This window comes from Vulpes vulpes, chromosome 16, assembly GCF_048418805.1.
Source record: "Vulpes vulpes isolate BD-2025 chromosome 16, VulVul3, whole genome shotgun sequence".
Taxonomy (NCBI): domain Eukaryota; kingdom Metazoa; phylum Chordata; class Mammalia; order Carnivora; family Canidae; genus Vulpes; species Vulpes vulpes.
Window position 1 is genome coordinate 16,564,639 of NC_132795.1, and position 143,690 is coordinate 16,708,328.

The 143,690-nt window shown below is 48.1% G+C and overlaps 1 protein-coding gene across 7 annotated transcripts; it reads right to left on the bottom strand.

Annotated features, from left to right (window-relative positions):
• Window positions 1-2,835: 2,835 nt before the first annotated feature.
• On the bottom strand, window positions 2,836-118,456 carry NRP2 (neuropilin 2). Of its 7 annotated transcripts, none has more exons than XM_026002491.2 (17): window positions 117,748-118,456; window positions 103,393-103,570; window positions 83,900-84,081; window positions 77,361-77,591; window positions 75,821-75,976; window positions 74,014-74,183; window positions 72,017-72,172; window positions 59,014-59,158; window positions 57,549-57,898; window positions 54,985-55,129; window positions 50,577-50,693; window positions 47,545-47,685; window positions 36,005-36,267; window positions 34,347-34,443; window positions 33,133-33,153; window positions 8,208-8,258; window positions 2,836-6,175 (listed from the first exon to the last, which is right to left on the bottom strand). In XM_026002491.2, the coding sequence occupies exons 1-17, from the start codon at window positions 117,818-117,820 to the stop codon at window positions 5,871-5,873; spliced, it is 2,781 nt and encodes a 926-aa protein (XP_025858276.1). In that variant the 5' UTR covers window positions 117,821-118,456; the 3' UTR covers window positions 2,836-5,870. The 7 variants fall into 7 exon arrangements, with proteins under 7 accessions (XP_025858276.1, XP_072598038.1, XP_072598042.1 ...); XM_072741937.1 differs by having other exon boundaries at window positions 33,118-33,153; window positions 117,748-118,386; XM_072741941.1 differs by lacking the exon at window positions 117,748-118,456 and adding an exon at window positions 115,160-115,369 and having other exon boundaries at window positions 33,118-33,153.
• Window positions 118,457-143,690: the final 25,234 nt, after the last annotated feature.

Sequence of the window (143,690 nt, forward strand, 5' to 3'; positions counted from 1 at the left end):
GCCTGGGATTAGAGCCTGAAGCCTGCAAGACCTGGAATAGAATCATCTTTCCATTTCTTCTTCAGGCTTCCCTCCCTCCCCCCATGGCTACCACCAACGTTGCAGAGACAAGGGCACCTCAGCATCCAGATGGGTCCTGTTTCCCTCAAGGATGGGCCTGTTCCAACTTCATTTCACTCCCTCCCCTGAGGATTGTATAAACATTTCCAGAAGGATGCAGATATGGAAAAAAAAAAAAAAAAAAAGACCTTACGTAAACACTAGATGGCTAGGGACCAGGAGATATTATTAGTTTATTAGGGCTTTAAAAATCCCCAAAAGCTCAACTAAAGGAAAGTAAAATTTTGCTTTCATTTTAACCTCTGTTATGGTTGCTAGGGTCAGTAATGTGACAGAAGCAGGCATCTCAGGAGACACATGATACCGTAAAGATCACAGAGGGGCAGAGGGAAATTGCAGAAATTTGACTGCGGTGACCTTACTGGCCAGTGAGGAGTGGGAAGGGGGTGGGGTGGGCGGTGAGGGGCCTGGGTGGGGAGCTGTCTTTTCTATAAATTTTAAGGAATGCCAAGAGTGATAAAGATTAGAAAGTGCCTCCTCACTGTGCCTTAAAGGACCTTCCTCCACTCCCAGCTGCTTCTCAGTACCTTTCCCTTCTCGCCATCCTGCTTTAACCAACCACTTCTCTGCGTTCCTAGGGGCGCAGCTAACTCTCCCACAGCGGGGATCTCTCAGTGCTGTTCCTTCAATTTGGAAAGCTTCTCCCAGGCACTTGGCTGAACCGACTCCTCCTTATCTCTTCAGGTTTTAGCTTAAATATTACCTCCTCAGAGAGGCCTTCTCTGATGAACCACTTCGTGGGAGTGACCCTAGTAATTCTTTTTAAAAGGGGTTTTCAAGGGCTCTACTGTATTAGATTTCAGATTCCTTAGGTTTCATTATGGTGAGCGTTGTTGACTACAGAAGACGTTGTATTTAATTACTGCAAATCCTATGACATCAGTAACCAAGAGCCGTGCTTTGCAAATACGAACTCAAGTAACACAAATATTACACCTTACTGTCTAGTAATTTTCCATCAGAGCTACCTGTTTACTGTCTTCATCACGTTTACGTAACCAGTCCTTATTTTATGTGCTTGGCTGTTTGCTTTCCGTCCTCTTCACTGGAGTGTCCGCAAGCTCCGAGAGCTTACAGAATCAGGAAGTGCTCAAAAACATTTCCTGAGTAAATGATTGAACCAAATTTCTTTTCTGGGGTGAACAGAGTCCCAGAATGGGGGCAGATTTGGTTTGTTGAGACTCCTGTCTATGTGCGTCTGGGGGAAGTTCATAATAAAGCTGTTCCCTCCTCCTCCCTTGGGAACTTGTACTACCTAGAAATGAACTCGACCTCCTTCTGCTTTCCCTGGTCAAAGTCTAGTTTGTTTTGACTCCAAAAAACCCACAGGTGGAAAGATCCCTAATGGTTTTGTGAGGCCAGGCTACTTTTCCTTTCTCCTAGACCAGAAGTTCTTAAACTTGAAAGTGTAAGGAAGGCTTACACTGGAAGGCTTGTTAAAACACAGATCCCTAGGCCCTCCTCCCAGAGTTTTTGATTCAGTTGATCTGGAATGGAGCCCAAGAATGTACAGACCTTAAAATCACCACAGATATTGATACACAAGTGTTGGGACAGGAAAGAAGCAGTGAAGAGTCAAAAGTTGTAGGGCATTGGTGATGTCTTGGGAGGAAGAGGCTTTACAGGGATGATGGTCTTGGAAATCTACCAGCAAGTCTTTGAGTTAAAATAGCCCACCTGGCCAGGTAGCCCAATCCCCATCCCCATCATATTTTCAATTTTATAAAAAGCCAGCCAGCCAATCAACCTACTAACTCCATAAGAAGTGTTAAGAAGCATTGTCCCTGGGCAGCCCGGGTGGCGCAGTGGTTTAGTGCTGCCTGCAGCCCGGGGCGTGATCCTGGAGACCCTGGATTGAGTCCCACGTTGGGCTCCCTGCATGGAGCCTGCTTTTCCCTCTGCCTGTGTCTCTGCCTCTCTCTCTCTCTCTCTCTCTCTGTGTGTGTCTCTATGAATAAATAAAAATCTTAAAAAAAAAAAAAAAGAAAGAGACATTGTCCCTGGAGAATGACCAACCATCCTTGTTTGGCTGGGATTGTGGGGTTTCCAGGGACATAGGATTTTCAGCACTAACACCCAGGAAAGTCTTGGGCAAACTGGGATGACTTAGTCATCCAGTCATCCAAACTCTTTGTCTCCAATAAAAAACATGCACAGAATCTTTGGGGTAAATCCCCAACAGTGCAATTGCTGGGTCGTAGGGCAGGTCTATTTTTAACTCTTTGAGGAACCTCCACACAGTTTTCCATAGTGGCTGCACCAGTTCACATTCCCACCAACAGTGTAAGAGGGTTCCCTTTTCTCCGCATCCTCTCCAACATTTGTTGTTTCCTGCCTTGTTAATTTTCCCCATTCTCACTGGTGTGAGGTGGTATCTCATTGTGGTTTTGATTTGTATTTCCCTGATGGCAAGTGATGCAGAGCATTTTCTCATGTGCATGTTGGCCATGTCCATGTCTATAGTGAAAGGGAATATAAAGGAAGGAAGAAGAAATGTTGGGAAATATCAGGAAGGGAGACAGAACATAAAGACTCCTAACTCGGGGAAACGAACTAGGGGTGGTGGAAGGGGGGAGGAGGGCGGGTGTTGGAGGGGAATGGGTGACGGGCACTGAGGTGGACACTTGACGGGATGAGCACTGGGTGTTTTTCTGTATGTTGGTAAATTGAACACCAATAAAAATTAATTAAAAAAAAAAAACATGCACAGAAAAATGTCTCTGGTATAATGTTTATTTAAATAGCAATTTTAAAAAGGCTTTATACAAATCATATAAACACAGTTTGACCTTGTTGTTTATTTTTTACATTGAAGAATCACAGTAAAAGCTCTCAAGTTCCCGTGATCTGGCTCAGCCAGCGAATGGTCAAATACCTTTAACTGCAAACCCTGGAAAAGTTAACCTTCTGTGTGACAGTTTAACTTTTCCCCTTGTTTTCTTGCATTCATGCTCATTCCTCGGACCCTCATCCCTGTCAACTCCCCATCCCCACCGAAGAGAGAAAGCAACCCTGTGGCCCTGTTGACTGCCTAGTCCGGGAGAGCGTGGAGGTAATGTGTCATTCAGTACAAGGCAAAAAAGGAGATCAATACTGTGAGTTGGGTTTCCCAAAGGGAACGACTCAAAGAGACGGGTCAGCTAGCCTACCTGCAGATAGAGACCACAAATGCACCAGGGTGCCCCCTGGCCGAGTTAGAACCAGGCCCCACTGTCTTTCTGTCTTCCAACAGACCAGCCTCCAGTGTTGGTGAGGTATCTACATGTAGCCCTGGGTAGTCTGCTTTTGTTTAGCAGGGCTCATCCAGGGCCTCAGGCCGGCCAATGGTGAGTTTGGATCGAGCACTGTCAGCGGGATGCAGGTTGGCTTGCGCGTAACTTAGAGGCGAACTGCAGGCTGAAGACAGGGCTGGTCTTTGGGGAACTGTCAAAGGACCCACGGAGCATGAGAGGGCCAGGAGCCCCAGAGTAGGCTTTTGAACTTCCCTTCTTCTGCAGGCAACCTCTGGAAATCCCTAGGACTTGCTAGCTTCCTGGAAACTGAGCTACGTGGGAAGGCGAAGAGGAGAGTGGGCTAATTAATGACTTGGTTTCGATAAAGTGTAAAAACTTGCTTCTGCTGCATGCCCAGCTTGGGGGGGGGGGTCCTAAAGCTAAGCCCTCGGGCTTGACAGCTTTACTTTTCACCTCTAACTACCACTGTGCCAACGAGTGCCGAGATCAGCAGTTACACTCGGGCCCTAGGTCAAAGTCACAACAACATCACGGAGTCCCACGTGACCATTCACATACACAGTAGATACAGAGAACTCAAAGGCTTGCAAAGACACACACACATATGAATAAATAGCTGTCGGTTTGGACTCTCCCTCTGCGCATACGAAACACTGTGACATTACCACTTGAACTAGCATTTCCATAAGTTAACATTTAAAGGAACCAGCCAGTCCCATTCACCTTTTTCCTTTCACCTGGGTATGAGACAAATGAACTTGTGGGTGACCATAGCAGCAAAAACCGTCTGACAGTTTACCACTGATAAGCAATGGGCTGGGCATCCTGGGTTTCAAATGTATTTCCAGCACCCAGGCGATCTTTAGGCATCACTACAAAATCAAGATTGGGATCTTGACGCGGACAATCTTAACCTTCACACAGCTGGATGCCTCCCCTCCTAGAGTAGCTGAGAGTCATCTAGGGCTATGACTACCTCTCCGGCAGCAGGGCTCAATCCATTAGTAGGATCAGTGATGAGCTGGGGAAACTGGCAGTGGAGTCACGGGGGTTAGGGAAGAAGCGATGCCTTACTTGTATGATACTCACTGATTTCTACATAGAGGGGAAAATACAGTTTTTCTTCATTGTTTCAAGGCACTTAATAAAAAACACATAAATTGCGTGTGTGTGTGTGCGTGCGTGTGCATGTGTGTGTAAGAACATAGGTCTCTCTGGGGTTGAAGCAGTGTTGTTAGTGTTTTGGTCCATAGTACTTGCACACTTGTGGTTAAGATCAGCTCGCGTACATCCTACTTGGCTCTCCTGAAATACTGAGGTGGTGGCTGTAACCCCGAGGAGAACTCAACGTCTACCAGCCTAAGAGACTAATTCATCCAAATGTCTCTGTACTGTCTGCTTAGCCTGTGCCATGACGTGATCACAGAAGCTGGACTTCTTATTCCCTCTCCACTGCTCTCCTTTTAGGTCCACTGGTCACCAGTTACATCTCACTGGTGGAGAAGACATACAAACAGCCTGTATTTGCACCCACCCATCTTTGAGAATGCCAAACAGTGCTCGTCTTGGGGATCAGACACCTGACGGATGTGCGTGTGCGTATGTGTGTATGTTTTAGAAGAACAAGGGGGAGGGGAAAGAAAAAGCAAAACCACCACCAGAGGCCCCTTGAAGTAGCCTCACAGCCACAACTTCTGGGTCTAGATTTAATGAATGGCTCCTAGTCACGAAGCACATTAAGGCTTGTCCGCTTCTAACATGGAGGTGCTTCTGTGGATTTTGACGTGTGAAGTTTCCTTTCTGGTTTGTCTTACATCACATATAAGAAAGAGCTATTCATGCTGACCCTAAAATGGCAATTTTCCCCTGGATAAAAAAAGTTAAAGGCAACAACATCCTACTTAAATGCTAGGACTGGAAACGGCAGCGTGTAGGGTTGGCTGGTAGATTGGACACCACAGCAAATCCCGTAAGTCATAAGACGATCAGAGGACAGGATAAGTTGGACGGCTTTTTTGTTTTGTTTTGTTTTGTTTTGTTTTTTTAGTTTTTTTTCCCCTAAAGATGAAAAGTCTGAAAAGACCTTTTGCTTCTCAAGTGTTGACTATCATGAGAAAGCAGAGTACCATGACCACTCCTCTGCTTCCAACTTGGAAAAGTCATTCTCTTCTTCCGCCTCTTGGAGTTGCTCACAGACCAAAGAAATAAGATATAATAATAAGAACAAACTCACAAACAAAATAGAACTGTGACCCCAAAGAGATGAGCTCCCGTCTTAGTCCCAGCAACGACTCAGCCACGGCGCTCCCAGGTGGGTCCCAACACGCACCCCCCTCCCCGGGGCAGCCGCATCTCCCCGCCTCCCTCTACTCGTCTGTCTGTTCCGTCCACACCTTCGGTATTCTGGATCGGTTTGATCGAGATTATGGCATTCAGTTCCCAAAGGGGAAAAAAATGTAATCTTCCCTAGCCCCTCTTGCTGGAATGAAACGTCAGATGTGATTTGGGTGCAATCCGTCATGCTTCGGAGCAGCACTTCTGGTGGTTCATCTTGACCTTGTGCTTGAGGCCGTCGTAGAGCTCAAAGTTGTAGTTCTCCAGGGTGGTGCAGCTGCGGGAGCTCAGCCCTGAGTAGGAGCAGGTACAGTAGAGCAGAAGCCCCGCACACGTGGCCCCCAGGAGGACTCCCAGGGAGCTCATGGCGATAATGGTGATGAGGATGGGATCCAACGTGTAGAGCCAGCTCTTTTCTTTGTCGGCCGAAGGGGCTCCAGATCCTGAGGTTGGGGAAGAAGAGTTGGTCCAGTCCACCTCGTACTCATCTGTGACATAAAGCACATGAGAGATTGCGGGCGCTGCCTCTTTCAAGGTGATATAATTGAGCCTCCCCACATCATTGCTGTGCAACTAAGTTTATCGAACCCCTCTTGTCTCAGTCCTCTCCTCTATAAACCAGGGATACTGTTAAGTCTGCCTCACTGGGTTACTACAAGGATTAAATGAATTAACATTTGCAAAGTTCTTGGTGTCCAGCACACAGATGGTACAGTCTAAGTATTTGATATTTAAATAATTTGACTCCTACTAGGTAAGTTTGGATTTTGACAGAAACTTCGGGGTGTCTTTGGAGCACTGGGGTGGTCCTGCGTTCTGGGCATGCTTCTTTTTTGCCCCCTCATCCCCCACTTCCACTTGCTTCAAGTTACACCAAAGGATAGGCTGAGACTATTTTTATATGACAGGTTTCTGAATTTAGCATTCTTGGCCGTCGGAGCAGCAGACTTTTTTCGAACCACCACACCTCACTTGATACACATCTTACCTACTATTGTGGGTTGAATTGTGCCCTAAGGTTCATATGTTGACGTTCTAACCCTTAGTACCTTAGAATGTGACCTTATTTGGAGATGGGCTCTTTAGAGAAATAATCAACCTAAGGAGAGCTCATTATGGTGGGCCTTAATCCAACATTAAAGGGGAAATTTGGAGACACACACAGATGGGAGATTGCCTTGAAAACATGGAGATAACCATCTATAAACCTCATGGTCCTTGGAAGGAAGCAACCCTGCTGACACCTTGATCTGCAGGAAGGTGAGAAAATACATTTCTGTTGTTTATGACACCTAGTTTGCGGTACTTTGTTATGACAGCCCTAGCAGACTTATATACTTAGGTTTCCAGAGCGTGGCCAAAGCATGACCACATCCATAGCTCATTTTGTGGAATTTCCTAATAATCCCATGAAGAAGGCAGGGTGCTATTATAATTTTTTTTTGATAAATGAAGAAACTCAGGGTTTTTTTTTTTTTTTTTTAGAAATTAGGTGGCCAGGTAACTCACTCAAGGTCCCGGAGTTAGCAAGCAGTGAAACTAGGAATAGGATTCAGGCTTTCTGCATCCTCGTGCCCTGCTCTCTGTCCCCATCTGCTTCTGCTGCTGCCTCTCCTTGTAGGCGAGTTCCACAGCTTTGCCCATAAAAGGAGTGTTAGCTGGGGCTTTGCAGGGAGAGTCTGCGCCGAGTTAACAAGGTGCTGTTTGGGTTAGTCACTCTGTTTCTATAACTACACTTGAAGTGTTTGATTAAGGTCAGGTTAAATACAGCTGGTTCTATAAACTGCTCTTCTTAAATGCATCAATCTTGGTCTGAAGTTGTTCTTTGAGGGAAACCTTGGTGATCTCTCTTGGAGATCAACTCTGGCACTCAGAGAAGCCCAGAGAGACCTGCGCTGCTCTGAGTTGATGGAAGAAATTCTATCTACGTGTTTGTTCAGCGGCCCTCCAGTTGGGGCTCTTGCTTCGGCCCCTTAGGTATGTGTATTTGAAGTAGAATAGAGCTTCTAATAAGTATGAGAATACAAGATGGGGATTGTAGCAAGGAAACCTAAATCTTGCAATGGGCCTCAACTTGGAGTCTTGGATAGTGTGAGAAAGGCTCTGTCCAAGCCAGGGAACAGGAAACCACAGAAAGCCTAGGAGAATATTCACGTTTATACTCATTGACTCAAGGTCTTTTTGGGAAGAGGTCAATGGGTTCAAGTAGCAACACATATAAGGGAACCTGGCTTTTACTTCTAAAGGGTTTATCCAGATTTGAAGTCCATCAATGTCGAAAGTTGCCTTAAGTAGGGGACCTGTTTCAGATTAGGCAGAAGCAACTCAATAAGCTTTCTAAATTTGACCCTGACAAAGCAATTGATGGTTCCTTCATTCCTCTCTAGATTCTTTTCTCTTATATTTCTGACTGGTAGTTCTAAATTCTGGCCTTCTAATACCCCAGGCATTATTTTTGTTGACGTCTTTATAACCAAACTTGAATTTCGTGATTATCTGCTAAATCATAGCAATACTCACCATCAATTTCATCTTCATAGCCTTCTCTCCCATGTATTTCTGGAATGTCCACTATAACGAAAAAGAAAACAAACAAATCAAGTTATAACGAATTTTATCGCCGTGGCTAACAGGCAGAGATGCAACTTTTCTCAGACTGGCTCCCCGGTACAGTAGGCAGCAAAAGATTCACATCTGCTTCTAGATCATTTAGTATGTACATTACTGGATTCTTTCCCCTTCAGATGATTTGTCTTTTATTTCCAATAGTGACCCAAAGAACAGAAACATAAAAGGTCTTCAGTACCAATAAATCCTTGTGCCGTTGTAATGACTGTAGTTCGTTGCCAATATAGGCCTACGTTTATCCAAGGCAAAATGGATGGCATGCCCATCATCAGTTGCCATCATTGTGATATTTATCTAGTATAACTGACCCTCCTCATATGTGTGCATCTAAGTAGACATATACTGCGAGAGTCTTTGTCCTCTGGATTTCAAATAAACATATAGTAATTCAACAAAGTGATGTTTCATTATTTTATATTTTAATGTAGAACTGGAAAGAATGTCATGATAACCTGTCTACCTCCACGTATCTGTGCTAATATCTCTCATCTTTCCTTCTCAGCCTTTTTTTCCTATTGGTTTTCTTTATGGCTTAGAATAGGTCAAACATGGGCATCCAATCTGACTAGCCCAGGCTTGAATGGCGCTAAGTTAATTTACTGTGAATCTTCTCCAGCATTATCACTATCTTTTATTTTTTTTATGATAATTTTTTGGGGGAGGTGGGAAAGAGTCTTCCTATTCACGATGCTGTCCATCTTACAGAAATCAGAGCCAATGAAAACTTCCTGACTAAAATGGTAAAACATCAAAAAAGAGAATCAAATATGTACTGATTCATCATTTCTTTCTTTCTCACAAATTAATTATGCCTGCCCTGGCTGTCAGCTCAAGGTGGCGCCAGTGAATGTATGGGCCCTTTAGGAATTTTATTGAACCCCAAGTCAGGTGAACAACCTTGAGGTCAGCACTATAAATTGATAACCGAAAATCCAGGCTTAAGCCAAACCCAAATCCCAAAGAGCTAACACTCTCAAACAAGAGGGAAAAAAAAAAAAAGAACTTCGGACTGGCTGAACTTTTCCCTTATCAGCACTTCTCAGAGAAGATCTACTTGACCATGACCTGAACTGAGGACTGATCTATCACTGCCACACACAAAATTCAGTCCTTTCCTAGAGGCTGTGGTTTTAATCATGTTAGATAGAAGTCTTCCTCATTCCTGGCCAAGTGCTAAAGCACATTCTTATCCCCCTGGTCGCTAGAAGGGATACAACAAAACAACTTGCCAACACCCCACTTGAAAGGATCAACGCCATGTGGCACTGATTTGCCGTAAATCCAGCCCGTGTCTGGCATGTTTATAGCACAGCAACTGGCACCTGCAGGTCACACCAGCTTCCCCACCTCAATGCCCACCCCCTGCATTATTCTCCAGACCCCTATGGCACAGGCTGTTTCCTTGGAATGAAGATGTGAATATGAATCAAAAAGAGGCAGGTGGTGTCTGTCATAGGGATCAAACTGAGCTTTTGAAAGGAAACCTGGAGATTTTTTTTTAACCTTATGAAACAACAACAACAACAAAAAACACAGAAGAAAACCATCACATTTCCAACAACTAATCGTTTTGGTGTGATGCTCATATATCTTAAGACCTTCATGGTTAAGAGATGCAGAACACTGGAAAAGAATATGTCTATCAGCCTAGCACAAAAACCGTGGGGCTCTTGCCAGTGACTTTTGGGCCAAATCCTCTTCTTGCTTTTAGGGATTTGGTCTCTGCCAAGGATGTGACAGATTCTTGGAGGCTAGAATGCCATTTTGCTCCATCTCACACCCTCAGGGAAGAACTCTTAGGACACTATTGATCACGGCTGGAAAGGGGGTGGATGTGGCATTGATCTTGAAAGAAAAAGGGTAAAAGGATGGTAATCAGTATTAGAACATTTTGCCCCAGGAGACCACACCCTCTTGTCTCTGGAGATAGAGGACTAGATGAGATGACCTCGCAAGAACTGGTCCATTTCTAAGGTTCTCTGACATTGATTGGCCAGATGTGGCCGAGATTTCTGCACCTGGAGAACCAGAGGCTTCTTGAGGTGAAGAAGAACACTTTAGAGGCTTGACTTGGCTTTTTGTGTAATCACTGCTCCCAGGAGTTTAGGTGAGTGGGAAGGGGTCGACAAAAGGATAAGTTAATCAACACTTTCAAAAGCGCATCTGTTCACCAAGCCTCAAAGAAAGAATGGCACACGGGGGAAAATCCAAATAAAGGGAACATTTGTACAAAAAGCAATTTACTTTGATAGCAATTTTCTCTGGTCCCCTTGCTAATATTATTGATACCTGTGTTTGATTAAAAGCTTTCCTTTTTAAAAGCCCCTTTGCCCTTCACGGGCCACTTTCCTTTCCTGTTAAGCTCAATAGGTAAACCTCAGCCTGTTTCCTCAGGACGTTGGCAGGAAGGAGTGTGGTTCTCCCACCAGGTCCCTGTCATTCTAGAAAGAAAAGGCAAGAGTGGAGAGGAGCTCCAGACACAGTGGAGCTTCCTGATAGCAGGAACACCTTCCAGACACACCTTCCTGATAGCAGAAGTTCTAGCAAAAGCATGTAGGGACCGGGGACTTGGAATTGAACTGAATTTTTCTTCTTTGTCAAGGACAAACTTGGAGAGGAACTTCCAGGACTCTGGGTCAGTGGATGGGTGTGTCTCTGAGTGGGAGATGGATGAAGGAGAGTGGAATGGGCCACACCTATAGGATAATACAGATCAGGAATGGATCTTACCACCCACACGACTTCCACTTTCAACCTTTGTGCTCCCGTGACCCTATTTCCTCTGGGATCCTGTGTGAACTCAATTTCAGGCCAGTTTGACTCTACATCCTGAATTCTGACACTCTGTACTGTGTTACGGCCAGAGGAGACCTCCCACTGCCACCCCCACCCAGGTCTGCCCGCAAGTTCTCCGGGTGGAGAGAGGACACTGCAATTACCACCATATCATGACTACCTACCCTAAGAGTAGGGGTGGATCCTGGTTGACTGGATATACACTCTCTGGCTGTTTGCCTGCATTGCTGGCTCACCACTTGGATGGGAACTCATGAGGACTGCTCATGAATGTGAAAATATCTGAAATTTGAGGCTCATGGTTTCTGTGACAGCCATTGCTCAGAGGGGGAAGGCTGCTTTACCTCATTCTTCCAAGGGCAATCTTCATTAACCAACCGATCAACCAATCATCACTTATAAAGGGGATTCCCAAGGTGCCCAGGAACTGTACTGAGGACTATGAAAAATGGAGATGTATGGGACCAGGTGTCTATAGTCAAGGCCCTTCAGCATGGTTAGGAAGCAAAGACTAGTCCAAGCCAAAACAGCAGAAAAGAAAGTGGGGTATTAGAGAAGGGACTCCAAGTGCTACTGATGTCCAGGGTAGGGATGGGGCACATGAGGCTGGGCCACTGCCAGGAAGGAAAACATGAGAGTGGGGAAGAGGATGCTTTGGAACTGAGGCAGCTTCGAGATGGGGGGTGGAGTTCTAGCTCCTTTATCTGATCCATAGGAATGGTTTCAAGCATGGCACCTGAGCCTTTGTACTCATAGGCTGATCCCTTGGTTTTGGCTCGAATTCACTTTGATCTATTAAGGAATTCAAAGAGATTGCCTCGCTGGCTACAAATCTTCCACCTGGATTTCCCTATGTGAGAGTCAGGTGTCTGCTCCTCCCCTCTGGTGGAGGGGTGTGAACCAGCACCTTGAGAGGAAGTTAACTCATGCAGGACTGGAAAGGAGTTTAATAGAGTTTACCTAATCCAGTGAGCAGAGTAGCCACTGCTTAAAGAACAAACAACTCAATTCAACAAAATCTGGTTGTTTTCATATCATCGTAGAAGCCTTAGGCTACAAAGTCCCATTTCCCCAGGAGTCCCTTCCTTTAGTATCATCAAGCAGTGGGTTAGGTACACAGTGAAGAGTGATTTAAGGATCTACTCATGTCCTATAGTCCTGGTTTTTCAGGGCAAGAGGCCTGTAGGGGCTAGTTATTAAAACATTCACTCACTGTTCCAGGAACTCCCTCCACCCTAGAAGAGTCACAGATTTTCAAGTGTCAGTAAATTGCAACACTATGGCCCGAAAGGTTAACGGCCATACCCAGTCACAAACCGAACCTACTCTAAGGAGATGTGTTTTCCCTGTGGGGTTTGGAACATTGCCTGTTCAGACCACACATGCTATGCAGGGGAAACACCCCCAATACTCCAACCTGCAGCCAGGAAATTCCCCACTGAGCATGATTTAAGTCTCAAATACGAAAGCTCTCTCTCAGTCTTTGCCCCCCATTCTCTTGTCCCTGTCTTGTGTGTGTGTGTGTGTGTGTGTGTGTGCGCGCATGCACACACAAGCACAGGTGCACATGAACCCATTATCTATCTTCCTCTCCCCCTCATTTTCTTCCATTTTTTTTCCCTCTTAAATTAAGGCTCTTTGGGGTGAGGCTGCTTTTCTGCAGTTACTCATAGAAAACTTTCCACCTTCACTTTCAGCACTTCTGCTATGCTGTGGTCTCCTGCGAGTGTATTGGCACTGACATTGTTCTGTTTACTTTCTGCATCTTAAAAGGAACTTCACAAGATTGCTCAGAGAGTGAGAGGCCTGCCTCAAACCACTGGTTACTTTTAGATAAATTATTTAGGACAGCCCATTCCTGGGTCACTTGAACATAGATCATTTCAGGCTACCAACATACGCTGGTTTTCTACGGAGAGTCCCTTCCATGCCAATTCTGAGCAGTGGATTAAGAGGCCTGGTTGATGCTGATGACAAGTTCGCCAGCCAGAGTGTCAGCTCTGCTCTGTATCTGAGGGGAAGCAGCACGGGCTATGGAGCAGCACTGCACTGGGGATAGGCTGCCTATTTCTTGCTGAGTTTGGCTATCCACCCCAGGTGTGAGAGCCTGGGTGAGGCCTCCTGAGCCTCAGTTTGCTCCTCTGTAAAGTAACCGCCAGCCTTCTTCCCTGCTCTAGTAGTCTATGTCCTATAGGAAGAAAATGAGAAAAGTCAGAGGCCCTTTCCAGTGAGGGCTCTCTCAAGTGGCTGCTGGTTGAAGTAGACCAGGTGACTCCCACAGAAAAGGGCCCCATACTACTCATTGCCCCAGCCTGCACCCCACACTACTTGTGTCCCGGGCGTTGCTCCCTGAAGGCAGCCATCTTAAGGTGTATATGGAAAGAGAAGACCACAAAAAGAACAGGTAAAGGGAAGCCACGAGGTCCTCTGTTTTCGACACTTGCTCATTTCCTTAGATACTAGCCCTGCTAACTTGCGATCAAGGAAGTAAGGGGGTATACTGTGCCCCAAGTTTTAAGCCTCTGCCTCACCTGATGCCAGCCTGATAAAACCAACCTAACATGACCACTTAACCCACCAAACTGCAACCGGTCTTTAAAGCAAGGATTGAAGGGTCTCTTACACACAGGAGATCATCAGTCATTCATTTTCACAGGTACAAGTGTCATCGCTTCTACTTTAAAGAGGAGGAAATTGAGGAAGGAGGGGAGAAAAGTGCAATAAGTCATTGAACAAATCGGCGGTGAAGTGAGTAAGCCACATTTTCGACACCTTGTTTGGGGCTGTGATTTATGTGGGATAAGCTCTTGGCTACTTAGAACCCTTGCTGAATTTGATTCCAAGTTCCTGAAACCCTGAGGCAGCTAAATCACTGGACTGTTCAGATGGGAATAGTCCTCAGAAAATTCTCTCAGCCATTTTGTTTTGATCCCTGCAGGAGATATAACACCGAGACTGAAATAAATGAGAAATAATGAAGGACTAGGAGATACTTCTTGGCCTTTCAAAGTGTTTAATTCAGTTGAACATTTAGTATTGGCTGAAGATCCCCCCGCCCCATCACACTTAATTTCCCTAATTCAGTTTGTTCATCCCCAGTTGCTACAAGGAGCCAAGAGTTCAGATGTTGACGAAAACTTTGCCAAAGCTCCTCCATTAGAGAGTCAGGGTACTCGAGAGCCATTTATCCCTTGCTGGGTTTGGCTTCAGTTTAGAAACACCACCAGAAGATCCTTTATCATGGGTTTTTATCTCTTGGGCTGATAGCCAAATACATGCAAAGTCATGGAAAAATATTTTTTGGAGTTTTCAAATGGTTTCAAGCTGGAAAACACAGGGGCCCTGGTTTGAGATATCTGGAGTCTGAACTTGGATTTAGCCAAAAAATTATTTTTAGTTGAATAACCAGGAGAAAATACTATAAGGGCCTGGAAATACCAACTGCAAACGAGGAGGCTGTGAAATGACCTAATAATATTTTCAAGTGTGGAGGCGGATGAGCAGCTGAGGCCAGAATGGCTCCACTGAGCCCCAACAATGGCGTGAAAATAAGAAAAATGCAGCCAGAGAAATATTTAGCTGTAAAGACAGGATTCACAATTGTGCAGGCTGGAAAAACCCAGCAACGGTGATGGAGGAAAATTCTTGGATCTCTCCTCTACCCTCAGTCTTGGAAAAGTCAGAGCTAGTCTTCATGTCTATAAGTGGATATGTCACCAAGAAATAGGCTCTTCTTTTGTTGGCCACCTTCTTAGAGTAGGAAGGTGAGGAAACCAGGAAATTTCAGGGAAGAAGTGTCCCTCCCCGTTCTTATCTTCTCCTGAGATAAAAGTCTTATATTTTTACATTTCAGAGAGCTCTGCCAGCAGGCTTTGACACTTCTCTCCTCCAATCCTGACTCTCAGTGAGTGTGCACACTGGGAACAGCACTCAGGTGGAGTAGTTTCCTATGACCTGGGTGAAAGGATGGAGTCAAAGAAAATGAAACTGCAACCACTCCCAATATGACAAAAGATGTCTTCTTAAAGCTCTCATCTTTTTAAGTCCTTGAAAAAAAAAAAAAAACACAACCTATGTATCTCACCAAGGGACTCTGCTATACTTAAAAGCTGGGATCTTCTTCAGAACACAAGAATGAACGACTCTGTGGGAAGATGTTAGGAGTTCCAAAAACCTCTCTCTAGCCATTCAAGAGGTGATTTCCCCCAGAAGCCTGCTGGTGACCAAGGACTGTAATTATCACTGAAGAGAACAATTTGGTGTCCAGTAAGAATGCAACTACTCGGAGGAAAGTAACCAATTGAGCTTTTGAGGGAATTTGCTCCACACTTTTCTGGGAAGGGGTTTGGTGAAGGTGTGAGAATGACAGAGGAGAGAAGGGGCCACCAGGAGAAGGGGATGATGCATAAAAGGGGAGGCTGGAAGTTGGAGATGAACAATACGGGCACAAAGACAGAGGGGTGGAGACAGGGCCTGCTTGGGGAAAGAGGGGATGGCGGTCCTATATGGAGTCGCAAAGCCAGACGGCGATGGCGGGGTTGTGGGCCTGGACTTCCCGTGAAGGCTATTATTGAGCTTACACCCTTGGTCTATAGTTGGCCAAGGCTGGTGAGGACCCTGAGCGGCTGCTTTTACAATCCATGTCAGCCCCTGTCTAGGTCCTAGTTCTTATCTCCCCACCTTCAGGCCAGCTGTTGAACTATTTAAGAAGACCGATGAGGAAGTCCAGCTGGGGCCCTGGGGTCCTCATACCCCTTCTCCCAGCCCGTTGGTGGTAGTTAGGAAACACAAAGGGACAAAATGGTTCTTTAACATTCTGCTAAAATGCAGCCTCAATAACCAGCAGGCTGGCTGAGCATAGGACTTTGGTCAAGGCCACCTTTGCGCAAAGCTTTCTCTGCACTCCCATCATTACTGGAGCTGGCTGCTGCTCTCTAGCAAGTAGAGAACTCTAGTCCAGGCATCGTGTTAATGAGTCCTGCTGCCTGACAAAGAAAGTGCTATTGCTGAAAGCCAAGACACAGTACACTATCATTCCCGGTCTGGATCGGAGCCCTTGCTTAGGGGTATGGTAGTTAACGATCTTTAAAGAGTTCAATTTTGCACAATTAGAAGACAAAACAAGGCTTGTGTGTGTGTGCGTGTGTTTGCAGTAACATATCACTAGCTCATTCATACCTTATGCTCATGCTGCTTTCTTTCCTGAGCCACTCACCCCGAGTTATCTACGTGAACCCCATGTCCAAGAGGCAGAAGTCCTGGATTTTTGGCAGGTTGGAGAAAAATGCCCATAAAGCCCATATATGGCAGTGGACACTGTCCATTATACTCAAAGTCCTATTATTAAAACCCTTTGTCTTAGTGCATAGTAGACACCAGGGTAACACTCTTGGAAGAAATGGTGTTTTGAACAAACAGATCTCTTGGCTTCTCTTCCACTTGCCACTCCTTGCTGGAGCCACGTGGGGATAGCAGCTTGGCCTATGTATATAAACCTCCCACTAGACAACAACCTCACCTCCTGGTGACTTTCCTTGGGTCACATTAGCCCTGAACCCCCTCAGAAGAAAGCTGGATGACACCTTTTGGCCCAGAAAGCCTGTGTCTGCTCAAGGCCAGTGTGGGGGCTTTGGTCATAAAGCTCTGAGGATTGGAGACTTTCTTTTGGCATGTGGGCCTACTTGTGGCTGCTGGAATATTTTAGTTTGCAGCACAATACTGTGCATTGACCTTAAAGGATGTTTTTTACATGAATTTTTTAGTAGGAAACATAAATAAATAAGAGCAAGGCACAGCATAGTCACTCTTTGAAGAAACCAAGTGGAACTCATTAATCATGGAGAACAGGGCTGTGCCTACTGAACCCAGGGATGGAATTAACTCCTGGGCCACAGCGGCCACAGCTCCAGTGAGCTGCCGCTTACAGCCAGGCCCACGTTCTCCACAAATTGACAGTTTGAAAAAAAAAAAAAAAAAGTCCCCACAATTAAAATTCCCTTCTGTTAAAACTATCTAAAGTCTTCTCTTGCAAGCACTCCACCCACTTTAGGAAAGAGAGATAGGCACAGGGATTAAATGGCTTATGCGGATGGGGCAGGGGAGAGAAACCAGGATATCCCTAGATATCCACCACCTCTCAAGGGGGGACAGGTTCACCGTGGAAGGTAAGCCTCAGCCATTTGCAGCACCTCTGAAAATGAAAACAGGCACCCCACTGGACCCAGGAATTCTCCTGGAGAGAAACGTGCACATGGAGGCAACTTCGGAGCTGTTCCTCACGGTATTGTTTATAATAGGGAAAATAATGAACTAGGCACAACCTGAATGCCCACCAGTAGGGGAGCAGTTAATAAACTTGGGGATATCCACACAATATGGAATGCTATACAGGAGTGAAAAAGGGTGGGCTAATCTGGCAGTGTGTACAAAGTATCATCAAGATTTTGTTAAAGGAAAAACAGGAGGCTGTCCAACAAAGGAGGAAAGGCGTGACGCCATTCACGCAGAACAAAACCGAACGCCAATCCAAACAAACCACACGACTGGACACAAACATCCGTGTTTGCAATGGTATAAAACAAGGCCTGGAAACAGATACCTCACACCGTTTCTCATGATTACTCTCTTTGGGGAAGAGAGTGGGACTTGTTAGCAATGAAATGGACTTCTGCGTCCTCTGTGTTATTTGCCCATTTCCAGGATGTCGTTGTGTATACCTTGTAAGTTTGAAAAAAGGGGGGGAGGGGAGAAACCCAACCAGTTATTATCCTAAAATTTCCCCAAAAACTTCTTTCAGAGTCAGTAACCACTCAGGTCATTAAGCCTCCAAAACAAGATGTTTCCCTACTCAACCCCTCAGTCTGCCACCAGAATGTCCATGGCTGATTTTTCAAACAGCCTTTCTTATTTCTTGGTCTGATGCCTGTGGGTCTTTAGCTTTTTTGGGCTCTTGGAAGTCAGGGACAGCAAAGCCTAAGAACAATTACTTTACCCAAAAGAGGGTGGAGTGATTCTGGATCTTTGATCGCTGGGCTAGAGGCAAGATTGGTTTCTGCTGGTTGCCCGGAAGCACCTGGACTGTCCCCTGTGCCATACTATGCTAACGGGGGTTTTGTTCTTTGGCGGTTCTCCAAATCCTCTATCTGCAGGGTCTGGGGCCAGTCAGAACTCCACCGCACAGTTGGTGCAAGCGTACTCTGGCTGAGGCATGTGGCCCGACGCCTTCTAAGGGTGCAGGTCCCTGATTGTATCTAACCTCTAGACATACTCTAGGGCAACTGATCTATGTCAGGCTTAATTAAATCCTACACTAGTCCTAGCTTTTAATTTATTTATGTAAGGCGATTCTTTTCCCTGCCGATTGTAAGACCATCAGCTGGTGTTCCCCTCTCCCCTCCTTTTTCTCTGGCTGGATTTGTTTTGTGTTTTCTTTGGGCCATCATTGAAGTGGATGAAAGGCAAATTACAGCTGTGAGAGCCCCAGAGATGTGCACAATTAAAGAGAGAAAACAAGCTGTACCTACAGATCTGCCGTTTGGCTCAGATGTGTAGCCCACAACGCAGACAAATCAAAACTTAAAAACGAAGCTCTTTTCATCAAAGATTACAGAAAGGCCACAATGTTTGTGCAAAACAACTGCAAAGTCAGGGAAGAGGGGTGATGAAAACGAACGCAGCGCCACAGCAGATTGGCCGGGCTTGGGTTATCTGGGCTGGGAGGGTGGTGTCTTGCTTCAACGGCGAGAACACGCATTTAAGCCATCATAAAGGGCCAGGTAGGAGCCAAAAAAGACATACTGGGCCTCGACATCTGGTATTTATGATCCATGGAAACACAATTTCTGTAACATTTATGCTTGGGCTCTGTCTGAAATACCACACTGATAACAGTGCTGTGTTGGACGCCTAAGATTAGAGTCCTAACAGTCTTTTGCCCTTTTGGGGAAGAGAGAATACTTCTAGAAAATGCCTTGGGACCAGAACCAAGGCAGGAAGAGCAACGATGAAATGCTCAAAGGTGGTTCCAAAAATGGTAATGCTAACGAAGCATAAGTGATGGCCAGTTTAATTTGGTCTGGCAAATGTGGTTCCAGGCCAGCTCAGGAAAATGTTGACTGAGCCTGGGTCTTTGCCTGAAATAAATACATTTGAGATGCTTTCAGTTTATCCTTTACTAATGGGAACAAATGGCTTTGAGGAAAGCCAAAGGTTATTTAGACAAAATGGGTAATTAGGCTTGTCATTAGACTAACAAACAATGCTCTAATCACGGGCATTCTACTCTATTCTCCTGCAGAGGGCAGACAGCGACATTTATACCGCGCCATCTGTACTAACAGAGCTTCCTGTAAGATCTGAAAACCAAAAGCCTGCTTCCTTTCAGCACCACTTGGACACGTTTACGGAGGTAAAAAGGTCTTCCTCCTGGATCTAGCTTTAGAGGGGAAAAGGCAGGACTCTGGTGGAAATAGGGTACCTGGAGACGTCCCCTTCCTTAGGACCTATAGAGATGGTTCTTGTAACCCCCAGAAAGGCTCACGGGTTGATGGAATGCTTAAAACACCCAACAAATGGGGCCGTGGTGGAAAAATCCTTCCATCACTTCTTGACCACTATTTAGAAGCATTAAACAGCTGGCAGGTGGTGTTTCCTGTATTTTTCCCCCCAATCCTCCACCGATAGAAATATTTTATATAACGAATCATTAACTACCCAAAAAGGAGAACCAAACAAAAATACATGTCAACACAATCAGGCTTTTTGAGTAAGTTTCCCCAAGCCCCTCTCAAAGTTTTTACAGAAAGTTCCTTTTACAAACTGTTCCAGCCTGATAGTTGCAGGTTCATAGTCATCATATAATTATCTTCATTATTTGCTCCAAAATGAAGTCTGGAATATTTTGGAGCCTTGAACATGCCATAAGTCCCCATTTTGTCTGGGAAAGTGCTCATAAACTAGAGATCAATGTCCCCATGGAAGACATAATTTGGTAGGCGAGGGGTATGATGTCGCCGCTTCTTCTCCAAAGGAAGCTATCTGTCTCCATAGGGCCGAGTACATGATTCAGTTCCACTGGTCCCATTCCCCCTGGGGTCCCTTGAAAGTCGAGTCCAATCGCCAGGGATTTGCCATCAAGAGAAATTTTGTAGAATCACACTGAGCAATTTAGCACTTAGCAACTTTTGCAAAATCCCACACCAATCATAAAAGTTGGCTCAGCTGCACAAATTGGATAAAACTCCTAACAAGCAGTAATAAAAAATAAAAGAAGAAAAAGCTGGCATTTAGTTGCAAGGAGAAAACCCACCTACCTCCCACAGCAATGCCCTGTAGCTCAGAAGGCGATATGCAAACTTTGGGAAACATCAGTTTGTTCAAAGCCTACATTTCAACTTTGTTCTCATAGGCAAAAGGGAAAAAAAAGCCCAGATGTTTGTATAAAAATATCATCATTTTATTACATTCCACACAATACATTTTCAAATAGTTTCCAATGTCCACAAGTTATTTTGACACACAGGCAACTGAGCAATGCAAGAGATGTCACAGTTATAGGAAGAGGGAATAAGAATAGGAAGTAAAAATCTTTAAGTTTTCTCGTTTTGTTGTTGTTCTTTGGTAATTTTCGATTATTTAGGAGTTTGCTTGCCTGCTAGTTTCATTTTAAAGACAGGGTCTTTTGAAAGATAGGGTATCAATGTCAGAAATATCACTGGATTTCCTGTCCTATTCTGGCTTTAGTCCCAAAAATGTGGGATAAGGGAAAAGATAATTTCACTTCACTTTATTTTCAGTGTCCTGTTTCGTCAATGGCGATGCTATGATTTTTTTTTTTTTTCCTTTTTCTGCCTTCACCAGCAATTAGGGGAATAGCAATTGTTAGCATAATAGCAAGGAAGGGATTTTTTTTTTTTTTTAACCCCAGAGATAAGGGTTTCCCTCCTGGAGCTGTTGATACGAAACCCCTACTAAGGCAAAAATGTTACCAGTCCCAGCTAGACCTTCAATGCATTCATTCATTCGTTTATATTTTAATAGTTGCTATCACCTCTTTGTCTTCTGAGAAGCAACTCTAAACACATGCATGCATGCATTCACCTGTCCAGTCTATTTTTCTTAGAAGAGAGTGATCCTTCCCCCCTCTATGAAATACAGAATTTTGCTTTCTAAAGCTGCAAAGCATGACTTTATGGAAGAGTTGCCCTTTGAGCATAGTACCTGGATAATACTATGAAAGTTGCTGGGCTAGAGAGAGAGAGAGAGAGAGAGAGAGAGAGAGAGAGAAATGTGACATCCCCAGCTGAACTGCATCATGGGATTCACAAAGATTTGAGCAGTCTCATATTCTCAACTATGGCATGTACATAAAGATGATGCCACACGGGGCATCAGATAAAGACACAGCAAATGCACAAAGTTGTTGTCATCTTCTTTTAAAGAAGGGAAATCCTCAAGGGTATACAGTAACTCAGACAGTTTGCTACACTGGCTGGATTTTCCAGGTGTAATTTCCTGACACCATGCCTCCACGGGGTGCCTATAGGGATGTCAATCATTTTTGAGGCAACGGCTGGCCCCAAGCGCACAACTGGATGTGGACACCTGAGATAAAAAGCCCTTAGTGACTGGCATGGAATTCATCACACGGGATGCCGGGCTCTTGGCCCTCCTCCCTCTCCTGGCTTCTTTTTCCATCTTCAGCTGGGGTAGGACACTTGAAATCTCAAGGTAGCTCATGCTCTAGCCTTTCATCTTTTCTCTTCTTGGCAGGGCTGCTGTGGTTGAGACAGAGTAGCTCTTTGAAATAGAATAAGAGTGGGAGAGCACCTTTCTTGCAGAAGGATGAAACAAACCAGATGCGAAAGTGAGTGTGTGCTGGAGGGACCTGCGAGCACAATTCTGAAGGAATGCTAAAAGTCTCTCTCTCCCAAGCAGCCAAAAAAAAAAAAAAAAAAAAAAATTTAATATTTTGTTCTCAGAAGGTACCTGGAGGCTTTCAGCCCAGGCAACCATCTTTGGAGAGAATCTTATGCCTCCCCAGTGGGTTCCTAGCCAGGAAGGTGAGAAATCAACACCCCCCAAGGCTGAGCCATGGTTCACTGAGCCTCTCATTAAAAATACGCATTTCCTATCAATGAAATCGACTCCATTATTGAATCTATCCTCTCTACAGTATCATTAGGCAGTTTATCTCCAACACCCCTCTCCGTGCGTTGCTTAGAGAAGACACATGGGCAGCAACAGATTTATTTTCATTATAGCCTCTCCGATGCCGCAACATCTGGAAATGCCAGGCCAGCCTACGAGGGCGTATTTGCCAGATGCTACGAATGCTTTAAGGGGTAGCACACTGACACATTACAAAAAAAAAAATGACTACTTTTTGTTTATAATCTCATAATATTTAAATTAAGTCAGGTGGACAGTCTTAATGTTTTAGCGGCTATAGATTCAGGCACACGTTAACACCACGAAAGGAAAGCAGATGATCCCCTTTCCCCCACATTTTACAAATGCGAATACAATGATCAATATAATACCAAAGAATGTGATTTTTAACCTTCTTACTCCATTCCATCCCAAGTCGGGCACAATAAACCCCACCCATCCGAGGGAGGAGACTTGTAAAAGACCCCACTTCTCAGTCCTTCCTCCTCCTCCCTCCTCTCCTTCACCTCCTGCTCCCAACTTAAAACAGGCTACTGCTTCTGCTACGCCAGTCTCAGATTTGTTATTCTCTATGACTTACTCCAAGATTGGACTTCACTGATCAAAGCTAAACATTCATTATGAGCTTCTCTTTTATAAGGCAACATGAGACAGATTTGCTTCAGGGCTGGAAGTCGAGATGGTTCTGCACGCACCCAATGGCTGCTATCTTGCTGCTTCAAAGACTCCAGGAGACATGACAAGGGGTCACGTCTGAGTGCGTTGGGGGAACTTTCCTCTTGGGCCAGATGGGTTGGGAACGGGACAGGGAGGGGAGGGGCCACATTTCATTTCACGTGGCCTCTAGTTTCTTAGGGACCTGGAGATGACAACGGTAGCCAACAGAAACCCAGCCAGAGCTAGATAAGGCAACAAAAAGCTTCAATCTCTTCTCCGAGTAAACAAAACTAGTACAGTATATTATTTTCTTGTAAAATGGACCCCCCCCCCCCGGGGAAATAACACAAGAATTAAAGGGGGTCCTCTCTGAACACACCCACACACTCCCCCCCACAATGAACCAGGCTCTCTTTCTCACACTCCCCCCACCCCACCACCACACACAACGTAGAGCTATTCACACGCAAGTGTATATTATGTACAAACACACAGAGCCAGGTTTCCTCTCCAGTCTCCTGGCAGGCTGCCCACCGAGGGGAGGAGGGCGGGGGAAGGCCGGGGGAGAAACAGGGAACCAGTCTCTGCAAGGAAACCAGCTGGGCCTTCAGTTGTGAAGTGCTGAGGGGTGGATCTCTTCTCATAGTCCCAGATGCAGCATTAGAGTTGGGGGGGGGGGTGGGTTGGGAATCAACAAAGGAAAGGGAAAGAAAAAGAAAAGAAAAAGAAGAAAGAAGAAAGAAAGAAAGAAAGAAGGAAAGAAAGAACCCAAGGACCATGGTCAGGATGAAGAAAAGCACGCAGGGTTCGGGCCCCGAGGGGGGGAGAGACCCACACACACACACACGCACACGCACAGAGGGAGAGAGAGAGATGTCTGAGAGATCACACAGAGACTAGGCGAGGAGAAAAAAGTGCAAAATCGAGGCAACGTGTCTGCAGTCTCTCTCGTTTGTTTGGGCGCTGTCCTTGGCTTCGGCCCTCAGCAGTGCGAGCCGCGGTCTTGCTCTAGCTTAATGGTTAGGGTGGGCTCCACCGCCACAGGGGCCCCGTTGGTGTAGTGGGAGGTTTTGTAGGTGATGGAGTGATCGGTCTTCTTGGCCGCATAGCGGAACCGGTGGTAGTGGAGCACCAGGGCCAGCGCGACGGAGACCAGCACCAGCACGGCGCCCCCGGCGGCCATTACGTAATACCAGTAGGCTGGGATGGGCTGCACGGGCACCGTGTCCACTGTGGGCTCGGTCCCTGGTGGCAGGGTGCCCCCTGGTGGAGAGACACAGAAGAGTGTTGCTAGGCTCAGAGCATGCAGACGGATCCCAAAATTAATTAAAAAAAAAAAAAAAAAGAGAAACACATACATGCTTTGGAGTGGAGGGGGCAGGGGACAGGGGGGTGAGATGGTACCGGGTCATCTCCTCGTGCCAAGCACTTTTAAAGGACTGTCATTTCCTACTCACAACCTCATGGGATGGGGACCGTCGGACCCATTTCACAGATGCTGAGAGGGTAAGTGGACGGCGCGGTGACACAGCAAGTGGGTAGGTGAGTATGGGGTTCAGCCAAGAGCTGCAGGATTGAGGCTCTCTATGTCTGCTAAAAACACAGTCACTCTCCAACAGCCAGAAGCGTCACCGTCCACACACACACACACACACACACACATGCACGCACACGCATGCACACGCATGCACACAAGGAAGTGATGCTGAAATGAGTTCCGGGATTCCGTGAGGCTGATTCTCTGAATGGGCGGGAATCCTTGGTCCGGCTGGCCAGCGTTCTTACCCAGTGTATTAATTAGGCTGGCTAGACGCGAAGGTGAGTTCCACTTTGGCTTGCCAAGGCCCCCGAGCCCATCGAAATCAGCCTGGCCTTGTCTAAACAGGTCAGTTATCACTGTCAAGCCATGACTAACGCATCTTCATTTTTTTTTTAATTGGACAGAGGGTTTTCAGAACCTGATTGGAAAGACGTTGCAACAACAACAACAAAAATGTGGGCACAAATGATAGTGGGGATGTAAGAGAGAGAGTGAGTAAGCGAGAGCCAAGGGAGGGAGATCATTCTTAATCACGGAAAAGACAGAGGAGGGAAGAGAAGCTAGCAGAGGATTTCGAAGGCAAACCACATTCACTGGCCGGCCTCTGGTTGCCATGGAGATGATGTAGCAGATTTAAGCCCAGGGTAACTCTGGGGAAAGACTGGCTAGAGTCCCACTTGATGCAAAACAGTGCTACGACTTGATTCTCCCAAAGATTTACATCAGATGAGAATCTGGCCCAGAATGGGACTAGGAGCTTTGGAGCTTGCCAAAACCAGACATGATCTTTACTTCTGAAAAATGATGTATGCTTAACCTGTGAAAGCTTACATCCCTAGTTGCTTACATCAACTGGCGGTGGCCAGAAAGATGCCTCCTCTCTATCCCTGGGATCTCCTCGGGGGGGGGGGGGGCACAGCTGGGAGGGGCCGCTGCCTTCTTCACCCATCACTGGTCCCACCCTGTGGGTGCATCGCTGCTCAAGATGCAGCCAGGGGGCATTTATATTTTCATGCCTCTCCCACGAGACCTGGAGCAGTGACTAAAAGACTTCCTGAGGTGAAGACTCCTCTACTTGTGGGTCAGTGTTGGCCAACCCCTCAGCCTGAACACCAGGGAATAGCTGAGGGGTGGATCAGACCTTCTGGTGTCTTCTCAGAAGTGGTAGAAAGACGGTAGCATTTTTTCTTGGAGTATCTTTTAGAGCCTGCCCACCCTCCCAGCCTTCAATCACTGGCTCCCCCAGTTTGAGGGATCCCTTTCCGCTAACGTGCGGGGTCTGTTGGTGCCTCTTGGCCCTCAGGGGTGCCGCGGCCTTGGAAGAGCTTTGACAAGGATGTGTTACACCGCAGACACACTGGCAGCCACATCTACAGCCCCGCTATCTCCTTTCTACCTTGTCTTCTTCATTACCACCTACTCTATTTTTCTTTATTTCCAAATCATTTCTATCTTTTAATAATTTCATTACTGTAGCTGAGAAAGCTCTTTATCTCCCTCTCTCTCTCCCTCCTTCTCCCCCTTCCACTCCCCCCTCACTCTGTCAATCTTTGTGACCATATTGAAAATTATGCATAGAAACAGAAAGAGAAAGCAAGGCGCTGAAAACGACTCCTTGAAATGGCCAGCTTGTGAGCCACAGTGAACTGGTGTCAACTCATTATTCAGGTCACCAAGAGTATCTGCTGCCTGGCAACCATCCTGCTGTTGGATTTTCATGTGGGCTCAGAAGAATGCACGAGAAACAACAAAGTGCGCGGGGATGGGCCGAAGTTCCCCAGTGCCAACCACCTCTCCCCAGAGGGCATCCTTGGGTTTGCCTCTCATTTTGACTTGGTGCCACAGTGAGAGCCCTGCTCTAATGAGAAGAAAGGAAAGTGATACGTCCACAGGGTTAACCCCCCCACCTGAAGCACCCGAGCAGACCACAAAGGTAGGAGCACACATTTTTGCCAAGCAGAAAACAGTCACAACTGCCCACATTCCCTCCAAACTGTATAGTCTCAGGTTCAAAGGCTTGCTTTCCTTCAGTCAAAATGCTGGTTTTTGACATAAAATACACACTCCCCTCCTCACCAAGGCTCAGAGTGCCAGGGCTGGGCCTTAATGCTATTCCTAAAGTGTTTCATGTGATAGAGACAATATTGGGGCACAATGGGGAGGATCTAGGAGGCCCCCTGGAGGAAAGGGAAACCACAATACGTGGATTACACGTTCAGAGTCAGAGCTAGACCTCTGGTCTCAGAGTTCTGCTCTGCTCTGGAAGACACACGCCACGTGAGGTGTAAGATCTGCCTCCCCTTTCCTACCAACACTCTCCTCCCCCTGCATTATCAACACGAAGAAGATTTTTGGGACAAAAGCCATGTTATGGATGGTGATGGGGGGGGGGGTGGACTGTACATTAGCTCCTCAGACATTCTCCTTGGACATTTGTTTTGAGAAATGAGAAAACATGCTATGTGAGTTTGTGTTTTCAATGTTAAGGGAGTTAGAAAAGAGAGGATCCATTTAACAATTCTCCCCTCATGCCCCACAGGCAATTTTGGGTGACCCAGAGTTGGGGCCAGAGTTTCTCAGAACACTCTTCAGGGCTAAAGAGACTCAACTCTCACAGGCAGGTGGATTACTGGTTTGGAACCTGGCTTTGCAGTAGCCTTCAAGGGCTGTATACTAAGGCCCTGCTTTGCTAGATGGAGGAAGGAAAGTTGACAGATCGGTAGTGGTTAAATGCCCTTCCAAAGCACCATCCCAGACAATAGCAGCAATCCAACAAATGTCAGACAGATGGATGGATGTAAGTGTGGGGGAACGTATTGGAAACAACATCCAGATTCCCTCGAAAACATTAATGACCCGCTGGTACTTCATGTAACAGTTATCCTTGGAAAGTGCTAGTGATTTGGCGGACTCCTACTGTGCCTCTAGGTGAAGTTGCAAAAAAGGTGCCACCTTCAGACAGATGTCACCAGCCCCAGGTGCCCAGGATGGTGAGTGGCTCTTTTTTGGCCTCGCTTGTCCCCATATGGGGTGACTGGGCCATTGCTTTGCAACAAAGGAGCCTCCCCAACATGGGAGAAAGAGCGTGGGTAAGCCTTAAGCCTTGTCCAGAGCTGGCAATGTGCTGACCCGAACGTTCCTTTTGATTGTATTAACTTTTATCACTTACTCACATCCCTTTTTTTTTCTTCCCTCCATTGGACCATGCTTTCAACTCTTGAACTATTTTCTTCATTAATTACCATCCTCTAATTCTCCACAAAGTTTTCTCATTGTGTGAGATAATGAGAAACAGATATTTGAATAGTCAATAACTCCAAGTGTATTTGCAAGGTTGAGCAGGCTTCCATCTGTAAAAGTTCTGAGCCCCCTGGAGAAAGGGGCAATGCGAAAGCAAAGAATCTGAATTGTGACAAACAGTAAATGTACAGGAGGGGACTAGGGGAAAAAAGTGACACAGTAGGCAGTGCTCCTCCCAGGCCTATTGGGTTATTGAATGAACGAGCCATCGGGAAATGTGGCCAGTGCAACAGCTACGGTGAGTGGTCATTTCCTGTGTGCTGCTTCTTGGGCCTGCATCACCTTATTTATGCGTCGGGACCCTCAGATGGGAGACTTGAGAATCTCAGAGGATAAGTGAATTTCTCCGGAGGAAAATTGAGGAAGAGGGCAGAGCAGTACACAGTAAAACCCTGGAGATGACGCAGTGTCAGGGCCAGAAGCACGTGCACGGAATCCATGGCCGGTGCTGGAACCCAGGGGTCAGCTAACCGCTCTAGCCCATGGCCTCTTTTTTTGTCCATTCTGGAACACAGCCACCCTTATTACCTGTTGCTTATGGCTACTTTGGTGCTGCAGGGTCTCATAAAGCCCAACGCATTGACCTTCTTGTCCTTCTATAGAAGAATTATGCAGACCCCTGTTCTAAACAAGCTGGGATGGCGCGGAAGTGGTCCTCTCCCTTTCTGCCCAAACCTGTCCGAGGACTGTCTCAGTCAAGTTCCCACTGTAAAGAGAAAGCATCTCCCACAGCTGAGTTTATAAAATGTCCCCTGGACCTGGAGGAGTCACCCTAGTCTTCAAAAGAAATGTTTTGAAGGACACCAAAAAAAAAAAAAAAAAAAAAAAAAAAAAAAAGCCTCACTGCAAATAACTGTAGAGGCCTGGCCTATCTCAGTCTTCTCTGTACAGGTTGAAAATGAGGTGCTGCTGAAGGAGCATTGCAGATAAAAGGCTTGTTTAATTTGTGAGATTAAACGAACAACAACAAAAAAAGGGTTGCCTCCTCTAGAAGAGTTTACAGAAGATAGTAGAAGAATGTGGTCACGCCTACAGATCTGTTTGGAAGAGGAATGTACAAGTACAAGATCTCCCTGAGAAATGACTCTTGGCTTTGCCTTACAGGCAGTGCACGGAGGCTTCCTGGAAGGGTCCCCCGAGGCCTGCAGACCCGGCACTGGTGTCCCACATCTATCCCAAATGCCTCTAAATTCGGATCTGGGGCCGGCTGGAGTTTCGGACACTGCTCTTCAGCAGCCCTCTCCTCTTGGACAGAGGAAAAGTCGGTGAAAAAAATTTTTCTTCTCCCCTTAGAGAAAACTGATGCTGGCAGCTGTTTAGATGAATGGCAAGCTTGCAGGGAGGGGGCGCGTCAGGCCCCTCTGTGACAGGAGAGGCAGCTTGCACAAGCAAACCTCACAAAGAATGCCTCAGTGTCCCCTTAGGCAAGCAATGGCAGCCAAGCAGTTCCGCGGTTTACACACATCTGATCTCCATGCTTCCTTGCTCAGCAACACCTAGCCTCAATCTGGCAGCTGGAGACGGAAGGGGAGGGGGGCTGTGGAGAAGGAGAAGGAGCCACACACCACAGCTGCCTATCTGGAACTCTGGTAGAGTTTAGGAATACTTCTCTGCCTTTCATCCTGCACCCCCTCTTGGAAGTGCTCCTAGGAAGGAAGAGTGGGGAAGCCCAGCAGAGAAGGAACTCGAGGTCAACCCCGGGTCCCCCTGGGATGGGGGGGCACTGCATTGGGGGGGAACAGCTCTGGGAGGCAGCCCCTGGGGAATGAGGGTGGGGATCAAAGAGGGGAGGTGGCAATGGGAATTGGCAGAGATGGACCAGTTGGCACCCAATAAACAGAACTTAAAACCCGAGGCAAACCCCGGCCAGCTCTGTCGCTTCCCCAGAGTGGGTCTCTCGTAAGACTGCTCCTCTCTATGCCCAGGAGCCTGACTGAGATGTTCACTTTCTCCTGGTTTTACCTGGATGAAAACGGAACAGGACTGTGGAGAGTGAAACCCAGAGATGGGCCTCTGGCTCTCAGAACTGGTCCGACGCTTAGCACCCAAGCTCACAGCCATTGCGAGAGACGCTGATGTTCCTTCTAGCATCCATCAGTGGTAGACACAGAGGCTCTGAACCCTTTACTGTAACAACCACCCTCCCTGAGTGCACCCGTGCTAGCAGTTTCCATGGGTCTCTAATGGGGAGGGAACCAGACCCAGTCTCTCTGCTCCTGCATCGTTCAAAGTCCCCAGCCTCTAATGTGAACAAAACCTCTTGCTTCTACTGTGAGCTGCTAAAAATAACCACCTGGACAACAACTACAGAGCTCTGATCATGGGCTTTCCATATTTTTACTGGCTTCTTTCTTTTTCTTTTTTCTTTTATTGAAAAAAGACAGTATTGGTTAAGAGGAAATAATCCATCATCTTAATTATACCACTTTTGGGTTCTTTTTCTTTTCCTTTATATACTTTTTCATTTGTTAAAGCTCAAATTCTAGAAAAAGATACATGACTGGCACTATGTTTATAGCGGCTGTTAAAAAAAAAAAAAAGAATGGAAGAAAAAACTGCACACCCAGGCCACATTGTTTAAAATGTGACTCATAACAACAACAACAAGCATCTTCTTACAAATCACACGACAACGCAGCTTATTCATTCTCTCTCTTTCTCTACACATTCTCTTTTTCTCTATGGCTTGTTTCTCTTCATTAGGGACTCACCCCCTGGTTTACAATCAAAGTACACACGCTAAGCAGAAAACACAAGGTGATTGGAATCAAAAGAAAATGTTTCATGGCAAGAAATGAGTAAGAGGCAGAGAATGAAAAGACACTTTCAAATATAAAACATCAAGGATACCTCATAAGACCCAGCCCAGAGGCCACTTTTATTGCATTTCCTTAAAGATTTACCTAGTACACACTGATCTCTCCTAAAGAATGAGATTGCTTTTGTCTCATGGTTAATTTATAATAGAAAAGAAAAACAACCTGTATTCAAAAAAAAAAAAAAAACCAAAAAAAAAAAAAAAAAGTACTAACAATGTAACCGCCTATTGTCATTAGTGTTACACCATCGACTTTCCACATCCTGCCTGCCCAAACCTGATGTCTCTTTGTTTCCCTTTGGGAGTGAAAAGGCTGATTTCACCCCAGGACCCCCCACCCCCCACCAGGGCTGCGGCTGCCCCGACCAGGAGAGGAACCCTATGCCAGGCCCTAGGGGCGACAGAGCGAATGGTCATCGTCTTTCCTCTCCCCAGCGGAAGGCTTTGCTTGAGTCAAAACACAGAGTCACATGCTGAGGTCACAGGGGCCTCCGGCCAAGAGAAGACGGGCCCTGAGGTCATCTGCCTACCAATTCCCCGAGTTCCACGTAAAACTTGCCAACGTGATCGAAATGGTCCATTTTTCAATTCCAATCCTGCTCTGGCCTCTATGTTCCTTGGCCAAGTCTCTGCCCCTCAAGACTTGGTCTCCTTCTCCCAAACTGCTCCTCACCTGCAGAGACAACAGCCGGGGCCCAGCCAGGCCAGCCGTGCGCTGCTTCTGCTTCACCCCCCGATCAGCCCATCGGGAGCGCGCGGGAGATGCTCACCTTCCAGTCACTAAGCCCTGTGTTTGTTTTGGCTAAATGAGCACTGCGGCTCTGATGATATTTTATTTATGTGTTTTTTTACAAGAGAACATGACTGGACTGTGAAGCCTCACGGCAAACACAGCATCAAGGAGAGCGCATGTGCCCTGGTTTGTTTGTTCTCTTACAGAAGCAAAGCACTTGGCCCCTGTGCTTGTCAGTCATGGACTCAGACACGCGTGCTCACACACAACTGTGTCTGTGGCCGCTCTTGTGTAAGCCTTTGGCCGGCCTTCCCGGGGGGCTTTGAGTCTTAATCAGCAGATTTGACTTGCCCATCAGAGACATTACCTTGGGTCCTGGAATTCCAAGAAGTTGAATTCAACTGTGAACCAAGCGACTCAGTTGGGATCTCAGCTTCCCTCCCCATACTTGGATCCGCATTAACATAAATCTCACACCCGAAGAGCACCAACACATGCACACGAATACGCTTCATACTGGAAAATGTGCAGTGGGGAGCGGGGATGGCGTTCGGGAGGCCAGGAAGGGTGAGAGGGGAAGAAACTGTACTCTATGCTGGTCTGCTATTCCCTCTTTCTGCCACTTTCATCCCCCTGCTATGGTCTTAGAGGGTGATGGGTGGAAAATCAGGCCGGATGATTTGGAGTCAAAAGCGCATCTAGGTGGCAAACCGGGAATTCATCTCTTTCTAGCCGGGAGCTGGACAGATTCACGAGAGCGAAGATAACGAGTCTAGACTTCAGATATAAAAGTGACTTCCCTTATCTCTGGAATGCTGTCACCCCGGGGTGAAGGCCCGCCAGCACAAGTAGGGCGCATCAGGCCTCGCAACTGTTCATATGGAAAACCCCAGTCGGCAGGTGAGGCGCAGTGGTGGGACTGTGCTCCGTCACCCAGGCCAACAGGACGGGAGCCCTGAGGGTGGCTTCTCAGCACGGGGCACTGGAAAACTGGGTGGCAAGTTCACCGGTGACAAGTCCCCGGAGCGCAAGGAGGGCAGGAGAGGCCCGCTGCACCCTGCGCGCAGCACAGGCCTCACCACCACCCACGCTCGGCGCCGAGGCCAGCAACCCACCTTCCTTCCTCTCTGCTCTGCTCTTTACTTTATTAGCGAGATAAATGTCCTGTTCTGGTCTTCAGTCCCGTATTTGAATGCTCTAACTCAGCAAATGCGCCTCCCTGTTCCCTTTACCAGACACCAGCTCCAGAATTGCACAACTTTTCCTCCTCGGGATCATCAGTCCTTTTGTGCCTTTTCCCTAACTTTCGACCTCACAAGACCACCTGCCGCTGTACCTCCCTAAAGGTTCATTGAGACCGCTGCCTTGGAGCCCTGCGGCTGGAAAGAAACCATCTTCAGCCGAAAATAAATCATTGCCACCCCATTTCACTTGGAATTCTACTACTGATTTTTGTTGGTCAGTCTCCTCCACAGCCTCTCCTTTCTCACCACTCAGGCCATTTTCAGCCTCATTGCTCCCCGTTGGACAATGCAAGGCTGAAAGGTTTATCTGTAACCTATTTGTCTCTATTATAGGTTTCTAAACTTTAATTAAAAGAGACACAGTGAAGATCTCAATCCTCCTTCCTGGAATCTACAGGTGTTGCTGGTGCCATCTAGTGGCGGGAAGGTGTGGCGTCTGTTTTCTCTCGAGGGATTTGTCAGGTTTGGAGGTTTCTTCCCCCACACCAAATTCACATCACACGGGTGGTAGAAAAAGACATGCAAAAAAAAAAATTTTTTTTTACCTTTAAAATTCTCACCTGCAAAAGCGGAGATGGGTTCTGGAAGAAAAAAAAAAGAAAAAAATACTGAGTTAGATAAGAGGAGGAAATAGTGGGGCAGGTATAGGGTGTGATGAAGAGGACTTCCAATAAGTTGCTTTTTTTTTTTTTGGTAATACCCCATGGGAAGTGTCCCCATGTCCTCCTCATGCTGTAGACTGTGTCTAATACATCATCATGACAAGGGCCGGATGGATGGGGAGAGATTCCCAAAGTCGCTTTGGGACCAAAGTCCTTTATGGAGCCATGTGTCCCTGAAGCATTGTAATCAGTCAGCTACCACTGATGACTTTCTCAGAGGCTGGATTATGTTTGGATGCCCAGGGCCTGAGAGCTGCCTGAAGGGACTGGGGTGGTCCCAGGTGCTTCTGACATCATCAGGCACACACATCCGGGACGCATGGGCCAAGAAAAGCACTCGGTGAGTGATGACAGTCGCTCTGCCGAGTAAAAGCAGGTCCTGTTCCTTCTCAGGATTCCCTCTTGCTTTTGGTAATGTGCGTGGCTCTCCTGGGAGATGGTCAGGATACCCTTGGGGTGACCTGGGTAAAATGTGTGCATCTTCTCAGTGCGTCTGCTCAGCACTTCTGTCCAAAGGGACAGTCATGGTGTCCTACCCATCTGGTCACCTGGCATGCAACGTTTAATCTTACAACTCTGGGATCTTGGGCACTGAAGGAATTAGCCTCAAAGCAAACTCTAAAATCTTACTTCCCCTGCCATAGTTTGCCCTACAATTCATTCATGTAAAAGAACAACTTGGGTAATTGTGTTATCAGTCTGATATAACATATGTACTATTTTCGCTTCCCAGTGAAGGCTTCCATTAAAAACATCAAACCTTTGCAGCATGTAATTCTGACTGGCAGTTGCTCTCATCCTCTAGCATTTTCTTTGCTAAAAGCTGGAGTCTGATGATGGGGTCTTGGCACCCTGAGTCTTCATATACTTAATGCATGTCTATTTCTGAATGGGAACAGGAGATAGAAGACTTCACCTCATGTTACACTCCTCCCATCCTGAATGCAGCCTAAGACACGACGACATTCATACCTCATCTCCTGCACAGACTGTAGCTGTTCTACCCATTGGGTGCAACTGGTTTTTAAAGGGCGTGCTTGTATATCGTCTTGTATATCCCTGCCCCTGGTGTCTTATTTGGAAGAGCTACGAAGAGACAGATATTCACGTACCCATACAGTTCTCCAGTGGGACGTCCGTGCTTATCCGAATGTCATCAATGGCAATTTCTCCTGAACGTCCTTTTCCTATGACTCCCTCAAACACAATCTGGAAGCCAGAAGAACAAGAGTCATGGTAAACCGAGCTCCCCCCTTCGAACAGTGCAAAGATTTCCAATTTTCTGTTAACTGCAGCTTAAAATGTGTGTGTGTGCACGCTCACGTGCGCATGTTTCTGTACCTGGTAGCCATCTGTTGACCACATGGCTATGGGCTTGAAATCTTAATTTAAAAAGAGTTGGTTCAAATCAAATGCATATCTGAAGGGATTAAAAAAATATATATATAACAAGGTGATGGATACTGTTGTCCAGTAACTAGAATGTACTGATTAAAAGGACCAGAATCGGGACATGTTTAAAGGAGGGTTGGAATGTCCCAAGCCATTTCTGTGGTTCCTTTCTCACAAATCTTTCAAATGCCCAACCCAGGCCTTTGGAAACTCTGAGGACAAAACAGGTGGGGGTAAGGTGAGCAACACAGTACACTGGGTCTGGACGGCCTTTGGCATAGTAACATTGTCTTGCGGCTCCATTATTACGAGGAGGGAAAGGATTTTTTTCCTTCCCCAATACTTTACTGAACACCCACTACGTGTGCCAGGCACAAGGACAGTTACAAAATCTAGTAAGTAAGACCCTCTGCCCAGAGAATCTCCCCATGTGGCGGGTGAGACAAACACGCAAGCAGATACTTGCCATACAACGCATTAAGGTCTCTAGATGGGAATGCGGGCAGGGGTGGGGCAGGACGCAGGACAGCTCCCAGCCGCCAGGGCGAACTGCAGGCTGCGCACAGAAGCCCCTCTGCTCTGGGCTCTTCAATCACTCCTCATTCTCTCCCTCCCTAGGTTCTCTCTGCAAACGAGCACATGTCCTCTGGCAAGCTGAGCGAGCAGTTGGCTGCCTCACCAGCCATCTGTTGCTGCCTCTCGTCTGGGGAGGAGCAGGTTAATGCCTTGGCTGGTTCTCAGTCACCTCTTCCACTGTGTGTCTACTCCTACCCAAGCCGCAGCCGCAGCTGTGCATACCCATCTGTGCCTCAGTCTTTCGCTCTGTGGGGCAGAGATAATAGAACTCAACTCCTGGAGCTGTTGGGAGAGAAGCCACTCCTTTAGGAGTCTTTCTGGTCTGCTGGCCACCGAGTGCAAACAGCACCCCTCCCCTTCCTGCGCTCAGGTCCCATTCCCGGGACAGGTCTGGCAGGATTTTCCCCTCTCCTTGGAGGGCGAGGAGGGGCTCAGCAGGCTTCCTGCCTCGAGTGTGGAGGCTGGTTTGTGTTTATTTCCCGGGCTTCTGTGTCCCTTTGTGCAGCCTACCTGATAGCAATCTAAACTAAAATGGAGAGAAGAAACATTTGTTGGGAAGATTTCAGCAATATAAAAGGCAATAGGAGGAACAAAGAACCAAGTCTGGGTGTAGAGATAGGCACATTTTGAATAACAAATAAGAGTGTCATTTAGTTGCCATGGCAATGTGAGAAACACAATGAAAACAGCAGCGCCGAACCACGTTCCCTAATGATGAATGGGCACGGCCCTTTGAAATATTGAAACACGGATCACAAAGATTCCCCTGGATCTCTGCACCCACCTGCTGGCCCCGCCCTACCTGATACTCCATGTCGTAGCTGGGCAAGATGATCCGCCCGTGTTTCCACTCATTGCCCTGGTCCTCGCGGATGACCCAGAGCAGCTTGCTCTCCTGGCTGGCTTCGCGCACCACCTGCAGCGCCAGCCCGCGGCCGCCCGTCGCTTGGTACTGGAATTCCATGCACACGGGGCTTCGCGGCAGGTGCACCGGAGGGCTGATGAGCCGCGCGTACTGGCCCTCCCTCCGGCCATCGCTCTGCAGCCGCAAGAAATTCCTGTCGTCTGTGGGAAAGACACCCAGAGGTTCCTGGTAAACACCTGGGGAAGAGCCACAGTTGGCGGCTGCGGCCCTCCCCCGCACCCCGAGTTTGGGGGGCTTGTTCATTCCTGTCCTTCTCCAGGCCCTGGGTTTCCTTCTCAAGGTTCTTTCAGACCTTGGCTCACAAGCTGCTTCCTTCTGAAGCCTTTTCTGGACCTCAGGTTGGTCCTTCCTGCCTACTCCTCTGCATCAGTCTCTCTGTGCCTCTTCTACAGCTGGCACCTGGTGCGGCTGGCCTTGCGCTTGGCTGGCGGTGTCTGCGCTGGCCGTCCCCTCCCTAGATCAGAGGGTGCCAGAACCCACGTCTTACTCACCGCTGGCTCACCCAAAGGGCCAGTGCAGCCGAATGAACTAAATAATAAGGGGGCGAGGTGCTGCTGGACCGGGAGAGGATTCCAGCCAGGTGGTTTGTGCTTCACGTCTTTGTCATCTTGGCTGGGCACTGTCCAAACGGGAGACCTTTAAAACCGTCCATCTCCACCAGTGCTAGCTACTAGGTGGGGCCTGGACTCGAGTGACTGTAACCCAGAAGCCAGTGTCAACCGCAAGCGGAAGAAGGGACGGTGGCGTGTAGGGGTGAGTCAGGGGGCCTGACACCCTTCTCTCTTCCCCGTCCGGCCTGCGGAGGCCAGAACTGGCCTTTTTCAGAAAGCCGGGCAAACGTCGCTGAGAACCGTCATCATCGGGAATGAAGGCGACGTGTTTAGCAGCAAATATACACATGATGGGAAATTAAGGTCTCACCCACCCAAAGGCTGGGGGAATGGGCCTTCTGGCTGACGAGTTTTCAATTCCATCAGACACTATGCACAAGACTAAGTTCTTGTTGCCATCTGCGGAACTCATGCCCTGCGGACACGGGTATGGGGGCCCGTACCTGCAAACCCAACGTCCGCAGGAGATTCGTGGCCGCTTGTACAGAAAACAGGGTGGCATTTGAGAAGACAATCTCACTGCCTCCTTTTGGCCCTGAAATATCTTATGCTAAGCACTTCTGCAAGATGGCAGGGGCACTTTCACACCACACAGCCAGCACATCAGACACTTCAGGATCATGTTAATCTGAGACATGTGCACCCAGCGTTCCTATTCACCGGGGACTGTGAACATCCCGTGGTTGTCAGGGGAGAACAGGCAAGGAAGGGCTCCAGAGCCCTGAACCGACAGGTTACTCTCTGGACCACTGGTTTGCTGTTGCTACTCCTGCTGATATCATTGTTTTAGCAAGAATGAGCCTGTGATAGTCCTCCCATCACTAGCCCCCAACCACCTTCCTTCTTCCCCACCACCATCTCTCTCCCTCCTTCCTGGCTCCCATAAGGCCTCCACTTAGATTCTCTAGGATTACTGCTCCGGGAGCTACCCTCCCCTGACGTCAAATGAGACCAGTTTAGGGCGCATGGTTGGGATTCCAGTTTGTCTCCTTAACCATCCAGAACCAAGTCTGTGTAATTCCCCCCCAACACGAGACCTCTTCAAGGCCAGATAATGAGGCAGCTGTCCACAGCAGACACTTTAAAGGTGGTGACCTGCCAAGGGAGGAGACCCGGGTGCCGCAGCCAGGCACTCCGAGATCCTCCTCACCTACGCTCCTCCTATCAGATCTCATTACTCCCGCTAGTAATGATAATAATTATAAGTCGTATTTGCAGAATGCTTTGCAGGCTCCAAAGCACGTGCACATACGTTATTTCATCTAATCCTTCCTAAATGCTCGGTGAGCTCTAGCTTCTGAATCTTATCTGCACAGGATGAAGAAACTGAGCTCAGAAAGGTTCAAGTGACTTGTCCAAAGCAGAGAGGGCAGCGAGTGGTACAGCTGGACCTGACATTAGGTTTTCCACCTTCCTGCAGTAGGGTCTCCACTTTAGCTGTGCCCCACGGCCGGGCGATGGGTCACACTCCATTCCAGGCAAACTGGGCTCCCCCCACCGCCCCTGCTCCCGCTTCTCCTTCCTGCCGCCCCTTGCTCCGCCCCCACTCCACCTCTCCCAGTGCTCTTGCCAGTTCTACCTACTCTGGCACATTTCTACTAATGCCTCTTTTCTCTCAACAACTCCGACATTTACCAGCTGTACCACTGATCCTACCTGGTTTTTAAAAAGACTCGAGGCCATTTCTCATGCATTTCAGCAGGTAACCACCCATTGCCTCGTGCTGTAATTGAACTGTTTTATGTGTGTTTTCCCCATCACTCCGGTTAGGAGATTAGCGTCCCAGGCTTACACGTGTCAGGGTTACACCGCTTCTTCCCCCTGCCCCTAGACAGTGACATATATATGCTGCTTTGCAAGAAAATTTTGTTCCCACAAATGAATGAATGACAAACACAGGGATAAAGGAAGCATATGAGGCTCTATGCTCACAAGAGAGAAACCAGAACAGAGGGAGAATCAGCCAGTCTTTGGTAATCGCACAGATTCCGATCATCTCTGCACAATTCCCTCCCACTCTTCTGGGCCAACACCCCTTCCAAAGGCGAGGTGAGCTGATAATAACACAGTGACCTGGGGACGCACCGTGGAGCCACCAGTGAGAGCCCCCCCACCCCGCCCCAGACGATCCCGTGCTCCAGTAACTTCCAAGCCCTGACTGCTTCCACCTCAGATATAAAGGAAAGCAGATTTCAGAGACTTATTATTCAGCCTTCTTCCTTCAGTTTCACAAATAAGACCCACTTGCTGCTTGAAAATTGCTTGGCAGAAATACTGTCACTTGTGTGAATTTACATTCTTAAGCGGCAGGGGATTCATAGCATAATGGTTAGAATTTAGTAAGTAAAATGTGTGTGGAGGTGGAAAGAGCCGCTCTGGCTGGGTTTTACCCGGGTCTGTTCTGTTTACCCATCCTGTTGCTAAGACTTTAGGCATCATCAGGCCTAAGGTCCCCAGGCTGCCACAGGCCCGACCCAGCCGCACCCCCCTCCTCCCCTCGCCCCCTCCTCTGCGCGCTCGCTCTCTCACAATAAGACGATAATCGCTCCGCATGATGTAAAGGACCATTGGAAGACCGGGGAGTTAATGCTGGTGGCGTGCTAAGCACGAGCAGCTGAAGGATCATAATTCAGTGCTGACATCTAAGCTAATCCACTAGTTTGCAGAATCTCAAGACAAGCAGGCCTCTGAATTTCACTTAGTGAAATCATTTGTGCCCCACTTGTCTGTTAAGTGCTATGAGCTCGAGGGAAGAAAGATGATATGTAAATTTAAGGAATTAGCAGTAGACATCAGTCAGAGGGACGCTGAGCTGCAGAACGTCCCTGCCTGTCACGGAGAGGGGCCTGATTAGAACCAGGACGTCGCGAAGCAATGGCTTGGGCCAGGCAAGGTCCAGGGAGGGGATAGGAAGGGCCGGGGCAAGAGAACCGGTGTTTGCTGAGCACCTACTGTGTGCCAGCTGTCGCGCCAGAAGCCTTTTCTTATGTAACCTTCCCTGCGAGATATAGGTCCGTGGAACAAGAACCGTTTTCTTCATTTTTACCAGAGAGGAAACGGAGGCTCAGGGAATTGAAGCCACGCGTCCGAGACGGCTGCTGGAATCATTACAGCAGCCCTGACCGGAGTGAGCAGGATTGCTGGGCACGGCTGGAGCCCTCATCTACTGCTCACTAATCACTTAATGCCTCAGTCTCCCCATCTGTAGCACGGATAGAATAAGAACGTTACTGGAGAGGGCTGTGAGAAGGAGCAAGCCATGCGAAATGCTTTGCCCAGTAACAGGGATGCAGTAAGTGCTCAATAAAAGCTATGATCTCGCCTACTACTACTATCGCTATACGCTCTGCTTCCTATGCTTGCCTTTTTTTTTTTTTTTTTTTTTTTTAAGAAAGAAAAAGGTCAGAAGACCACAATAACCTGGAAGACCAGTCCTAGATTCCCAAAGAAGTATGTTTTGGGCCGAGGGCAGTGAAGATGCTCTGTGGAGTAAGTCGGTTCCCCCATCCATCCAAGCCCAGCAACCAGCCAGCCCCTACTTGTGCATCATGCACTGTTTACCATGTCTTTCCTGTCACTGTACGGTAGATAAAATAAAATACTACACGGTTCTGGAATGAGAGTGGGACCTCAAGAGACAGTTTAGATCAGGTCAGTCGGCTGCCCAGAGGAACCACATTGAACACATCCCCAGAACAGCTGTCTACCCTCTGCTTTAAATTCTCTAGAGAAGAAGCTTCCATAGGCCACATCGGCAATGCGTTTTCTGGGTCACAACCCCGAACTGTCAGGAACTTCCTAAATTCAGTTTTAAGTTTTCCTGCTGTCATTTAGACACATGTCCTCCTTCCATCCCTGATGGAGCACAGCCAATTCCTGTCCTCTGACTTGGAAACATTTTCATTTGTGAAGAATTCAGACCCTCAGTCTTCCCTGTCTCGGGAAACCCGACCTTTGTCTCTTTAAATGTCCACTTGTTGGGCCTTTACTTATGGTGGTAGGTCTATACTAGCGCTCCTCTAAGCTAAGTGCTTCAGTTCTTTTAAGTCATGGCACCCGTACATGTGCTGTGAGTGAAGCACATGTGCTGTAAGCGAAGTCTGTTCTCATAGAATGTTCTAATTTATGGCCTATCACTGCCAAACACAGAGGAAGTGGTAAGCACACAGTGGCTGTTGATTACTTGATAGAGCAAAGGGCTGGCATGGTGCGGGTGGACCACTTTAGCGATTTACTTTAGGGACTTTAAGGAAAAGCCCTTTGGGTTGTCAAGAGGTCCCCAAACATGACAACCGAGCAGCCTAGTACCAGCTCTGCCTGCTGGAGACTGTCTTCTTGTTCTCGTAGCTGATGGCAACGATGCCGGCAATGGATGGCTTCCAACAAAAAGACAATAGAAAGGATATATGTTCAGTTGCTAAGAGAGAATGAAGAAATAATGTCCCAGAGATACAATCCCTCTCCTCCTGGACCTGACATATTTTGGAGGCATTTTGCTAGGTTCTTGACTCAAAACATCTGTTGTTGCCCATGACACGGGGAAAATAATCACATGGGAATGAACAACAAGAGTTCAAAAGGGCAAAGAGGACGTGCACAGGACAGTCGTTCAGGCATTTTAACCTGCTGCTGTCTCTAGAAAGAATCTCTTGACATTTCACCTGGAGATTTATGGCCGCATCTGGCTTCAGCTGCATGAGTGCTGTGTAGACATGTGACTGTGGTTGGGCCCAACAACAATGGAATCGATTGTGTCCACACCTTACCAAACCCTGAAGTAAATCACCAGTCGGATCTTCCTGGCTATCGCAAAGCCAAACGCACCATCTGTCCAACACACACATCTCCTGGCTAGCATCTTGCCCTCCTACTAGAACAACCATCTGAAAGAATATTTAGTGCTGCAGGAGACGTAATCTCTTTGTATAGGTCATGCTTAAAACATGAGTCAGCCCCTCAGCTGGCCTCCCAAGGTCAGTCGAGCTCCGCTAAGGTCCTCAAATTAACAACCAGTTAAGGGAAACACTGACTTTGGATGAACTCAGCAGGATGTTCTCAAGGTTTACAATTGACCATTTTGTGGACATTTGAGGTTTCAGGTCTGGTCTGTGCAGGAGTCTTCCTAGAGCTGGTGTTGGTTTTTTTTTTTTTTTTTTGTATGTCAGCTTTCATGAAGGTTTTGCAGTTGAGGCAGCTTTGTCATTATACTGCCTCTTCATTATCAATTTCCAGTTCCCCAGCCAATCATGACTTTCAGAAAAAAAAGGAAACAAAGCAGTTGAACATAGGGGAAGGGAAGGAAAAACAAAATACGAGGAAAACAGAGAGGGAGACAAACCATAAGAGACTCTTAACCAGAGGAAACGTACTGAGGTTTGCAGGAAGAGATGGGGTGGGGGGGGGGGGGGACGGGGACGGGGTAACTGGGTGATGGGCATTCAGAAGGGCACAGGATGTAATGAGCACTGGGTGTTGAATGCAACTGATGCATCAATGAATTCTACTTCTGAAACTAATAGTACACTCTATGTTAATTAAATGGAATTTAAATTAAAAAAATTTAAAAAGGAATAAGAGCTTCTCTTTAGTGCTGTCTTTTCTAGAAAGTCAGAGATATTTTCCTTCCTATTTTCTTTAAAGAAGAGCCTCTATGCTTTCCTTTTCCAGTTGAAGGTATTCTTTGAATACTGGCTTTCTTTTAGCCAAGTTGCTCCTGGTCTTTAATTATCTACCATAGTCTAAGCCTAAGAAAGTCTCCTGTCTGTATGTGCAGTGGCTGTGCCTCAGTCACACCACATCATCCTCCTTCCAAGGACAACTCAAGCTAACGCCAGTAGAGTCTGGATCATTTGCTGCCAGTGGCCCACCTAGGCGGAGGTCTTCTGAGTTCAGAGAGAGTGGCTTTTTAATTCACAGAGTCACTACTAGTTCCCTGTCAAATATCAAGCCCATCACGAGCAAGTTCACTCATCACTTCTCTTCTGTAATTTCTTTGCAACCATCTACACCCCGCCCCCTCACCACACACACACTTAATCTTCTTGTGTACATGTCCCCCTAGTGAATCATAGTTCTGGTCCTCTACTCTCACGGAGTTTATAAATGGCCCAAGCTGCATCAAAACAGCCCCACAGTACGTTAATAACCCTACCACGGACATTTGATGGAATAGCTACCATTAATAAAATTTGAGTATTTCAGAACATTGTATTCTTAGTCTGTCTTGAGCTTGTTTTTGAATCCAGAGCAATGGTTTTGTTTTCTCAATCCAATAAACATATAAGTGCCAAGCAACCAAAGTTCTGTCTTTTCATAATGGTATGACATTACAAAAAGGCATTTCCTGTTTCATTGTTTTCACTTCGTTTTTATTTTATTATTATTTACTTATTTAATTTTAAGTAGGTTCCATGCCCAATGCGGGGCCTGAACCTAAGACCCCGAGACCAAGAGTCGCATGCTCTAGCAACTGAGCCAGCCAGGTGCCCTACCTGTTTTCTTTGTACCACTTCCACGATTTGGAGTTACTGAAATGAAGTAATATCGTAACCATACCTCATGAAGTCAACAAACATATAAAAGAACACCCATTTAGGGAACCCACACCCTTGAGGATTCTGAAGCTGACCTGGAATGGTACGCTCTTTCTCTAGTCTTTTTGTCTCATTCTTGATAATAAGGATAATAATAACTATTACTATTACTCTTATTGGCATTACTTAGTATTTACCTTTTTTTTTGGTCGTCCAGTGAAATAATTCCAGACTATCTAATGCTCTGCTACTTGCTTACTTTACTATGGTTGCTCACTGGGGTTGAATGATGCAATGACAAAAATAGCTGGACACTCCCATCAAGGAACCACAGAGAAGGCACATCCACCTAATTACTTGCTTCTTGGTTTACACTGACATCCATCCTCTCTGTGGGGAACCAGCATCAGCAAGGACCCCAGAGATCACACACACATCAATGCCAAAAGATGCCTGAGCAGTCTGGCCAAGACAATTCTGTGACCATGGCCACGTTTTACATCTGTGCTGTCCAAAATATCATGGCCACCAAGCCCTTGAAATGAGGAACTAAAATTATAGCTGTATTTAATTGTAATTAACTAAAATTAAAATAGCTAGTGCCCACCATATTAAACAGTGCAGCGCTAGACACGTGGACTCACCATATCATCTCAGAGTTTTTACCTTGTCCCTTAAGCACATGAATCTGATCATCCTCAAAACTGGGTTTATGATCATCGCACTTGAGAATGTCTGTAAAAAATACCAAGGCTCCCACAAGGGAGGACATCTTCTGTGCCATTGTAGCTCCAGAAAAAAAAGGCAAAGTGGCTTCTCAGAGGACACGAGGCTGGCTCCTCTGCAACCAGCAGGGGTCACTGATTTCGGGACAGGGTCCTCCGGGGCTGTGGCATGAGCACACTCTGGGCTTCTAAGCCACAAGCAGGGAGCTAAAGCAAGGGATTCTGAGTGGTTTGAAAGATTATCTTGAAAAACAAAAACAGTGGCATGAAATCCATGGGTGTCTCATCAGCCTTAAGCAACTGTTACCACGGGCCAAAAGAACAGAACTAATTGCTGACTTAAAAGGAAAAGGGCGGAAAAAAAAAAAAAAAAAAAAGACAAAACAAAACATGAGTAAAGAACTAAATCAGAAAATATCTACGGAATGTGAGTTGTTTCCACAGACGCTTCTCAGCAAACAGGCTGTGTATGATATTTCAACATGGCCTGTCCCTGGTCTCTCCCAACGCCCTCCACCCTCAATGGAGACACCCCCTTTCCTACAGGCAATTGCTTTTGCTGAGCTATTCCATAAGGGGATAAAACATATGGCACACTTCTCCTGAACAACGTCTCCTCTTTGTGGAGTGGTGAAGTGTGGGGGACACAGGGCTTTTGGGTTTGCCTGGGAAGGTCCAGCATCTGCCCTGCCCCTGATCAGGGACAGCTGTTTCCTCTCTTCCAACCGCTCCCCTCGGCCCCCACCCTTTTTATTTTGAAGAAAGGACCACCCTGAACAGAGAGGGCTTTCTATCCTCCCCTGCTGAAAGCCACATCTCGAGCTTCGTAAGCAGGAGAGTGGCAAATACAGCAAGTGACTTTTAAAATCATCAGAGGATAAAGGAAGGGTTCTGAAAACAGTAGTACGATTTTGTTTTCTGGAGACAGGTGACAAGTGCCACTTTTTCGAACTTCGGGGACTCCTCTCGAAGAGGAAAATGATTATTTTCCTTCTCAATATCTTCAGGGAGAAACAACATTAGATCTAGCAGTTCCTTATGGCCCTAATTTTCTTTCTGTCCCCATCCAGCCAGCCAACGGTTGGAATTTTGCCTGCTTCGCGAGCTTGCTCTGAAAAGCCCTCCCAAACCACAGGGTGTAATGAACCAACTGGAATGAGGACAAGAACTCGAATTTCCAACTGGTAGCCAGGGTGGCGGAAGGGGCACTCAGGTGAGGGCGAGGTCTGCGCCAGGAGGAGGTGGAGGTCAATGGGCAGAGGGACAGAGGTAGAGGCCAGGCTCAAATGAAGAGTAACAGAAGCTCTTGCCAAAGTGTCACTTGCTAATTGGTGGCCTTGTAGCCTGGACAGGGCTGGCCTCGGACATTCTTAGAGAAAATCTGCTCAGAGGAGCACAAGGGAGAAGGCTGAATTTTTAGGGCCAACCTGAAGACAGTCTCTGAATAAGAGCCAGTAGACCTCCCGGCGCTGGGTCATCTGTATTCCTTCATTTAAAGTGTCTCTGCCAAGCTGTCCCCTCGTCCCCACCCTCATGCAATGCTCACGGCCACGCCTGCGTGCAACTCATGCGTACAAACCACAAACACACTCCACACATACACACACAAACATGCACAGAGGGTTCACATGTAAAACATGCATAAACACACACACATATTCACAGACACATCAACATCTATACGTGAAATGCAGGACATGTGCACGTACACACAAAACCCACAAACACTTTGAGAAAGAAACAGATGTGCTGACACACACATACACACATAACCCACAAGTACACATATGCACACTCACACTTACGCATACCCCACAAACCGTCTTTATGTTCGGGTAAAGAGTGGAGGTTGGGAAAAACAACCAATTAATTGGGCCAAGTCTCAAAGGAGAGGAAATGAAATGAAAAATCCAAGCTGGGTTATAAAAATAAGTATTTTTTTTTTGCAACGTGCAGGAGGCTCATTATATTAATTAAACATTATTGCAGTGAATGAGAGGGGGGAGGGTGATTAAGGCTGGGACGAGGGTAAGTGTTCTCTCCTGTTGCCCGAGGCCGTGGTGATCTTCAGATATTAATCTCTCTGAGCACTCAAATGCTGAAGAGATAAACACTTGAAATATGAAAATGTTTTTCTCCAGAGCAGACGCTGTGACCCTCCAGGAAAGCAAGTGCAGGCTGTGTCAGGAGGCCAGCCCGTAAAGCTCTCCTGGCATCTGTCCCACTGCCGTCCCCTGGGGACAGGGGACACCTCCAGTCCTTGGGGTTGAGGGCAGCAGAGCAGCTCTGGGGCACCCGGAGGGGAGAAGGGGAGGCCCCGTCTCCCTTTTGTTCTCTAGTCAGGCAACATTTGATCTACTAATTTCCAGAACTGACCCCTTTCCTCTCAAATGCTTATGGGGCACCAAGGTCCAGGCCGGCGGTGCAGAAAAATGAAAACCTAATGCGTGGCGTGCTAGAGTCAACGTGTGCTGGCTTGTGAGAGCCAGTTGTTAAATTTTCTGGAATTTTATAAGGCAGTAGTTAAGTGCAGTCATTATTAAAAATTAAATTACATAAAGTTACCATTAAACAGGTTACATTAAAAACAAAAGGTCATAAATTCTCAAAACTCAACACTTCCTAATTATTTGAATACATTTTGCCAGTATCTACGCTCCTGAAGTCATTCATACCTGTCCTGACTGTCTGACGCAGAAAACTATGCGATGCTGTTACTGTACCTCCCAACTCCGCCTCTGGTCATGTGGGTAGCTTAACCACAACTGGGGGATTATTTACACCACCGACAGTGGCAAACATTACAAGGCAGGGTTTCTCTCTTTTTCCTGGAGGTAAATCTTGGACCAGAACACCACGGGACACGTGCACTGCCATGGAGAGAGGAGACGCCTCTTGCTTCTACAGGTTTAGGAGGGCCCAGGGCCGCCCCTCTCTGCCAACAGTGCCGGGAGAGCCTGTCCTCGGAAGGGGGAGCTGAGCAAGATGTCAAGGACCATCTTCCAGCAACACTCTTCCAGAAGCCGAGGGCCAGGAGGCACTACTCGACCCCTGGTCACGGCAGCATTCAGGACTCTCAGAGTGGTTTGCTACCAACGTGATGATACTCTCCGAGAAGTATCAGTCGGGCTGGAGGCCGGTGGTCTCCTAAGGAGGCATTTCAGGAACAACAGCCAGCTCGGAGTTGACAAGAGGCTCTGTGATGTCGGCTGTGAGCGCTAGTTATGGTGACAAGGGGGCACTGACTCAACCCACCTCCTGAAACCTCCCAACTGCTCTTCCTTTCTTCCTTTTCTTTCTTTTCTCTTGGCCTGTCTTGCTCCCTCCCGGCTTCTGAGCTCTACTGTAATCACAAGACAGGGAGAGGAACCACCGGCCAGCTCTTCTGTAGGGTGACGTTGTGAGCAAAGACTGCAGTGGTTTGTGGGCGCAGAGCAGAGGATTGCTCTGTGGTGGGAAGTTATGACGCTTGTCAGGGAATCTGGGGCTGCAAGACGTGCAGCAGGCTAGCCTTAACTCTTTCCTCTCTGAATCTGCAGCTGGCTTACCTGGAAATGTCCGGTCGTTGGGGCTGGAGCTGCTGGTCCAGGTGCTTCTGAGCCACTTGGCATGGTCATACATCCAACCACAGGGCTCCTCGGGCAAATCAAAGTTGCAATTGAATCCTGAAGGGAGCTGCAAATCTTTGTCTGAAAGTGGGGAAAAATAACCCAAAGAAGGCAAATGAAATGGGTTCGGACAACAGCCACAGTGGTGCTATTGAAAGCGCTGGCAAGGCCTAAGTGGAGGGCAGAGAAAGAAGTGGCTCCCTGTGCTTATTCATTTAACTCATCTTGGCGATCGTTGGCTTTCGGGTCAGCCTTTGGTCTCATCCTTCCCAGGCATGAAAGCCAAGTCTGCCAGTGGTTCCCATAGTAAGCAATTATAAATGAGGCCACCAAATGGCTTCAGGCTCTAATCAGGCTCTTCTGTCCACCTCGGAGAGCAGACAAATGTGAAAATTGCTGTTCCCTAAGTGCCAGAGAAGAATGTCTCCCCAGTGCCTCAGTGGAAGGCTGGCTCCTGCCAACCTGGCTCTCACAAGTGATGGGGCACAGCCCATTAGCATCCAGAGAGGCTGACATGGCGGGGAGGTGCTGGCCAGGGAGGAGAGAGTGAGCTCCGAAACAAGGAAGGGCTTGTGTGTTCCCCTTCACCTCCTGTGACAGGTCTTTTGTTCGAGGACAGAAGGTCAGCTCGGCATCCCCACAGGGTGGCACTGACAGGTGGGCAGATTTGGCCTGGTAGGGCAAAACGAGGGGCCAGGCAAGCCGGCCGCCTCACTCAGCGCTGACCAGGAGGAAAAGAAAATAATTTTGCATGGCCCTGAGTGGCTGCAGGCCACGATCCCAGGGGCAGCAGAGGATGCCTTCCTCGGGCAACGTCAGAAGCCACCGCACAATGGCTTGTCCCGTCTGCTTGGTTGTTCACCTGTCCAAGCTAGAAGACTGAACCCAAAGAGTTTCTTTGGAGGCTCCACTCAGCTCTAAAAATCTAATGTGAGCTGGTGCCAAATATGTGATTAAGTGGGAGCGGGTGTGGAGGTGGGGGAAAGAGGAAATGGGAATCCAAATTTGGATGCTTGCCGGCAGTGGCTGCAGAGACAGCGGAAAAGTGCTGGCTAATGCTAGTAGCAGGGAGGAAGTGGGGTCTTTGGCCTCCTCACTTCCCTTCTCAGGGTTCCCAGAGAGGAATTTCCGTGGGGAAGGCCTAGAATGCAGGTTAGGAAGTCTAAAGGGAACAACAGACTGGTGGAAACAAATTGCTCACACCATGGGGGCGAGGGGAAGGGCACTGCCGGCCACGGAGGCAGACTGCCACCAGGCCCTCCCTGGTTTGTCCCCGCTTCCCCAGGGAGGGCATTTCATGTTGCCCGCCCTTGGCCAAAGGCAGCTTGAATCGAAAAAACACATGGAATCTATTACAGAAGCATCAACCTGTGGCTTGGAAAAGTCAGCCCTTAGCCCTCACCCCCCTTCTCCCGACAATTTCTGAATTTCTATTTTTCCGTTAAAAAATATGGAGTAATTCAATATACCATAATTCCTCTCTAATGTTTATGCGCATACTCTATCTCAGGAACCAAATTCCACAAAGAAACCTTTTGCAGGAAAAAAAAATAGGGAGGAACCACCAAAGAAACCTCAAATGAAACACACCACTATAAATGGGAAAATTACATTAAACTTCTGAAAGTTTACAGCAGAACTCTTAAATTTTCCTCTGGATTGCCATTTAGATAGACCCCCTCCCTCCGGCCCTCCCCCAAGCTAACTCCGCTAATCCGATACCATATATTAACTCCCTATGCATTCCACCGTGAGCTCACGAATTATCTTAAACATGTCTTGGAAGATCCTCCAAGTCTCTTTCTCCTCTTCATAAAACAAAAACAAGTTCATTAAAATGTCAGAATCCTGTATTCAACTAACCCTGACCAATAGTGTCCCCCTCGCCCACACAATACACAAAAGCACATTCCTAAAAGCATATGCATTAAATTATCATTTTTCAGGCACACAACTTCAGCATTTATTTTTGGCTTCCCTCCCATTCCCCTCTGTAGCCCTGCTCTGAAGCCGGCCACTCCATAGGTGCCGCATGGCCAAAGCTGATTGCGCCACCTACCTACTGAGTCAGCGCTACACCGGGTCTCCCCCACTCCCCAAGTCTCTCCACCAATCTTCCCTCATTTTGTTTAATGAACGTTTAATAAGGATCAGTAATTTACTGTAAGTGGAGGCTGTCAAGCCTGAAATTCTAGCCAAAAATGCCAGGTGCTCCAAAATTTGTGGTTTGTTAGGAATGTCCTCATACTTGGTAAGGTGACGTACTTTTGGGCTCTGCCAATTATTGTTTTTATCTCACTTGGATGCGTTTAGATGAGGAAAGGAAGGTGATACAGAGCTCCCATGTGAAGAGGCTGATCCTGAACCAGGAGGCCCTGGGATCTGAAGGTAGTGTTGACACATCTTTGCACATCTCTGCCTTTGTCACTGACCTGTGCTCACCCCCCCGCCCCCATGGAGGATGGGATGCACCATTTTATGGAGCCAAGATGATCACACTTTCTCAAGCAGTAGTGGGCAAAGACACAGGGAAATGCAATCACGGAATGGTAACTGCTGAGTTCACCTGACGGCCACGCTCCATGGGCCAAGTCACCCTCATGACCACCAGATCTTCACCTGACTGGGCCGTGGAGACACGGCCCAGTACAAAAAGGCTGAGGATTCTAATGATTCAAAGTGAGGGCTAGAAAGGGAGACTTCTCAAATGAGGGGTCCTCTCTGGACGGACCCTTATGTCAGCTGATGACCAGTAGGTTCACGCCTGTAGGCTGCACTGGTTGGTTTTGCTCCAATATCTGAATGTTTCTAAGATTGCCTGTAAATGGCCAGTGCCCCAAGCCTTGACTACTTGCACCTCCCTGGCCTCTGACCAGGGGACGTCCAGGTCCCTGCCCCAGCCACAGGCCAGCTGCCTCTCATTGTCGGCACCGTGCCATCCGGGATGAACTCTGACTCTGACCCCCTCTCACCATCTTCAAAGCTGCAGTTCTCCCCACACTCCGTGGCCTCCTCATCGATGGGATACGGGGTGGTGGTCTCTTCGCTCTTCACAGTGGGTCCCAGTGTCTCTACGGTGGGCTTTGAGTCTGCATAAAGGCAAAGGGTGGGGGGAAGTGAATGCTGGGTGCAGCAGCCCACATTGAAACCCAGTAGGAGAAGATGCCCCAAATTCTCAAACTGTTTCCTTTCTAAATGTGGGCTTTTACAGGAGGAAGAAAAGACAATGAATGAAGATAACACACACACACACACACACACACACACACATACACCCCTGGAGTCACCTCTGTGTGCTGTCAATGAAGTCAGGAGCATTGCCTGAGCTGAATGAGAAGAGTCCCAAGCTGCAGGAACAGCCAGGACAGAAGCAGGGACACAAACCCAGGCCCCGTACTCTGCAGCAGAGGCCCTGGTGCCAGCCCAGAAGGCCACGTGGGGCCGTAATGCATGTGGGCAAAGCTGACCCCAAGGCAGGCTAACCTTGGGTGTCCTGTTTGAGACAGAAGCATGGGTGCTGCACACACACACACACACACACACACACACACACACACACAATGCCTGGTGTCCATCCAGAACGGTTTGAAAAAGTCTCAGTGCCTAATGAAGTGAGTTTCCTGTGCCCTGCCCCTGGGGTGGCTGCTGACGTGCCTTCCTGGCCGGCTCACCCCTGCTCTTACGTGGAAGAGACATTCTCTTTTCAGCCTTCTCTGACTCAGACAGAACTTTTTTGAACCAAAGCTAACTGACCTAGGGGGCCCACCTATCACAAGATAATCAGAAGCACAATAGCCGAAGCCATGAGTGAAGCCAGACAGCTGCGGAGGTGTGACCCCAGACGTTGTTGTTCGTGTTTGCACAAAACTGGACAGAAAGGAATACGGGCTCAAAGGCACTCAGACTCCACTTGGCGGAAGTAATTGCAGCTGTGCCTCTAGGTCAGGGAGTGGCAAACTCAAATACTTCCTGGATGCAAGCAGCTAGTGCAAGCCAGGCGGCTGACGGGGGGGCAGGGGGGGGGCGGCTGGGGAGAGTGAAGAGTGGGATAGAGGGTGGCAGAGGGCACCTTGCGAGCCTGATTCCAGGGAGGCCACCAAGCCCGGCTCCAGCACACTGAAGGCCTGAGGAGAGGTGGCCCAGTGTGGCCAGATCTTGCAAAAAAAAAGATGTTTTTCCAACACGAGGCCAATTCCATTCCCATGGAAGATCTCTAGACTTGTCAATGTTGGCAACTTAGTCGAAGTATTACAACAAGCAGCACGCAGCAAAACTTGGCCGGGCCGGACCTGGCTGCAGGCAGTCACTTCTGACCTGGGCTCCAGGTGATTCGTTCACTCATCCGTTCACTCATCTATTTGCTCACGTCACTCATTCATTCAGCAGCTACTTATGAAATGAATGAAACAATGAGTCAGGCCCTGGGTGGGGCGAGGAGGGGTTCTGGTAACTGGCGTTCAAGTCCATGCCTCGTGGGGTGGGGTCTTCATCCCAGGGCTGCCCTCCAACCAGAGACTCCCCGAATGAGCTGGTGCATTGTTCCTCCCGTTTCTATACGTGTTCCTTTGCGCTATTGTACGTGATTAGGCGCCTTTGTCAGGCACACTTCGGGAGACCATTTAATAAAGCCAGGAGCTGAAGGAAATTGCTAAATACGCTGAATAGCTTTTTCACGGTCGACTTCCCATCTTTCTGCTATTAAATACGACGCACATAACCTTTCATACTTCCCTTTGCCGTGTCTGCCTCTTGCTCACGGTAAATAGCAAATAACCTCGAAGCGTCCTAATTTGTAAGTTCAAATTTGTCACTGTGTCATAGGATCTCAAACTCAATTGTAAAGCAAACTACGGGCAGCAAAGCAAGAAGTAATCGTTTGGAACACAAACAAACTAACAGGTGAAGCCGCCCTGTCGAATTAGGTGGCTGCAGTGACTCAGGCCAGCCCTATTAGTTTTCCGGCTCTCCTTTTGGGGTAGGGGCAGAGAGGAATTGGGAATCTGAAAAGCCAAAAAAAGCCACGTGGCCCACGAGAGCAGCTGCTGGGGCGGTTAGGTAGCGGGTTGGTAAAGATCACATTAAATCCAGGGGCTCAGGGGGGCTGACGAGGCAAGGAGAGGACGGAGCGCGAGAAGGACAGTGGGAAGGCAGGCCGGGCCGCTGCACCTTACTGGGAGCTCAGGGCTAACTGCCCATCAAACTGCAGCGCGCCCCTGCAATTAAAACCAGATGTCAGCCACTTCAAAGGGAAGGAGGCTGGGCGGAGGGTAAGAAGCCCCAACTCTGATCTTCCAAGGAATGGCCAGGCAGGACTTTGAAATGAGAAACCTGTTGCTGACCATCGCCAGGGTAATTTGGGCCAGGTTAGGGTCGGGGAGCAATAAGTGGAGAAGGACATTAGCAACTGTCCAGCCAGTCATAAAGTGGGGCCGGCCCGGGAGAGGCAGGGCAGGGAGGGGGCCGAGCCCAGGAGGGAGGTGGGAGTCAGCCCCCAGCGCGCTAAGCCACCCTAAGCCACCTCTGGCAAGTGGCTTCCTCTCTCTCTCTGGGACTCTGTTTCCCCATCTGTGATGGAGACTTGCACCTAGATCTGTTTTTTTGTTTTTTTTTTTTCAAAGTGTGTGCCACACTCGTTAGTAGGTTGTGAATCGACGGGATGGGTCACGACCAGCAGTTTTGAATGTGGACTGTAACCTGCCCGAGTGCGCTCCCAGGGGGAAAGTGAGCGCTGATCTGGGCACCTTTTGTTCCTGTTGCGTTTACTTATTATTACAGGTTTATTAGGTGCCAGGCAGCAGTCTAAGTACTTTATATCCATGATTTCACTGAATCCTCCTAACAACCCTAGGGGAGTGAAGATATGTTATTATCATCCCCATTTTTCAGCTGAGATAACCAAGATGCTGAGAGGCTAAGTAACTGGTCTGAGGTCATGCAGCCAGCGATCGGCAGAGGCAGAGCTCATAGCTGGCAATCTGTCCCCAGGGTCCAGCACTTAACAATATGCTATAACCTGGACACACGCACCATTGGGCTGTGCACTTGCAAGGCAAGTGGATTGTGATATAAATTTATTTTAAGTTGTGGATTATGGTCAAAAATGTTTGAAAGCCACTGGCCTAGAAGCTCCTGGGTCCCCTGCAGCTCTAACCCTTTGATTTCGAAGAGGCCGTAAACGAAGCCAGCTTGTATCACGGCTGGAGGGGCCATTTTCTGCACCTGCAAGCAGGCAGGTGACTTCCATTCAGCAGGCTGCAGGGAAACTTGGCCTTTCCCCTACATGATGGGGAGTTAAGTATCTTCCCACTAAAACGTGTTCGCTGGGGCTGCCTTCAATCCAAAGGTGAGCGAGGCTCATTTGGGCCCGATTTCCAGCCTGCATTCCTCCACGGGGCTCCTCCTCTGAGCCATCAGAGTCAGCACACAGGCAGCACTTTCCAGAAGCACTTCTCTGACATGCCCTTATTAATCCTTCCGGCTACCCTGCTGGGTGAGCCGGTGTCGATGGGGCACAGACAGGAAAATGGAGATACCCGGGGGCCTGGTGGAAAGAGGCAGGGCAGCTCTGTCTGTCTGTTGCTCCTGCTGACGCTGGCTTCAGGTGGTTCCCCTGAGCTCCTTCTGGAGGGCCGTGAGCCAGCTCCAGGTGAGATCTCGTGCCAGCTCTGCTGAAGGAGGTGCCCAGAGGGAGGGTGAGGCCTGACTCAGAAGGGTGCTTCCCAGAAACAGGGAGGGTGGGCATGAGCAGTGGGCCTTATCTGCACTCAGGGCAGTTAGAGGTTTTTTCCCTGGGCCGCCACACCGAGGGGCAGTGGGGCCAAGGAATGAGCAAGACTCCTGCTGTGCCGGGGGAAGAAGTCCTATTCCCGTCAGCTTCCCTACAACAGGGTCCCTCCTGAGCAAATAAATGCCTTTTACAGATGTGGCTTCGAAATGAAAATGAAGTCTCTTAGCCACTGACATCTGGAGGCCAGATTCAGACATAAACCGATTACTTTATTATCATGAGGGGTTTTTTTTCTTCCCTAAATCAACAGCCACAGCCTTCTGGCCCAAAAAGTCAGGGTCTAATTGAATTTGGGTGGGTGGTGTGTGGTTATGATTTGTTTTTGAGAGACCTGGGTTAGAGAACTGAAACGATCCTTTAAAAAAGACAAAGCACATCCCTTGAGAAACTGTCCCCTGTCCAGAGGCTGCAGGGCCTGTGGACTGAGGCAAGAGAACGTGGCGGGGCTTGGGGTGGGGAAGATTTCCAGCTCACAGAGCCTCCCCGGGGGAGGCTGCCGTCCACATCCTGGTCTGACCTCCTCCCGGGGTGTCCCAGGAGCCAGGGTCACACGACCACGTGAGTGAGGTGTGGGGTGGGAGGGCAGGCCTTACCTGTCCAGTCACAGCCCAGCACCTCCAGCCGCATCCCAATCCCTGCTGGAGACCACCTCTCGGGGTACACCCGCACGTACTGCGCCGGAACAGGGTCGAATCTTCGGATGTCAGGGGTGTCATAGTGCATGTTCCCTTCAAACAGCTGCAGGCGAGATAGGCCACTCAGCCCTTCTTCTGTGGGCCCCCCTCCCTGCCCCTCCCCTTCCTTCCCCCTTCTTCCCCTTCCTTCCCCCTTCTTCCCCCTCCTTCCCCTTCCTTCCCCCTCCTTCCCCTTCTCCTCCCTGTCCCTCACATCCCTCCAGAGGGCAGCCTCATAGTTGACTCGCTGGACATTACAACCCACAGGAGCTCTGTTCTCAGACCAGTTTCGATTCATTTGGAAGATGGTTAGGATCCCAGAAACACAGAGAAGAGGGAAGCAGAGAAGAGGGAAAGCGGCAATTGCTAGGTTCTGTCTTCTATCCTAACTCGGGAAAGAATCAGGCTCTGAATGGACTTAGCTGGAGAGGCGAGAAGTGAATTTTAGGCCGCTTTGCCCATTGTCTTAAAAGTTCTCATTGTGGAATATTCCTCAGCCATTAGAAATGACAAATACCCTCCATTTGCTTCAACGTGGATGGAACTGGAGGGTATTATGCTGAGTGAAGTAAGTCAATCGGAGAAGGACAAACAGTGTATGTTCTCATTCATTTGGGAAATATAAATAATAGTGAAAGGGAATATAAGGGAAGGGAGAAGAAATGAGTGGGAAATATCAGGAAGGGAGACAGAACATAAAGACTCCTAACTCTGGGAAATGAACTAGGGGTGGTGGAAGGGGAGGAGGGCGGGGGGTGGGGGTGCCTGGGTGACAGGCACTGAGGGGACACTTGACGGGATGAGCACTGGGTGTTATTCTGTATGTTGGTAAATTGAACGCCAATAAAAAATTAATTTATTAAAAAAAAAAGTTCTCATTGTAATGCTTGAGAGCCTAGATGTAGACAGTCCTGGCTGGCAGACACCTCCCAGGTTGCCGAGAGGCTGAGGGTTAGGTGACCACCCTCTTCTCAGGGCTACTGACCACACCATCTCGCCATACGTTGACAGCCTGAGACCATGTTCCCCAAAGCTTTGTGTAGTGGAGCCAATTCTGTCAAAACAAAGTTTCCCTAGAGCCCCAGTATGTGAACTGAGGACAGCGCGGCTGCCCTGGTTGAGGCTGGGTGGGGCACCCAAGCCGGAGCACACTGGGGACCACTGACTTAGGGGATGCTGGTGGGGGGACGTGCCCGGGGCTGTGGCTGATCCGAACCAGGGATGCCGCAGGCTACCTCATTTGCAGGATGCCCACAATTCCAAAAGGGGGCACTGTCATGGGGAGGGCAGGCCCTGACACTGGCTAAGATCAGCTCCTTTCCCAGGATCCCAGAATGGTCAAGAGCCAGGGTCGGCAATCTCCAGGAAGAGCCACGGACCAGCTCTGCTCTGTCCACTGAAGGTTCCAGTCACCAAGGGCCCTCAACTGTGAGCACTGCAAAACCCCCAACCCAGCCCGTGCCTCTGCATTAAGAATGGAAACATTTGCTGTGCAAAGGGGACCAAAGAGACAGGAAATTGCCCCTTCCTTGGCAAAAGAGGCCTCCTCTTCTGAGGGAAACGAAGGTAACTCAGCCGTTAGGATGGGAACCCCTGATTCCCCCGAGCTGTCCTAGAGAGGAACAGGCACCCCATCTCTTCCCCTTGCTGGGGCTCGTCCACCCCCGGCGTCGAGAGCTGACCCTTACACTCCCCAGTGGCAGGAGGGGAGGGCTGTGCTGGCCTGGAAAATTTCTCTTGCCTCTCCCAGCCTCAGCATGAGAGGTGGGAAAGATCGAGCAGAGGCAAGACTGGGAAAATACAAAGGGGTACAGCGACATTCAAAACAACAGTTGATTTTGGAAGTGATCCCCCAGTTTCTATAGTTAAGCCTCCAAAAACCACATCTCCTTTGGACCGCTGGCCAGTTCTAAGGAAATGTCATCTGAAAGAGGGTGGAAAGGGAGTCAAACTTGACAGAAAGGCAGTGCTGGGTGGTGGGTAGGTGTCTGGGCCAGACCGTGTCTGAATCACGGCTTTCCACAGGTGCACACTGTGACCCCAGGGCGGACACCAAACCTCAGTTTTGTCATCTCTAACAGGGAGTGACAAAGGCTCCTCCTTCTAGAGAGGTTGTAAGGATTAAAATACAGCATTTAACAGAGTGTCTGGCCTAGAGTGATCTCCCTGTTAATATTTGTTTTATTAGAATACAGGGGGTTGGGGCACCTGGGGGGCTCAGCGGCTGAGCGTCTGCCTTGGGCTCAGGGCGTGATCCTGGAGACCCGGGATCGAGTCTCGCATTGGGCTCCCTGCATGGAGCCTGCTTCTCCCTCTGCCTCTCTCTCTGCATTGCTCATGAATAAATAAATAAAAATCTTAAAAAAAAAAAAAAAAAAGAATATGTGGCCTTGGTGGATGACTGTCTAGTTGGGAAGTCAGCACCCCCAATCGGAGTTTCCCTGTGTGGGGTAGGGTTAGGGAGTCTTCCAGGAATGGCCTACCTTCGGCTGCTGGGTCCTGGGGTCCTGGATGTATTCCCAGTCTCTGCCATTTAGGCTATAGGAGACTTTGAACTTGCGGACAAATGCCCTGGCTTCCACGGCAGTGATGCTGTCTCCCCCGCGGGCCCCCTGGATGATGACGCCCTTCACCGTCTTGGGCACTCCCAGGTCCACCTGCAGCCACTCCTCGCCCGGCTGGGCCTGCGGGATCCGGGGGAACCAGCCCGAGCGGCTGCTGACCAGGCGGGCGGCGCTGGGACTCCAGAGGTACTCGCGGGTGGAGGAGGCTGAGATCTGAGAATCCGGGATGAGGCCCGAGAGCATCCCCAGCATGTTGGAGCAGGGAGCGTCTGCGGAGGGAGGGAGACGCAAGGGCTCAGGGCTGGCACCTGCTCACCCGACCCCGCGTCCCAGTGCTAGGGAGCTGCGAGAAGCCAACCCGAATGCTGTAGGTCAGCATCGACTCCTTTGCATTTCGAGCGCTGGGGTTAAGAGTCCAGACCGGGAGCCCGAGCGCCCGGGTCCACTGTCTGCTTTGTCCCTTACTGGTGTCTGACCTTAGGCAAACGAGTCACCTGCTCTGTCCCTCAGTGTATCCAGGTCTGAAGGAGGGCTAGCGGCAGAGCTTACCTCCTGGGGCTTGTTGCGAGGCTTCCATCGGTTACTACATAAGCAGGCGCAGCACAGTGCTGCACATCTAAGCATCTCATGCTGTCAGCCAAGGACTCTCATATGCTCGCTGGTGACACCGGTGCCCACTGAGCCTCCCAGGGCGGTGAGCGCAGGGGAGCTCAGCTGAGCCCCGAATTGCTTCCTGGATGATTGTTTTCCCAGCTGGATGGAAACTTTCCTGGGGTCAGGTCTTTGCTTACACACGTGTTACCATAGCTTGTCACTACCTTGTGTCCTTTGCACATGCTATTCCCGCCACTCCAAATGCTGTTGCCCTCCATCATCATCAGACCAACCTTTACTTAAGTATCACATCCCCAGGCCGTCCCCAAACTTCAGTCAGCAGTCAGTTAGGTCCCCCTCACCACTCTTTCTCTGCGCACCCTGTCTTTTTCCTTTATACACACATCCTAGTTTATAACTATCCAGTACTTGGTCTGGTTATTATCTATGCTGCCCACCAGCCTGCAAGTTTCATGTGGTTAGAGACAACGTCCTCTCGTTCCCTTCCCCTGTCCACTTCCAATCCCAGTGTGGGCCCCGGCGCACAGCAGGCCTTCAAGAATGCAACTCGTGCAGCCAATGAACGAGTGGTGAATGCATGGATAAATGGTATCCAGCAAGACAGGGTCTGCAGTCGGGGTGCCTTGGATACTGATAAACAGAGCTCCAGGTAAAAGCGAGTCTTCTGGAAAGGTCGCATGGTGCAATCAAGCTGTTTGCAGATGGGTGGAAGAGGGAGCAAAGCCCAGGACGCCATCAGCTCCCCAGCCTCAGCGGGGCCCCCCCTCACCTGTGACCCGGCAGCCGAAGAGCTCCAGCCGCAGGGCGATGCCCGAGTGCCAGGTCTGGGGCCGGATCCTGACAAACCTGGTCAGCAGCGGCGTGTGCAGCTTGTTGAGAACCACCTCTGTTGCATCGTTGTTGGCTTGAAACACCTGTCGTGTAAGATGGGACACAGCTGTCAAAATCCCTGTTTGTAGTGTGGCCACTCACATAGGCTCTGAACGGGATGCAATGTTCTGCTGGACCTTAGTTCCTCAAGCTTAAAAATAATCAGCGTGTTTGTTGTTTGGGGCTCCTTTAGAAGCACCATGGAAAAAAAGTTTAATTTCGCACACTGCTCTAACTTGAAAACAATAAATGGTCTTCGCAAAAACTTTTAGAGGAGAGGAAAATTTGGGGATCCCTGGGTGGCGCAGTGGTTTGGCGCCTGCCTTTGGCCCAGGGCGTGATCCTGGAGACCCAGGATCGAATCCCACGTCGGGCTCCCGGTGCATGGAGCCTGCTTCTCCCTCTATGTCTCTGCCTCTCTCTCTTTCTCTCTCTGTGACTATCATAAATAAATAAAAAAAAAAAACTTAAAAAAAAGGAGAGGAAAATTTGTCTCTGGGCTGAAAGACAACAGAAGAAGGCGCCTTAAAAATGGAGCAGAAAGATCATCTTTTAAGGCTAGCGGACCTCACTAGCTTGACCTTGACTCTCCCCCTCCCTCCCAGCGCAGGCATATAGGAATATTTGCAGGGTATTTTTATAAAGGGTTCACAGTTGTATTGTTAGTTACTTAGAGGCCCCCTGCTCGGTGAAGGGGTGAGAGTGTGGAGGGTGCCATCTACCCCTCCCAGCCCCTGTGCCAATCAACAGTTTCTTGGTTCTCTCTGGTCTTTGTTGGAGAGTCAGGGTTGCAGACAGTCTCTCAGAGTCCTGCTCTGGCTTCCTCTCACTATGGTACCACCCTGTAATGAAATCCATCCCTGTCCCCATCTGACCAATGTATCTCTGAGGGGAGGAAAGGCTTTTTGGAGTAGCTTCTAAGCCAACATGGTAGGAGCAAGTCCTAGTTTACCAGATGGCCCAAATCAATAACTGCCATATGGACCTTATGCTTTTCTGTGCTCTCCATTAAAAAAAAAAAAAAAAAAGTAGCTGGAGCAAGTATATGTGAGTTTCTTTTGGTTTCCTTGGTTAAGGGTGGAGGGAAAGACCCACTAACCAAGCATCCCTTCTAAATCACACCTGTCAGAGCTATAACAACCAGGAGACTCCTCAAATGTATTCACAGCCAACTCTGCTGGCAGTTTGTCCTAGGTTGAGGGGCTAGACCGCTCATGATGCCTATAACATGCAGGTGTTTGGGCACTGACAGGGCTGGGACCAGGGGATGGGGAAACTGGTATGTTTGAGTACCCCTGAGCCAGACCCTGTGTAAACACAATTACATCTATAATGCCTCGGGAAGTAAGTAGTATTATTCCTGCTTTATTGACGAGAAAACAGAGGCTCGGAGATGTCTGCCTGGATCCAGAGCCCCTGCCATGATTTTAGGCTGTAGGCTTATGGTTTCCTACAGTGGCTCTCATCTCTTTGAACAAATTTGCAGCGTTTTTATTGGTGGCTAGGAGTCTGGGAGTCCTTAAGGTCTCCGAGCCTGGGTTGAATGGAGGTGGAGTTGCTCTTTGGGGATGTGCGTTTATAATCCTGACTTCGGAAGCTCTGGGTTAGAGCAATGAGCTGCACGGCGGCTTAGAGCTAATTAACAATGTGGTCCTTTCTTTCCCTTGAACTATAACTAGGAACGCTGCCATTTGGCAACCTTGAACCCTCTATATTTCCCACGTGCTGAGGTCAAAAGTTAGAGCCATTACATAGCACGCCACTGACGGCGGGGGTAAAGGGTAAGAGACATTACACCTTTTGCAGCCAGATAAGGGGAAGTGGCTTGCTTCAGGCAGATGCAGCAAAGGAGAGGAGACAACAGGTGTTTTACTGGCCCAACATATTCCATTTAAAGCCCTTGTTCCTGGTGCTATGCCCACCGAAGCCAGGGGAGCTCCCACCCAGCCTGCCCGGTTTGCTGCACCCTCTCCTCACTAGGGAGCCCCCCGCCCCATCTTAAGGCCAACTTTCTTCCTTTGCTGCCTTGCTAACTGCAGGGAGCAAGAGCAGACCTGCTTGACCACCCCTCTCTCCCAGGTCTAATCTGGCTCCGTCCTTCCCTACCCTTAAGGAAGGACAGAAAGACAAGATAAGGGAAGACAGACCAGGGAAATAAGAGGAAAGAGGGCTAGAGTCGGGCACCTGGGGGAAGCCTGATGGAGAAGCGAGGGCGAGATGTGCCCCAGCCTCTGTGATCTTAATGGTGAAGGACCCTGCCTGGCCATGCCCATTCCACGGCTTCTTGGGTGCTTATGAAGAGCCCTGTAGCTCGGAGGAAAGGAATGGAGGAACTGAATCCAAGGGAAAGAGATTAATTAGTTCTCTTAGAATTCAGCATGAGGCAGTGGCTTTTGTTTGTTTTTTGTTTTGTTTTGGCAAGGGAGAAGCAAATGCAGCACTTCGCTTATTTTGGGAGGGTGCTGTGAGCAGTGGGGGGTCACTGCTGGCCTGCTCCCTGAGGATGGTGACGGGGACTGTGTGTGGCCTCCATCAGGAGATGCTAAGGAGTTCATGTGGGGAGGGGAGCTTGATTTGCCACGTGAATACATAACTGGAGCGTTGAGTGGATTTGAACTTTAACACAGCTGCTAATCCACAGCACATACACCACGCTGGTACCGTTTAGAAACACAGCACGTCTTATGTGTTTTTAATATCCAATTTTATCTTATCTGACCCCTTCATTGCTCAGCCTGGGCAGACAACACTAAGAAGCCTTTCCTTCCCGCCCCTCAGTAAGGAAATGACTGTGTCCTTGGAAGGCCTTTGGGAAGCTGGCACGGGTGTGTGCGCACACACGTGTGTGTACCTGCCTGGTAAGGGAATTGGTCTTCCCATAGATGCACAGGTCACTCGCTTTGGGGAAGCTCCCTGGATCTTTTCTTCTTCTTTTTTAAAAAAGGTTTTATTTATTCATGAGCGACACAGACAAAGGCAGAGACAGACAGAGGGAGAAGCAGGCTCCCTGCGGGGAACCCGATGTGGGACTCGATTCCGGGACCCCAGGATCACGACCTGAACCAAAGGCAGATGCTCAGCCACTCAGCCACCCAGGCCCCATCCCCACCCCGGATCTCTTCTGACACCAGTCAGAAAGGGAGCAGAGCACCTGGCACATGGTTTATCTACTTAGGCCACCTACCTGGCTCCCCTTGAGCTTCATCCTGCCCTCCCGTTTTGCTCATTCTGCTCCTACCCTGGCCTGGAACCAAATGATCGCTCATTCAACGTGGCCTCGAATTATCCTTTGAGTTTCTGAGCCTAGTTCCTTCTTGGCTTCTTGTTTGCTCTTGACTTTGCACTCATATCTGCCCCTGCACCCTTTGCTGAAGGAATACCAGCTTACCTGATCAAACTCCTTATACACCTCTCACTCTGAGTGTGGCTGAGTGGGAAAAAACTCCCAAACACCACTGGACCAGGCGTCGGGGCAGACAGTCTGCTGCTGATTAGCTAGCTCATCAGTGTGGCCAAATATCTCTACCTCCCCTAGGCCCCAATTTCCTCCTCTATTAAATGAGTTGATTTATAAGGTCCTTTCGGGCCCCCAGACTCTGAGCCTTTCTGCATAAGAGTTTCCAACTAGACCTGCCCCAGCAATGCCCATTTTGTAAAGGGCATTTTAGTTGTCCAGTGTCCCTTATCACCTAAGTGCTTTTATGGATGAGGGATGTGGGTTTTAATACATTTCAAACCGTGCTCAGGACACACGGCGAGTGCCCCACTCAGAGGGAGCAGATACCTTGTTGATGTTTTTGCTCAATAACAGTTCAAATTATTAATAATGAAAAGTAATGAATAACAACACCTTAGTCCTTACATATTGTCTTTCACCCAAAGATATCAAAGTGCAATTTATGAAAATCCATTTTTAATGAAATATTAAGCAGTTTCTATTTCTCTGGACCCAATGGATTTACAAGGTCTCTATTTTTTCTCCCTGCATCTTCCTATTTATAGCTGGGAAATGCTATCATATATTATACATCTTTATGACTTTCTCAATGCTTCTGTGGTTTCAGAATCACCCTTCATATGTTTTCTGATCAAATTCTCTGAGATGGATTCTTGGCTTCTAGTCTAGGCATTGCAAGGGAAGGGGTTGTGTGCATGGGAAATGATGCCAGGAAATTGGTTTTATTCCCTATTCCCTGCTGACTCACTGAATCACTATAGGCAAATCAATAATCCTTAGATACCTTAGTTTCTCCTTCAGGAAAATAAAGTCGGTAGCAGGCTTGCAGATAGAAGCTAAAGGCTACCAGCCCTCCTTGCTGGCTCCAATGCCTGCACAACACCCTGGACAGATGTTAGAGTAGAGGCTATGTCACAAGTGACACATGGAGCTCTGTTCATTGGGCAGGGTTCACGTTCTGAAAGCCACGAACTCCCAAGTCCCACCTCGAGGCCCCAAATTTTCAGGCCAAAGCTTGACAGTGGGGTGTCCATAATGCTAAGAAAACTCAGTGGATCGTCTGCGTATCGTACACCCAGATAAACGTATACTATACGTGATGATCGCGTTACAACATCTGCTTTAAAAGCTGGATGTCACAAATGGGATGCATTTTTATTAATTTCAAAAGAAAAATGCCAATATGGTTGCTTTATCACCCCAGAGAAAACCAGAAGTGTGTTCAAGGTGTCCCTAAGCCTTCTTAAGAGGTAAGGATAGTGTTGATTGATGTAATCATTAAATTAGATGTGTCTGCATGTGTGTCTGCGTGTACGTGTGTGTGTATGTGTGTGTTTATGTTGAAAACACAGATTTCTTCAAGTGCATCTCTGCAAACCAAGTTTAAAAAGCAGCTCAGGGCACAAAGTGGTTTGGATAATCCATTTGGTGCCTCGCTGAATTCTGAACATAATCCAACACTTTCCAATTGATTCTTGAGACCTTTGCTTTGTTTTCAGAAAGACAGAATCTGAAACCAGCAGCACTTCAAAGATTTTCTGATTTGCACCTCTGGGGGGAGGGGACATCTGCCAATTAACTTGGCTGCTGTCCAACATCCCAGCGTGGTTACTATCTCTATACCCCACCCAGGAAAAGGAAAAAACCAACATGTTTTGACCATGCCTAGGAGCTCCTATGGCATGGACTCTAATACTATGTAGAATAAAAGAAGATAATATATGTGATTTAAGAGGAAACATCTAGCCAGCGAGTAGCCCTGAGGTCATCTTTTCTCTATTTTTCACCCCATTTCCTGTCACAACCACCTTTCCCTGCTGCCCTGTCCTTAGGTCTTTTTTTTTTTTTTTTTTAAGAACATGCCATGGCCCTGGCACTGCTGAGAGCAGAGAGTGCTGGCCTGCCTACCTTGGGGGGGGGGCGGTCTCCTGCCTGGCCTAAATCCCTCCCCTATACACCAGTAATCTCTGCCATCAGCATTCAGGTGCCCAGGGTGGTGTGGATGCTCCACGACCACCCCAGTCTTTGAGCTCCCTGGCACAGAGATGTGGTGCAGACTCGTGGTGGGAGCTGGCTGTAACCTTCCTTCACCAGGCGGGCCCTTCGACCGACAGATGCAGGCTCTCCTTATGCAGTCTGCACACGCCCGTCTCTTCATTACCTATGGTGTGACCTACGGTTTATTCCTATTTTGCTGTAAATATCTGAATGTGGCCAGCTCCAGGGACTGCAAAGAAAGCAGGAAATTTTTCAAAGACGATATAGTGCTGGAGCCCTGAGGTAGAAATTGTGCAGGAGACGTTCTTCTTCCTCTTCTTTAAAAAAAAAAATATATATTTCTCTCCACTAATAAATGTTTCATTGCATCCAAAGTTCTCCTTTTCAATCTACTTGGCACAGACACTCAAGGAGGAGGAGACCAAAGCAGGCAGAAAAGAGAGGTGGCAGGAATGGAGGGTAGAAACTGGGGAAGCCAGTAGCACTTTAAAAAATTTCTCTCAGAAACAATTGAACTGACTCATCCTTACTGCAGAACCAAATGCCTGTCCTTGCTCTCTCTCACCCCCTTTCCCTTGCATTTTCTCTAAAACCAGCCATTGGGTCCACACATAAAAATAAATTGTTAATCAATGAATGCCATCCTGTTTAATTAATTTGTTGCACCAAACAGGCAAGGGGTAGGGGGCAGGGTAGGGGTGCTGTTGCATGCGGGGAAAATGATGTTAAGGTAATGGACTTTTTTTTTTCTTTTTTGTAAATCATGGCCCTGACATTTCTCTCTTAAAACTCCTCCTTAAAGACTATAAAAAAATTTTTTTTAAAGCTGCTTTCATTCTAGTGGATGTGGGAACTTAGCCAGACAGAGTCAGAAGGGATGCGTCTCATATATATGCGTATACATATACATATATGAGAGAGAAGCGGGGGAGAATTTAAGGGAGGGTGAGGATGGGGGTAGGGCAGAGAAAGTTCTCTAACCACCAAATGCTCATTTATGACCATGATGCCCTCCTGTCTCCTGCTCCTCTACTTAGGGCTGTTTCTGTCATCAAGCAGTTCTGCTGCTGCGGAGGAGACAGAGGAGCAGGAGTATGTCATGGGGTGTAGGGTGGGGGAGGCCGGCTTCTTCCTGGGGGTGGGGGGTGGAGGTGGGTGGGATGTGCGCATCCCATCTGTGTGTGCCTTGTGGGTCCCGTTAGATTTACTGCAGGATTATGTTACTCCCATCGAGACGTAGAGCCCTGGAACATAGCATACTAACAGGATTAGGGTTTCGGGACTGGAGACAGGAAAGCACCAGGGAGGAGAGAGCAGGAGGGGAGGGGAGCTCAGGGAGTCAGGGCTGGGGGAGAGAAGGGGTGGGGAAGGATGTGGCATCAGGGCAATGGAACCGAACGGTCAGTGTCCTCCTGTAAAGGTGGGTCAGCAGGGTCCTCCGTACTGAGAACCTCCTGTGACGTTGTCACATTTTCTGAGGAGGCACCTGTGACTGGCAGGTGGTCAGAGGGGAGCATGAAAGGGCATGGGGAGTGAGGTTCCTGAGCCTATCTGCCACCTGCATTCCTCTTCGCTGTGGGGGTCCGGGGAATCTCAGGAAGTCACAGAGCAGGGACATGGGGACCGGTGGAGAACCTGACCGTCTACCAGATGAGGTGTTCGCTCCGATGCTCCTCTAGGGATGCTGGGCTGGGCAAAGAGAGTTTCTCTAGCCCAAGCAAGATCACTATGCCCTTCTACATCCCCTGGCCACTTGCTCTGTCCTCCTGGCCTCAATGCACAGCAGTGAGATGGAAAGCACTGGGAATTTGGCTTCAAGGCTGTAAGCGCCAGGGAGGCTGGCTTCAGCTCCCAGAGACAATTCAGCACCCATGGGAGTTGGGTGAAGCCAGCCACGGAGCCTGATCGAGAAAAGGTTCCAAGCTTATGTATAATGACATTTTCCCTTGGGCTTCCTAAGTGGAGAGGCTAAAGGTCTGAGCTCATCCCATGGCAAATGGATAAGGGACAAACTTAATTACCTAGAGCCCTGGATTCTTCTCAGTTATGACTGGGGGGTGGGGGGGCAGAAAAACTGGGAGATATGAATTTCAACAGGGCATCGGCCCTCTTCGGAATATACAGAACCCCGGTTCGACAATGTGATCATCTGCGTGACTTCGGAAGTCTGATGCCCATTACCAGTTGACAGCTGGAGTCAGTGTCGTAATCTTATATACAAAAAACAAAACTGCAATGAAAAGGATAAGGGGAAACCAGTCATCCACCAGGAGGTTAAAAAAAAAAGAACTTTTTGAAAACTCGAAGTTATTAATTGGGAGGAATAATTGCATCCCTAGCAGAAGAATGAAACTGAGAAGGGTAATGTTTATCTGAGGCAGCTCGAGTGCAGGACCCATCAGATGCAGGGAGAGGTCTGGATGACTTATCAGGTCCCTTCCAGACCTATGATTTTAAAAGAGGCAGATAAATATCCCATGGGGCCTTGTTACTTTTTAAATTGATAACTTGCTTCTGCTCAAGAAGAGCTTTGTGGGTCTAATACATTAATTATATCTGCAGAGAGCTTTCCATCTACGGATCCCACGGTGCTCTGCCAACACTAGCGGCGGCACCACTCCATTTGGGCAAGCAGAAACACTGAGGCACAGAGCTATTAAGAGAAATTTCCAAGGTCACACGATGCATCATCTAAGAAGATCTGAAAATAGATGCCACATGGTTCTGTTAGCGGACTGACTTGGGGGGTTTGGTGTTTCTGACACCCGCTCCCTCTCCTCCTAAGTCTCTGATAATTTTGCAGAAGGTCTTAAATTCTCAAATGGCTTTCAAAGTGATTTGTTGTAATTTAGAAAATAAACATAGGACAGAGAATTTTTGAAGGGGGGTGTTTATGTGTCTTGAAAGGATGCGGCCAAATCAAACGCAAAGCCACGTGTCTCAGCTCTACGTCCTCGGGGATTCTATGACGTTGCCCAAACCCCAAAACGATGAGCCTGGCTCGCTAGGCCGTCCTGTCCAAACACAGCCTGCCTTCGGACCTCCGCAATAACGGAGGTGCTCCAGGAAAATGCACGCCTCCAGATGCCTAGACTGAACATCTCAGGAAGCCGATTTCCCTCTGGATGCAAGATGACAGCAAGGCCTGGATCAGATTGCTGGGAACATCTTCGTGGAGCTCAAAGCCCTGTGACCAGGTGCCTGTCATGGGGACTCCACAGTTCCCCATATCCCTGGGGCAAATGACTCTAAGGGCTTCAACTCCAGTCTTTGAAACGCTGTTAAATTCTGATGCCAGTGAGGTGGTACCTGGAGGTTCTCTGATCCCCTTGGGGGCCGTTGCTGCATTAATGTGATGAGCTTAGTGCATTTCTGCCCCTCATTACAGGGCAACTGTGAAAACTCCTGGACCTCATCCTGTCCTCACCCTCCCATCCTCAATCTGGCCATCTAGATATATTTAGCACCCCCGCAGACTCTCTCTTTGAGCCCAAATTTCTTCCAAATACATCAGAACAGCCAGCAACACCATGACTAAGAGTGAGGTAACCAGGGTTATATCAACAAGGAGATGCCCACATTTACCAAATAAGGGAGAAAGGAAGACAAGGGCTTTTGCCTAGATGAATAAGGGCAATGGCTTCTGTCCCCCTGTCTCGACATGGGTCTTGGCCTCATTCCACCCAGTGTACCCCATGGAATCAGCAATCTAGAGGTGAGCAGGGTCTTGCCCAAGGCCTTGAGCCTCCAGCTACTCCCATTTTTTCCATGCCCCTCCCTTGGCTTGTGTGTACATAACTGTGCTCATAATTATAGACACATACATGAACCTTCTAAGGCCGTATTTACAACACTGCGTCTATGTTTGGGGTGTTATTAATATAGCTGGTGAAACCCAAAGCAGTAGTTTTCTCCTTGTGGTTTCTGAAGAAATATAGGTGAAGCAATTTGTATCATCTAAGGGAGCACATGGGCTGGATATGGGCTGTCTCAGGCCGACAAGCTCCCTGCCTTGTGGTTATGCCATAAATATGCATAAGGAGGGCCCACCCTATAGGAGAATCATAGGTTCCATATTTATGGCATGTGCAATTGGATGAGGTTTTGGGGATGTGCTTGCTGTACATGTGGCCTGTGTAAATGGGCCGTATTTTGCCAGGAGGATGCTTGCAATACCCCCCACGTTAGTCAAATGCCTCTGTCACAGGCAACCTCACCATGACCTGTTGGGTAGAAAGAGACGAAGAAGAGGCTACTCACAGGCTGGGGGAAGCTGGAAAAGAACTCCTTAGTCTTCCTCACTTCCTGACCACAAGAAGGAAATCATTCCCGCTCCCCGCCCCCCACCACCCCAGGCCCAGGCCTTGCCTCAGCCCTGCCTGGGTCCGAATCATAAATCGTGTATTGCAAGGAAATAGCATAGCTATCCCCCGCCACCTTCAGCACTCATTAATCTTGTTTTTCTCCGATTTCCCCAATCCCTTGGTCTTTGGTACACAGCACTGGTGTTGACAGTGACCAGGGAGTTGAAATCAAGTTCCCACATTTCTGCCCCAAACAGCCCCATATCCCCTCTTCGCACCCTGTGCACGGATTCGCGTCTGCAAACCCTCCCCCTGCACGAGTGGCGCAGGCTGCTGCCTCTACCTCCGCTCTGCTTTGCTCACAGGTCCTGCTGTCTGAATTGTGCTTTCAAGCCCACCACCTAGCACCCGTTAGCTTGGCCCGGTGCCCACCAGCCAGTGGCTACAAAGAGAAACTCAGTGGTTGCAAGCGGCATAGACGGCATGGACCAAGCCTCTCCCCCCAGCTGCCCCCAGCTCCCCTCCTCGGCCGCCTCCCCTTCGTGGCATCAAATCAAACTGCAGCAGACTTGACAAATCTATTTGGCACGGTTCACTCAGCTACTTCAACCCGAACAGACCAGAGAGCTGCGCTGACGCTCCATGAACGGTGCGGGATCTGCACGTCAAATACAGACATCTGGGAGAGAGACCTGCTAATGCAGGAGCCCAGCACTCACCCCCCAGGGCGCACGGGCAGGTCCCCTTCGTGGCCCACCACCCCCGCAGTGGGGCAAGGGAGCGTGGGGAGGGGGCGATGCCTAATTGGCAAGCTTTCCATCCTCCTGCCTCCATCTAGGTAGCCAGAGAATGAGTATCTATTGGGGGGAGAGGGGGTTTTTCCTCTGCCCCAGGGCTTTTTATGTGAGTAGGACTGATTTGCTAAAAAGCCAAACAACAACCAAACAAAAATGAAATTACCTCTTGGCCACTGAGGAAGGGACTCTAGCCAAGGGCGAGAAGGGGAGGTGAGAGAGAGAGACAAAATGGTATTTCCAATATGAAAAAGTTGATAATGATTCCAAAGGAGCCCAGCAAGCTCAATTCAATTCTCAGGAATATCTTCCCTGCAGACCGAATACCAGGGATAAAGCCAGAGAGGACAGCATTCTGTCAAAATGTGCAGTGCTAAGGTATTTCCAAAAGCAGATTTCCTACAAATAGTGTTTTAAATAGCATCCCAGTCCATCTGCGTGCTTTTAAAATCAGCTTATGCTACAGTATCCCTCTGGCCAGCGCTGCTTAGTCATTGAGCCTGGACAGGGAGGCAGTCAGGTGAACCTCCTCCTTCTTCCCCAGGGCCCGCCCCTCCTCAGCACCGGCCCTCGCCTGCCCTCCAGTTTCTTACTGAACAGGGTGGGTGGGGAGACAAGGCATGGGCAAGAGTCGGTGGGATGACGACCCAGTCCATGCTCCCAGCACCCAGTGCCAACCCAGGCTTGCCATTTCCAAGTGATATTTGCAACCGAAACAAAAGAAGTCAATGAGAAGCCAGACCCAGGTGAATATGTCAAGGTGGGGAGGTCTTTCAACTGCTACATACCTCACTTTCTTTATTTGTGAAATGGAGGAAGTATGTGTGTGTGCATGTGCGTGCATATGTGTGTGTATGTGTGCATGTGTGTGTGTGAGAGAGGGAGATACCTGGTAATATCTAGAAGCCATGATTTTCAGCTGAATGGTGCCATGTTACTATGGCGATTTTAATAATAAAAAAATCCACTGCTTTAAAAACTCACACTTCCCAAGTGAATCAGTGCTGACATTATGGTTCAGCATTTTCTCCATCCGATGTTTCCTGTCGTACCAGCGAGGCCAAGCAACCTCGGAGCAGTGGCAGGAGCCGAGGAGGATGTGTTTGGAAAAGATCTCCAGCCTTTCTAGGTTTGGCCACACGTGTCCCATTTTGGCAATTCACAACCCGACAGGTCAGGGGCCCGGTGGAACCACAGCACTAAAGAGGACAGTCCCTTCGCTGGACCCCGCTTCCATCTAGGAAAGGACGAGCACTCTCCTCCCAGAGCTGAGAGCCAGCGCGAGACAGAGTTCTCCCCCTGCCCAGGCGAGACTACCAGCTGTTTCCAATAAGGCCCCCATATGCTGAGTGCACCTTATTATTTTTTTTTAAGATTTATTTATTTGACAGAGAGATGGAGCCAGAGAGTGCAAGTGGGGGGGGGGAGGGGCAGAAGGAGAGGGAGAAGTAGGCTCCTGCTGAGCAGGGAGCCTGATATAGGGCCCCATCCCAGGACCCCGGGTCATGACCTGAGCCCAAGGCTGACGCTGAACCGACTGAGCCACCCAGGCCCCCTCCCCCGAGTGCACCCCATAACCGGGACTGCCAGTGACGGCTGCAGGCCTGCTCACCGCCAGAATGCCATGTGTCTTAAGAAAGCCGAGCGCCAGACATCCATCCCTGTGTACAACAAAAGCCCCACATGGCCCCCACGGACACACCTCCGGGAGCCACAGCCACTGAAGACACCAGCCGAGAGAACTCAATGCCTTGCTGCCAAGCGTGATTGCCAGTTCAGATCCCATCCCTGACAAACTGAATTCCTCCTCAGTATTTATTGTCCTCTTTCTTCTCTGGGACATTGTGATTCCCTCTCAGGATTTGTGCCCTTTCATTTCCAGACCTCGGTAACTCCTGAACTACAGTTTCATGTGGTTTTGTGATTGTTAACCCAGCATGTGGAAGGGACTCAGGCCATAAATGCTCAATGAATCCTGTATGGGGAGGCGCGGACTGGGGACACATTTTCCCCTTCATTTGCAGTCAGAGAGCACTCTGCAAGCTCACGCTCGCTCTCTCGCTCTCTCTCTCTCTCTCTCTCTCTCTCTCTGCGGTGCAACACGCCACGGCAGCCAGGCTGTCGGAGAAACAGTGTTTTCCAATCGCTTTAGCATAAGAAAGAATATTTTCAGGGCCACCGCCTCCTGTGCCTCCATCAATTATTTGAGCCTCACCGAACAAGGCCTCCTCCCCTCTGTGGGGTCCACTCGAAGCTCCTCTTGTCCCCAGGCTCCTGCGCCACCCCAGCAGCATGCCTTTGGGGACAGGAGTGGGTGGAGGTGGGCGGGGGGGAAGGAAATGGGTTTACCTTGTGGTTTTTGCCATGCCGGTACACCATCCAGTCTTCCCCATTCGTGCTGACTTCCAGCTTGTAGGATTTGACATAGTAGCCGTTTTGGGTTTCCCTGGAAATCGCTCCCTGCGTGGCAATGGCTGTGAGCATGGTTAGGAAGCGCAGGTCCACCTGAGGAAGAGCGGAGGAGGAGGAATCAGGGCCCCGTGCCTCCTGACTGGAGGGCAGCCTCTTGCTTTTCAGCTTCAAAGGATAAAACCGTAATACTTAGCTTACAACTCGTGTCTGTGATCCCCCAGCATCAGTGTGATCCGTATCAGCCCGCAATTCCAGTCTGGATGGTTAAACTTAACGTATTAGACACTAGATTGGACACCTTTGAAACTGTAACTTGACTCTTTTTCTTTTTTTTCTCTTTTTTGCAAATCCAAACGGGACAAACCGTTCAGTTTACCTTAAAGGGATCCTTGAACATCTAGAACTGTGACCTCTTCTTACTGAACTACAACCTGCTTTGTGTAGTAAAAATAGATGCTGTTTAAAGGAACAATGGCTAAATCCACTCCAGTCCACTCCAATCCACTTAGGACGCGCTAGTTGCAAGGTCTCAGTTCAGGGCTACCTCGCCTCCCCTCCCCTAGGTCCCTCACTCTTTTGTGTATTTAGTCACTCAGGTCACTCAAGGGTCAAAGGGCATCCAGAGTCTGCCCAAGCAATTAGGCTTATGCACCAAGTCCTGACCTTTTGCTCGATGAGGAAGATGGCCAACATTTTGAGGCACCTCTCTTCCCACAACACCAAACCCATTTGGAAATTGCTGGATGTCATTCCTTTGTTGGCTGCAGTGTTTCTTAATGGCAACCTCTGTGTGATCAAAATTTAGCCAACACTCACTGGTAAAATTTGATTCGGGAAGCATTTATTGGTACTTAATATGTGTTCAGCATATTATGCAATTCAAAAGAAGTAAGCAGTGCTGTATAAACAGCTGGATAGCAATAAGAGAGAGCTTATGACTGAGGACCAAAAATAAGGAGTAAAATCAATGGAACATTGATTATAAAGGAGAACACTCTGGAAGCTCTGCAGGATGAGAAGCGTTTTTGGAGGGGCAGAGAAGAGATAGTGACAAATGGCTTTAGGGTTGTGCTGTTAGAACCTCTGCAGACTCCCTGGAAGTTTCTAAGTGGTACTTGTCCCTGTCCTGTTGTCTGCTCTGCAACGTCCTCCTCAGAGCAGAGGTCACCGTGTCACATCAGAACTAGGACAGGCTTGTCAATGGGTCACAAGGCTGTCTGGTGTGTGTCATAAAAGCAGTCATTGCTCTAGCACGGGTCTAGCAGCTTGCTCTTCCCCAAGGGATGAGAACTGGACCAGTCTATAGTTTCAGGGGGGGATTATTCAACATAAACTGCAAGTCTTATTCAGAAGCAAAGCAAACAATAGTCTGAAAAGATGCTACAGAGCATCTGGGTGACTAGAGTTTCATTCCCGGTAGGGACATTTTCTCATGTGTTCTTCCGATAGCTATGTGCAAAAACTTCCTGGCAGGGCTCCCTCCAAACAGCAAAGATCACGAGAAGCTGCCATGCTCAGCCAGCAACTCAACAAGTCTGCCCTTAGGAAAAAGCCCTCCCCCGACCAAGTCTCTGATGCCTCCCTGTGCCAAGAATGAGGAAGATCTGGAACTGTTTATAGAATGTTCCTTGGATATCTATATTGAGAGGCAAACAGCACCCAGGCCAAATAACTTCTCCAAGGCCTGGTAGTCTTCACAAGGGCAGTGACAGTGTCTGTCTTACTCATCGTTTTATCCCAGCAGTTAGCACAGTGCCTCGCTAAGTCTATTTGGGCCTGGTGTATGTGTTTGTTTGGATGGATGAATGAATGGAGCTCTCAAGCTCGCTGTGTTTGTTTTCTTCGTGTCCTCTGTCCACTCTAGCCGAGGAACCACCTCCCTTGCCCACCACAACGCTCACACTCTGCCCACCCTCCGATATCTGAATAAGTACCTGGAGGTACTCCTTGCTGGAGTCCAAGTTGGGTGTCCAGCCATTGTCATCGCCATGGAGCCGGCTTTGTTGAGGTGTCCACCTTTCATCAGAGTAGGTGGATGAGGCACTAATCTGTTCATTGGCAATCCGGCCAGATTCCATTCCCAGAGGGACATTGCACTGAAAGTCTAGGGAAGGGAGACGATCAAGGGCAGAGTTAGACCTCTCAATCTCAAACTCCTGAGACCCTGAAAACGTTGCTCCCTTCTAGGGACAAGTCTTTGCAGGAACTCCCTCATCTTAGAGACCTAATTATACACTCCCATTTAAAAAACATCTCTGCCAAGTCATAGAGCTTGACAACCCCTCTGGGTCTGAAAGAAACTAAATTGGACCTAAAAGAAGTCAGGCTGTGGGTAAATAAGAATCATCATACAAATTAAAAATACAATCTAAAGCACAAGAACTGTTGGTGCTGCAGGCTACGGATGCTCACAGATGCCAGATGCACCGTTATTGAAATACAGGTAAACGTGTGATAGACTCGTGGCAATCTGGGTGGGCTGATACATCGTGGGAAGCCTGCTTTCTTAATAAACACCCAGGAGGCACTTTTGCTTCGTTCTTTCACTCAACTGTCTCAATTTCTGGCACAGAAGACCGACATTACAAAGCAGTAAATACCCGTCTTTGGGACACTCTATGAGCATACGCATGTCACTCTCTTCCCCTGCACCTGTCTGGGCAAATGGACCCAGAAGTCACTGACTTTGGCTATGCGCCATAAGTTCAATTGCTGTCCTTCCCATGCAGGCTGCAGACACTGGTTAATTTCTGCACGTGTAGGTGTCTGATAAAGACCAGCAATTTTTTCAGGTATCAAACCCATTCTTGAGCTCTGTGACTGTACTGGCCAATTGCAGAACCCGGTGCAATTTGCAATACTATTTCCCTGTTACTCAATCTTCATGAGCTCTTTGAAGAAGAACAAAAGCAAAACCCGGCACAAAACCCATCACCTTTCCAGCAGGCCGGGCTGCCATGTCTGTAGCTGTGCACGTGGTAAGCTGTCCACAACCCATGGCAGGATTTCCCCAGCTCCAGTCATCCTTAAAGTATTTCTTTAGTACTTAAAGTTATCATTTGGGTTTCTAAGTGGAAATGGCAGTACATCTGAAGCACATGTCCTAGAGGAGCTGATCTGAAGATGAAGTTCAGAGTAGATGTGGGCGTAGGCAGGAGACTCATGGTCTCGATGGGCAGTTCCAGGACACCGGGGCCAGAGCTACACTCTATGCTTTGCACAGTACCTGGCACACAGTAGAAGCTTGGAAACTGCGTATATTGAAGCATGAAGTGAAAATCCAAGCATGTGCCAGTCTAGTTGGAGAAACCTTCCCAGGGCTGGAGATGTTTAATGTAAAATATATATACAAGGGAAGTTTAAAAATTGCTCAGTTTTCTGACCATGGCCACAGAAACTTAGAGAGGGAGAGAAGACTCAAAAAATGTTAGAATAGAGCGGAGAATTGATATAGATCTCTTTTCATTCACAGATGAGAAAACTGAAGTGTGAGATGGTCCTGTGACTTACGCTGGGAATAACTAATTCTTGGTGCAAGACCTGAATACCCAGCCGACACTTGTTTGACTTGTATCGGTCTCTGCCTAGCAAGAGGATACAGCCCCCCTTCCCTGAACCCAGAGGCTGCAACAAATTCTGGAAAATTTCCCTCTCCTCTCCCAGAGGCTGGCCTCTCTTCACCGCACATCCTCAAAGGCCTGATGGAAGGACAGGACAGAGGTTCCCAACTGGCCAACTCACTCTCTGGTGGGTCTTGGTGGACCAGGTAGTAGCGTGCAGAGAAGCCATCCTTGGCCACCGCCATGTCTGTATGGAAGGTCAGGGAGAGGATCCCCGTCGACGAGCGGAGTTCAGATGGTGTTTTAGTCCCACAGTACTTCCCAATCAGAGGGCCGACTGGACACACAAGACAAAGACAGGGCCGTAGAAATGGAAATGTCAAACTCATTTTCAATACATTCACCCTGGCCACAATCGCAGGTCACTTCACAGGGCATCCTTTGGGTATGCCTTGGCATGAAAGAACGCCCAAAGATAGACTTAAAGAATAATATCTAATATTTTCCCTGCACATTAAAAGGTACAGTTGACCCTTGAACAATACGGGTTTGAAGCGCGTGGCCCACTTATACATGGATTGTTTTCGACAAATACAGTACTGTGAATGTATTTTCTCTTCCTTATGGTTTTCTTAATACCATTTTCTTTTCTCCAGCTTACTTTATTGTAAGAATACAGTATAGATAACACACAGAATATGTGTTGATTATTTATGTCATTGGTTGGGCTTCCAGTCAACAGTAGGCCATCAGCACTTACATTTCTGGGGAGTCCGAAGTCCTATGCGGATTTTCAGCTGCATGGGCAACTAGCCCTCTTAACCTTTGTGTTATTGAAGGGACAGCTGTATTTTTCTTGACCTGGCCTCATTCTCTTCTCTTGCTCTGTTCTGGGGACGGGCCAGAAAGCTATCATAATAATGTCTGTCTTAGAGAAGAATAAACTGAGGTTCGGAGTGGTCACGTGACTTTTCCGTGTTCATACAGTTAGGAAATAACTGAGCTGAGACTCAGGCCCAAGTTTTCTGACCTAGTCTTATGCTTTTCTTGGGAAATCAAACTGCTTAGCCATCAAGCCTTCCTCACAGTGCAAAACGGTGTGGCTGACGACAAAAGTGAACGATTGGTTTTCTCACTTTCTTAAGACCTAACATTGGTCTCCACCTGAGAAGTACTGGTTCCTTTGGGCCTTGAGTGATACTCCTTTTTGACATCTATGACTCTAATAATAATAATAGAAAAATCATAGTAATAATAATGATGATGAAGGCAGCTTATTTATATGGATAAGACACAGGGTTTAAGTGACCTGCCCAGGGTTGCAGAGCTACTTATAGCAGAGCCAGCATCCCAATCTAGTCAGCCTGGCTCTCGCATCCTATTTGGGCAGAGAGGGTGGTCACTGAGTCACTTTCTGTGGAAATCCTGACAACCCAGGGCAGAAAAGAACATCACCCATAGGCTCTCTCCTCCTTACCCAAGTATCTACTCAGTCTCCTCCTATGCTTCTCCAAAGAAATCTTTCCAAGAAAGGAAACTGCCTTCCTGCAATTTCTCTGAAATCATCCTCGGTGAAGAATAAAGAAAGTCATCATGGGTCATACACAAACCCTAAGGAGCTTTGAAGTCTTTGTTCTCTTTTTTTTTTTATTGTTACCAAAGCAATTCACAGGCAAAGACGAAGCTACCGAGAAGCGCCTCGTGACAGCGACATCACTCACCATGCGGAATGCCGTCCCAAATGTCCAGCCAATCGTATTTGCAGTCTCCCTCTCCCACCTGCAAAGGGTCGTGCTCCAAGTCAAAGGTCAGGAACTGCAGGATGATCTCCATCTTGGGTTTGGCCAGGATGGTAAAGGTGCAATCCAAGTTGTGTGGGTACTTCTCAGGAAACCCAGGGGATTCGATGGTCCCATTGGGGCTTGTGAAGTTTTTTGAACAGTCTTCAGAGCCTGTATGTAAAAGAGAACCGTAGTATTAAGCAAGGAAAAGATGTCTTCCTTTGCCGCCTCCGTCACATGGGTTAGTTGGACGCGTGAGTCCCAATCCCCCTACTCATAAGGTTTTTGTTTCCACTGGAGTGGCCCTTGAAGCAACATACTCTTCACATCCACGCCTCAAGCCTTTGAGCCAGACTCTCTTTAGGAGAGAAATTAGGGGAGGAGAGCTGGTTTGCTCTACATAAATAGAGTAAGAAGAGCAGCAATTGAGGAGTTGTGGGGGGGTGGGGTGGAGGGGGGTCAGAAAGAAGTGTGTGAATCACAGAGAGAGAGAGAGAGAGAAAGGAAGAGAGAGAGAGAGACAGAGAGACAGAGAGAGAGACAAAGAGAGAGAGAAAGGGAGAGATTCTCTTGAAAAGAGGAACAGAGTCTTCTTTCTCAATTACTCAGCTGCCTGCTCCAGAAATGTAAGTTATTTCAATCCTTAAGGAAGGCTTGCTGATTGCCAGCAGGGCAAACAATGTTACCCCTTATTTATCGCTGACCTCAACACTAGCCCCCATTGTACCAGAGCCAACCAAGTGCCCCCTTCTCCCTCCAAGATGCAAGGTGCCTCAGGGGAGGGGCAAAGGGGAGCTTGGGTCCCATTCATGTCATGACTATATTAAAACGAGCTGCTCTGTAGTGGCCAGACAATTAACAATCGACTTTTGTAGCTGGTGGATCACAGCAGGGCGTTGGGGATGTTAAAGGCCGCTCCAGCAGCAAGTTTGGAAAAATGCGGCAGTGTATTGACATTTGGAAGGCTTCTGGTCGCTTTGTGGCAGGGATGGCCTTGTTTCTCTCCGAAGCTCCTGCGTCTGCTTTCTTGGGACTCATGGAGGCGTTCTTATTAAATGCGGCCCACATTCACACCCGGTGCAGGCTTGGACGGCAGTGGGAGCTCTAAGAGGATTACAGCCACCAGATCTGCTAATGCCTCGAGGTGGAGTCACGTTAAAAGGGCCCTCCTGTGCTTTCACCCAGCCACCATTTGCCAAAGCGGTTGGGCTCCAGGCAGGTCCTGGGACACTGCGGCCCAGGCCACGGGCGCACGGAGCAGCCCAGGGCCAGAGGCCACGCCAGTCACTGCAGCGAATGGATAAAGGCTGGGCAATCACAACTGATTTCACTACATTCTGATTTTATTTCATCCCATTTATTTATTTTTAAAAGATTTTATTTATTCATGACAGACACAGAAAGAGAGGCAGAGACACAGGCAGAAGCAGGTTCCATGCAGGGAACCTTCCGGATGTGGGACTCGATCCTGGATCCCGGGATCACGCCCTGGGCCAAAGGCAGACACTCAACTGCTGAGCCACCCAGGCGTCCCTACATTCTGATTTTAAAATTAAAAAGGTCGCAGGATTTATGAGGAGGATAATAAGTACTCTAAGCATGAAGAAAAAATACAGAAATACTCGATAAACCAGGTGTTTACTGGCAGGAAGTGTCCTCTAGGGATCCCACTGAAATATAACTGTGTGATGTCAATACACTGATCTTAGCCCGCAGCGATGTCTTTATCGGCGCCTCCTGCAGCAGGCCCCTCCGCGAGGCTCTTTATTGACGACGGCTTTCTGGAAAGTGCACACGTCTGGCTTGGAAAAGGTGCCATGCAAATAAGCGGGCGAAGGAGGCCCGCGACTTCCTTTAGCAGCAGATGGGAAATTCCGACATCCCTACCTGCCCATCCATCACCTCTGCTCTTCCGACCAGACCAGCGCTCTGCCCTGGGGTCCCGGGACTCCCGGGGTGAGAGCCAACCTCTTCAGGATTCTGAACATTCTCCAGGTGCCCCACGCCTGAGGCTCCGCACCGATCAGGGGCAGGGCGGCCCAGTGGGCAGCCAGGTCCAGAGGGCTGAGCTGGGGAGGCCTTTTCCCAGTTTGTTTACCACCGAATCCCCAGCTTTGTTTACTGTCAAGCCCCACGCTCCGGGGGGGCCTCCTCAATGGTCCCAGGATGAGGCGGTCTGGCAAAGCCAAGCCAGCTGGCAGGTCTTTGGGGGGCTGAGAGGAATCTTGAAAAGGTTAGTGTTTATTGCCATTGTGCAGCCTTCTCCATGTGGGTCACTCAGCCAGAGGAAATTAACTCTCTATCCACGACCTGCTTTCAGAGCTAGAAAAGGCATCCTGACATTCCCTCCTCGAGTTCGCTCTCTTGCCATTCCTGCTCAAGGCAAGGGGAATCCCCATCCTCCCGAGAGTGAGGAATTTCTGGTGCAATCTTTCTTTGGTTCTTCCCCTCCATGGGAGACAAAGTCTTCCACAGCAGACACCCAGTGAGCCCAAGAGAGGCCCGGGGAATGTGAGATTCTAAAGTACCCACAGTTTCCAGGGTTCCCAGGTCCTGCATTTGGTCAGAATTTTTTAATATGACATTTGTAAGGTCAACACACACAAAATCCCAACCAAAAAGAGCATGTGTTTGTCTCTTTCTCTCTCTGACATATGGATATACATGGGTATGTCCCCTGGCTTATTTTAAAAGAGGAAGGAAAAACAATTTTATCCTTTCTATGCGGAACAAACTTGTGCATTACAGCGGTGCCTTCGTCTGTAAATGTGCCGCTCATAGTTTGGACTGTGGTCAAAGGGTCAGAAAGCAGGAAAGCTGAACAGTAACTGTGGAGAGGAGATCTCAGAAGAGGGTGACCATCTTGGGACAAGACTGGAATCTTGTAGACACCTGACCCAAGATCCTTGTCTGCCAATGTGGTAGAAGAATCTCAGGTTAAAAAAAAAAAAAAAAAAAAAAAAAGCTCAGTCAACAAATACTCCGGTTCACTCAATGCGGAGATTGTCCACACAAGCTGGGGGGATTTCGGCTGCAGTGAATGATTCATACCAAAGGACTCTGGTGTGAAAAATGCGCACTCCGTGTTTTTCCACTGTCAATTTTACAATAACTCTGCAAGCAGAAGAAGAACCTGCATGCACAGAGCTATTTAAAACATGGTGGATTTATCCCAAAGGAGCTCAGCCTGACCTCCAAAGGTATTTTCGGTTCAGGGAGTAGGAGTTGGGGGGGGGGGCACACTGAGGTTTCTCTACTTGTGAATGACCCCAGGGCGTTCAGTTTCTGAAATGTCGCCGGACACCAGGAAAGCCAACTTAATCTTGAACTTCGGTCAAGAGTATCAGAAAACGAACAAACAACAAAAAAAAAAAACCACATTTTCCCGTGATTCAGTGTCCAATGTTACTTTTAAAATTCCTTTCTCTGTTCTGCTCATGATTTGGCAATCTGAGATCCTTTATGTTTGTGAGCTGCCTTGGTTTGCTCTTTAACATGTGGATGGTCTGGTATTATATAGACTCTTTTATAAACCACTTCATTCAGGGTAGACATGAACCTCCCACCCCAGCCACACGCCCGCCCCCGCCCCGCTCTGTCTACACCCCAACTGAGGGTTTGTGTCTGTCGGTGGCATTCCGAGGCCGGGGCTCGCCAGGGCAATGTGCCGCTGCAGACTTCCACGGTCCTCTGTACGGTTATTTTGTGTATCTGTGTTTACAGTCCCCCCCTCTTTCTCTTTATGAATCTGACTAGCAAACATAGCTGTGTTTGTTTGGATTTCTTCAGCATGTTCACGAATTTCTTTCATGTTCTGTGGGTGACGTAAACTTTGTGTATTTTCTTTCAGAACTCCGACAGTGGAAATGTGGGTGCAGGGAGAGGAGGGCACCTGGAGAAATGCTCATCCTCCTAGACTTCTCAGCGTTGAATTCTGTAGCCTGCACACGTATGTGTTTTATACAGTGTTGGCTTTCATGCCAAGAGCTGCTCTCTTGGACAAGCATGATGCCAGGAGACAGCAGCACCCCCCCAGAAGACCACTGGGTTCCCATTTTCTCTCTTATGTTCCCCAGAAATTTGGCTGTTGTTGGCGGGGTTCTCTCTCCCACCGCAAGAATCTCTTTCCTCTTTCCTTGGGCAATCCTAGTAATTGAAGTAGGCTGCCCCATTGCTCCACGCCCAAGCCAACGGCATGGCTGGCGCTCCTGTGTCTGGGCATCCACAGACTGGCTGTCCTCAAGACAGCAGCGCTCCGTGATGCTACCCTCTTGTGCGTTTTAACTTTTAACCTCATCCCTTCGAAGGTGCATAATGGATAGGGTTAGCATTCACTCTTTCTGAGGCTTTCCAGAGAATGTGGCACCATCCTTGGTGAAAAGGGAAGCATCAAACGGATGAGCTTTAGTGGTCCTGCTCACCCTTGTTGGGACTTCCCGTGGGCAGCTCCCTGGAAGACCCCGCTTGGAGCTGCTTTCCTTTCCCAGTCAGCACAGTGGAGCCGAGTGACAGCTTTAGCACTGGGGACCTTGCTGCTATCTAACTGACCACCCAAGTCCACTCAGCGGAGCCCTCATTTTCAAAACCAGAGCACATTGGGATCCCTGGGTGGCTCAGCGGTTTAGCGCCTGCCTTCGGCCCAAGGTGTGATCCTGGAGTCCCGGGATCGAGTCCCACATCAGGCTCCCTGCAGGGAGCTTGCTTCTCTCCCTCTGCCTGTGTCTCTGCCTCTCTCTCTCTCTGTGTGTCTCTCATGAATAAATAAATAAAATCTTAAAAAAACAAAACAAAACACCAGAGCACATTAATCATATCCTTCCTTAGTGCTGACTCCCACTGGCACATATTATAGTTTTCCTTTCAATTTACGTAGCTATTGATCTATGTTCATGCAATGACATCCACGTACGTCTGTTACGTGTGAGGGTTTACACATCTGTTTGTCCTCTTCTAGTATTTTACTCCTTTCTACCTTCTCTCTCCCCGCTGCTCCCCAGTTGAAGAGGGCATGATGAATGTTCCAGGGGTGACTGATCTGGATCTTGAGCAAGACGCTAGGGAATATGGATCGAAGTATTCAGGAGCCTCACACCAGCCCCCGTGACACCGGACACACAGATTGTCAGTCCCTATGACCTCATGTGGTTGGGAGCATGATGACCCATGGCAGATGGGCCTTCTTGGGACCCGTGCCCTGGGATGGTCTGTGCTCCCACTCTGGCTTAATGACGCCCTGATACAGTTTCCTCGGCCCGCCCTGTCATTGGATTCTACATCTTGCTCTCAGGCAGACAAATCTGACAAATATTTAGACAGAGTGGATATAAAAAGTGCTTTCAGCAGCTACCACTTCCTTTCAAGAACTGTTTAGTGAAAAGAAAATATATATGAATAGGTCCCCTTACACTGAACTCAGTAGGCGCCTGACTTGGGCCTCTCGATGACAAGACGGACAGCCTCCCTTTGCACCAGACTCCCTCCACAAGCTGTAAAACACAGGCTCGGAGGGGCCACACCAGCAGACGGGGTAGGAGCCTGTAGGTGGGGGAGTGGGCTGGGGCGAGGGGAGAACTGGAGGGGGCACTTCGCTTAGCCTCAAGATAGCGAGCTGTTACACTGAGGGGAAGGACACACGGCCTGAGCGCTTCAGGGTAGATACTGGACCAGCAACTTGTGAATTAAGGTTGGCTCACTCCCGTTATGGAAATAAGGATGCCCAGAGCCTAAAGTCATCTAAGGGGGGGGCCTCATGGAAAGCAAGGAAGTCAACTTAAAAGAAGGGCAGTGGTCTTTCTTCCTATCTTTTTGGTTGCTTTTCAGGAGGCTGCTCCATTGGCGTTTAGGAAGTTGATGTTCAACAGGTGGAAGTGGTAAAATGGATCGGGCATGGGGACGTCCTACAAGCCACATCTGAATTTAAAAGCTCCTGTATGACCCCACAGGTAAGATCTTTAGAGACTCTGAACACCGAAAAAGATTATGTCCTTCTGCCCATGAAATTCCAGATAAAGGCGACATTAAACCATGGAGTAAATAGGAGGAAGTTCAACGAAGTTTTGCTTTTCTCCCAAAAGGAGGATTGTGATCTTGAAAAACATACAAAAATACATTTCTTTGCAGAAGCGTTTCTCGGTTTACTTGGCGCTGCCCTCTCGGGGTGCCGCGAACAAAGCCCGTCTGCCCAGTGGGCAGCACCCAGCACTAACCTCGCACCGACACACCCTCTCAGGTCGCAGCAGGAGTTAAACTGGCTTTTTGTCGCGGGCTATGGCCGGGTCACCCTGAGCCTCTGTTCCAGCTCCAAAAACGTTTGTAAGCCTCCCTGCCTGCCTCCCGGGGGGCATCCCTGCGCCCGTAACTATCCCCTTGCACAGCGCCCCACGGCCGGCACCCAGGGCGGCGCGGCCTCCCGGGGATGCCCAGCACCCCACTCTGCCCGTGACCCTGACCCTGACCCTGACCCTGACCATGGCACTGACCTGTCTTGAAGATCTCGTAGCGCAGAGAGAAGCCTGCCCCCTGCCGGGCGTAGTCGGAGGTGAACTTGATGTAGAGCACGGAGCCGGAGGAGATGATGGTGGGGGGGGCGATGTTCCCACAGTGCTTTCCCAGGAGGTCTGCGGATTCACTGTCCCCATCCCGGATCTCGATGAAGTCGTACCTACGTGAGGACGGTACAAAGGGGCACATATGAGCCAAGATCACTCTCAGGAGAGGAAAGGGACCGTCGTCTCGCTCCAGCCGCCCTTTCTAGATGGATGCTCAGGTGTTTCCGAGTGATAAACAAGGGACTGGGTGTGCTTGCACAGACCGGCCGCCCTAGATCTAGGAGCTGCATCGCCTTATTGAAGCCACGGAGAGAACGGGTGTCCCAGTGGATGGCTAGATTTTAAGGCCTTCTCTCCTGCCCACGTGAGAGCGGTAGCACCCCTCTATCAAAGATCTCCGAGCAAGCGTTTTTCCTTCTTTCCATAGCACCATTTTTATGTCCACCCACGATCTCCCTGAATCTTAGTCTTTTCTTCTTAGCTCTGCGTCACTGCAGGCTACTTAACCCCTCTGAGATCAATTTCTTCATCTGTAAGATGAGGATAAAAATATCCAGTTCAGAGGGCTGGGATGGAGATGAAGTGAAAAATATAAGTAAGGTGCTAGGCCCCAAGCCGGGCACACTGGGGACGTTCCTGAGATATCTGCTTACTCCCCTCCCCCTCCCCCGTGTTTCAGTTTCCTCCTGGGTCATCCCCTCTTCCCTTATCTTTAATTGTTAGTGACAAAGACTCCCATGCTCAGGCCCCCTCTGTCCTGGAGATGACTCTGCAAAGCTCCCATCAGCAGCGGTGTCTAGTCAACAACACATTTTTAAAAGGAATCAGCATCATATTAGATAAGGCAATAAAAACCTTTCTCCAAAAGCAGGGGGTGAGTCCCCAGGGACCCAGTGTCTATGAGCACAGAACTCTTAGCCTCAGCAAGAGGCAGGGACGGCCCTGCGCTCAGGCTTGAGCTCATTTCAAACAGGATCAACCTGGCCCCAGGTTAGGGAAGACAAGTCAAAGACAGAAATCCTTGGCTTGGTTCACGGGATGCCAATCTGCACAGGCACACATTTTGGGCCTTGGTGGTGCTCGGGCAGTCTTCCCTGTGCCACCTCTGGGCTCCTTCTCTGGGCTCCCAGGGACTCCCGCTGTCTCAGCTGCTGAGGTCCTTTCCCACCAGCTCCCTGCAAATTGCTGGTCACTGTGCCACTATTTACCGACAAGCATCCATTTCCTTCTCCCTCCCTGTTTATTTATTTTGCATCAACCTGTTAAAACAACATGTAAGAAATGTCTCTCTTTGGGGTAAAGAGAGGGACCTGGGATGTGCCTGCAGGCTCCTGCCACACACACTGGGTCTGTGAGAGCTGGCTGCCTGCAGAAGTGGCTTATTTGAGCCAGAGTAGCCCGAGGCCTCACGACAGCCCCCAGGAGCCATATTTCAGATCGTGCAGCCACTTATGAAAAACAAGACCGTGAAGGAAGTATAAGGAATCGACGGGGATTAGTTCAATCTTAGACCCTAGAGCCCTAGAAACCTACAGTCCAAAGAATCACAGAAGCTGGTTAGTCTGGAGAAGACAAGATGGCAGGGTTTCCCCTCAGGAGCTCTGGGGACACAGCCACAGATTGAGAAAGGCAGTGGAGGTTTGGGGGGGATCTGTGATTTCAGTTTGGGAGATGATGCCGAGTTTGAAAGTGTGCTTCCTCACTTCCAAAAACCAAAGTGAAAAGACACTTAGTTTGTTCTCAAAGGAAATTCCCCAAACCTTCTGGAAAATCCCTCCTTAGTATTTCCACACTGGGGTAAGCACCCTGGGCAATCACTCTGTGCTGAGTAATGGTGATGTAGGGTGCACAACTGTTGAGAAGCCAGCTGTGTTCAGTAAGCAGACATTCGCCAGTTCACAGGGAGTAATGAATTATGAACCTGCATGGGGGAGCCCGTCCATCCCCCCACCTGTACCCCTGCCATGCCCTGGCCAATGCCAAAAGTAGAACTGGATTTGGATCCTTATTAGCTGGGTGACCTCAGGCAAGTTACTCAACTTTTCTGATCCCTGGCAATGGGGAAAATTATCATAAAATAGGGATATTAGAACCTTTCTCCTAGGGTTGTTGTGAGATTTAAGTGACCAACATAATCTATATAGTGTCAGTACTCAGCCTGGTAGGTAGTGTTTGGTTAACAGTGATTTGTTTTATTCTCATACCCATTTCTGAGGTGAAGCGATAGAGCAAGCGCATCGAGGTACAGTGTAAGTGGAATGAACATCTGTTAAAACATTTTGGATTGCATTTTGGCAGAAATGTGACAAATCCTTTAATCCAGCAATTCCACTGCTAGGAATTTTTCCTAATAATCAGGTAATCGTGCAAAGATGTATATGCATCTTGGTGAGCGTAGATATAATTTAAAAAGCGTAGATAGAATTTAAATTAAGAAAAGTGAAAAGATGCTTTTTCTTTTTTTATAAACAGCATCATATCTAAATGTCCAACAATGGAGGTGGGTAAATCAATTTTGGTATATTTATAAAATGGAATATTCCACCACTGAAGTAGATAGGGAGTGCTGTAGGTCTAGATATTCTGTTTTTATGGGAAAAATGGCCATGACATATATCCTGATAGTTTAAAAAATATTTTTAAAAAATAATGTGTTAAAATACATATACATACATACGTTCTTGCATACACAAACAAAAAAGTCTGAAAGACTACATACTAAAATGTTAACAGTACTGAGATATACAGGTGGTAGAAACTGGCAATTTCTACTTCCTTCTTTGTTCTTTCCTATTCTCTGAATCATTTACCATGAGCTTGCATTTCTTAATAAGCCACAAATATATAAAATAAAGCTGCTTCCATTAAGAATTTTTTTTTCCACCGTGACAGATGGTAACTGCACCATCGTGGTGAGCATTGCGGAATGTATCCAATTGTCAAATCACTATGTCACACACCTGAAACTAATATAACCTTGTATGTCAACCATACTTCAACAACACATAAAATACGCCATAAAATAAAAGAAAAAAAAAAGACTAAAAAAGAATTTTTTTTCAAGGTAGGAGAACTGAGAAAAAGAACCCAGCTTTCAGAATGTAGCAGATGAAAGCATAAGTACCATCCTCATCGTCACCATCCGTCTCACAGAACTGTCGTGAGGACTAAATAACTCACAGTGTTGGGGCACCTAAAACAGTGCCAGGGGTCGTGGCCCACATTCAGTAACTACTTAAACATTTTTTTTTTTTTAAAGATAACCAGATATCTCCAGTCTGTGTTGCCAATTTCTCCGGAAAGGACAAAGAGACGCCCAGACATCCCAATGGCTGGATGACCAGAAGGGGAGGTTCTATCTGGTTGCCTAATCACGCATGGAGTAATTTAGGGGATTAACACAATCAGCGATGAAGCAGGGCTCCCCAGCAAATGCCATAGCTGTAAGCTTGCCTCAATTTACTCAGTGGATATAATGACCCCAAATCCTTTTTTTTTTTTTTTTTTTTTTTGTCATGCTGGCAGCTACAAATACATCTTTACAGGGCAGCCCAGGTGGCTCAGCGGTTTAACGCTGCCTTCAGCCCAGGGCGTGATCCTGGGGTCCTGGGATCGAGTCCCATGTTGGGCTCCCTGCATGGAGCCTGCTTCTGTCTCTGCCTCTCTGTCTCTGTGTCTCTCATGAATAAATAAATAAAATCTTTAAAAAAATACATCTTTACATACTTACCTACACATACAGTGAAGGGATGCATTTTTGAAAAAGGTTCATATACATCAATCGTATTATAAATTTTCTCTCTGAGCTTGTTATTTAAAAGGATTCCGGTGAATCCTTTTGTGAAGCAAATAACCAGCCCTCACTGAAACTTCTCAGAGAAACTGGATTTTCCCATCAGGTTTGCTTGAGGGGAAAGGGGCGCAGAGTCCCCACTGGGTGATGAACCCCCCTCCCTCCAGTGCCCGGGCTCCGCCCTGTGGACAAGCTGGGCCTCTGGCTGGCCTTCTCCTATAAAGGGCACACACCAAATGACACGCTCACTGCCCACAGAATGTCTCATTTACGTCCTGTGTGACTGACTCATTTGGGGAACTTTTTTATTATTAGGGATTTGCTACAGCTGGCGTAAATCTCCTTAGAAATTTCAGTGCTGTCAGGTTCATTTGGAAGAGCTTGCAGGAGATTAGGAAGTTTGTGGCCTTGGAATAAACACGGCCCTCATCTAGCGCCTGAGAGCCAGCATTTGTTTGGTGAAGGAATCTGGGGTCCAACCTCGAGGCTCACCCCAACCACAGTCAAGGAGGATAACCTACAAAGCCGGTTCTCTTGGAGCACATTATGCATTTTCTGGAAGAAAACATAAACCAGCTAACGGACATACTAAGTACTGTGTTTGCATTTCATTATTCATAATCTCCCTCAAATGAAAAAAATTCCTTCCCAAGCTTTAACACTACCTTTTGTTATTTTATTCATCTATTTACTTTCCTAAGCTGAAGTAGCCATTTCCACTCCTTACCTTTTTTTCCCTTTTCTCTCCAAAGTGGTTCCCGGGTGCCTTTTTACTTTTCTCCTCACAGATTCCGACATCTGCATGTCGAGCATTTGTCTAGAGAACGCTTTCTGTACGTTCTTCCTCGACTTCAAAGTCTTAATTTCTCTCCCCAAACCCACATTTGGGGCGTGGGAATCTTGACGGTGGAATTAATTTTCAGAGTCCACGGGAGAGGTATGAAAAAGCAACAGTCTCATCTCTTCCTCTCATCACTAGGCAAACATGAAAAGAGGCTTTCTAGTTTCCATAACTCTATCCACGCTTGACACTTCCCAGCAGGCCCCCGAAGGCTGGGTTAGCCAACAGAGCCTGTGCTAGAGGATCCACTACGCCGAGGCCCTTCTTAAATGGCCAGATGGTGTCCGGCCCCTGCCAGGGTCCACCTGGAGGGATGTGCTTAGAACTGCTTGTGAAGAGATTTCTCTGTCACAGGTGGAGTACTTGGGTACAATGGGGAAGAGTGCTGTGCCCATTTGATGATACTTGGGTCTACACATCACCACCCAAGTCCCGAAGCCATAACCTTGGCCAACCAATCAACGTCTCCTTTTATGCTACCGTGTCATATATTTTTAAGACCTTGCGCTTTGTGCATGGCGAGCTCTTTCCGGCCACTGGGCCTTTGCACTTGCTCTTCCCTCTGCCTGTGAAACTCTGTTACCTTCTTCGGTGGCTGATGCCATCTCCTTTTTCTATGTGCAAATGTCACCTCCTCAGAGAAGCCTGTCTTGACCACCCTATTTCAGACGGCATGCCCTCATTCTCCGCCACGCCATCCTCTTATTGCCTTTATATAGCGTTATAATCTGCAAAAGGTCAATATACTTGTTTATCTGTTTGGAATCTGTGTCCTCACTACACAGCAAGTACCACAAAGGCAAGGACCTCGCCTTTTTGCTGCTGAATTGGTAGCACCTGCATGGTGCCCGGCACAGCCCAGGGCTCACTATGTTTTGTGGCGCGAGTAAATGAATGAGGGGCTTGCGGTTGGTAAGTCCAGGAATAATTTCCTCTGTGATGATGTTTCCCAAGGGGTTGGATACATTTGGTCCATTTTATACCCTTTGCCTTTGTGATCCAGCGCATTCACTGAACTATTCTGGTTTTATCTGGAAACCGAAATGTTGCCTCATGACTCGAAAACATGAAATATAACATTTTGAGTGGAAGAAACATCTCAAATCATGCTGACAGCATTTTCACTATTAGCGGCAAACAAATCAACTATAATTAAAATGCTGTCAAAGTGATTTGAGATTTTTCTCACACTTTCAAAGTTCCATATTTCATGAGTAGATTATGGAGGCCAGAGAATTTACCACCTCCTGGAGTGCCTTTCTTCTGGGAAGCTCAAAGACATCTACACACACTGTCTTATTAATCCTTACATTAAAACCTGCAGGGAAAATAGGAGGAAAAAACAACACTGTCATGTACAACTTCCCCGTGAAGAAGCTGCCTGCGACACAAAGGGGCTGCGGGCAGGTCTGCACGAGGCCAAAGTCTCTGGTCCAGTCAAGCCCAAAGCCAGGTCACCTGGTCTCCGGCTCAATAGTGAAATCCAGCCTTTATGAAGGAATCAGATCAGATCAGGTCTTTTAAGAAACAAATTTCATTTTCTTGAATTTCTCCCTTTCATTGGGGCCACCCATTTAAGAAGTTGGAACATTCCCGGGAATATCAGTGAGAAGAAATATGAATCATCTACTGAGCATTTGTTATAGGCTAGACCCCCGTTTAGATATTACTTCGTTTAGTCCTCATTGAATTCATGCCATGCCCTGTTAGGCTCCCACCCATTTACAGATGCAGAAACTGGGGTTCCAAGAGTCTAAGTGACCTGCCTAAAGTCCCGTGAGAACAGGTCAGAGGCAGGCTTCAGACCCAGGTGGTCTCACTCCTGGGCATACAGGCCTCACCACCATCCTATCAGAACATCCGACTGCCACAGTACAATAGCATTAGAAGGTACTGGGCGTAAAGAAAGTGCTTGGTTTCCGTTAGAGACTTACCAGAATCTTGCTCTTTTTTATTTAGCTGTTTTTGTTTAAACAAAGCCTATAGGACTTGCCAAAATTAATAGACAAATCACCAATAGAAGCAGTGAGCAGATTTGGAATTCATGGTTTCAAGATTCACCCTGTTGAAATTTAGCTTTTAAGTGTTCAGATGGGATAACATATTAATTTTTGCAAGTGAAGTATTTTTATAAGCACATATATGCCCATATGTGAACATATGGTCCATCGAGTGAGAAAACAGTATCCTGTGTATTTATAAGCTCTTAAAGTATCATCTAGAGCACATATTCCTAAACGTCTGGATTTCCAGTAGGGTCCACAGATGAATTTCAGTAGGTGAGGGGACCCCTATAGTCACACGCAGAAATTATTGCGATTGTGTAGATGCACATTTTTCTAGGTCTGTGACACACACAAAAAAATCTTAAATTACTGTTATACAGAAACATATCTGTCTATGTGCGTGTGTGTGCTGAGAAGTGTGGTGCACGGGCTTTGCAGGCAGACCCAGCTGTTTCCAGCACTTGTTAGTGGCATGAGTGCAGGCAAGGCATCGAACCTCTCTGAGTCTCAGTTTTTTTACCTATAAAATGCAAATAATAAAGGGCCCCACCTGTAGAATTGGTGGAAGGACTGCAAAAATACATACGAACCCAGGAGAGTGCTAGATGCCTGTGAAAGTCACTGGGAGACGCTTGCTATTTTTCCTATTACTCGTGTTTTTACAAAGCAGGGTGGCAGACTTGGGGGAGAGAAGGGTTACAGCCACATGAACTGAACACGTGAAGAAGGAATGAAAAGCCACAAAGTTAGAGACAGTCTCGATGCCCTCCCCAACCTCGATGCTAGGGACGGTGGTTTCTAAAAATCCTCCTCCTGTACAAATCCATCAATAGTAGTTCAATCACTTGCGTTTTGGGGATTCCCTTTCCATCTCATGTTTCTGAGCCCTGGCTCTGGAACCAGCCTGCCACGCAGGATTCAGAACAATCTGTGCCTTCTCGCCCCCTGCCCCTGCCCCACCGCCCCCACCCCTACTCCCACCGCTTCGTGGGCCCTGAACTAGGTACTGGACCCCCTTCAGTGTGGGGAGTTAATGCATGTCAACACCTCAGTGCAGCGCCTGGCACTTAGGAAGTATTCAATAAATAAATGTTAGTCATTGTTACTATTATTCCTGTTGTTATTGTTATTACTTGTTAAATAACCGCAAGGACTCCAAGGGAGCCAAGACTCTGCATCTGTTTGTGTATCCATGTTGGTGCCACTGCTTTTTTTTTTAATAGTGACTGAAGGCAGTTTCCTTTTCTTCCTTCATTTCTTCCCGCCACCAACCTCTGGTATCTGGAGCCTAGCCGCAATCCCCGCCCCTGCCAGGGTCATCGCAGCTCTTCAGAAAGGAGGAAATCTGACCACCCAGCAAAGGAAGTATGCGAAGAAAATAACCCAAAACAAACTGAAGGAATTATTCCAAAAAACCTTGAAGGCAAGAAAATGGAAATACAAATAACATCTATTTATAATTGCTGGTTGTTTTCCTGCAGAAGCCCTGGGATGATGGAGAGGGCCCTGCCGATCTCATTGTTCCTGATGGAGCAGGCTGCCAAGACGCCGCACGACGTGAGGAAGGAGGCCGCTCCAGACAGGGTGTCTGATAAGTCTCGCTGTGGATGAACTTGCAGAGAATGAAGGGCCCTCAACAAAGCCTCCAGCACTTCTCCCCGGCCCCCTAGCTGGACGCCGCTTCCCCCACTGACCTGGCTCCCCAGCAAGGCGCATTCCTGGGGCTGGATGGCCACGGATCGGTCCACTCCTGGACCAGCGAGCGCGCTGGAGGCCGCCTTGGATGGAACGTGTTTGCTTATGTAAGGAATGATTTTCTAGGCAACCAGGGCCGATGTGAAGTTTAAGGCTGCTGGGCGGGCTGTTTTCAGCGTGAAGGTTGGGTCTTTTTCCCGTCTGCTGTACACGTCTATAAAATCCTCACTCTCTGCAGTTAGCTCAAAGGGCCCCTTGTTAGCATTTTGTAAGGACACCAGAGCAGGAGGTAGGCGAGAGTAACCCGTATTTTATGTCTGTTCACCAGCAAGCTGGCACTGGGATGTGAAGGTGAGCCCCACCCAACAAGGCCAGACTGGCCTGGGTCAATCAAGCTTGCATGCCTCGGTTTGCCTCATCTCATAAATGGGAACAGGAACCATGCCTCTGTGCCTCCCGGGGCTGGTTGGAAGGGGCAGAAAGCGACCGGTATCCACTAAGGGGAAATCAGAGTACACCATCCTAGGGCCTGGTGTGCTGGCAGCAGCCCCGCACTTGGCCGGGCGAACGGTTCCCTCTGGAACGGGCGCTCGCTAACCCTGGCTCCCAGAGGGTCTAATTGTGAGAGCAAATCATAACCTTCCCATCTGTCCGAAAAATGGGAGCCTGCTGGGAATGAGGCATACGAGGCACCAGGGAATCAATCACTGTATCGGAAAAATGTTTTTCTAGGGGTTTAGGCTCCCAACCGTTTTTCTGTCCCCTTCTGCTGGCAATCAGCCTCAGTAACAAAATGTAGAAAATACAAAACTTGCCTGAAAAATGTACCACGCAGAAATCCTAGCAGGAGACAATCTGGGAGTACGGGGCTGGGGCGATGGGCCCTTGTCCTTGGATTTCATTCACTGCAAGCTGCAGCTTACAGAGCTCAGAGCTTCTGTTGGCTTCAGGGGCCGACTTATCAGAATCGTGCAAAAAGCACCTTGGTGTGGAGGTGACGGGCCTGCACTAATGTCCAGGTGGGAAGGGCCGCTGCCACGCCGGGGTGGAGATTCTAAATACAGCACTCAGGGGCCCGTCGGCTGGAACGGCTTCCCTCTCCAGCCACCGCTGGGTGACTGCTTTCCTCGACGGCGGGGCGGTGCAGGCCCCGTGTGAGCACTGGGAGCCAAAGTGGCCTGGCCCACCCAGGGCATCTTAGGGCACCTGCCTCTCCCTGGCGCAGAAGTGGCCCTGGGTTCTGAAAGAAGTGGTTAGCATGTTGGGGGTGGAAGCAGCGAATGTTCAGGAATATGGGCTTCTCTTGGCTGGAGGTTGCATAAGACTAGATGAAATAGGTCTGGGAAGGACAGCAGCTTCTACAAGAAAGGGAACCAGATTGCAGGAAGTCTCCTAGCAGGATGGGAGCAGTGGGAGTCAGACCCCGAAGGACCTCTCTACACCTCACAGCATCGCAGACTGCTTGCTCTGTGCATGGAGCTGCTGGCTGCTGGGCTGCACAGCTAGCGGACTGCAGGGCCCTCAGGCCCCTGGCCTCCCGGGAGGGAGCACTTAGTGCCAGGGAGGAGCTGTGAGGGCCACACAAGTGTCAGGGCCCTAGTGGGCAAGGGCTGTCAGTAACCCAGCACTTGACCCAGCTGCCTGCCCCAAGGCTTAGGCCGAATCACCCATCTGCTTGGACCTCAGTTTCCCAGCAGATAAGACAAAAAAAAAAAAAAAAAACTTTCTTACCCTCCTACCACTCTCAAAGGGATGACACATAGATAAATCACTTTGAACTTTTAGATGAAAGGTGCTCTCTATAAACTCGAGGTCTCATCAACCGTAATTGTTACGGTAATTATTTTAATGATAATAATGATGATAATGGGAGAAGGGGGGGGGGCAGGGTGAGGACGAAACCTCCTACCTTGAGACAAAGAAAAACTCTTCCATTAAAACCTGCATCACGATGCCTTCTGCTCCTTGCTCTCAACCATCTCTTTCAAACTGCCAATTCCCGGGCTGAAATATTATTTACTCCTCTCCTTCCCAATAAAACAATTATTTGTTCCACCGTTCTCCCTCTCGCTCACTCTCTGGCGTGTCTAGCTTCGCCCTGACAGCTCAGCCATGGACTGTTTACATGTCTCGCTCACCTCCAAGACTCTGGTTCAGCTCCATTGACACTGAAGGCAGGAGAATTCTCTGTGTGTGAGGAATCAATTACTTCCGCTGACACTCTATTACTAGCCCTCACATCTTCAGATTCCAGCTGCAGAGTGAGGTGGTGGGGGGATGGCAGGGAATGTGAAGAGGATGGCGAGGGGGGCTGGAGGGGACTGGGGAGTAGGGGGCGGATGACAGGGAGGCAGTCGGAGACCATCGATGGAGAGTCACAGAAAGATCTCTCTCTCCTTGACTGCCCTGCTGGCATCCGGAGGTGACCGCATGGCAGGAAGAGGCGAAGAAAAGGGGTAAGAAACCGAAGAGGAAAAGAAAAGACTTGTCAAGGATATCTAAGGGATGTCTAAGGGAATCAGAGGCCTCAAATACCTGAGCATGGGGACAGTGGGTGACAACTCTAGGTACATGGACACAGGTATATAAAGGCAGCTTTGGGTGGCGGGCTTCAAATCCCAGCCCTACCACTACCACCTGGGAGATCTCTCTCATACTGTACCTACCTGTTAAATGGGAATAACAGGAGTACCTAGGAGTACCTATATATAAATATATATATAACTACAGAGAGAGAAGGACTGCCAAGATGCTTGGATACCAAAGGTAGGAAAAAAAGCATAAAAAATCATGTGGATTTCTTTCATCATGTGAAGTCCTTGGTAGCTTCCCAAACCTAAGCCCAGTTCACATATTTTTCTCTCTTCTTCTTTTTAAAAATTTTATTCTGACCCAGCTAACATTTTTCAGGGATTTTCCTTCTAGGAAAAAAAAAAATTCTGATTATGTAAATTAAATACAACCATCTACTCTGCAATCACTGAGATGAGTTGTGAGGCCCTAGGTCTTATAATGAAGGTCGATTATGGAAGCTCCTTTCTGGAAGGAAAGACAAGGGCAGCTGATATGTATATATTTTTTTCTGGGATGATTTATCCAGGCAGAAGTAGATGAATGGAATTAAATTATCTTTTTTTTTTAATTTTTATTTATTTATGATAGTCACACACACAGAGAGGGAGAGAGAGAGAGAGAGAGGCAGAGACACAGGCAGAGGGAGAAGCAGGCTCCATGCACCAGAAGCCCGATGTGGGATTTGATCCTGGATCCCCAGGATCGCGCCCTGGGCCAAAGGCAGGCGCTAAACCGCTGCGCCACCCAGGGATCCCGGAATTAAATTATCTATTGAGTTTCTCTTAATCCAAAGGTTTCAATCCCCCTGCTGTTACAAAGGACAAAACAAAGAGCATATATTATTTTCTATAGGACTCATGACTATAGGAAAATACACAAATCTCTTTTTAAGAAAAATCTAATTTCTTTACCTGGCCTCTTTCCTTCTCCTCTTTATACCCTCCGCACCCTGAACTCCCACTGAATTTCAGAAGACAGACTCTCACCCAGTGTAATTAGCTGGGAGAATTACACACAGTTACATGGGGTAAGATGCTGGCCCTCTGGGACCTCCAGGTTCAGAGAAGGTGCCAGGCTTGAGAGGCAGAACAAGTGAGATTGTGAATTAGAAAACCTCAAGTGATTTTCTCAATCAGGAGATAAAATGCATTGTTAAGAAGGACATCCACAGCAAAGCTTGCATTTGGAGAGTTGCGATTGCAACATCGCAGATTTAAAAACAAACTGCCAAAAATAACCGTTGTCCCAACCGCTCTTTAACCTTGGTAGGAGGAGGAGAACAATCTGTGATGTTTTTTCCCACTTGTTCAGCAAGCTAAGTTGCTGGGTGGAGTCCTTGGTCAAGGTTGGTGAGCTGGGGTCGGCTGCCAGCTGAGCTGGAGTCGGTAGGACTGTTCCACTTTATTGTACCAAGTACCTGCAGGGGGATCTGTTTCTGTCATTAGCAGGGTCGTTGCAATACAGAAAAATATTGCTGCTCATCGGTTCCTTGGGGGAATCAGAATATTTCTGTGGTTGGGCAGGCAGTAAATCTATAATAATGTCATGAGTAATCAACCTGAGGCTCTCTCCTGAGTGCATGACACTCTCTAGAACCAAGAACTTACACTCTACTTCAATTTTCAGAGGCTCAGTGGACACCAGCTGAAGCCACCCCTCCACTTGGGCAATGTGGCCTCCTGCTCTCTAGTCTTAGGAAAGAAACATGTGTTCAGAGAGAGGGTCCTGTGTAGGAAGGAATAAAATGACAGGTGGAGGTTAATCCAGTGTTACCTGGATTTTTCCAGGCCCAAGTTCAGGCATTCACCTTTCCTGGTGGCAGTGGGATGGGGTTTGTCCCTGGACATAGGATACGAAATTGTAGAGACCCTGGTCAGAGAGGGTGGTTGCAGCAAAGAGTCCTTAAAATCCTAGTCTTTCCTGCTTCCTGACTACAGCCCCTCTCTAAGATGGTGAAGTCGCCTGGCCAGGAAACAAAATTCAATAGCATGGCTCAGGTACCTCTTCACTGAAAAGAACTTTTGTTGATCAGCAAGTCACAAGGATGGCCTTTCAATTACTGTGGTTCCCTAAGACATCAAATTATTTCTCCTTCCTTGCCTTTGATGTGATGCTCTCCACCTGGACCACCAGAGATATATACTCCCCCTGTCTGGCTAACTTCTTTGGGATTGATTCAGGCATCACCTCTTCCAGGAAGCCTTCCTTGATCTCCCCAGCCTAGGCTGGATCTCCGTGTTGTGGGCTCACATAACATGCCCATGTTAGATCCCCGGTTGGCATGCACAGTGCCGGGGGAGGCCACAGAGCACAAGAGTAAAGAGTACAGGTTGCAAAGGAGGGATTCTGGCTTCAAATCTCTTCTCTGCCATTTCTACGAGTGGGACCTGGGGCCAGAAGTTATTCCTGAAGGCCAAGTTTCTTCATCTGCAAAACGGGAAGAGTAACAATGACTTTGCATTTTTTTGATTCAAGGATCAATGAGATGATATATGTGAAGCACTTAGCAAAGTGCTGGGCTCGGAGGTGATGCTCTAGATATGGTAGCTTTATCATCAGTAACCATGTATTTTTAACATTTTTAAATCTTATTTTACTTTTTTAGAGAGAAAGTGTGTGCGAATGTGGGAGGGGGAGTGGGGAGGGAGAGAGAAAGAATCTTAGGCAGGCTCCATGCTCAGTGAGGAGCCCGACACAGGGCTTGATCTCAGGATCCTGAGATTATGACCTGAGCCGAAATCAAGAGTCCGATGTTTAACTGATTGAGCTACCCAGATGTCCCAATAACCATATTTTTAACTTGCTCCCAAACTCTTAGTTCCATGAAGACAAGGAATTTACTCCCCACTGTATTCCCAATACCATCATCACGGGTAGCACACAGTAGGTGTTTAGTAATTATGAATGAATGCATGGTCCATTGCCATTTTGTTGGTGAAAGGCCAAGTCACAGAGAGCTTAGGAACTTCCACAAGCCTGTCTCACCCTCTTGCTGTCATTATATCATATCACAAGATGGATGAATAGGGAAGACAGCTGTGTCTGCTTCCAGTGCAGGTTCATGCCATGTGACCTATGTCCTGGCATCTCAAATGTAAAAATATCACTGAAACAATCACGTGCATGCACCTGCTTAGTACTCTAAGACCAGGTGCCCTGGGGGTATAGAAATGAAATATGTAGTCCATGCCCCTAGAGAATGTGCACGCTCAGAACACAACATTGACTACACATGAACTAAAGGCAAGCCAGCAAATCAAGGCAATACACAATGCCCTGGGAGTTCGGCATTGGGACCCACAGAAGAGAAACAGAAGAATCAAGGAAACAGAAGGGAGCGGAGTATGCAGCTGGTCACTATGGAGAGGTGAGGGAGGAGGGTCCAAGCACTGGGTACTCAGAGGATTTCATGCAGGTACAAGGTGGTGTTGGGCTGTTTGACTGAAATGGAGGATGCTCACTGTTCGTTGGGTGGGGAGGAGCTAGATTATTGAGGTCCGGTCTGTTCCCTCTATTGACGGTGGTCATTTTACCAACCTGGGAAGCTGTTACCTCTCTAAGATATCATCCCCTACTCTGGGAGAAATAGACACATCTTCTAAGATTTAGGGAGCTCCTCTGGCCATAAATATAAGAGCACTTGTTTATCTAGGACACTTAGCTAGAGGCCAAATATCCCTAAACCTTCAATATCTAGAACATGGGTGAGCTTTGGGGGGATGGTTTCAGAAGAAAAGACCTTGAGTACCTCAATTAATACCAGGGACTCCGTGCACTGATGCTCTTTCCACTCTGTCCCTGGGGGTGTGCCCCACCCCCCACACACCCCGTGCCTGGTGTGCCATGAGCTTGGCTGAGCCGACATGGTGGCCCTGGGATCACACTGGTTTGGGGCAGAGCCGACACCCCAGATCCATAACTTCCTAATGGACAGCAAGACCTCCTGAAGCAAAATCCATGCAACACAATAAAGGTTTAAAACAAATCAGAAGAGGAAGGCTCCAGGAGGCAGGCATACACCTAACAGGAAGTGACAGCAAGAGTACTGCTAGAAAGAAGTCCCAAACTTGGGGTGCCCGGTCGCTCAGTGGTTAAGCCTCTGCCTTCAACTCAGGTCATGATCTCAGGGTCCTGGGATCAAGCCCTGCATGGGCTCCCTGCTTATCAGGGAGTCTGCTTCTCCCTCTGCCCCTCCCCCCACTCGTACACATGCTTTCTCTCTCTAATAAATTAATAAAATCTTAAAAAAAAAAACCAAAATCACAATGCAAACTTTCCCAAGACAAAGGACAAAGATGCTAATGTGGTTGCTAATTGATCATGTGTATCCACATAAACAAACAGCAATCTTGCAAAGTACTTATTATCAGTTTTGCAGGTAAGGAAACTGAGGCCTGGGAAGTTTAAAAGGTGAACAAAAACTCCACTCTCAACCTCTCTGATCCAAACAGGATTATCAACCGGTCTTAGTCACCAAAAGCGAAGTTTAAAATTAGAGCCTGAATCATCAAGGAAAAGTTGACTCCCCTCAGCATTGGTTTTAAGAAGACAAGGAAGTGTGGCGCATGATTTAGAATTTTTTTTTTTAAGATTTTATTTATTTATTTATTCATGAGAGACACAGAGAGGGAGGTGGAAACACTAGCAGAGAGAGAAGCAGGCTCCTGGCAGGGAGCCAGATGTGAGATCCCTGAACCTAAGGGACGCCTGGGTGGCTCAGTGGTTGAGTGTCTGCCTTTAGTTCAGGGCGTGACCCCGGGGTCCCCGTATCGAGTCCCACATCGGGCTCCCTGCCTGGAGCCTGCTTCTCCCTCTGCCTGTGTCTCTGCCTCTCTCTCTCTGCCTCTCATGAATAAATAAATTAAATCTTAAAAAAAAAAAAAAAAGAAATCTGTTCAGAAAAGGACTTTGGAACTCTAAAGGAGTAGGTCTGGGTATCTAAAAATTTCACTTGGATGGAGCGCGGTTTTGCGTGCCTCGTGGTGAACGAGAGGACGCTGCACTGAATGCACACATAAAATCATTCGTATCAACTTCATGTGCGTATTTTAGCCCAAGAACTGTTCTTTTGGTCTTCCTAGTGGTTTGTGCACTTTGTGAAGCACGTTTTCCAAGACACCCATCTGGAAATGACCAATTCTTAACAGGGCCCAGACTCTGGGTTTTGGTTTTACTTGGGCCTCCAGGGTTGGGGGGGGGATGCCATGCCCGTTTGAGGACTCGTGAATAAGCTGTGTGTCATATGCAGGCGGCTGTTCTTAACAACACGGATATATCTTTGATTTCAGAAGCGGGAAAAGTGTGTGCTGTGGGTGTTTGTCACACCTGCGATCATGACCTGAGCCACCGGGCACCCTAGCGCAGTGACGCAGGTGGGGAGCAGGAGCAGCCCCACTGCAGTAGGGCTCAGGGGCTTCGCCCTGTTGCTCAGGTGGCCCTGAGCCCTGCCCCCGGGTCCCTGGGCCACAGGGAGGTGGCAGGGGTTTCAGAGCAGCGGCGGGAGCTGGGGGTGCGGAGGCCCGCTCGCAGCCCGCGGGGGGCGTCGGGGGGAGTCGAGGGGTGTCGAGGAGCCGCGCAGGAGGCCGTGGCTCAGGCCGGGCCCGAGCAAAAGTTTCCCAGCTGACAGCAGGCTCTCGGGCAACAAAATGAACGAGCGGCCGTTAAGGAGGGAAAGGTCTGTCTGGGGTTTTATTCTTCAACGGGCTCCACCTGTGCGTTGCCCCATCGCAAGGACTGGAGAGCCAAGGGCCTGTGTCTGGGTGTCTGGGTGGCCGGCGGGGTGGCAGCCCCTGCAGGGCGTCCCATTGTCGGGAACACGGGGAGGAGATGCGAGGGCAGGTGCTGGCGCGGGGCTGGCTCTGCTCGGGGTGCTGCTCGGGGTGCTGCTCGGGCGCTGGGGGGGGCCCTATCTGCGGTTCGCTCCCCGTTAAGGATCCCCCGTAAGGATCCCCGCTCGGGGCCTGCAGAGCCAAGTGCAATTCCAAACATGCACCGGAAATGAAAGGAGAAAGGAGTCTAATTTCCTTCGGTACTAAGTGCTTTCCAAAGCCAGGAGCTCCGCTGGAACGAAGGAGGAGAGGTGGGGAGAGAGGAGGAACCACCCAGAACTTTGAGGACCTGCATTAGGTTAATTGTTCCTCTGCCAGCGCGGGGTCGAGCTGCCGGGGAGCAGCTCAGTTACTGCGAATGCAAGTGGCCCGGGAAGAATGTTAAAGATACTTGCAGAGCAAGGGATGGAGAGAACCCGATGGGTGTTTCTAAATACAAAAATGAGCAGGAAGGACAGAGAAATGGGGAACAGAGGGGAAAGGGGGCGGCGGGAGGGAGAGAGACCCACGGGTGAGGTTGAAGTAGTGGAGGCTGGACCCCACCAGAGCCTTTCTGACAATCTGGCCCTGCGGAAAAGAGACCCCAGAAAAATTTTTCTTTTCTGACCCTCCAGACCTTTTCAGTTCAAGCGAGAAGCATCCATGGGGGAGCATCCATGGGGGAGCGGGGAGGAAAACAGGAAGCTACTTAGTGAGGATGATGAGCCAGGAGAGAACCGGACCCCTGACCGCTTCCCCTAATCCAAGTCCAGCAAGAGGCAACATCCTAGTCCCCTTCTGCTGCCGGAGATTCCAGCAACCTGAGTTCTCTGCAGCCCTGGGGCTGAGTCCTATGAGGGGAAGGCGGACCCCGTAGCCCCAGCTGGGGCAGGAGCATGTCCTTCTGGCCTTTCAAACTGCCTGACACGTGTTAAGCCAGGCTCACTGGCTCCCTGAGTTTTTCCTTCCGAAAGCCATGCCTTCTCCTCCTGCCACTATGAATATACATAAGATGACCTCTTAGCAATTTCCCCGGGAGATCTGCTGGCATCAGCATAACAGAGTTTGGCCCTCAGTCGACAGAGGTGCTTAGTCAAATTTCTCTGAGCTCAGACCCGAGCTCTCTGTGCATTACACTTCGGTGTGTGCCAACCTTCTGCAGCCCAGCCAAAGGGACTAGGAGCAAAAACACCCAATATAGGAGCTCTTCCAACAGAAACTCTTGCTGAAGTCCACTTCGGGGAATCAGCAGGCCCGAGATGCTGTGCAAGTGTATCAGGCTGCGCATTTCACTCAGACAAAGCGGAACTGATGAGCTACCCTATGTCATCCACCGAGTCAAGAGCAGATCTGGGATTAGAAAATCCGTCTTATGACTCTTCGTCACATGAGGCATCCATCCTGGAAACCCTCCAGTTTTCAGTGAAGACTACCTCTTGTTAGGAGAAAACCATTATGTAAGTGTGAAGTAGTCCTAGGAGGGTAACAGTGACATTCACTGCCTCCCGGGCTAGCCCTGGTTAAAAGGGGGCCTTGTCTCCCCCACAAGGATGAGCCGGCCTAAAGGGAGGTCTACTCCCTTGCACTTTCTCGCCAGCTGGTCCCTTTATTAATTTTTCCATTCTTGCAACACCTTGGCCACAAGGAATGTCCAGACTGTTGATGAATCATGAGGGGATACCAAACACCCATCAGAGCAACGGCACGGTGTAAGTGCACACTGGGAGCAGGACACGGTCATTGGTACGTTCTTCGCTGCACAGAAACCACACTACTGTTTCAATAAGCAGATTTCCAGAGCCCACTAGGTGGTACAAAGCACATTCATTCTTGACATTACAACATTACCTGCTCCTTCGCCTTAATTTAAGGGACCCTGGCGTCAAGAAGGCATTTCTAAAGCTCTCACAGATGTCTAAGTGCCCACTTGGTCTCTACCCATTTCCAAGATGGCAGGACTGGTGTTACGAGCCCACTGAGCCTCCTTGGGTGACAAGTGCTCTGGAGCTTTGGTTTTCTCATTTGCAAGATGGAAGTCCTGACAGCACCAACTTCCCCAGAGCCACCATGGGCCCTGGATGGATCGATATTTGTAAAGTAATTAGAACATGTCGGTGAAATAAATCCATGACACCAGCTTTGGGACTCCAACCTGTGCAGCCCAGGTAACAAGAATCGATGTGAATCTGACACCCACCAGTGTAGACTCAGATTTTTAACTCCCTTTCCTTAAGGAAACCAGCTGCTGGTTCATAAAATAACAGCTTGATCCTCTGGGGCTGGATGCAGAGATGTCTCCACTTGGGGACCTGGCTACTAGTTTAGTAGGGAAGCTGGTGGGGTTTCCACATGCGGTGGCAGCGGTGGAAATGGAGAGCTCTCCAAGGGGAAAGTGAGTCCCAAAGTCAAGAGCTGGCATATTGTACTCCACCTCATGCCCCTAGGATAGACTTCTCCTCCACTGCCCACTTTGAATACAGGGTACTATTCTCTACCCTCTTCACTCAAGAAGGCTCTTCCCTCTATACTATGGGATCCACTGGGCCTTTATTTCCCTTGAAAGAGAACATCATCTTGAGGTTTCCCTCTGGGGCCCCTATTCAGCAGGTCCTGGGTTATGGGGGCTGCCATCAGGTGGCATAAGTGGCAGGAGCCCAGGGATGTGGGTGGGAGTGTGTGTCCCGTTGGATATACAATTAGTTGCTTACTTGCAGTCGTGCTTCTCAATCTCGAAGTGAGGGTTGAAGTTGAGGACAATCTTCTGGTTGGGTTCGGGGGCGTAAACAATCCACTCGCAGTTCTGGTGGGATGGGTAATCCTGGGGGTAACCTGGGGAGGTGATGTAGCCAGCATCTTTGGAATTCAAACGACCTCCACAGGGTGAGTCTGAAAGAGAAAGCAAAGAACCCAAAGAACTTCAAATATGCTACAGCCTTTTTTTTTTTTCCCTCTCCTTGTTTCTCTTCCTTACCAGTGGCTGATTAAAACTGTTTTACAGACCTTTTATGGCAGTCCAGAAGACTAACCTACTTACTCATTCGGTGGAAGAGATTATTTCAGCTCATCCCCCCAACCCCGACTCACCCAACTGAACACACACACACACACAGACGTGTGCACAATCATACACACTCCCAAATTAAAATATTCCAGAAAGTGATCATAAATATTCCCAATTACATGGTCTGAGATGAAAAAAACACAAGAGCGTAGCAAACGTAACATGCCCCCCCTCCCCCCGCCTGCCTTTTCCTGTCTCCTCTCCTTGGTGCATCTTCCTCTTGCTCAAACCTCACATCTCTATCTTTATCTCATAAATCCTTCATTTCATTCGGTGTCTCCCAGCCCAGCCCAGGCAGCCAGAAGTAACGGCTCCGGGAACTGACAATAGTGGTTTTGTGGTGCCGACCCACAAGCGAGCCTGGTAACAATTACATGTGATGCGGAGGAAGCACTTTCAGCTTTGGGCCAGAACAGGCCCTGGAGGGTGATTTTAGCTTCTTTTTCTCTCTCTCTCTCTCTTTTTTTTTTAAGAAAGAAAAAGCAAAAACCCCAAACATTTAATTCCACATACACCACAAATTTGATTTATTATTTCATTATACACCGAGTGGAAAAATCTGCATTGGAGAATTCATGGGCTCTGACCTCAGAGTTTCGACAAAAGTGCTTTGTGTTTTTCTCTTGCTTTCTACCCACTGTCCCTCCTGCCTGGTCACCACCACCAGAGTGTGCTGCTGCTTTGTCCAGCAGCGACCAGTAACCAGCCATTTGAAAGGCCACTGCAGGGGAGTAGCTGCCCCCCCCTCCTTCCCAGCAGTGCCTGGCTGGAGGTAAACAGCTTCATGTGGGCCAGGAGGCAAGGGGGAGACTTCAAAGGCAGAAAAGGTGGGTGATGACATTTGAAGAATATCATATATTTGGGAGTGAAGTTCTGTAATCCCCAGGAGGGGTTCCTGGGAAATGGGGGCTTTTGCTTAATACCACAGTAGAACAGAAGATAGGAAGGCACGAGAGACCTGGAAATATTCAGAAGCCTCCCGGAGACCTTCCTGAGATGTGCGCCTCTCTTAGCATCAATCACGATTTAATATCGCCATCTGCATGGAGCAGCATGGGCCCGTGAATTATGTATTACGGCTCAGCAGCCACCCTACAGGACGGGGTCTTTCTCCTGTGTTCAGTCTTTGAGGGAAAGGGTCATGCATTTTTTAACTCTACAGGTGCACTTTACTATTCCCCATGTCTGTTGGCATTACTGTCTTCCAGACCTCTGCTTTAGATTACCAGCCTGACAGGCTTTAAATGCATAAAAGATGGGCATGCTGCACAATGGTGGTTGGGACACACAAATCCACACAAGTAGCCTTTTAGGCATCGTGCCTCCAAGAGCTCAAACTGTGCCGTGTTGAACTGCCCAGAATCTAATGGATTCAGGTTCCATTTCCTACTGGGTGGAAAACAAAAGCAAGCCATTTCCTCTGGCTAGCAGAGACCACATCATCCTCTAACTAATGACCCTGCACCCTCCCCAGTCCAGCAGGACAATGGGCCCAGCCCTCCCGCAGAGAGAGGGGAGGCCAGCAGAGGCCCCATGCCGCCCCTGTCCCCTGCAGCCAGCGCCCCTGCCCACACCACTGCCATGCTGGGCTCCCGGCACCTTCCAGCAAGTCAGACTGTGGCCTGTTGGTGCTGGCTCCTGCGTGTGAAATGGGGCCGAGAAGGAACCTCGGAGAAAGCGGAGGTGTGGGGGCTCAGATGGCCAGCTGCTCTCACCAGGCTAGCAGGAGAGGGGATTACTCTCCTGGGTACAGCTCCTCTGCCAGCTGTTTGGCTGGAAACTGCAGCCCCGCTGCACACTCACCCCAAACCACACTGTTCGCCTTGGAACTCATCAGAGGGGATCAGAGTTGAGCTCCTGTTTAGTAATTGTTGTGGCTTCTACATCATCCACACTCTCCCTCCTTCTCCGAGCCCTGCTCAGCTTCTCTCCAGCCACTCCTCCCCAAAAGGAGAACTTCTCAATTCCCTGTGCCCCCAAAGTTCGAGCTTTTAGGAATCAGACCAGGCACACATAATCAGCAATAAAGACAGGAAACTTCCTCACAGGAAGGTTTCGTTTCTCATCCACACCAGGAGTGATCACTTCCCCACTCAAAAAAAAAATTGGAGACTATATATAAAATCCATGGCTGATGGTCTATTTTCCGTGGTAAAAACTCAATGGAAAGAAAAAGGGGTAACTCATTTCTTTTTTTTTCTGTCCTGTTTTTATCCGAGGAAAATCAAGGCACTTTATGAAAATTTTTGAAAACTCATTAAAACATCTGCTTTGCTTTTGTGTAGTTAACCCCTTCCATACCCAAACATTTATGAACTCCCATGCTTGTTCGGATGGCACTCACACTCAGAAGCACACGCAAACATAGATACGGAGCGTACGTCGGGTACATACACATATTGGAAAGTCTCACTTCGGCCCCATACACGCTTTCACACCCTCTCGTAAAATATCACACATCATTTACACAGACGTATATCCACCAAGATAAATACCACAATTTCTGTTTCTATCTTTCTTGGAGAGCATTGAATTCTTGAAATATATCCATAAAACTCATAAGGAAAACACAATCTTTCTACTACACCTCTTCTTGATCGCTGATATTTCATTCCCAGGTTGGAGGAGCCTTCATTTCTTGAATACAGACATGCCCCCAATAGAAATGAACTAGACTTTCTTCTGAAGAGCTACACCGTCCATTCCTTTGGAGGCCTGTATTGTGTCCCAGCAGGGACAGCATAAATGCTCTCTGTCCTGTGTCAGAGGAGCCCAGCTCAGCCAAAGCGAGTTGAACTCAAGGGCAAACCCCTTTAGGCCAATCTCCATAGACACAAGGGAAGCGGGCCCTGTAGAAGTTGGAGCTACCGAGCCTGTTTGGTGAGTTGACAAGGGACTTCTTTCTCCAGCTATTTTGCGAATACCTTTCACCTGGGGCAAATTCATTTCCCAAAGAGAAGCAGGCAAACCCAGGCTGTTCAGAGAGGTTTTCATCGGAGAGGGCAGCCTGGGGGATGAGCCAGCTCAGGCCAGATGAAGACCTCTGAGGCCCAAGAATAAAAGGATTAAAGTGACACCACTAGACGTAATTGGAAAGAAAGGGAATAGTAAGTCCTAAAGTCATAAAGGTCTGATTTTTTCCCCCCATGATGAGTATTTAGGTGTTCTTATTTGACAGGTGAAATGTCAGATTATTTCTGGCATTTATATCTTTCTGTCTCTTTTTGTGTTGTTTTTATTTTTGTTTTTCTCCTCCTCAGATGGGCTCGTTTTTGTCGGTGGCCTAAGCAGCATCTGATGCTCCCTGGAGGTAACCTGGTTGTGGGTAAGGTAAAGGGATTTTGTATCCATCCACTTACAATTCTAAAGCATTTTGCCAGCTCCAGAAGGAACTTACCTTACCCTTCTACAGAACCCAGTTTAAGACAAACCACTAGTTTCTTGGTCATATGTGATTTTTAGGAAGTATTAAGTAGAAGAAAATCTTTTGAAAAATCTGGTCTGCCTTCTAAGGAAATTCAGCTGGAGGGGTCTTAAAGGAACACGGTCTGGCCTGAACTTGACAATAATATTCACCAAAAAGAAGCCTGACTGCTGTGAATACTTTTAAATAATTAGAATTACAATGGCTCACTCCAGGACAGGCAGAGGCACCAGGTGACACCAGGCAACAGCCTGCTGGCAGTCCCCCCCCCTCCCCCCCCTCCCCTGCAAAACAACAATCAGATCACTTAGTTTAGCTGAACTGAAGGAAAAAGTCCTTGGCAAAACCAGGGAAATGTAGGACTGGCTGAATGTGGGATTGGAGACTCAGGTTGTTGTCAAAGGTGGGTCTGGGATAATGGGAGCAAGTTACTAGGTAGGGGGCGGGGTGGTCCCATAGTAGCAAGAAGAGGGCATGCAGCGCACCTGGCTTTTCACTTGGGGACCTTCCCGGTCTCAGCTTCCTACACTGCAATTCAATGAGTGGATTAAATCAAGTGTGTAGTTTTCAAAATTCTTCTTAGAAGTGTTTGTTTGCTCTTGGAACAGAACTCCAGTGTCCAAAGCAGATAGAAGCAGAAGTGGAGCTCTCTTGGGTGCAGGAGGTAGGGGAGCGAGAAGGGGTGTAGAGTCTGGGCCTCACAGTTCCCCATCACCTCCAAGGGGCTTTGGGGAACACAGTCTGAAACCCGCGGAAGAGATCTCAGTTCCCTTGTTACTTTAAAGCGCCTTGTAAAAGGGAAGTGGAAGGATTAGGAGACATCTATTTCTTGCATATACCTAAGGGTCATGTACACCATATACCTGGTGGGGAAGAGCATTGGATCTCATTTCTCCTGAAAACAATATACTTTATTTAAAGCATAATTTATCCTTTATCCACAGCATAATCCCATCCTGTTCCTACTTACACAGCTAGCTAGCTAGCTTGTTCTTTTCTTTTCTTTTCTTTTAAGATTTTATTTATTCATTTGAGAGAGGGAGAAAGAGCCACAGTGAGAGAAAGCAGGGAGGGGCGGGGCTCCATCCCAGGATCCCTGAATCATGACCCGAGGACCTGAGAGGAAGGCAGACACAATGCTGTGCCCCCACAGCATTGCTTTCATTTCATGATTAGTGGCAAGGCAAAGAAGCTTTTTCTCCTATTGCAAAAGAGAGACGGTTGTCACCTTGCCACTTCACTAGCAAGAAATCTTGTCTTCAATATGGTCTCACCACTGGCAGGCTGTGTGACCTTGGGTAAGTCTGGAGACACCTCTACGACTTTGTTTTCTCACCTAGAAAGTGAGAGGAGGTGATTCTAAAGGTCAGTTCCAGTTTTCTAATCCAAAGCATATAGGATGAGGTGGGAGAAAAGGATCCTGTGACCCAAAGATTGAACCGAAAATTAAAAAGATTTCCTCTTCTCCTGGAGAACAAGGTGTTACTCCTGTTTCATCGGTGTGGTAAGCCTTGAAACAACCTCTAGGATTTTTCCGAGGAGCATGCCTGTCTTGCATTATGGAGGGTTCAGATGTCTCTTTCAATCACATTAGCTCTACTGACGTGGGTTTCTTTCCTTAACCGAGTCTATGGCTGCATATTGATAAACATTGTGGATGTGTAGTTGTGTGTGTGATCATGTCAGCAACAGCGATGCATAAAAAGGAAGACCAGAAAGAGTTTCTTCAAATCCCTTGCCTGAATCATCTAAGTCCTCTGCTCAGGGTTTTAACCAAATTTTGCTCACTAACCCCGGATAAGCTGCTTTTTAAAAGTTATTTCTGTGAGCTGAGGCTGGATTTTGTTTTATTCAAAGCGACTTCAGTCTGTCACAAGACAGTCTCATAAAATCTGTATCTTGGCTTAAGCTGGGAAGAAATGAGCCAATCCATCAGCCCAGGAATGTGGCTGTTTGACCACTTCCTAAGGCAACCGGGAAGGGATGCAATCTATTCAATTTATGGGGCCGGGTGGCAGTGAATGATGCACTCCTGAAGGCACAGCAAATGGAAATCCCTGTGAACTTTTGCAGTGATAAAGTTCAAAATCTGAATAAAAGAACCTCTGGGAGGGCAACAGGGAGGGGATCAGAGGGGGGGAGTGGAAGCCAGCACATAAGCATAGCAAGAAAGGAGTCAGGAACCAGGCAAGCTCCCTCTTCAGAAACACCTCCAAAGGATTCACCAAGGACAGAACTGGGAGTTGGGTCTGGAAATGGGACCTTCGCAAAGTCTTTTCCCCTTCATCTGGATTCTAAAAATGAACCTTCATTTAATCGTTAAAATGTAAGTTTGATGTGATTACCTCCTCTGACCTCGAATCATGCCACCTGTGGTAACCTTGTTATTTGTCATCTTATATCATAAACAAATGCAATTCCAATAGGGCAGCCAATATAATATCATTAGTTTATATTTATGTCCACTCTTTTCCAGCCCTCTTTGCAAATGCAATTTTGATGCCATTGATGAGAGATCTGGGATTACAATTCCTGACCATGTCAACAGACATTTGGGGAAGGAAATAGAGGAAGAATAATTCTGAAGTCTCTCCAAAAACCGAAGGAGAAAAAAAAGGTAATATGATTTTTGTTTCATTTATTTTGATTAACTGAAGGCTCATGTTAAAACGTCAGTGGCGCCCCATTCGTTAGTGAATGGAATCCAAACCCCTTGGCCTAGCAATGGGGCCTTGCATTTAGCCTAAGGAATAATTTCTGTGTGCAATCCTTATTTGCAATTCTTTCCCTCCACATATTTTAAACTGCAGCTTCTGAGTGTTCCCCAATTAAACCCAGTGTCCATTTCTCTGCTCTCATCTTCCCCTGATACCCATTTTCCAGCTCTAAAGCCCATCCATCTTCTCAGGCTGAGATACCACCTCCACCCTCCCTGGACTCCCACACCAAGAGTACTCTTCCAGCCTCCGTATCTCGAACCTCGAACCTCGGAGATGGAAGCTTTTTAATGCCTTCTAAGGTGTGCAAGAGCTCGGGACAGCCTGATCCATTCCGCTGGACCACTGCAACTTGAGAGTATGACTCCTTCCTCATTCGTCTTTGGTGAACTTCATAGGATAAAACCCAGAGCCTTCCCCAAAAGTCCGACTCAGTGAGGTATGATGAATTTACCAGTTACTAGTTGACTGACATAAGGCCAAAAGAATCACTAGCTAGGCCAAACTCCAGGAAGCCTTATCACAAATTGTCCTGCTTCCCTAGTACTACCCTTCCTTCCCAACCCACAGCTGCTATTAACTGTAAAGATTTTTTTTTTCATTGTGAGCTATGAGTTGCAGTTAACTTCTTTGGGACCATAATACCTGGTCATGAGTTAAGGTTGAGTTATGTGAATCATGTCTCCAAAGACACTCTAAACCTTGGATAATAATGATGATGCAGTTCAAAGGGATATTTACACATTTTAATCCTAGTGATGGTAAAAATAATTTATCTGAGGGTTTCTTTGTCCCATCCCTCCCTCACTCTTCCAAAGGTGAGTTCTAGATATCTGTTACCGGTAGCACCAGGAAGACGCACACTTGCTGCTTCATCACAAGACTGTTTGCTGGTAACAGATGATCTCTTGCTGGGTTTCAGGCCCCTTCTCTCTACCTATCCTTCCCCATCTCTCTTCTCCCAATATGCTTTTGGGGCACATCTGTTTTATTTTTCCCCTTTATCAAAACAATTATTATTATTACTAGTGCTCGGCCCAGTAGTTCACAGTTCCCTTTATCTTCTCTGCTGAAAGACTGGCCAGAGCCCAGATCATTGGTTATCAGGATCTTTGGAGGCGGTGAGCAGGGATTCACTGCATATGTGCATTAAGCTGGCCAGCAGCCCCATCCACTGCGCGCTACTGGGGAGAGCTTTCCTTTTGTTATTCCCAACCCCCTCCCTTTTTCCTGGATTAGATCATGCCTCTTTTATGAAGACCCAGAGGGAAATGGGATTATTAAGAGTCTTGCTGGGTAAAAGCTATTTTGTCTTTATGATGACTTTCTTGAGTTCAGCTGCTGAGGGGCCTTAACGCCGGAGTAGAAGTTATTGCACGTTCGGGGGAGCACCTTCCACACAGTGCTCCCTGCTGAGCATACTTGCAGTGATGAAGGATGGACGAGGAGAAAAGGAAAGGAAAGGGGGAGATATTAAAAAAAACTAAGTAAAGATGAGAACACTGAAAGCAGAAGAACAAGGGGAGAGAGAGAGGGGAAAAAAAACGCAACAAGGAGGCGTAAATCTAAGTTGAAAACCCAGCAAAGAATATTGCTCTCTGAAGAATGGTGTGCTGAGAGAGCATCTGAAGCTTACAAAACACAGACAAACGTTCAGTGGGGTAAGAGCTGAGAATGACCATTATTTACTTATTACAAACATGCATAAAAATAACATAAACTTACCACAATGGTTATAATGTACTTTCTATGATCATGAGATACAGTTCAACCTCACTGAAGCTCTTCTGAAGATAAATACCTTCGGAATTGGACCAAATAGTAGTCTATGTAACCTGCCATAGCACCAAAAAAAAAAACAAAAAACAAAACAAAAAAAAACCTAGGGAGTAGGTATTACAATCAAACATACTTTCCAGAGAAAGAAATGAGGTACAGAGAGATGAAGTGTTCTGGACCCCAGAGCTGGCAAATGGCTGAGCTGGATCTTAAACCTAGGCAGTCTGGCTTCGATGCTTCAGAAGCTGGGAAGTCCAAGGCAGGGCTCCCCAAAACTTCTATGTGACAAACTTATTTAGTGGCATTTAGAGAAAGAAAAATGTTTTGCCTGTGTGAAATCTCCCTTTGCTTTTCCCGTGCCAGTAATCCTTCTGTGTGAACAATGAGAGATGTGTTCGGGGCTGGGGTGTGGGGAGGGCTGGAAGCACTTAACACCTTCTCCCCTCCCTGCACACATTGGCACCCTGCTCCTTGTCCTCCTGGCCCTCTTTCCTGTGTACTGGAAACCGAGGTGCGTCTCTCTGGGGGAGGGAGGGTGGTGTGGATAGGATGTTCGGGTCTGAAACCATGTGTCACAACATTGAGGGTTTTTTGCTGGCAACTCCCATTTCTCTCCTTACTCCTCAACCCCACTCATCCCTATCCCAAATGCCACATTGTTATTGTTCTACTGGATAGGAGCAGCATTTTCAGAAATGGGGGATTTATTTTTATAGCACAGCTGGTCTGCCAAAGGTCACATAATTTGGCAACGTTCCCAGTGGTTAAAAATTAATTTCTTCTTATTAATACAACCAAGGTCCCAAAGGATCGGAGCTCAGCCTTATCTAAACTTGACAGCTTCCTAAACCTTCAGAAGATGCTTTCTCCTGGAGGGCCAGCCACACTACAAGGCCTCGGTGTCCAGGAATCCAGCCTCATCGAATCCTGTTAGGTAATGAAACCATTAAGCCCCTTGGCCATTTCTCATCAAGGCTGATAAAGCTTTGAAAAAATGCTGTAGGCTCCCCCTAGGTCAAACTCATCCTGTGTCTTCCAGGAATGGGTTAATAAAAAAAAAAAAAAAGTGAATTCCTTACCTGGAAGGAAAGGTACCAAGACTAACTTCAGGGGATCAAACTCATGTCTGCCACTCAAGGAGGGTGCTTCAAAGATCACACAGTGGCAAATAACGGTCAGACGATAAAATACTTCAAATACGTTAATGACAACATAAACTACTGCCCAGATGTCACGTCTCAAGTCCTTTCTCAACAGTGCAAGAAATTAAAAGGTATCATGCTTCTGCTCCATCTTCTAAAAAAGGAAAAAAATCTCATCTCTGTTTCCTAGACTTCCCAGCTGGACTTTTGGGGAATACGTTCTGAAAACCCTTATGAATAAGCCTGGCTCTGAATCCTATCAACCAAGAACTGTCCCACACTCTGATCACCCAAAGTCAGGTCATTCTCTTGATTACTGTAATGAGCAGTTGAATGAAATGAAAAACACCAAGCAGGGGCCTCAGAATCATCTAGTCCAAGGCATTTCTCTCCGCGGATGCCCCCAGACCCCTCCCAGCCCTTGTTTACATTCATGCCCCATTGCATATGAAATGGCATTTGGAGTCCTCTAACTTTTTCTATACTAGGAAGATAGGAGCTGACCTTTCTGGTTGCAGAATGTGGACTTCCACATTCAACAGCAGGGGATGAGAGCCATTTGGTAGACAGCAGGGGTCCTGTCTAGATAGCCTGGGGTTCCAGTCACTGCAGCCTCCCAACCTTACATTTCGCCAGTTGGGTGCTCCGTGACTTAATCTGAAGGCTCCGCAGAATGAACAAACAGTCCAAACCTGCAGTGTGCCCGGGCACTCACAACCCTAGCAGGCACATCCTGGACAAGAAGGCGCTTGCCTGGAGCACGCTCGGGGAGCTCTCCTCTTCCCACTGTTCTGCACTGTGTGCTCTGTTGGCAACTGGTAACAGTTTCACTACCTCCGGTGGCTGCTTATGGGGTAAAGTTTACTGGGCAAGCTCCGAATGTGGGCATGAGACCAGTCCCCAGAGCCTAGAGCAGGCCAGGCTGTCGGTACACAACCTAGGAGTAGGTTTTGCTGGCAAATCATTATACCTGCCCGGAGTCCTCCAGCCTGTTGGGGAGAGAGGCTAAAAAAGAATCCCTTATCAGGCTCCTAGAACATCATTGCTTCTCCTTTCGGATTTATTTGAACCCAGACCTGTCTCCCACAGACAATTTACACCTCTTATCTGATCATCCACTCCAGACGCAAGGTTGATTGACCGCGTCTGCCCGTGTCCATGGCAATGGTGTTTAAACCCAAGCACAGATCAAAGCTCTGGGGGCGGCGGGGATGGGGGCGGTGGAGGGGGAGGCAGGTTGTGGGTTATAGGGTCCTGGTTCTTTCGGGCCCCAAGCGGCGTGTCCCGGAGGTGGAGACGTTTGGGCGGGGAGTTGCCACCATCTGAAAAACACCCATTGTCAGGGCCTGAATAATTTCCTGAGCAAACCCCAGACCACCCCCCCTCCCCATTAACTCTTGCAAAGGGGAGCTTCGAGGCCGGGCGCGGACGGGGAGCGGCTAGCGCCAGGGGGCTCTGCGCTCAGCCTGCAGCCCTTAGGAAGGGGGGCGGGGAGGGCGGAGGGGGGCGGCGGGCGAGCGCCGGGGAAGCGGGGCTCGGTCCCCTCCCCTTCCAGAGAAATTCAACCGGAGCCGCAGAAGCTGCGACACGGACCAGCCGAATCCCCTAAGCTTTGCCAGGAAAGCGGATTCCCACCCCGCCCCCACGGTTCCCAGAGGAGAGACCGGTTCATCCCCCACCCCCCACCCCTGCCATGCCCCTGCCAGTCCCGGGACCGCGGCTCCGCGGGTGCCCCCCACCCAGCCCCCGGGGCCCGGCTGGAAAAGCTGCGATGCAGTCAGCCCGCGCGAGCACAGGGGGCGGGGGGGGGGGGGGGGACAGTCCTTTAATCACAGCTCGCCTCGCCTCCATTAACTCGTGTGCATATTAAAAAGAAATCAATCAGTGAAAAATGAAGCGTTGGCCGTGCAGATTTCTTTTTCTCACGTGGAAAAAGCAAGGGGCGAGGCGGCGGGGGGGTGGGGGTGGGGGGATGGGGGTGGGGGAGGCGGACCGCGCCGGCGACTGCAGAGGTTCCTCCCCAGCCGAGAACCCTCTGCGCTGCGGAGACTTAACTTTCTGGCCGCGGACCGCGCGGAGGAAATGCCGCAGGCCTGTCCCTGGGGGTGTCCGGAGTCGCGGGGAGGAGGGGGGCAGGCCTGGAGGAGCTGCAGGCGGCCAACTTCCCCGGCCCCGAGCCTTGCTTTTGCTTTCGCCGGGATCTCTCTGCCCTAATAGAATGTTTATGGATCGCTGGGCTCCGTTTCTGCCGCGGAGCCCACACAGATCGAGGCGGGGCGTTAGAGGCCGCGCGGAGGGGGTGGGGGCCCCACGGCCCCAGCACGTGGACGCCGCGCGCCGCGAGCTCCTCACCTGCCCGGGCGGGCGCACGGGGGGCGCGGGGCGCCGCGAGCGCGGGGCAGGTTGCGCGCATCCCCGGGGCTGCAGCCGCCTCCTCTCCGCCCCCGGCCCAGCTCCCCGCCACCCGCTCGGGCCAGCGCGGGGCTCCCCAGCTCCGCCGGCTCTCCGGGGGCGCCAAGGGCAGTTCCGCAGCAGAGCCGAGCGCGGGAGGCGGGAGGCGGGAGGCGGGAGGGGGCGCTCAGCGCAGGGCCCGCCCGGCGGCCCCGAACCCCGAGCCCGCGAACCCAGGCCGGGGGGAGGCAGCAGGCGGCGGGGCGCGGGGCGGGGAGCTGGTTCGCGCCGCGCGTGGGCCTCCCTGCCGCCGCCGCCGTGGGGCTGTCCGCGCAGCCGCCCCGCCCCCCCGCGGCACCCTCCGCCTCCCTTTGCTCTGACTCCCCGGAACCCCCCACCCCCGGCGGGCGCGCCCCGGGTGAGTCACAGGTCTAGTGGGGCCTCGCCCTTTGCCCCCCCGCTGCCACCTCCCGCGTGCCGGCCGGTGCTCCGACGGCAGCCCGAGCTCCCCGCGGTCTGCGGTCGCCTTTTGCAGGGGCTGGAGAGGATCCTCCCCGGGCGGGTCCCGGATGCGCGTCCCCCAAGGGGTCCCACCCCGGGTGCGGGGCTGCCTGCGGCGAGAGCTGCAGCGGGTGACCTGCCCCGCGCGCGGCGCCTCCGGGCTTCTGGAGAAGTGACGCAGCGCGGCCCGGGGCTGGGGGGGCTCTGCGGAGGGCGCCCCAGGCAGGTGGCGGCGCGGGGCTGGGCGCGAGCGGCCGTCGCGCGCACACGTACGCTCCGCGCAGCGCTCGGGGCCAGATGTGCGAACATCTGGGGTAGGAGATGGCCCCGGAGTCTTCACGACCCCTCCCGCTCCGCAAAGCACACAGAACCTGAAGTTGGGGGTGCGTGTGTGTGCGTGTGTGTGTGTGTGTCTGCGGGCGCGCGTGCCGGCGTGTGCCCCAGTGTGCGCGCGCGCCGGGGCCTGCTGGAGTCCGCGCCTGAACACACCGTGTACCGTGGGCATCCTCTCCGCGCGCGCGCGCACACACACAGCGGATCACACAAACATACATAATTTATGCAGCATCTAGGTCTGTGGGAGGTAATTTAATTTCGCTTCAAGCTGGGAACTTAGAATTAAGGCAAGAGGGCTTGGGGAGACACAGGAAATCTCCCCAAGCGGGACCTGCGCCCATCTCTTTGATACGATTTGCAGCTGCCCTGAAGCCCGGCTACGGCAGAGGGGGGGCAGCAAACGTGTGCACGTAGATGGCAAAGGCATTCCTGAGTCCTGCTTCCCCTCAAGCAGACGCTCAAACTGAAATGGGGGGGGGGTGTGCCGGCGGTGAGAACCAGAGCACCCGGCGCACAGCTTCCCCTGTGGGCTCCCACGGAACCCCCCAGGCCGCTGTGATGGAGGGAGGGTGCCCAGGGAGCTGCAAGGGGTTAGCCCTGCCACTGCGGCAGGAGCCTTCCGGGAAGGGCACTTCAGGAAGCCTGTACCTCCTCTTTCCCCTGTTTCCTCCACAGATGGTTTCCCCATTCTCAATCACCTGTAGCAGCTTCCAAGAGTTTTGTCAGATTCCCGACACTGTTCTCCGAGGGGAGAAGAGGCTCACTCTGGAGAGTGGCGTGGGCAAGGAAGGACAAGCCCCACTGGATTCCCTGCGCCCAGAAAGCCTTTCTCGGGCAGGGCGCCCCTTGCCAGCCCTCCTCCCGCTGCCAAATACTGGCCCCAGACTGTTCTGGGCCTTGCAGTCCTTATCTCTGCAGTCTGTCCACACACCCTTTTTGGCAGTGGTTGAGAACAAATTCCACTCAAAAGTTTCTAACCACTTCACAAGAGTATGAGACCTTCGAAGGCCACGCAGTCTGTTTTATCTAATAATAATTTTTAAAAGAACATGATTTACTTTCCCAGAAAACACATGGATGCAGGGAAGAGAGCGGGGTCCACCAGCCGCCTTGGTCGCCAGCAGCGCCCAGCCCCAAGCCCCTAGCTCAGCTGCAGGCCAACTTGCTCCATCAAGCCCGAGCCCTGTGGTTCTGAGGCGTATCCACACATTCTGCAATGAATCCACAGCGCTGGAAAACCAAAACTAGACTCTTGTGTTTCCCAAGCCCTTCAGTTAACATTGCTCAATGCAGCTAAGTGGAGAGAATGCAAATGATTTATATTTCACTGGCTAGGTTGAAGAAACTCAAGGGAGATGTGTTCTGCTTCAAGACAGGGGGAAAAAAATCCCAAAAACTGTAATGCAAAGGCTTTGTAGTATTTTTAAACCTTTGATTCAGTCCATATGTGACATCTGAACACCGCCAAATTCTGTCTGTGTTTCAAAACACACACACACACACACACACTCGTAACAGGAGAGAAAAGTTGGGTTTTAGGAGCCGTGGTGGTGCAGGGAGGACCGGCTGGGTTGGGATCCCTCTTGAAATTATTTAGTATAGAAGGAGCCTCCTTCTATGCCATTCCGTGTGGCCCATATGAGCAGTTGCTTATTAAAAGGAAAAGCATGCTGAAATGAACAGGGGGAAAAAAAAAACTTTCAGGGGCTTACCTGGTTGGCCTCTCACTTCGCATCCTGAAAAGTAGAGAGCTAAGACGACCCAGGTGAGAGGAAACATATCCATTTTGGAGAAGGAGGCTTTCTCCAGAGCTGGATTCGCAGATTTCTTGTATGATTTTAAGTCTTTGTGTTTTTCTTTCCCTTAGGTTCTTCCTTACAGTATCTTCTGCAAAGGTTTGCACCGGTCAGTGTCCCCCCTCCTGGGTCCTGGCGGCCGGTCTTCACCTTTCTTCCTGCTGGATCCTCACCTCCCCAAGAGGAGGGTGGCTCTCGGAATCAGCAGAGCGGGGGCAAGCCGGGGAGAGGGGACGGACGGCTTTCCAACCTTAAGAAGAAAACGCATCTATGTCCTCTCCAGTTCCTCAAAGTATCATTTCCTTTCTCCTACAACATCACGGAGATTTCCCGAAAGCCAAGCGTAAAGAAAAATATATATATATATATATATGTCTATAAAATAGTAATAATAATAAAAAGGAAAGCCCAGACTTGCCTCGGGCATCCCCCGGCCCCCCAGGCAGCTGCGATCTCAGAGGCGGAGGCTGACGCGCATCCGCGGCCCCCGGGACCCCCAGGCGGGCGGAGGCGCCCACGGCCGGACGGCCCGAGCGGGAGGCGGCCGCGCGGCTCTGCCCTCGCCGGGTCCCCCTGGCGGGAGCGTCCCCAGCGGCTACGCGCGCCCGGCCAGCCCGGCGAGGGGAGGCACCGCGGAGAGGCGGCGGCGGCGGCGGCTGCGGGCGGCGGGGCGCGGCGGCGGGGCGCGGCGGGCAGGCAGCGAGCCGCCCTCACCTCCACCTCCACCTCCGCCTCCGCCTCGCCGGGCGCCGGGCCGGGCTCTGCGCGCCGGGGGATGTGCCGCGGGCGGGCTGCGGGCCGGTGCCTCGCTCGCCGCCTGTGCGTCCCCGCCGGCTCCCCCCAGCCTTTTCAGGCCGAGCAGCATGTGGATGTCAGCGCCGCGGCACCGCGATCCGATTACGCGCCGGCTCAGGGCCCGCCCCCTCTGTGTTCCTGATTAAAGAGGCAGCCGCGGAGGCGCGCGGCGCACGGCGCGGCGGCTCCCGGCCCGGGCGGGGCGGCGGCGGCGCCCCCTCCCCCCGCACCCCGGCCCCTGCCCCCGCACCCCGCACCCCGCAGCCCCGGGGCCGCCGCCGACCAAAGTTGAGGCGGCTCCCGTGCGGCGCCGTCCTCGCCCACCCGGGCCCCTCCGCGCCTGCCTGCGCCCCGCCGCCCGTGCGCAAAGCCCGGGAGAGGGAGCGCCCCGGGGCGCGCTGCCCTGGGCCGCGGGGCCCCCGCCCGTGCGAGGCTGCGCGGGGGCGCCCCCCAGGCCCCTGCTCCCAGGCCACACGCGTGGAGCCCGGCACAGCGCCACGCGCAATGGCGTTGGGAGAGGAGTCGGGGGTTCGGTGCAGGCGGCGCCGAGGAGGACCCCGAACCCTCGTGCGCTTCCTCCCCGGGGCCTTTGTTGTGTCGCCCTCCTCGCGGGGCCAGGGTGTAGTCCCCCCCGCGCACCCAACTAGTAGCAGGAGAGACACTTTGTGCAAAGAATTTCTCCAGGTAATTCAATTGCATCCCCCCCCCCGCCCCGCCCCAAGCCTCCCCAAAAGTACGGGTACGTGAAGGCTTCTCCTCCAAATGCTACTGTAACCACTTCTATTCACCTCCCCACCCCCCATGGAAATGTGGTCACGGCGCGCAGAGAAAGAAAACAGCATTATGCCAACTATTTTTAAATGGAGGTGTGAAAACTGTTTAGAGGGAGTTGTAAGCTAACAGCTGGGGAAACACTTGTATCTTTGTTTCCGAGGATGGCTTTGTGGATTCCAAACTGTCTTGCTTCACTAAGCACCCATTACTGCATTATCCTAAAGACTCCCAACAAGAACAGTCTAAATAACACTCCGCATATACCTCCTCTGCCACTCCGCCGATGAAGAAAAATAAAGTTTCGGTGACAAGAAGCACACACACATCTGACTATCCCATTTATTTCTTTGCTTGTACTTGTGGATTCTTCTGGGTGGTTTTCCTCCTTATCTGGACTTGCCATTAGCTTTGTTTATCACTTTTAGTGTTTGAAAAATCTGTAACTCCCACTTAACTGTTATTTACACTGAGATAACCAAAACAAAATTGAATCAGAAGTGATTTGCAAATAGTTGAGCCAAGCCATGGAGGGATTTTACAGTGCTGCATATCACACTGCTAATCTTAGATGCCTGGTTTGAAAGGGCATTTAACAGAGGCCTAGTGAGTTCTTCCAGGGAACCTATCCTGCTGGCCGGCCTAAAGGCTACCTTCATTCCTTTCATCCCCCACCCCCACACCTCTCTCTTCCCTCTTGCCCGCCTTTCCTGGACTTGAGAGCACATCCCCATCATTAAAAACTCCAGATTTACTCCCCCCCCCCCCCCCACTGAAACACCAAAATAAAGAAAGACTGCCACTCTCCAACATTTAATGGGATAAAGAGGCACTCTGGATTTTGAACCTTCAGCAGAGCTCCTGGCTTCTATCATTGCCAAGATGCTAACCTAAGAACAACCAACACTACTATTAGTGACACTACTATCTATTAGTGACACTCTAATGAGTAAAGAAAGTCATTTAGTAGCACCTCGCCCCACAGCTCCCCAGGTGGGCCAAACCATTCATTCTAGCAAGTGCCACACCTGAAAGAATCCTGTTTCTGAGAACATTGCGGCCAGAGTTTAGGTCAATGGCACAGGGAAGAGGAGAAAAGAGACAAAAGGTACACTGAAGCCCATTGGGAAGCCATAAGAATAGCAACTCTGGGCTTCTGCTCTTGGGGCCTAAGGATTGAGGGTCCCCCTCAGGCTACTTGGAGCTGCCTCGGTCTGGAAGGAAGAAGGGTCAGTTTCAGTGTTCAGCTCCTGGACCTGACTCCCAGCGTTACGGATTTTAATTTTTCAGCGGTGCCCTAAAGAGGGAGCTAACTTACTTCCTGGCAGTTCTCACTCCAACTGCTGCAAGCCTTCTCATCAATCCGCTTGAGTGCAGTTGGGTAGAGGGTGAGGCTGGTTCAGAGCCCCGGGGACTCCAAGCGGCCGGACCATTCGTAATCCTCTAGGGGGCAGCACTGAATAAATAATGCGAATACTACCTGCAGCAGCACTGCAGGCGCTTCCAGGAGCTCAAAACCCTTTATCAGACCGCAGGAGTCAGAGCTTGGGCCGCATCACCCCAGCCCACTCTGAACAAGAGCCCACCGGGCCAGGGAGGACTCAGAATTTCTTTCATCCAAGGCTTCCAAGGACTCTTGAGGACTAAACCCAAATCCCATGTGTGCCTGATGGAAAATAAATCCCTAAGGAAATTCTCCAGCCTGGGGCCGGCCCAGACCTGCAGGCCCATTTTTGCTTCTACTTGGAATCCCAGGAGTTTGACTCTAGTTGGTTTGGTTTCAACCAGAGGTTCAGGGGTGAGGAGCCAGGCTCCGTACTAGGCATCCTTTAGTGAGTCCACAAAGGCTGCCTAGTAAAGGACCAGTAGCGTGGACAGAGACCATGGGCTTATCAACAGAAACACCGAACCAACGAGAAACCAGCTAACAAGTAAGGGTGAGATTCCTGGCAGCATCACTGACTCACCTGGGACGTTTCACATCATTATCCTTAATTGTGAAATAATAATAGATAATCCCATCCTACATTCCATTCCTTTGACAGGAAGGGATGTGGGGAACATAAAACGGATTTGTAAACGATGCTGAGAGAAAGCTGTAATGGCCACACCCCAACGGAAAGATGGGTGTTCCCAGCTAGACACACAGTCCCACCCCAGAGGGCGGGCACCTCAGAATCACCCAGGGCAAGTGTTAAAAATTCAGATCTCTGGGCACCATCTTCCTGCAGATCAGATTCCTTGGGTCTAGAGTAGTGTCTGGGAATCTCTGTTTTTAACACACATTTTAGGTGATTCTGATGCAAATGCGGAACAGGCCAGCCATTGAAAAAAATCTCTGTTCTGAGATGTTATATTTACGCATAGCTTTCGATGTAGGCACTTCCACTGAAGGACACCTGGATAAGCATTTCTCCACATTTTTTTCTCCAGGCACTTTTAAGATAGGCGGGCAGATGTTTCAAGGAAAACATTGGGAAGAGCCTCTAAGAACATGTCTCTTAAAATGCCAGAGGGGTGGTATTCCCAGCTTTATCTTGTGACATTTATTTAGCAGCCACAGCAAAGGGCCATTTGAAAACACCTCTGGGGGCGGGAGGTTTGCAGGAACATGTTCGAGGTGCCAACTGATGGGGTTTATGGAGCTGGATCCAGCCCTTTCAGCACCAACCCACTCAACCATTGGTTGTCACTAGAGGTTTGGTTCAGGTATAGGTTTTCCATCTGTGTTCATCACATTGTACTTATTAAATGCTCATGGAAGCGTGACTATGCAGGAGGTGTGCAAGCAAATAAGACATTTGGGTCTTGCCTCCTGGGAATACGGAATCTAAAAGCTCCAGAAGTTTCATGCTTCCACAATAGATGCCACCTGTCACATGGTGCCTCCCCTTATCGGAGGACTACCATCGACAAGCTCTCACCCTGAAAGGTGGAGATACGAGACGTAATTGCGTCTTAATCTGTAATTTACTACATTGCCCTAGTTAATATTTAGCTACATCTGTCTCAGAGGCAAAGCTTCAGTTAAAAAGTAATAAGTCCTCATTTTTTATCCTCTCTTTTGTTTCAGGTGAAGTCCCAGTTTCTGGTCAGTAGGGTCCCCCCTCCCCCAGACCTTAAACGATATTTTTCTTTTAGTTATTACATTTGAATATCACCTAATAGTTTCTACTTGATTCTACCTTTGGTGGGTTCCCAGAATCTTTATAGATTTCTATAAAATATCAAAATTCCCTTTACTCTAAATTGTGTATATCTCTCAACTCTTTCTCAGACATGGACGCTAGGTCAGGTGGGAGGGAATCCTATGAATGAAAGAAAAAATGAGCAAAATGTGCAAAATTCATTCAAATATCCCTGGAATCCTTGGCAAAGGAAATTAAAGGAGGCATATTGCTCCCTCTTCTCTGCTCTGCTGAAGTAAAATCAGCCACACTGATTTTTTGTACATTTGAGGCATTGGTGCTTCAAAGAGGTCCCCATCAACCCTTCTCTTTAGAGCAGCATCCTCCAGTACACCTTCCTGCAATGAAGGAGATATCTGTGCTTTTCAGGTGGCTAATGAGCATTTGAAATGTGCCTCATGTGACTAACTGAATTTTAAATTGTATTTAACTTTATTGCATACGTTTCCGATCCCCCTCAAAAAATACAGATTCCATTTGTGTGTAACAGCTACCACATTGGACAACTCAGCTCTAGATAATCCAATGCCAGAGCTGGAGATCTCCCTAAAAGCCCGCAGGTATTCACACCCCTGTAAGTCTCTGAGGCTACTTCATTTGTTCACCAAAAAGGGAATCCCAGTATTAGCAGAAGCATCGTTTGAAAGTGTTTGGTGTCTATTTGGCAAGGAGAGAAGGGCTGGATCATATTAGTATCTATCATCCTGTGCTCCGTCTGTGCTCTCTTGGATGACTTTTCCAGAGCACTCACCAGGAATCAGATCCTCCACAGCGCTCCCCGGGCTCCTGGCCTCAGTATAGAGAAGCAGGTTGGGGCAGCAGAAACCTTGAGTTCAGGACAGATGGACCTTAGGTCTCCACTGCCCTTGGGTGTCCTTGAAAAGTCTGTTAACTAATTTGGGACCAGTTTCCTCACCTGTAGAAATGAAGGAGTTCATTTGCATGACTTCTATCCCTTTACAGTTTTGAATTTGGGCTAGGAATGTTTCCTGATTCCATCCTCATTCATAAATCTAAAACTATTTTAGTTCTAATTTCATAGCCACCCTAAGTAATTAAAATTAATAGCCATTTATCCCCCAAGAAGACATTAGTTTATGGATGGGACTTAATTGAATATTCCATTATCACAGTATTTACATTGAGTACTTTTTTTTTCAAAGAGTGAGTAATAGTGAGTATGTTCAGTATCTTGACCAGGCTTTCAGAAGAGAGATTTTTGGGCAAAGGCTTTTCCTAGACCCTCAAACAAAACAAAACAAAACAAAAACCCAAAACAAAACAAGGAGCAGATTCCACTTGACAATCACAAACAAAAGCCAACAACTTATTTATAACTTCATGGCGTTTATAGGTGATGTGATTGGAAATTTTAGGGTCATAACCTACATTTTCTACCATTTAGGAGAATCTGATTCTGAACTGAAAATTCCCCGTCTACCATTCAGGAGAATCTGATTCTGAACTGAAAATTCTCCGTCTACCATTCAGGAGAATCTGATTCTGAACTGAAAATTCTCCGTCTACCATTCAGGAGAATCTGATTCTGAACTGAAAATTCCCCGTCTCTCACTAAATTTACAGACTAATATTCTTGCAAACTCGAATCTTCCGTCCACGTGTGCACATGCTTTTCCTTCGTTCCCATGCATACATACCCTATCAACCCCCCATTGATTTACAAGGGATCTCTCTCTCTCCTTTTTTTTTTTTTTTTTTTGTTATTGCTGTTTTTGAATTTGTAACCTGTGACTTATGGTGCCTTAATTAGACATCTACATGTCAGGTGATTGTTACATTATGATGGCAATAGCTGCTAATTTGAGCATGAAAGTCGTGATGGAAAGGCAAGAGTCAGGGAGCTGACCTTTTGCAATTGAGGATACTTCAGGGTGGGTTAATTCACACCCACTCTGGTCATTAGTTCCCACTCTCCTCCTTCATATTTACTCCTACGCAGTTTACTGAGCTGCCAATCAACCTTCGCATCGGGATAGGATCCCTGTTAGGGGGACGAGGCTTGGAGTGATGTTTATTTTCTGCAAGGAAAGAGAATTTGTAGAGGCATCTCCAGACTTGAATTCTATTTGTTTTCTAAATTAAAAAGAGAATAAATGATACAGGTAGATCGTTAAAAAAAAAAATGTAAACAGCACAAAAGTAGTCCATGAAAACCCAAACTGCCCTCCCCCCTCATCCCCCAGTTTTGTAATTAGCCTCTTCATTTCACCTCCCCATTGATACCTGTTGGAGGGTCAATATCCTTCCAGAGTTATTGATTCTATGTTCCAAGTTACAAGCAAAAACACGTTTTTATGTTTTTCTCCAGCTCTCTTTTCTTCCCTCTCTACCCCTACGCAGTAATGATCTTCAAAACCATTAGGGGGCAGCTGTGACCAGAAAAGAAAACCGCAGGAGCGCCCGCAGAACTAAAATCCGAGAGGAAGGGATGCGCAAGGAAACGCTAAGGCGAGACATCAGCAAAAGTAAAAAAATTAAAAGGAAAGCAGAAATCTACAACAGCAGAGCGTTACAAAATGAAAGGAAGTTATATTACAAAGCTAAGGGAAGGATAAGTGTAAAGGGAGGAGAAATTTATAAAGCCCAGGGATTGAGGTTGTCACTGTGGTTTTTGTTTTTTGTTTTTTGTTTTTGTTTTTGTTGTTGTTTTTGTTTTTGTTTTTTTCTCCAGCAAACCTGTAGAACCTGAATTGGCTCAATGTTGCAGAAAGTGGGAGGTTATCTTGGTTCTGAACCAGGAGGCATTTATCATACTGGACTTCGCAGGCTTAGGACCTGGAGGGTTGAGAGCACCCTCTGTCCATTTGGGCTTGTGATGGGGGGGTGGGGTGGAGGGGGGGAGCAGTCCGCCTCCCTTACATGGTTAGAATGCTTCAGAATGCTTTCAGCCCTCAGCAAGGCAGCAAAATTAGCCTGAATATAAAGGTGCAATTCTACTTCTCAATGCAGCAGGGCTCAGAAATGAGGGAATGGGTTTCTTTGGAAGCTGATGCCATAATCAAAGTGCTTTCAGGTGTAGTTCAAGCAAACCTCCCCTGGTTTCAGCAGGTTAACTTCATTAAAGCTCCTAGCTACTGCTTTAATGTTTTCTAGGCTTTCCCCCTGGGTACATTAGGCAGAAACAAGACCTCATGGGAGTTCTGTATCCTGAATGGAATGCAGGGGCAACATTTATGCCGGGGTAATATTAAATGGAAACTTGCTTCTAGAGCATAATAAACATGATCACTTTTAGCATAGCCTCCTTTTCCCTTTCTAATCCAAACTTCCTATAAACTGGAGAGAAGAAACTCGAGGAAACCCTGGCCTCGGGTCACCAGATAACATGGGATGCCTGGCCATCCTGTATTTAGTATTTGCTAAATCTGATTCAGAGGATAGAATCCTTCCAAGCACTATACCCGATGTCACTGAGCAAAGTCCAGTGAAAACTTTTGTTCTGGAAAGAAAGGCACGTCCTCCCAACCTTCCATCACAGTTGTCAGATGCACGTATTCACTAAGGCCCGGGATGGGCAGGGGACGTTTGGGCAAGCTGGAGTTATGAAAGACAAAGCTCAGGGTGCACTTGCCATAAGGAACGCTAACCCCCATGCCAGCTGAAGCCCGGGCTTCCTCAAGCGGGCACTGGAGTTTTGATGAATTGTGGTGGGTTGCGGTAGGAGCTATCTCCAACAGCGGTCATTTTGCAGAATCTGGGCTCTCCTCTGTGGCCTAAAGTCACAAGCTCTCTCTAGTCCACTCTTGTTCTTTTCTTTTTTTTTTTTTTTTGACATGGAGTCCTAGAGTTCAGTTTCTAAGAGGTTTAAAAAAAAAAATCAAACAGGAAATTTGACCAAACAAAAGCCTCTCTGACCAGAAGCAGTTTGCTTCCTTTAAACAAGTCCCCCAAAGTTAAATCACAGAGCAAGTTTGTCTCTTTATTAGAATTTGGCTAGGAGCTAGGATGTAAAAACACTTCCCATTTGATTTCCCACTTGATTTGATCATAATTTAGAAGAAGTAAATGCAATTTTTGACCTTTCAACACATCTGGAAGTTTGCCTGTAGCTATACCCGACTGACAGGATTACCACAAAGGCTGAGGCTTCTTCAGCACGGAGCTCCCCACAGCCCTCAGAAAATGGGAAAGTTGCACTTTAGGGGTGAGGAGTATTCTAGGACAAGTCAGCTCGATAACATTAATAACTAGGTTCGCAATGTAAGACAGACATGTCAGGGGGAATGAGCTCAGGCCCCTGAGCTGGGGTCAGGAGACCTAGTTCCTGGTTCTAGTTTTTTCACGGATGCTGTGTGTGCCTGGTGTCACAAGATCCGTTCTCTCTTTGTGATTCTGTTTCTTCACTCATATAAGGCATGTTGTTTTTCCAAAGTGATGGCCCTACCAAGCCATTTAGGTGAGTCTGCCCTTGATAGAAAGGACGGTCAGTTTAGAGGCTCTCACTGATTCAAAAAATATTTCTTGAGCACATACTGCATGCCAGACTTTGCATGGGGGAATAATAGTAATCAATGAAGACAGATGTTCTCCTAGAGGGAGGGACAGATAACACCCAAGTCAACAAAGAGCAGGGTCCTCTCAGAAGGTGATAGTGAGTTTCTAAGAAGAAGACAAAATAAGATAATGTGAGAGACCGGTAAACCAACAGATGGGAAATCTGAACTAGCCCATCTACTAACCAAGCCGCTGCCATAAACAAGAGACTAACTCAGGCTCTATCTGTCGTCTTTAAGATATGGGGTTGTACCACTTTGGTGAAAGAACTTTGGTGTCTTTCAAAGTTCAGGATGAGATCCCTTAGTGAGTTACAAAAGCCACTGAGACGTTGGTGAACAACATTAAAGAAAAATGCAATCGGTCAGAGTAAAATCAGAGTATATATTGTTCATGAAACTGGTTTCTATGTGTATGTGGATTTCATATATACATACACACAAGTGTTCTGGGTCACAAGAAAATCTATTTCTTTCTGTGGGTTGTAGTGAATTAGGCGATCTTTAAAATATTTTTAAGCTCCCACATTCTATAATTCTATTAAATTTTTATAGCAGGAGCTCACCGGAGCATAGTTCTTGCTTGATTTTACTCATTATTGAATAAACAGTAGCATTACTGCTGCTTATTGTCTATTCTCATCAGAGGATCCCAGTGTTTAACCCAGTTTTCAGGTACATGATTGGTGCTTGACAAATGTTTTTGAATTAATGAAAACATGAGATTTCTGCACTAGGTCTTAAATAAATACAGCAACTTAATATGAATTACCAAACAACTTAGCACTCAAAGTATCAAAATCATACATTATATTTCCCCAAATGCCAGCCTTACAAACCAAATTCAAAATTATATTGCCCTTGTGATGCTAAGAACAGTCTTAGAATTCTCAGAAACTCTGTTATGATTTTTTTTTTTTTAAAGAGCTTAACGTGTTCTTCTCTCAAGTAGGGTAAACTGCTTTCTTCTCACTTATAACTGTAATTCAATAACGCTTTGGAATGTTTAAAGAAAGAAAAGAATTAGTGGAGAAATTTTTCTATTTCTTATCCTTGGGGGATCCAAGTAATTCTGCTTTCCTAAAATTGGTCTTCTGTGGTTCCATTTCTTATGACTGCTTTTTCAAAGCAGTAGCATTCTTACTGTAACACAGATTTTCTTCTTAGTTATGGCTTAAATAGTAAGTTTCTGAGTCTCAGAATCATTTTTAAAAATTATACATTTGATTAGAAATAGATGACCCAAGTCTTCCATCCTTCCCTGCCTGGATCTCTTGTTGACGCCCATTGGGATGGGAGAACCAGACCGAGGCGATCCCATTGAGGAATCAATGATACATCATCCTTAAGAAAGGCAAGAGTCAATGGACCCCGCTCAGGGCCCAACGCACATACCCATGAGTTAATTTTCAAGTCCATTTCCTTAATTGCCTGAAAATCCACGGCCAGGCAAATTGGCTCAGAGTTTAGAATTGCTACACCCACCCTTCTGTATGCATTCCCTCCTGCCTTCTCCAAAGGAAAGCAGACACACAGAGACAAGGAAGAAATATCAGCATCCTGGTACCCCAGTCACATTGCAACTGCTTGCCCAGCTCAGGACAACTTGATGGTCATGGTTGCATTTCCATTACAGGCACCTTGGTTCAGGCAAAAATGTGCTCTTGAGCTATGACATAAGAAAATCACATTTTCGTGAGCCAAAATACATTATAAATAATCTTAAAGAAGGCACTGTTTGAAGAAAGCACATATTTTTGAAGTGAATAAGGGTCCCAAGGTTGATCTGCTCTATAGGTATAGACTGACCTGGAACTAACTAAAGCATATTTGCTTGGAATCAGTTCTCAAACCACTGTTTAGACCAAAATGTATAAAAACCATGAAAGGCTTTTGCACCACTTTATGGTCTTTATTTGTGTTATTATTGCTCCTGTTACTAATGATGAATTTGCCCAGGACAGAGAAATTCAATGTATTCACATTTTTTCCCCTTTTTCTTTTGCATTGCGAAATAGAAGTTCTATCAAATCCAAACCCATCCCACGTGTTTCTCTAATTCTAGTTTTCTCCTTGCAGGATCTCTTATGGAGTCATTTTAACAATGACACTCTGATAAAAATATGCTAAGACTCATAATTTTTTTTTTTTTTTTTTTTTTGTAGCTTAAGTTAACTGTGCTCATCATTTTGGGACTCGACATCTAACCGACACTGAGAAATGGCAGCTTTCATTTAAACAAATGCAAAGCTGTATTTAGGTTCTTTTGCAACGTGGTGATGAGAAGAAATCAAAGCGTCTTCTGCTGCTATTTTAAAAATACTCACCAGGGCAATTCCATCAGAAATACTGTTACGATAGCTTTTGTATTTTGATCCTTTCTTTTCAAGAGTAACGTGTGGCAGAAACCCCAGATCCACTGAAAACAATTTGAAAAAGTCAATTTGAACAAATGCCGCTGTGCTGTTTGTTAGAGTTAATAAAACAAATTCTCAGACTCTTAAAATGTGATGGCCGGAGGATTGTTTAAAGAGGAGGGAGATGCCCACCATCGGTGGGAGGAGTGTCAATGTCTGGGAATCTCACAAAATGTTTCAGACAAGACCTTTTACCTTTTGCTAATTGCAAAATAAACAGATTTCCTCTGCTCCAGAGTTGTGTGGACTGTCCTTCTGCCTAGAGGTACAGGGATGTCAGCTTATTTATCAACAGTTGTTGGCTAAGGAGGAAATTAAACTCTAAACCAAGTACTGTACTTTGACCACAAGGCAATGTTCAGACTTCAAACTCCAGCTCTCCCCACCTCTCCACATGTTCTGTTTACTACAAAGGAACTTGGTAATAGATCTCAAAAAGAAATCTTATACCACAAATCAGCATCAGCTGGCCCAACTGGGGTCTGTCACCAGGATATTGATTAAAAAAAAAAAAACCAATATCACCACTATAGTAAAAACATATCACCTTACAATAGCATTTACTAAACACCTCATTGCTTTTGGGGTAGTTGGGGCTGTGCAGAGAGACGGCTCCTGCTTCAGCCTGTCTGTGAGTGTAGATCACATGTAGACTCTTCTAGAGACGGAAAGACCTGGACATGACGTGCATGGCCAGTAAGATATCTGCTCCTGAGTGATAGCTTGTTTGTTGTTGCTGGGGCAGGGTCTCTCCGGGAACAAGCAGATAGGATGTGCTTAGGTAGGGAGAACCACTGCATACTCTTTCTACTAGTTCTGATGGGAATTAAGTTAAATAAACCAACTCCTATCTAAACGGGGACAAAAAAATAAATAAATAAATAAATAAATAAATAAAAAAATAAACGGGGACAAGTTGCCATTACTGGTCACGTGGCGTTCTCAAAAAGAGGAACATCTCAAATATATTTTTTGTTCGTTTGTCGTTGCTTAAAAAAAATGACTGCGCTTGGCTCGGGGATGGGGCATGCTAAAGCAGAAAGAACATTCTTTTAAGGGATAGGAAGTCTACTTTCTGTCATCCAGCAGCTCTGCGAGCACGTTGTACGCAGTGCTCTGGGTTTCTGTTTCTTCCTCTATAAAATGAGGGGGTTGGACTAGACAGGTCTCCCTGGAAGATTAGTCTTTCTTCTATTCCATGGTTCTATGAAGCATCAGCTCACTGGACATTTGCATCAATAGCCCCCTCTCAATGTGTGTTCTTTCAGAGGTGGTTGGCTTTACATGATTTCAAATGGTCATCCATACTTTAGAAGAAAGAGCCTGGCAATTTATAGGTTAGTACCCTTTGTCCCAAAGCAGCAGGGTTAGGCACAGGGGCAGGAATACAAACAGCATGAAGGTCAAAGGTCATGACCTCTCTGGGTAAAAACCAAGACCGTTGCATACCTGTGTGGCATTAGAGTCTGGATTTGGGCCAGTCACAAGGTATTTTCCCCCTGGAGTATGCTGTTACTGGGTCACCAGGCGAGACCAGGCAGTGAAACAGAGTTCAGGCTGCAGCTCTTCAAATGACTAGAGAAAGAAAATTGGGCAAACTGAAAAGTGAAGGTTCTGGGGCACATAAGTGTTGTTTCAGAGACCATTTACCAGCGTCAGTGTGTGGTAACAAACTTGGGCTATTTCCCTGAAATATACGGAGCTTAAACAGTGATATGAAATCTTAGACCAACGTTAAGGAACAGTGAGATGCTGGGAGAGGCGCACATCGACACAGGACTTTGAAAATGCTCTTCTGTACATATAGCACCATTTGGGCAGGAGGAGGGTCCTGAGGAGTATCAAGAAATTATGGTTCTTCTGGAAGAGAGAGGAAAACGTGGCGGTGGTGGTAGGATGAGATTGCTCGGCGGATGCGGTTGGTACCCTGCATCCGGGCTTCCATCTGACCAAGGGGCAAAAGTGACTCTACTTAGTGCTGAAAACAAATAAACAAAAAGCCCCACGCCGGAAAACACACACATACACACACTGAGAAATCTTAAAAGTGACGCTCTGGGGCACGTCCCTCAAGGATAAGTCAACAGAAGAGTAATCTGTATGTGACCAAAGGTTGTGAAGGAGGTTGATATCCTTTTAGCTGAAGAAGGTCCCAAAGGCTTGCCAGCAGGGACAGTAGGAATCTCATCTATAAACTTAGGAAAACCTATGGGCAGAAGGTAAACTCTCGCAGTGTGAGGCTCCTGATCTATTTAGAATGTGACCATAAGAGAAGGAATTCAGAGAGCAGACGACAGCGATTTGCCTCTTAAAGTCAAGCCTACACTGTGTCTTTCTTTCCTTTTCTTGACCACAAGGTCTTGACAAAGGTTCCCGTTGCCTTAACCAACAGAAGAAATGGGAACAGCCAAGAACATCTGTCCCTCATGTCCCTAAAGATTTCCAAGGCATACAAGAGGAAGCTTTGGGAAGGCCGACAGCCTGGGAATGAAGGGGAGGTAGGGAATTAGGGAGAGCAAAGAAGACCCAGTTGCCGTTGTGTGTGTGTGTGTGTGTGTGTGTGAGATGAGGAGGGAGGTAAGAAGTGAAGAGTGTGGCATGAGGAAGGGATAAGAAAATCTTTGAAGGACATTGAGTGCTGCCTGAAGAAATAGCAGTGAGGTGTTGCCCCAAAAATCTGGACAGTGCAAGTCCATGATACCCTATAGTTGGAATAAGCTGGTTAGCTCCTCTGTGGGACTCTTTCCCAAACTTTAATGTCCCTGAGATAGCGGGTATTATTGGTCCCAATTATTCTCCTCATTAGCTGCAAAAGGATGATACATCTTTCCTTTGCTCTGTGGTGTGCGGTGCCTTCTCTAAGGTTTAGTGCATGTGTCTACCCTTTTGATATCAGACTTGGCCATGTAATGTGCTTTGGCCGTTGGAATCTGAGTGGAAGTGCCGCGGTGTAACCTGCAAGCGGATACTTGGAGAGCTCTCGTGAGGGTCAGTGTTGCCCTTTGCCATGAGAATGGCAGGTACCAGCCAAGGGCTGCCCCATCAGCCTGGATCCCGGCACGAGGAGGAAACAAAGAGCAGAGCTGAGCTGCAGGTGAGCCATACTGATGTGTGCCGAGAGCGAGCCACAAACCTCACCATGTAGGTCACTGAGATCTTGGGGGTTGTGACAGCATAAGGTCTTGGACGCGGATTATGCAAACCTGCTTTACGTGGTATGGGTGCTCCCTGTGATCCTGGAACAATGTGATAGAGGCAGTGGGGCTTAGCCCACTCTGAGGAGGTGTGACCTAGCCAGAAGGAGGTGTCCTTGGCCCTGCAGATGGGTCCGGAGATCAGAGGAGGTCTCTGCAATCACCTGACCAGCTAAGCAGTCAGATCAATGTTCCTGTCCTTGTTTCCTCTCCCCACAGGAGAGCTATAGTCACATCTTGTGGGGCCAAGAGAAGGACTCTGTGCCTTCTTTGTGAAGTCTTTAAAGAGGAAATAACTGGGGGAACTGACCCAGAAAAGGAGAAGTTTAGGGCAGAGGGATTCCTTGAACAGAGTGCAGGAAATTCCACTGAGTCAGTGTAGATGACCATGAGATGAGCAGTTTTGTTCTGGAGGTGGGCGTGGGCAGAGAGGGAGCTACGGTTCCAAGAATGAAGACTCTGGCTTTTTCACAAATCTTAAAAGGGAGAAAAACTGAAAAAGAAGTTACAAATGCCTCAGGTGTTCCTACTGAGAGAAAAAAACCTGTCGCCTGATAGTGGCACTCATCGCGTTACTTGTAACAGAGTCTTCCCACAGAAACTCAAACTTTTCTTCACTCAGTGGAACACTCACCAAGCTTCATGTCATCATTGAAGGCTTCCCGTGAACCATTACGTGAAAGAAGTTTGTGTGGTTTCTTAATAATTTGTGGTAGAGCTGAAGTAGAAATCTCTCTCCATTTCACTGGACAGGGTGTGACGGAAGCTATGTTGGGTGGGAGGTAGGACTAGACGACCTCTCAAACTCTTCCGACTCAAACAGATTAATATTTATTATTCAGTGCTATAACTTATGACATTAAAATGTCAAAATTGACTTAATTAGGGCAAACAAGCAGAATTAAATCTGAAATGCAAACATACCATTTTATCATCTTTATCCCTGTAAGCCACATCAAATTATTTATAGGAATAAAGCTGGGTATAAATGAGTGAATGAAGGAGTAAAACGTCATGTTGCTACCTAATGCCATATTCGACTAGTATGAGCGAGCCCCAGCAAGTTTTGAGAGGTGTAAGACCACGGAAGTGGAACCTTCAATCATGGGGAAAATTCTCATAGACGTGGGTGAGGAGGGAAAAGGACTGGCAGTGTGTCTAAGGTTCACGAGTTCCAACACTTCTACAAAATGCTGGAAGTGGTTCAAAAGAAAAGTGAACCATTAGGTGGTTCCCAGCAGGCACCGGTGCATTCCAGCGAGAGACGTGCCATTGCTATGGCTTTACGTTAATTTCTTTTTCATCCCAAATGTTCATTTTAGTCTCCTGAGAGGATTTCCCCCCCTGGTGTGACAAATTTTCCAATTTTGTAATGGAAGCCAGGAGAAAATGGAATTCTCTTTACAGAAATCCATTTTGTAGCCAACTTTCTTGAGATGCATCTATCCCTGAAAGCAATTTTCTTCATCCAGTAGAGGCGGCTGAGGTGTTTAGGGCCGGCTAAGTGGATCGCTGACAATTTGCTCCTAGAGCTTGTGGGAGATTTAACAGCAAGGCCTTGTGGGGGAAATGTGTGGAGAGCCATCCTCTCCAGGCCTTTCTCTAGCTGCACTGAGTTCTGTTTTCAGAAAAGTGATTGCACAACGGGGTAGGCAGGCTATGGGTAGTGGAGGGAGTCACTTCAACGCCCAGAGGCACGAGGTCAGTTACCCTTTAATATCTTCAGCACGCTCCAGAGGCTTCCTGGTAAGCTGCAGATCACAGCCAGGTGCATGGAAGACAAGTCAACAGACCAGAGTGGCGTCAAGGTACGTCTCTGTCACAGATCAGACTGGCCACAGAGGATTTGTAAGGAAGTAGAAGGAGTTTTCTAACGAGGACTAGAACTCATGTCTGGCTGGCTCCTTGCCCTGGCTTACGTTCCAATACTGCCTCTTTGGGGGCACATTTGTGATTATGTAATGGCAAAACAAAGCGTTTGGTAGTAAATTAAATCAGTTTTATACTATGTGGGTGACTTGCATGCAGTATATACCGCCAGGCTTTGATGCGTTCCAATGTGGGAAATGTACTCTTGAAGCATAACAACTGGCTCTTCTCCATCTGTTCATGTTCCCCATTTGACTCATCCCTCCTCTGTAAATACTCTCTGACTTGTTAGCAAGTTGAACAAATTTCAAAGCTCTATGAATGAAGTGCATGTAGGTCAGGAGTTACCTTATGGGAGCCTCAGAGGACGTATAAACTTGCCTTACCATGAGAATTGTTTCATCCATTTGACACTCATGAACAACTATGTTTCTCACACAAGCAAACGGATGCAAATAAAGATCAGATGAGGGCTAGTGGGGAAGGAAATCAGTGAAAAAGTAAAAGTTTATGTCCAAACATAGAGAGCAAAAACCTACCATTGGGACACAATAAAGAAAAATAAATGCTCATGAAGGTAACAAGCCAGAAAAAAAAAAACATCGACAAGAACGAAAAGAAGAGCTCCGTGAGTCTTAACTGAAGCTTGATGGGGTCCCTGGTCTCCTCTCGCTGGTTTTCGTTACAGTGTCTCGGAACACCATCCGTGACTTGCCGTGGCGGTGACACACCATCATGGGCTTTCACGGTCATGCCACCTGCTGCCCAACCCCACAGGACAGTGATTCAGTGTGGTAAAACAAGCACCCAATTTCATAGCCAGAACAATCAGAAAAACTATAAAGCGCACCTTGCGTGGTAGAGGAGAGGGGATGGATGCTGTATCTCTACACCCACAGTTGAATGAGTGCTCTAAGGCCGACTTCCCCCTTAATAATACTAGCTTACATTTTTTGAGTATCTGCTATGATCTGGACACTGTTCTATCTGTTCTACTGGCACCAATTTAATTTTTACAGTAATGAGGTAGCCTTATTTTTGGCCCATTTTTACAGATAAGGAGGATGAGACACAGAGAGGCAATAATTAGCCCAAAGTCACACAGTGTTTCAGGATTCAAACTCAGACCATCTGGAACCAGGGTTGGAGCCCATCATCATGCACCCAATAATATACCCCAATCCAGTCAACAAAATTCCTGTGAGTTAAAACATACACATATACACACACACCAATTACACTTACATATTTTCGATTGGCCCAGCTCAGAATTTAAAAAGTCATTCTTTTGTGCCTTGGCTTTTCCTTAAATCTACTGAGCAGTATGTCACAGCCAACCTCAAGATCCCACTATGTATCAGGCAGCGTGCTGTGCTTTCAGAGGTTCCAACCTTGTCCCTGAAGAGCTTTCATTCTACCCACTGGACCCAGGACTAACCCTACTGGGAATAATACGATGCAAATGGAGAGGAAGGGATGAGAATGAAGGCTTCTGATGGGGGCACATGTGGAAGAGAGGAGAAACGCCCAAACACTGGGACCTAGTGTCAGGAGAAGAGTCGCTGGTTGACCATTTGGCTTATGTTACAAGAAGCAGGCAGAGAGAATGGACACTAAACTTCTGATGATGCCCAACTGACTTGGAAGGAGGCCGACTATATTCTCTTTTAAAAAATATAGTCAGAGACGCCTGGTGGCTCAGTGGTTGAGCGTCTGCCTTTGGCTCAGGTCATGATCCCGGGGTCCTGGTACAAGTCCCGCATCCGGCTCCCCATGGGGAGCTTGATCCTCCCTCTGCCTGTGTCTCTGCCTCTCTCTCTGGGCCTCTTATGAGTAAATAAATAAAATCTTTGAAAAAAAAAAGAACAACCGCCCACCCCAAAAATATAGTCATTTCAAATCACCTTTTCTCTCTGTGTTATAGGTACTATGAAAATTCACAAAACAACCGCTTCATCCAACCATGGGGTTCGGGATTTTTGTGACTCACCTTCCCCAAAAGATGAACTGATAAATCTTGCCTATTCTTCATTGGTAACATCATGCCTATGTTAACCAAGTCTTTTATTATTACGAGGAACAGATATTCAACCCAAATTAAACTCAGGTAAAATGGGAATTCTTTGGCTCATATAATTAGGAAATCAGAAGTCCAGGAACAGCTAGACCCAGGAACCCACATAATGTTGTCAAGGCATTATCAGTATTTCCCATATTAACACATGTGCCCCAAATAATCACTTCTCTCTTGCCTCGGAAAGTCCCTGATGTTCCCAGGCCGGCTTTGTTCAAGTGGCAGGCAACTTGTATCCATCCTCCTGGCTTAGCAACTTCAGAGGAAATGGGACTTCTCTATGCCAACATCTGAACATCAATCATTGAAAAGACTCCAACTGGCCATGCTTCAGTTGGTGCCCATCCCTTAGGCCAGGGGATAGAGTTTTCTGATTGCCCAACCTGGATCATGTGCCTGCTCTCAGAGTGGGGAGCAGATGAGACTCTACATGAAAGCCCCACCATGACTACATGGTGTTGGGGAGGAGTCTTCATCAGATAAAGGAGGCTAGGAGATGGGGGATAGGGTAAGGGAGTGGCAAAGAAGCTAGACCAACAGAACCAGAAGTGCTACAACCCATCTGAGGATGCCTCCAAATTTCAAAATCCTAGAGCTCCTCAGCTTGTCTCATTGGTGCTACTTAGCATGAATCTGTAGCCACACCCAGAGATGGCGACCTCAGTGTGATTTATGGCTATGAACAAATGTATCTTCCTACGGTTGCAGGGTTCTTACGATGACTCATCTCTTGCTCTTAGCAGCCACTTACACTTGTCTAGCTGTCAGGGTTTACAAAGCACTCCCACATAAAAATGATTTCATTCCAGCCACACAGCAATGTGGAAAGTATGTAGGGAAGCCATTGTTATTCCCATTTAATAGATGAGGAGACGGTGCCTCCGAATGGTTAGTGGCTTGTCCAGATAAGTGGCCGACCCAACAGGAAAGCGGAGTCTTGCAGCTCCAAGATGAACACAAGAGGATTCGGAAGCTTTATGTGAGGGACGTGGGGATGTTACTGAGGTCACCTGGTGACTCGGCACCTGAGATTGAGGATGAGAGTTGGAAATCGTTATCTCCCTCCCAGGCTTTCATGACTAGAACGTTGGCCTCCTGAGCCTGTCTTAACCCTGTCCAGAACCGATGCCAAAAAGTTTCGTTTCAAAATGCATTTGGTGAGGACTCTGCAGGCTGATTTGTCTCCAGCACACCCTGGAATGCCACACATGCTCACTTGATTTCCAGGCTTCTTTTGAAAGGAGCCAATACAAGAGATTTATGCTTTATGAATTATTGCACTTGTAATGCAAAAAGAATTACAATACATGCTTGAGATGCTCATGTGTTAGATGTGTGCGCAGCTTCTAGGTTGCTAACACGGCATCTAACTGCCCATCCCGTTAATAATGCCATTAAAATTTTTGTGAAAGGTAAGTTAACTTCTTTGGGGATGCACAAGGTGGGAGAGGGGTGCAACCTGTTTCTGGCATTACAGATGGTAAGGAAGAGGATTAGAAAGTGCAGTCGGAACACCGTAACTCGTTACAGCTGCTAATTGGGCTCTCATCTGACAAGCACCTTATTGCTTTACAAGGGAGGGAGGGAAATAAAACACGCAGCCCAGACAATTAGGGACCAAACAAAATTAAACAAGTCCTTATGGCCATAGGTACTGGGTGTAGCGCTTTGCCTTGCATTGTTAGTGACTCATGTATTATGAAGCACTTAGGGATGCTCGTTAATGGGGTCTCTCTCCCTCCTGGAGGGCGACTTGAACATTAGACTCTGTGACTCAGGTGCAAAAACTCTGCTGTATTAACGCGGGCAGAATGATGCTTTCCTCTCTCACAGGGGTGTAGCGAGGCTTAATTAATTGTTGGGGAAGCACTTTGAGATTCTGGGATGAAAGGCACTATAGAATGATAATAATTTGCATCGACAAGGTACATTTCTTCAGTGGAATTCCAAGCACTTTACAAACATTAATTAATCCTCATAACACCCTGGCGAGGCAGGTAAGTTTTCCCAGGATACACTAAACAAATCCACCATGTTATGAGTAGGAGAGAGGCTATCGCTCTCTTGCTATGAGCTCACTTTATTATTTATTCTTGGTGGGAACTTCCAGAAAGGCTGATGTGGACTCTGCTTCCCATTAGTCCAAACGGTTTGCCATTCGCTTTTGATTACCCACAAATATCGTATTCTGCTGGAGCGCTAATCATTCTGCTTGGGGGACACGTGTCCTGTGCAAAGCGAGTCATAAACAGCTGTCATTCCAATGGATATTAATGCCTATTGTCTCCCATTCTGGAGCTCTGCGCCTTCCTCACGAAGAGAGAATGGCGGAGGAGTGGGTGACATCTGTTTCAAAGACAATCTGCAGCCATGCTGGAGAGAATGCACCTGGCTTCCACTTTCAAGCCCATGTAACCAGTGGCTTCTTGGCCTTTCTTTGTCACCAGCACATTTTATATTTTACATTCTGGTTTTTCATCTCCATGCAGCAGGGGGAAATGGAGTTGAGGAGGCTGGAGGGGGAGGGAGTCCTGGGCGGCATGCAAACAGGGCAACCAGCGTTTCTAGAATCACGAATCTGTTATAAATCAGTGGTGCAGAAGCAGCTCAAGTGTCAGGACCCAAACAGCTCCCCCAAACCCCAACCATTCCGCAAATGAAATAAACCTAAAGAGGAAAAACAATCCTCCAGCTAGACAAATGACTTCAACATGCTGAGTGGTCGACTTGTCAGTCTTGAGTGGCTCTCCGATCAGGCCTCTGTTCCCACACTGCTGGCTTTAATTCTGCACACATTCATTGACTGCAGCTTTTCAGATTGAAGAGGAAAAGACAAAGAGCAAGGGAGTTTGTGCGCTGTCATTCCGTATGGGCACCACACTTTAAGGCAGTTGTTTCCCAGCTACTCTCTGGGGCTGTGAGAAAAGCGTGGTGCCCATGCATCGGTGTTATTCAGCGTGATGGAGGCGAGATCCCCCAACGAGGGATGGGACTGTTGTTTCGGGGCTGCCCACTGATCAAAGGGAGGGAGGGTAAGTACATCCTGGCCAGGTATTGGATTTTGACCAAAGATGATCCCTGAAACCGATGATCATTTTTAAGGTCCATTCTAGCTCTAATAGTCTGGAGGGATGGCTTCGTAAAATCTCCCCCTTGCTTACCTCCACAAAGGCCCCTGACCAGCATGCCCTGAAAGGCACATAGTATGGACAGATACTGATCCCCTTGGCCCTTGGGATGGTTGCACACTTGAGAAGGTCGCCTTCCATCATTTGGGAATGCTTTTTAAATATTTTTTATTTTCTCTGTTTTGTGACATGAAAAAAAAAGGGAGAAGTATTATGCTACTTACTGGCCTTATAGATGAGTAAATGGAATTGAGGAACATTCAAGTGACTTGCCTATCGCTATATAGTGAGTAATGCATGCAGGTCTATCTGATTCCAAAGACTGAACTCTGAGCCACTATTCTGAGAGTTCCCAATCCTGGCTGCCCATTAATACCAGTGGAGGAACTTTAAAAAATACCCATTCCTTGGGGGAAGCCAGCCCTATCTCCCATCCTCATGGGGATTCTGATCTGACTAGCTGGGGGTGGGTGGGGGGTGGTCCTGACCTTTGCTATTTCCTTGAGTCTCCCTCAGTGATCCTAATGTGCAGGTAGCGAGAAACATGGAGTCAGTGAGGAGCTATGAATCACCTACCTGATGTAGTGGAGGCAATCTTCTATTTTCATTCACACATAATGAGAACTCAAAATGTGTCTGAAAGTTAAAAAAAAAAAAGTCCCAAAAGCAAGCCATAGGCTTTCCTATTGTAATGTCCAGAGAACTAAACAATTTAAAATCCTGCATTATGTGCTCACTAATTTGGTAAGTAATTGAGAAGCTTCCCTGGCTCCCAGAGCTGGGGTTAGAGATTGCTCTGGGCTGCCTGCGTCCCTTCTTCCTATCCTCAGATTGGGGAAGTTGTAGGGTCCCATGGTAGGATTATTTCCGGGGTGCAGGGACCCTCTCCCTCACCTCCAACAAGGTCCCAGAACCCTTTAGTGTTCACATCTCCTTCAGAGCCTGGGCAGGTATCTAGAACCATGGGGAAGGGAGAGTCAGGTAGGGCCTCAGTCCTGGGCCCCTATCCCCCATTTGTCAGCCAGGTTTTCTAAGCTGCTGCCAATGCCTGTGGCAGTGAGACCCCGACTGGGGGCAGACAGTGTTGACACCTAAGGAATGGAAAGGAGTTGGGGCAGGTGATGCAGCACTGCTCTCAGTGAGGATATAATCTCCAGCCTCTCCAATCAGATGATGGCTCCTCTTGGAGAAGGCATGGAGGGAAGGCCAGCAAGCCTTCCATGGGAGAAGGGTAGAGAACCCACCCCAGCTCTGCTCCAACAGCCAGTTTCAGACACCTGCTGCTGCCTTGGGGAAAGTCAGCTTTGTTTCCCAGCCCCATCCAGCAGGGGCTTGAGATCTCTACAGAGAAGATCTTATCCTCTCCATTTTAGAGGTGAAGTAACAGTCCAAATGCTGAAGAGATCGACACAATATATACCGCCGGTAATAAGTGGAGGACCTAGGCTCCAGTCAAGGCTTTTGACAACTCCAGTGCATGGTGATTTGGGTTCTTCTGGTTCTGTGCTCATATGACGTTGGATGAGGCACTTGGGATCACAGCAGAGGTTACATGAAGTTAATACTACATGTGGAAGTGTCTGCCTCTGCCTTGGCAGTTACAAGTGCTCAAAAACTGTGGGAGGCATGGTGGGGGGGGAGTAGGGGAGGTGAAAACATGAATAACATTGGGTCTTTGGCCCTTAGGAAATTCATGGTCATGGGGTAATGAAGAAAAAGGTAATAGCAGTTAGATTCTTGGACACCTGGAGTCACACTGCCCAGCTCATCAGTGAACTGCGTCACTTTGGGAATGTTACTTATCCTCTCAGAGCCTCAGTTTCCCCATCTCTAAGGTGGGCATAATGGCAGTATATGCTTCAAAGAGTTATCGTGAAGATTAAATGAATGAGTGCATGTAAATGCTTTGGATAATGCCTGATACAGAGAAGGCTTGTGATAAGGGTTTGTCGTCAGTAGTGTTATATAAACACATAAAAATGTAACTAAAAGATTTCCATAACAGTCGATAAAAACAATGGAAGAAATGGCGCAAAGCAAAAATGAGAAGTTTCAAATATGTTCTAAGGAACACATTCCGACTATGTCTGGAAACACACGCAGGTACAATTAATGGCCAGATGCCGGGTGATCTTGTCCTTAGTTGATCATAAACCAGAGTCCAGAGGATGATGCCAAGCATTTCTTTAGAAATAGTGTGTCCTTTCTCCACTTGGGCCATGGTTTGCTCAGGGCATCTTGGCTACTATGACCAATTAGCACAAAGTTAGTGGCAGCATAAAACAACGCAAACTTATTATCTTACAGTTTTGGTGGTCAGAAGTCTAAAATTAAGGTGTCAGCAGGGTTGTGTCCCTTCTGGAGGCTTCAGGGAAAATGAGTTTCCTTGCTTTTACCAGCTTCTGAAGTTGGCCTACAGTCCTTGGCTGGTGGTCCCTTTCTCCATCTTGAAAGCAGCAGTGTGACACCTTTTCTCCTCTCTGGCCTCCTGCCTCCCTCTTTAAAAAGATCTTCGTGATTACACTGGGCCCCCCAGGATAATCTCCCCAACTCAAGTTCTTTAATTTAGTCACATTTGCCACCTAAGGTAGTGTATTCACAGGTTCTGGGGATTGGGATGCAGCATTTAGGAGGCCATTCATTATTCAGCCTATCATAAGTATCTGCGATTCAAACACACTTGTCTCTTGCTAATACGTGCAGCCTTGCTTAGATTAATAACACGAGCTATTGTGCAAATTCTCCACTTTACTATGGATAAGGAGTAGAAAAATGCCAATGGTGAGGAGAAATGAAAACCCTATCCAAATAATAATTGCTATGGGATAATAATAATAATAATCCTGATGGGGGGCAGTAAGGAAAGGCTCTTGCTGGAACTACGAATGTTAAAATATCTTGGGAAAGGAATAGGTCCAAAATTTATTTTATAGCACTTAAGGTATGTGACGTCTATTCTAAGCACTTTACAGTTATTCAATCCTTCTAACAATCCCATGAAGTACATTCAATTATTATTATCCCCATTTTACAGATGAGGAAACTGAGCCACAGTCAAGGTTAGGGGATATGCCCAAGGTCATATAGCTATAGGGGCAGCTCCTTGTGAGATTTTGAACCGGCGAACCCTTGGTTCCAGCGGCCCTCGGACATTCTCCATTCGGGCCTTCTTGTGTCCTTGAATCCAAAATTTTCAGTGTCCATCAGGGTGGCTTCTTCTTCTTCTTCTTCTTCTTTTTTTTTTTTTAGATGGTACAACATGAATACCAGGAGTAATTTTCATCAGGTGGAATGTCTTTGTCTCACCTCTGGAACAAACAAGCCCCAGGAAATAAAGGAGGATGTACTTTCAGAATCCAAGAGCTGGAAGAGGCCTTGATGATCATCCTGCTCATGAAGGTTTCCTAGACTTCTAACCCTGGGAGCAAAGCAAAGTAGGGGAGCTGGCCTGAGGGTTCAAGTGCTTTGCCTGGATTTCCTGCCTCAAGCAAGAAAATAGCTTTCAAGTCTCAAATTCTAGCTTAAAAATTCATGAAGCATTTTGCATTCCGTATCTATAATGTCTCTGTTAATGAACTGCTTTTTCAAAAAATAAATCTTTGAATAAGATTATCAGAATATTATGCAAGGCATAGCTGGTGATTTTGAGTGTCCCCCAGACCCGCTTTGGAGCTGAACACATAATTTCCACACCAATTTAAACAATGTAGACGCTAGCCCCATCTACTCGTGAGTCTAAGCTCCAGACTTATCAAACAATGGTTTAGGCAGGGCTTGGACACGATCCATTAGGAAGCAGAAAGGGACCAACTGCTAGCTCATGAAATGCATGAGATGCTGTTGTCAATCTCAGTCTTAGAGCTGAGTTCTTACTCTTACTTCTAGAATCTTTGCATATCAGATCATCCA

Coding starts and splice junctions, on each gene's coding strand:
- NRP2 (XM_072741937.1), bottom strand. CDS start 117,820: ATGGATATGTTTCCTCTCACCTGGGTCGTCTTAGCTCTCTACTTTTCA. Junction 57,899..59,013: donor CTTCGGCTGCCGGGTCACAG/GTGAGGGGGGGC, acceptor CTCCCTCCGCAG/ACGCTCCCTGCTCCAACATG. Junction 33,154..34,346: donor CCCACTGGAGAACTGTATGG/GTACGTGAATAT, acceptor TTTTTCTTCCAG/AACCCATCTCCGCTTTTGCA.